The 132,654-nt window shown below is 49.0% G+C and overlaps 9 protein-coding genes and 1 non-coding gene across 11 annotated transcripts; 7 read left to right on the top strand and 3 right to left on the bottom strand.

Annotated features, from left to right (window-relative positions):
• Window positions 1-12,089: 12,089 nt before the first annotated feature.
• Window positions 12,090-65,860, top strand: M1AP (meiosis 1 associated protein). The gene is made up of 10 exons (XM_049785026.1): window positions 12,090-12,329; window positions 20,892-21,077; window positions 23,147-23,315; window positions 40,337-40,510; window positions 46,288-46,450; window positions 48,003-48,144; window positions 63,564-63,770; window positions 64,737-64,862; window positions 65,600-65,754; window positions 65,854-65,860. The coding sequence occupies exons 1-10, from the start codon at window positions 12,090-12,092 to the stop codon at window positions 65,858-65,860; spliced, it is 1,569 nt and encodes a 522-aa protein (XP_049640983.1).
• Window positions 65,861-66,711: 851 nt separating this feature from the next.
• On the bottom strand, window positions 66,712-68,942 carry DOK1 (docking protein 1). Its single transcript, XM_049784390.1, is given in 6 exon segments — window positions 66,712-66,941; window positions 66,943-67,700; window positions 67,892-68,076; window positions 68,224-68,317; window positions 68,403-68,702; window positions 68,883-68,942. Coding segments are annotated over 6 exon segments (1,419 nt in total). The 3' UTR covers window positions 66,712-66,919.
• Window positions 68,943-69,974: 1,032 nt separating this feature from the next.
• On the top strand, window positions 69,975-85,378 carry LOXL3 (lysyl oxidase like 3). The gene is made up of 14 exons (XM_049784346.1): window positions 69,975-70,101; window positions 70,859-71,186; window positions 72,731-72,894; window positions 73,442-73,656; window positions 82,295-82,514; window positions 82,747-82,927; window positions 83,016-83,170; window positions 83,342-83,509; window positions 83,595-83,757; window positions 83,891-84,134; window positions 84,226-84,341; window positions 84,421-84,557; window positions 84,643-84,754; window positions 84,925-85,378. The coding sequence occupies exons 1-14, from the start codon at window positions 70,045-70,047 to the stop codon at window positions 84,996-84,998; spliced, it is 2,334 nt and encodes a 777-aa protein (XP_049640303.1). The 5' UTR covers window positions 69,975-70,044; the 3' UTR covers window positions 84,999-85,378.
• Window positions 85,336-89,248, bottom strand: HTRA2 (HtrA serine peptidase 2). Its single transcript, XM_049785027.1, has 8 exons — window positions 88,912-89,248; window positions 88,098-88,825; window positions 87,807-88,001; window positions 87,577-87,609; window positions 87,293-87,398; window positions 87,091-87,160; window positions 85,751-85,846; window positions 85,336-85,668 (listed from the first exon to the last, which is right to left on the bottom strand). The coding sequence occupies exons 1-8, from the start codon at window positions 89,246-89,248 to the stop codon at window positions 85,503-85,505; spliced, it is 1,731 nt and encodes a 576-aa protein (XP_049640984.1). The 3' UTR covers window positions 85,336-85,502.
• AUP1 (AUP1 lipid droplet regulating VLDL assembly factor) lies at window positions 89,187-92,152 on the top strand. Of its 2 annotated transcripts, XM_049784364.1 has the most exons (11): window positions 89,189-89,431; window positions 89,526-89,676; window positions 89,816-90,000; window positions 90,461-90,533; window positions 90,619-90,692; window positions 90,878-90,944; window positions 91,030-91,132; window positions 91,233-91,352; window positions 91,465-91,580; window positions 91,766-91,875; window positions 91,976-92,152. In XM_049784364.1, exons 1-11 carry the CDS (start codon window positions 89,247-89,249, stop codon window positions 92,010-92,012), a joined length of 1,221 nt encoding a protein of 406 aa, XP_049640321.1. In that variant the 5' UTR covers window positions 89,189-89,246; the 3' UTR covers window positions 92,013-92,152. The 2 variants fall into 2 exon arrangements, with proteins under 2 accessions (XP_049640322.1, XP_049640321.1); XM_049784365.1 differs by lacking the exon at window positions 91,976-92,152 and having other exon boundaries at window positions 89,187-89,431; window positions 91,704-91,837.
• Window positions 92,153-92,987: 835 nt separating this feature from the next.
• DQX1 (DEAQ-box RNA dependent ATPase 1) lies at window positions 92,988-98,169 on the top strand. Its single transcript, XM_049784351.1, has 11 exons — window positions 92,988-93,370; window positions 93,511-93,704; window positions 93,994-94,378; window positions 94,974-95,207; window positions 95,299-95,398; window positions 95,482-95,640; window positions 95,724-95,915; window positions 96,449-96,568; window positions 96,713-96,903; window positions 97,172-97,362; window positions 98,001-98,169. Exons 1-11 carry the CDS (start codon window positions 93,155-93,157, stop codon window positions 98,167-98,169), a joined length of 2,151 nt encoding a protein of 716 aa, XP_049640308.1. The 5' UTR covers window positions 92,988-93,154.
• A 2,737-nt stretch (window positions 98,170-100,906) lies between these two features.
• TLX2 (T cell leukemia homeobox 2) lies at window positions 100,907-102,345 on the bottom strand. Its single transcript, XM_049784372.1, has 3 exons — window positions 101,946-102,345; window positions 101,352-101,589; window positions 100,907-101,229 (listed from the first exon to the last, which is right to left on the bottom strand). The coding sequence occupies exons 1-3, from the start codon at window positions 102,343-102,345 to the stop codon at window positions 101,013-101,015; spliced, it is 855 nt and encodes a 284-aa protein (XP_049640329.1). The 3' UTR covers window positions 100,907-101,012.
• A 9,338-nt stretch (window positions 102,346-111,683) lies between these two features.
• On the top strand, window positions 111,684-113,974 carry PCGF1 (polycomb group ring finger 1). The gene is made up of 9 exons (XM_049784368.1): window positions 111,684-111,902; window positions 112,340-112,445; window positions 112,586-112,738; window positions 112,896-112,967; window positions 113,100-113,205; window positions 113,313-113,346; window positions 113,434-113,520; window positions 113,649-113,729; window positions 113,833-113,974. Exons 1-9 carry the CDS (start codon window positions 111,684-111,686, stop codon window positions 113,878-113,880), a joined length of 906 nt encoding a protein of 301 aa, XP_049640325.1. The 3' UTR covers window positions 113,881-113,974.
• A 7,851-nt stretch (window positions 113,975-121,825) lies between these two features.
• Window positions 121,826-123,577, top strand: LBX2 (ladybird homeobox 2). The gene is made up of 2 exons (XM_049785028.1): window positions 121,826-122,036; window positions 123,207-123,577. The coding sequence occupies exons 1-2, from the start codon at window positions 121,826-121,828 to the stop codon at window positions 123,575-123,577; spliced, it is 582 nt and encodes a 193-aa protein (XP_049640985.1).
• Window positions 123,578-125,124: 1,547 nt separating this feature from the next.
• LOC126025005 (U6 spliceosomal RNA) lies at window positions 125,125-125,231 on the top strand. Its single transcript, XR_007501059.1, has one exon. It is a non-coding gene; the product is annotated as a U6 spliceosomal RNA (small nuclear RNA).
• The last annotated feature ends 7,423 nt before the right edge of the window (window positions 125,232-132,654 follow it).

Below are 132,654 nucleotides of genomic sequence, written 5' to 3' on the forward strand. Positions count from 1 at the left end.
ACCGGATGATTACTTGAACAAGCATTTAATAATAAAAGTTATTTTATGTGCCAGGCACAACTCAAACAAAAATGTAGAAGCACACACACACACCCAAAAGATGGTCTTTGCCTTTTGGGACCACAGCTTAATACTGTAAAGGTGTTAACAAATAACTGCAAACAGATACTGGTCTTATGAAGTCATTCATTGTCTTGAGTGATACTGTTGTGGGTGGTGTTATGAAGCACAACACTGACAAAAATATCTTCCACGATGTCAGCTTTATTGGATATCTTCACAAACCACACCCCTCACAATCCGCAAGCCAAGCACTAAATGGCACAGATAGTAAGAGCTAAACATTCAACAAGCAGGAGGTGGGGGGATAAACTCTAGGGCTTATCAAAGAGATCTGGCCAGGAGATGGTCCTGGGGAAGAGTGAGAGAGATGCCTATGTCTGTGTCTTCACATATGTCTCCCATGTTTTAACACCCTTGGGTCCCAGAGCAGCACAAAGCCCTGAGCGTCCAATGATGCTCTCTCACTTTCAGAGCTTTGAACAAATGCTCAGAGGGTAATGTCATTGTTTGGCTCAGAGCTGTTTACAGCAAAAGTAGGTTTTAAGTCAATCCTCGGTTTAAGAGTTTTTACTAGCTGTGCCCTAGTTTACTTAAAATTTAGAATCAAAACAGATTCAAGGGACTAGGGGATGGCTCAAACAACTGGAGCACTTACTTTGCAAGCAAGAGACCAGGTTCAAGCCCAAGCACCACATGGTCCCCTAAGCACTACTAGGAATGATCCAAAAAGTCAAATAAGCGGCCGGTGTGGTGGCGCTAGAGGTAAGGTGTCTGCCTTGTCAGTGCTAGCCTAGGACTGACTGCGGTTCAATCCCCCGGTGTCCCATATGGTCCCCCAAGCCAGGATCAACTTCTGAGCTCATAGCCAGGAGTAACCCCTGAGCGTCACTGGGTGTTGAAACACATTTAAATCAAGTGGGTTTGTGTGTGTGTGTGTGTGTGTGTGTGTGTGTGTGTGTGTGTGGTTTTTGGGTCACACCCGGCAGTGCTCAGGGTTTTTTTCTGGCTCCAGGCTCAGAAATTGCTCCTGGCAGGCACGGGGGACCATATGGGACCCTGGGATTCAAACCTATGACCTCCTGCATGAAAGGCAAACGCCTTACCTCCATGCTATCTCTCCGGGCCATAACAATGTTTTTGTTTTTGTTTTTTGTTTTTGGGCCACACCGGGTGTTGCTCAGGGGTTACTCCTGGCTGTCTGCTCAGAAATAGCTCCTGGCAGGCACGGGGGACCATATGGGACACCAGGATTCGAACCAACCACCTTTGGTCCTGGATTGGCTGCTTGCAAGTCAAACACCGCTGTGCTATCTCTCCGGGGCCTGAGTGGGTTTTTTTTTTTAAGTACTCAGAATGAATTCAGGTATTTTATTATTGCTCAGCATAAACAGTTGTTTTTTTTTAATGTTCAGTACACTCATGTTTGATATTATAATGTGTAATAAGAAGAGATAGGTTTTGTCTGAGCACATCAGGAAAGTTTCATCAAAGTGACATTTGAAAGGAGTTCTCCAATCTTCCCCCACCCAATTGCTCCACAAATCAGTTAGCAAAAAGATTGCCTCTAGACATATCCACTTAGATTTCCTGCACCCAAGACAAAGAGCTTGAGCATGACTCACTATTACTTGTAGCTCAACCTGTTTCATTAAGCACTTAGTGCTCAATCTTGCTCTCTCCTCTTCATTCCCACTTTATTAGCTATCCAAGCTACATCACAAATGTAACATTAAAATCACACTTCACTTAAAATTATAGCAAATATTTGTTATTTCTCACAGTCTCTCTGTGTTAAGAATTTAGGGGTAAGCAATAGAGGTGGGGAGGGTGTTTGCCTTGCACGCAGCCGACCCAGGATGGACCCCGAGTTTGATCCCTAGCATCCCATATGGTCCCCCAAACCTGCCAGGAGTCATTTCTTTTTTTTTTTTTTTTTTTTTTTTTTTTTTTTTTTAATTTTTTTTTATTTAAACACCTTGATTACATACATGATTGTGTTTGGGTTTCAGTCATAAAAGGAACACCACCCATCACCAGTGCAACATTCCCATCACCCTAGTCCCAAATCACCCTCCTCCCCACCCAACCCCCGCCTGTACCCTAAACAGGCTCTACATTTCCCTCATACATTCTCAATATTAGGACAGTTCAAAATGTAGTTATTTCTCTAACTAAACTCATCACTCTTTGTGGTGAGCTTCCTGAGGTGAGCTGGAACTTCCAGCTCTTTTCTCTTTTGTGTCTGAAAATTATTATTACAAGGGTGTCTTTCATTTTTCTTAAAACCCATAGATGAGTGAGACCATTCTGCGTTTTTCTCTCTCTCTGACTTATTTCACTCAGCATAATAGATTCCATGTACATCCATGTATAGGAAAATTTCATGACTTCATCTCTCCTGACAGCTGCATAATATTCCATTGTGTATATGTACCACAGTTTCTTTAGCCATTCATCTCTTGAAGGGCATCTTGGTTGTTTCCAGAGTCTTGCTATGGTGAATAGAGCTGCAATGAATATAGGTGTAAGGAAGGGGTTTTTGTATTGTATTTTTGTGTTCCTAGGGTATATTCCTAGGAGTGGTATAGCTGGATCGTATGGGAGCTCGATTTCCAGTTTTTGGAGGAATCTCCATATCGCTTTCCATAAAGGTTGAACTAGACAGCATTCCCACCAGCAGTGGATAAGAGTTCCTTTCTCTCCACATCCCGCCAACACTGTTTATTCTCATTCTTTGTGATGTGTTGCCATTCTCTGGGGTGTGAGGTGGTATATCATCGTTGTTTTGATTTGCATCTCCCTGATGATTAGTGATGTGGAACATTTTTTCATGTGTCTTTGGCCATGCGTATTTCTTCTTTGTCAAAGTGTCTGTTCATTTTTTCTCCCCATTTTTTGATGGGTTAGAAGTTCTTTTCTTGTAAAGTTCTGTCAGTGCCTTATATATATTTTGGATATTAACCCCTTATCTGATGGGTATTGGGTGAATAGTTTCTCCCACTCAGTGGGTGGCTCTTGTATCCTGGGCACTATTTCCTTTGAGGTGCAGAAGCTTCTCAGTTAATATATTCCCATCTGTTAATCTCTGCTTTCACTTGCTTGGAGAGTGCAGTTTCCTCCTTGAAGATGCCTGTAATGTCCTGTAGTGTTTTGCCTATGTGCTGTTCTATATATCTTATGGTTTTGGGGCTGATATCGAGGTCTTTAATCCATTTGGATTTTACCTTTGTACATGATGTTAGCTGGGGGTCTAAGTTTAATTTTTTGCAAGTGGCTATCCTCCATTGTGCCAACACCACTTGTTGAAGAGGCCTTTCCCTGCCATTTAGGATTTCCTGCTCCTTTATCAAAAATTAGATGGTTGTATCTCTGGGGAACATTTTCTGAGTATTCAAGCCTATTCCACTGATCTGAGGACCTATCCTTATTCCAATACCATGCTGTTTTGATAACTGTTGCTTTGTAGTACAGTTTAAAGTTGGGAAAAGTAATTCCTCCCATATTCTTTTTCCAATGATTGCTTTAGCTATTCGAGGGTGTTTATTGTTCCAAATGAATTTCAAAAGTGTTTGATACACTTTTGAAGAATGTCATGGGTATCTTTAGAGGGATGGCATTAAATCTGTATAATGCCTTGGGGAGTATTGACATTTTGATGATGTTAATCCTGCCAATCCATGAGCAGGGTATGTGTTTCCATTTCCGTGTGTCCTCTCTTATTTCTTGGAGCAGTGTTTTATAGTTTTCTTTGTATAGGTCCTTCACATATTTAGTCAAGTTGATTCCAAGATATTTGAGTTGTGTGGTACTATTGTGAATGGGGTTGTTTTTCTTAATGTCCATTTCTTCTTTATTACTGTGGTGTATAGAAAGGCCATTGATTTTTGTGTGTTAATTTTGTAGCCTGCCACCTTGCTATATGAGTCTATTGTTTCTAGAAGCTTTTTGATAGAGTCTTTAGGGTTTTCTAAGTAGAGTATCATGTCATCTGCAAACAGTGAGAGCTTGACTTCTTCCTTTCCTATCTGGATTCCCTTGATATCCTTTTCTTGCCTAATCGCTATAGCAAGTACTTCCAGTGCTATGTTGAATAGGAGTGGTGAGAGGGACAGCCTTGTCTTGTGCCAGAATTTAGAGGGAAGGCTTTCAGTTTTTCTCCATTGAGGATAATATTTGCCACTGGCTTGTGGTAGATGGCCTTCACTATATTGAGAAAGGTTCCCTCCATTCCCATCTTGCTGAGAGTTTTGATCAAGAATGGGTGTTGGACCTTATCAAATGCTTTCTCTGCATCTATTGATATGATCATGTGGTTTTTATTTTTCTTGTTATTGTTGTTGTGTATTATGTTGATAGATTTACGGATGTTAAACCAGCCTTGCATTCCTGGGATGAAAACCTACTTGATGTAGTGGATGATCTTCTTAATGAGGCATTGAATCCTATTTGCCAGGATTTTTTGTTGAGGATCTTTGCATCTGCATTCATCAGTGATATTGGTCTGTTTTTCTTTTTGGTAGCGTTCTCTGTCTGGTTTAGGTATCAAGGTGATGTTGGCTTCATAAAAGCTATTTGGAAGTGTTTCTGTTTGTTCAATTTCATGAAAGAGTCTTGCCAAGATTGGCAGTAGTTCCTCTTGGAAAGTTTGATAGAATTCATTAGTGAATCCATCTGGACCTGGGCTTTTGTTTTTCGGCAGACATTTGATTACTGTTTTAATTTCATCAATGGTGATGGGGGTGTTTAGATATGCTACATCCTCTTCTTCAACCGTGGAAGATTATAAGAGTCCAAGAATTTATCCATTTCTTCCAGGTTCTCATTTTTAGTGGCGTAGAGTTTTTCAAAGTAGTTTTGATTACCCTTTGAATCTCTGTCATATCAGTAGTGATCTCTCCTTTTTCATTCCTGATACGAGTTATCAAGTTTCTCTCTCTCTCTTTCTTTGTTTTTTAGGTTTGCCAGTGGTCTATCAATCTTGTTTATTTTTTCAAAGAACCAACTTCTGCTTTCGTTGATCTTTCGGATTGTTTTTTGAGTTTCCACTTCGTTGATTTCTGCTCTCAGCTTTGTTATTTCTTCTGTCTTCCTGTTCTTGGGTCCTTTTGTTGAGCATTTTCTTAGTTCTATTAGCTGTGTCATTAAGCTACTCTAGGTAAGCTCCTTCTTCCTTCCTGATGTGTGCTTGCAAAGCTATAAATTTTCCTCTCAGTACTGCTTTTGCTGTGTCCCATAAGTTCTGAGAGTTTGTGTCTTTATTGTCATTTGTTTCCAGGAACCTTTTTATTTCCTCCTTGATTTCATCTCGGACCCATGGTTATTGAGCATGAGGCTGTTTAACTTCCAGGTGTTAAAGTGTTTCTTCTGAGTCCCTTTGGAGTTCACAAATAATTTCAGAGCCTTGTGGTCAGCGAAGGTAGTCTGCAAAATTTCTATCCCTCTTGATCTTATGGAGGTATGTTTTTATGTGCCAGCATGTAGTCTATCCTGGAGAATGTCCCATGTACTTGGAGAAGAATGTGTATCCAGGTTTCTGGGGAATGGAGTGTCCTATATATCCACTAGGCCTCTTTCTTCCATTTCTCTCCTCAGGTCTAGTATATTCTTGTTGGGTTTCAGTCTGGTTGACCTGTCCAGTGTTGTCAAAGCCGTGTTTAGGTCCCCCACAATTATTGTGTTGTTGTTGATATTATTTTTCAGATTTGTGCAGTTGTATTAATATTTTGCTGGCCCCTCATTCGGTGCATATATGTTTAGGAGAGTGATTCTTCCTGCTCTACGTACCCCTTGATTAATATAAAATGTCCGTCTTTGTCCCTTACAAACTTCCTGAGTATAAAGTTTGCATTATCTGATATTAGTATGGCCACTCCAGCTTTTTTATGGGTTTGTTGTTTGCTTGGATAACTTTTCTCCAGCCTTTTATTTTGAGTCTATGTTTGTTCTGACTATTCAGGTGCGTTTCTTGTAGGCAGCAGAAGGTTGGATTGAGTTTTTTGATCCATTTAGCCACTCTGTGTCTCTTAAACTGGTGCATTTAGTCCATTGACGTTGAAAGAGAAGATTGTCTGGGATTTAACGCCATCTTTATTTCAAAATTTGGTGTGTCTTTTGGGTAGTCTTGTCTTAGATTGGTCTTTCAGTTTTTCTCTTAAGACTGGTTTTGTGTCTGTGAAGTTTCTGAGCTGTTTTTTGTCTGTGAAACCATGTTATCTTTCCATCAAACCGGAAAGTGAGTTTTGCTGGGTATAGTATTCTGGGTGAGCATTCATTTCATTCAGTCTTGTCACAATATCCCACCACTGCTTTCTGGCATTGAGCGTTTCTGGTGACAGGTCTGCTGTAAATCTCAGGGAAGCTTGCTTGAACATGATTTCCCCTTTTGATCTTGCTGTTTTCAGAATTCTGTCTCTATTCTGTGGGATTTGTCATTGTGACTAGGATGTGTCTTGGGGTGGTTTTTCTGGGGTCTCTTTTGGTTGGTACTCTTCGGGCATGCGGATTTGATCACATATATTCTTTAGCTCTGGAAATTTCTCTTTAATGATGTTCTTGACCATTGATTCTTCCTGGAAATTTTCTTCCTGGGTCTCTGGGACTCCAATGATTCTTAAGTTGTTTCTGTTGATCTTATCATAGACTTCTATTTTCGTCTGTTCCCATTCTTTGACTAATTTTTCCATTGTCTGCTCATTTGCTTTAAGTTTTTTGTCCAATCTCTCCTGCTGTATGGAATTGTTATGTATCTCATCTTCCACAGCACCAAGTCTATTCTCAGCTTCTGATACCTGTCCAGAGCTTATCCATTTTGTCATTCACTTCGTTTACTGAGTTTTTCAGGCCTGTTAGTTGACATGTTATTTCAGTTTGGAGTTTTGTCATTTCTGCTTCATATTTTCTTGGTTCTTATTAGTGTTCTGTTTCAACTCGATCCATGGTTTCTTGGAGTCTGTTGAGCACCTTCCATATTGTAGTCTAAAGTCCTTATCTGAGAGGTTGATTAGTTGTTCAGTCATTATCTGGTCCTCAGAATTGTCATCTTCATTCTCTATGTCTGATGCTGGCCTGCGCTGTTTCCCCATTGTCACATTTGTATTGTGGGTTTTTTCTACGTGTTGTAGTGGTATTCATTGTCTATATGATGTAGGCAGCACACATCCTCTGGCTCCTCCCTTTCTGGATGGGCTGACTTGCCTCTAGGGAGGGGAGTCCTCCGTGGATGAAGCCTCACACTGGGTCAAATCTTAGGCCCGAGGCATGTAACAGAGAAGACAGTCCAGAGAGAAATGTTTGCTTCTGTGATATAGCCGTTCTTAGTGTGATTTTTCCTTCTTGTTGCAATGGAGTTCTTTCCTTAGAAAGAGTGCACGGCCGCGTAGCGAAGCGGAGCGGCCGTGCTCCTCTGAGCCTTTTTTGCCCACTCGCAAGAGTTTCACGCAAGAGGACGTAGACAGACATAGACAGGTCACTCACAGTCTTTCACAGCTGAGCCCCACTGGGCCGGTGTACTTTCGCGATTTTCCCCGCCTGGTGTCACACACAGGGAGCCAGCTTTTGCAAAGGATAGCCGGTTTTTTATGCTCTGAAGTCCCTCCCTGAAAATGGCGTCTGGGCGAGCGAGGTTTCTGGAGGCTCTTTTTGCCCCACTCGCAAGAGTTTCACGCAAGAGGACAGTAGACAGACATAGACGGTCACACTCACAGTCTTTCACAGCTGAGCCCCACTGGGCCGGTGTACTTTCGCGGATTTTCCCCGCCTGGTGTCACACACAGGGAGCCAGCTTTTGCAAAGGATAGCCGGTTTTTATGCTCTGAAGTCCCTCCCTGAAAATGGCGTCTGGGCGAGCGAGGTTTCTGGAGGCTCTTTTTGCCCCACTCGCAAGAGTTTCACGCAAGAGGACAGTAGACAGACATAGACAGGTCACACTCACAGTCTTTCACAGCTGAGCCCCACTGGGCCGGTGTACTTTCGCGGATTTTCCCCGCCTGGTGTCACACACAGGGAGCCAGCTTTTGCAAAGGATAGCCGGTTTTTATGCTCTGAAGTCCCTCCCTGAAAATGGCGTCTGGGCGAGCGAGGTTTCTGGAGGCTCTTTTTGCCCCACTCGCAAGAGTTTCACGCAAGAGGACAGTAGACAGACATAGACAGGTCACACTCACAGTCTTTCACAGCTGAGCCCCACTGGGCCGGTGTACTTTCGCGGATTTTCCCCGCCTGGTGTCACACACAGGGAGCCAGCTTTTGCAAAGGATAGCCGGTTTTTATGCTCTGAAGTCCCTCCCTGAAAATGGCGTCTGGGCGAGCGAGGTTTCTGGAGGCTCTTTTTGCCCCACTCGCAAGAGTTTCACGCAAGAGGACAGTAGACAGACATAGACAGGTCACACTCACAGTCTTTCACAGCTGAGCCCCACTGGGCCGGTGTACTTTCGCGGATTTTCCCCGCCTGGTGTCACACACAGGGAGCCACAGGAGTCATTTCTGAGTGCAGAGCCAGGAGTAGTTCCTGAGCAAAAAAAAAAAAAAAAAAAAGAATTCAAGGGTAACCTAATAGATGGGTCTGACTTCCAGTACCTGATTAGGTCAAAATACTAAATAGGAGCACCCAGAGGTTGCTTCAAGCATCTGCCTTGCAAATGTCAGTCAGGAGTTTAACCTCCCCATGTCCACATGATTGGAGTCCCATCCTAGGACCTCTCTGTCTGGTATCCTCAGTAGCACAAGGGATTTCTGACTCTACTGTGTGTCCAGGGGATGTCACCTTCATCAAGCACTACAGCAAAGAGAAGACACTTTTCTGCAAAATCCTACTTAGAAACTCTGCTTCACTTCTGATGGCGGTTAAAGCAGGGGGTTTGGGATTGGATTGCATTACCTTGCCTTATGTTTCTTGTAATAAATGTCGTTTCTCTCAACTGTGGTACATATACACAATGGAATACTATGCAGCCTTCAGGAGAGATGAAGTCATGAAATTTTCCTATACATGGATGTACATGGAATCTATTATGCTGAGTGAAGTAAGTCAGAGGGAGAGAGAAAGACGCAGAATGGTCTCACTCATCTATGGGCTTTAAGAAAAATGAAGGACATTTTTAACAGTATCTCAGAGACAAGAGAGATGAGGGCTGGCAGGTGCAGCTCAGGACATGCAGCTCATCACCTAGAGTGATGAGTGCAGTTGTAGAGATGACTACACTGAAAACTATCATAACAATGTGAATGAATGAGGGAAGTAGAAAGCCTGTCTCGAGTACAGGTATAGGGGGGTGGGGAGGAGGGAGATCTGGGAAATTGGTGGTGGGAATGTTGCACCGGTGAAGGGGGGTGCTCTTTACATGACTGTAATCATACAACTATAATCATGTTTGTAATCACGGTGTTTAAATAAAGATAAAGAAAAAAATATTGGGCCGGGTAGGTGGCGCTGGAGGTAAGGTGTCTGCCTTGCAAGCGCTAGCCAAGGAAGGACCGCGGTTCGATCCCCCGGCGTCCCATATGGTCCCCCCCAAGCCAGGGGCGATTTCTGAGCACATAGCCAGGAGTAACCCCTGAGCGTCAAACGGGTGTGGCCCAAAAACCAAAAAAAAAAAAAAAAAAATATTATAAAAATAAATAGTTCCTAAATTAAAAAAATAAAAAAAAATAAATGTCGTTTCTCTCATAATGCGCTTTCTTTCATTCTGATAAGATGTCTTGGGGATTATTATTTTTTTATGTGTTATGTCTTTGGGATTTCAATGACTATACTGTTAACTGATTATGAATGCGGATTTCAGGCCACTCAGTCCATGGTGCTCCTGATCAGTTAGTTCCTGGGATGGGGGGGCTCACTGGGAGAGGGGTGTCACCAGGAGCAAAAGAATTCTTCCTAAGGCCCCAAAGCTGCAGGGCCCGCCCAGACGCCCGCGGCCTGCAGGGGGCGCCGTGAGCCGCGCATGCGCAGGAGGCGAGAGCGGGAGCGCGGGCCACAGCGGCTGAGGGAGCGGCCGAGGCAGCGGCTTCCTCAGGGGCTGCGCCACGCCCGGTCCCCGAAAAAGCCCGAGAGACCGGAGGGGACCCCGGGCCCCCCCACATAAGCCGCTGGAGCCGCCCTCAGGCAGGTGTTGGCGGCTCCGGCCTGCTGGGATTCGGGGTCCCCGACGCCGGCGAGGCCCTTCCTGGGGCGCTCGAAGTTGGGGCGCGCGGGGCCACTGACGCGTTTTAGGGACGCACCCCCCCGGCCTGTGAAGCCTGGGGGTGGGGAACGTCCTGGAAAGAACGTCGAAGCACGTTTGCGGACCCCCAAGGGAACCCCAGAGGGCCGGTGCGAAGTTGGGGCGCCCAAAGGGAGTTTCCTGAGCCAGAGCGAGGAGTCCCCCAAGTTTTATTTTTTGGACACCCCACAGCTTTTTCTAGCAGGGAGAACTGTGCGGCTTCGAGGGTTTAAGGCTCAGGGCTAGGTTGGACCAGCGTAAGGCTGAACCCCTGTGCTAGTAGTGTTCTAGTGGTCTTGGGGGACCCCAGGCATGGTTCCAAGGACTTGGCGTGGGCCCTGCATGGCCCACACCCCACCTCCCCATCTGTCTCTAGCATGTTCTACCAGTGAGAATTGTGGAAATGGGAGAATCTCAATGAGTAGGGGGCCAATCTGTAGGGGTGCACAGAAGGCAACAAGGTGGGGCTGAAAGGGGTGAGCAACAGTCACAAATGTAACATTACAATCACACTTCACTCTGCACACAAGGATCAGTTCTCATGGGGCTCAAGAAGAAGGGGTGCTGGAGATTAAACCTAGGCCAGCCATATGTAAGCCATATGTAAGATAAGCAACTCACTCTTTACTATCTCTCTAGCTCCAAATTAAATTTTTTCAATAGTTACACAGTGTTTTGGTTTTTAATTTTTCTGTTTTTATTTAGATTTTTTAGATATGTTTGGGGAATTCATCCCATTTATCCAGCTAATGAACATAAGGGGTTATCCCTGTATATCCCTTTCCATGTTTGATCATTTATAATCTCACCTCTTCTCATTTCCAGTAATAGTTCTATGTTCCTTCTTCTCTCCTAATCTGAGTCGTGAATATATAACCAAGAAAAGGAGGGTATCAGAAGCAAACAGTTAAGAGCAATTGCACTGATGGGGATCGTATAGTTAATATTATTTCTGTGACTTTTTGAGTTGAAAAATAGCCCACACTATGGGTAAAAGTCAAAAGTTTTATACTTTAATAAAGTATAAATTTATAAGTGATGGGGACAGTCAAGAGAAAAACATGGCCATATTTTCCCTTTTTAAAATAAGAATTGCCATTGTCAAGTAATAAAATGTCAAGTGATAAAACCTGAGGTCTTTCTCCTCCAGCTCGGACCATGCATCTGCCACCCTGTTCAGCTGGCGGGTATCTGGGTTCAGGAGAACAGCGGGTAGGAAACTCACAGGCAGTCAGGTTTCAGGAGATATCAGTTTTATTCAGTAGATAAGGCTGAAGAAAAAGCCCCAGAAAAAGCCCTCACCTTCCACAGACCCTTGCTTTTATACACAAGAATCAGGTACCACCTAGGGTGGGAGCAGAATACCAAATAAGAAATAATCCAATATACTATTACAAAGTCACACCCTAGGGTAGGGCACAATTATTGATTAGGGTAGGATCAGTAACCCAACAATGTTCTCCACCATGAAAACTTCATAGTATAGTGGAAGATGCAGAAACAAATTACAATATGAAATGCTAATTTTAAAAGTTTATGAGAACAGATAATATAAGACTTCTTACTTTAACTTTTATATTAAATCCACCCTGCCTCTCTAAGCTTGCTTATAGTACAAGCTATTATCTAGTTGGCTTGCAATAGTCTTAAGCAAGATTGAGTTTGTATCCAGCCCAATTTCTTTTTTGTAATTAGTCCCATAGACATCTGGTCGTTGCTTCAACAAAGAGTGTGACTCAGCTTTCTAAGAGCCAATGGTATACTTCTCTTTTCTTCCCTAGAAGTGCAAAAAATACCTGTCATTGGCTGCAGTTTCACCCTGGTCAGGCTGCCATGCATCAGAGACGAACTACTGGTAAAGGGCCCTCTCCTACTCCATGGATTCACCAGCAGCCTCCAAGGATTCTCATTGTGCACAGCATTAGTTCTTGCGGGACTGATATCTGCTCCAACCTCTGTGAGGCGCTGCAGAACTTTTTCTCTCTAGCCTGCAACTTGATGGGGCCCAGTCGCATGTCTCTCTTCAGCTTATACATTGTACAAAATCAGTATGAATGCATCCTCCCCTTTGTGGTGAGTATACCAAGATTTGTTCATTTTATCCTGAAAGCAGCATGAGGTTTCTCAAGCAGATATTATAGTTACTGCTTATACAACCTTAAGGGGGCTAGAGAGAGAGCTCAAGAAACTGAGTATATCTTTGATTATGGGAGGCCTGGGTTCAATTTCCAATATTTATTGTCCCCTAAGCACTGTCAGGAGCAACCTCAAAGCATAGAGTCAGAAGTAGTCTCTGAGTACAAGTAAGTGTGACCAAAGAGTCAAATATATACATATAAAAATGCATATATATTTATATCCTTAAGGAATAGAATCTGATATTCTCAACTGAATGAAAATTAAGATAATATATTGCCTGCAGACTTATCTTAATGACTAAAATTAAGTTATTGAAGTCTAAAGGAAATTATGAAAAAAATTAGACTCTCTAGAAAGAACAAGAGAAAGAATAAAACATAGATCAATATAATAGACTTTGTATTAATTTTCCTAAATTACATTTGGCAATTGAAGAAAAAAATTATACATCTGAAACAGTTGTTTATATATAGAGAATAGACTTAAGATAATTACATTATAAACAGAGGTGGGTTATAGATTTAATTTAAGTTTTCTATAATTCAAACAGGTAACATATATATATACATATATATATATTTATACTTGGGAACAGAGCAAGCACAGTGGGTATGTAGGATGTTAGCTTTGCATGGAGTTAACCCAGATTTTATCCCCAGTTTCCCAAATGGTCCCTTGAGCCTGCCATGAGTGATTCCTGAGCTCAGGCAGAGCCAGGAGTAATCCCTGAGTGCCACCAGGTGTGGCCCAAAAACCAATGTGTGTGTATATATATATGCTGATAATTATGTGTGTATAAAATAGAGGAGAATTCCCAGGAATCTAACATCACATAACTAATAAGTTAGTTGACAAGATTACGGAATATAAGATCAATATACACAAATCAATTGTTTCTATAGACTATTGACAAACAGGAAAAAAATGAAAAATACATTTCCATTAATTCAATAGCTCAGTAAAATTAAATACAAGATGCAAATATAATAAAGTACCCTGAAAACAATAAAATTCTGAGAAAATAAAAGAAAAATAATAAGAAGTTATACCATGCCTATTATTTAGGATGCTCAACATGGTAAACAGTTTTACTCCACCTGATACAGATTTAATATAGGTATATTAATATAATTAATTGTAATTATATATTTATATATTTATTTATAATTTTTATAATTATAATTAATATATTTATATTGGTATAGAGATTCTTTGTTGTTGCTGTTTGTTTTTGTTTTAGGGCCACACTTGGTGGTGCACAGGGATAACTCCTAGCTCTGTGCTCAGGAAATATTTTCCTGGGGTAAACTGTGTTCAAGGAAAACTCCCTACTACTCCAGCCCTTTAATGCCATACTTATTAAAAGTCTTGGCAAGATTTTTCTCAAAGCAGACAAGTTTTCCTGTCATTTATATGGAAAGTCAAATAAATGAGTAGCTAAAACATTGTCTGCTTTTTATTTTGGTACTCAGGTGCTATTGCTGACTCAGAGCCTGAAATGGAACCTTTGCCTCCTGCATGCAAAGTGTGCACTCAGACCATTGGGCTATGTCTCTGGCCCAAAACTCTTGAAAAATTATAATAACAAAGTAGAATAAATTATTCCTTCTCTTATTTAATAGTTATAATAATTAATATTAAGTAATGTTAATGAAAGGATAGACACAGAAATCAGGGGCAGAATGGATAACTCAAAAGTCAATTCAAAGAAGTCTGTCTAATTTTCTGTAACACACAAAAGCAATTCAATACAGGATTTACAGACTTTTTCAACAAGTTCTGCTGAAGCAGTTGGCTATACATAAAAAGATAATAAATTTCCATCTAAATTTCTCACCTTGACAAAAGTTTATTTCAAAATTGACAACATATTTAACTAAAACTTATAGAAGTAGGACTGGACAGGTAGTACAGTAAATAAGATGTTTACCTTGCATGTAGCTGCCCTGGGTTCAGTCCCCAGCATCCTATATAATCAGTTCCCAGAGTACCCAGGAGTGATCCCTGAGTGCAGATTCAGAAGTAAGCTCTGAGAATTTTCAGGTGTATCCCCCAGACCAAAAAAAAATTTTAGAAGAAAATATGGAAGAAAATCTTCAGGACCATATGTAGGTAAAGTATTCTGAGATATAATATGAAAATACAATTGGGGCCGAAGAGATAGCACAGCGGTAAGGCATTTGCCTTATATGCAGAAGGACGGTGATTCGAATCCTGGCATCCCATATGGTCCCCAGAGCCTCCCAGGAGCGATTTCTGTGTGTAGAGCCAGGACTAAACCCTGACTGCTGCTGGGTGTGACCCAAAAACCACAAAAAAAAAAAAAAAAAAAAAAGAAAAGAAAAAAAGAAAAGAAAAGAAAAATACAATTCATTAAAAAATAATAAGCTGGACTTTCAAAAAATTTAAAACATTTTATCTGCAAAAGATCCTGTCAATGGGGCCAGAGAGATAGCATGAAGTAGGGCATTTGCCTTGCATGCAGAAGGAATCCCGGCATTCCATATGATCCCCCGAGCCTGCCAGGAGCTATTTCTGAGCGTAGAGCCAAGAATAACTCCCGAGCGCTGCCGGGTGTGACCCAAAAAGGAAAAAAATGAAAAGAAACTCAAGAAAGGGGCACCCTACAGGGGGTAGTATACTTGCCTTGCACACAGCTAACCATTATTTGATCCTAGACAACCCATAATGACGGTCCCATGAGCCCCATCCACCAGGAGTGATTTCTGAGTGCAGAGTCAGGAAGAACCCCTCAGCATAGTTTGGTGTGGCCCCAAAACCAATGAATGAACAAACAAATATTCAAGAAAAGCACTGCAATAATGCTGTTGCCTGGGGCCGGAGAGATAGCATGGAGGTAAGGCGTTTGCCTTTCATGCAGGAGGTCATCGGTTTGAATCCCGGCGCCCCATATGGTCCCCTGTGCCTGCCAGGAGCAATTTCTGAGCCTGGAGCCAGGAATGACCCCTGAGCACTGCCAGGTGTGACCCAAAAACCAAAAAAAAAAAAAAAAAAAAAAAAAAAAATAATGCTGTTGCCTATTGCAGAAGACAATCCAGTATTTGCTTGTCGAAAAACATTATCTTAAATCCATTGTCTCTGACCTTATAAGTATTACAATTAGCTCAAAATATAAATGGAGAAAAATAATAACTAAGAAATATTGCCTAAGGTGAACATCTCAATGTATCTTCTCATATTTGATTATTGAGTATAATCAAATAATCCTGACTTTTTATATGAATGATGACAGACGATTCATAATTAAAATATTATAATTTCTTTTTTATTCATTGTGCCCTTAATATAAATAAATCTGCCCAAAATATTTTATCTCTGAAAGCATAACTTCAGAAAATTTTCCTTACTATGAAGATATTACTAATTTTATAATTTTCACAGAAGAAAATTATTTAAGTCATATATACATATAAATCATGTAATTTATTAGGGACAGCAATCCTCTATTTTAGCCAAAACATTTATTTCCTCATCCACAATAGCTGACATTCAAATCATTTTAATTTGGTGAATATGAGCCATATTGTATTAAACAGGATAAGGTAAACTTCAATAAAATTGATAAAATAAACTGTAATTGAATTCTGCAACAGAGGGAGGGGAAGAGTAAGGAAAGGACATATACAAATGTTGTCATTATTCAATATGAAATGTTTACCATTTATGGATACTGCTAAGGAAATAATGGAATTATAGAATCATGGAATTTAAAGTTAAACACTCAGGGCTGGAGAGGAGTTCAAGGGTAAAGGCACTTGACCTGCATACAGCCAACCTCAGTTCTATCCTGGAACCACTGAGAGTAACCTGAGCACAGAGCCAGGAGCAGCCCTGAGTCTGCTCCGACACCCCAAAAAAGAGAAACACAAATATAAGTTAATTGTACTTTTATACTATCTAGTGATTTTCTTAGGAACTAAGAAAACAGTCTATCTTTAAAATAATATAGCTAATAGGAATTGGGAGACATCATAGCAAGCCGGTCCCTTACTGTGCACAACAGTGCCAGATTTGATCCCCTGCATCCCTGACATTCAAATCATTTTAAATTGGTGAATATGAGCAGTGTCACATATTGCCCCCTAAGTCTGCCAGGAACGATTCCCAAGTTCAGAGCCAGGAGTAACCCCTGAGCACCACTTAGTACATTCCACCCCCAAAAAAATAAGTTGATAAAATAACATTGCTAAAAGCAAACATCAAACATATCAATAAAGATGGGGCAGAGAGGTAACACAGTGGTAGGGTGTTTGTCTTGCATTTGGCCAAAGGACAGACAGTGGTTCAAATCCCAGAATCCCATATGACCCCCCAACCCCATGCTTACTAGGAGTGATTTCTGAGTTCAGAGCCAGGAGTAACCCCCAAGCACTGATGCTGGCTGTGACCCAAAAACAAACAAACAAACAAAACCCATATCAATAAAGAGACTCAACATTAAATTACTTTTAAACATACATATTTTATTTCAGAGCAAAATTCTGCTGTATTAAAAAGTCATAGATCTGGAGCCTGAGAGGTTGCACAGCTGCTAAGGTGTTTGCCTTGCATGCAGCAGACCCAGGACGGACCCAAGTTCGATTCCTGGCATCCCATATGGTCCCCCAAGCCTGCCAGGAGCATTTTCTGAGCACAGAGCCAGGAGTAACCCCTAAGTGCCAACAGGTGTGGCCCAAAAACAAACAAAAAGTCATAGATCTGACAAGGTGGATCAAAAAGTTGTAAAAAGGATTGTCAAAGATAGATTATATATCCTACCCCAAATATATATATACATACTATATTATTTTATATAAATAATAATATTAAGTAATAATATATTATTTATATATAATGTATTTTATATATACTACCCCAAAAAAGTACATGAGTGCCAAGAAGATAGTTCAAAGGGCTTGAGCTCTTGGGATACACCTGGTGATGCTCAGGGCTTATTCCTGGCTCTGCACTTAGGAATCACTCCTGGTAAGGTTAGGGAACCATATGGGGTGCTGGGATGGAACGCAGTAGGCTATGTGCAAGGCAAGCATGCTATTTTCTGCGCTATATCTCTGGTTCCAAGTAGAGTTGGAATTCTTGTTTGGTTTTTGTTTTGGAGCCATATCTGATGGTGTTTAGTGGTTACTCCAGGTTTTGCACTCAGTAATTACTCTTGGTGTGGTTGGGGGACTATATGGGATGCTGGGTATCAAACCCAGGTTGGTTGCGTGCAAAACAAATACCCTACTGCTGTACTCTCTGTGCTCTCTCTCTGTGTATTCTCTCTCTGTGTGTGTATTCTCTCTCTCTGTGTGTATTCTCTCTCTCTGTGTGTATTCTCTCTCTGTGTATTCTCTCTCTCTCTCTCTCTGTGTATTCTCTCTCTCTCTCTCTCTCTCTCTCTCTCTCTCTTGCACGAGTGCACACACATGCGTCCCTCCTCTGGCCCAAGTGTTGGAATTCTTATCTTGTATGTATACAGCATGAGTTTGTTCCCCAACACTGCAGTCCCCAACTCCATTAGTTATGGTCCTGGTTACTCCAGCACATTCAGGAATGGCCCTGAGGTTCCTGAGTAATTCTAGGAAGGTTCTTCCCCCAAACAAGAAGAGCTTGATACTAATATTAGGTAAGGTTAAAGTTGGAGTGAAAAAAAGGATTAAATGGGACTAAGAATGACTCTTTAATATAAGGACAGAAAGCAGGAAAGAATTAAGAATTAACCAGACCAAAAGCTTGTTGAATGGAGCTATTGAAAATAGGACAGGTTTTTACTTTAATAAGAGCATCATAATTTACAAAGTTATCCATAGTTGGATTTCAGGAATATAATGTTACAACACAAATCCCATCACCAGTATCCACTTTCCTTCGCTAATATCCCAAGGCCACCAAATTGCCCACCAAATTGCATTCTTGAAAGGCACATTTTTCAGTTTGGTTATGTAGTTTGGGTCTCATGCTTACAATGTTGGTTCTTGGTTTAGTTCTAGACCTATGTCGCACCTCTACACCACCGATATACTCCAAGTCTCTGCCTCCTGTCCCTTACATTCTGACAACCTCTTCTCAATTTGACTTTCTCCTCCTCATTCCTATAATCTGAGAACAGGGTTATCTAGGTAATTACCCTTATATAAAAAGTCTGATTTTGAATATCACATAACATGTCACATATCACGTAACATTGAAATAACATCACAACTTTGAAGGTTGGTTTGGTTTAGTCTGCTTTGGTTTGGTTTTGGTCACACCTGATGATCAGGGTCAACTTCTAGCTCAGTGTTCAGAGCACCACGCAGTTCTGGGAATCAAAGCTGGGCCTCTGGTATGCAAAACACGCACTCCAGTCCATTACACAATCCCTCTAGTGGGTCCCAATAGCAGCACTTTTTAGTGTTGTGGGGCCAGGACACTTTTGGTGTGTCTCCCGCTAGTCTTTATTCTGTGCTCAGAAGTGCCCTCTGGTGGTACTCAGAGAACTATATGTGGTGCATGAGATTTAAACCAAAGTTGCAACTGAGGCAGCAACATGCAAGACAAATGCTCTATCTCCTATATTGTCTCTCTGCCCCCAATATCAATATTTTAAGAGAAAGGGGATTATGTATTATATGAACACTTCACTCTTCTAAAGTGTTTTATGAATTATTCACAAGTGTTCATAAATTATAAAATGTTTAACCAACATTCTCTAAACACACTACATGTAACCAGAAATAAATGGAAAAATGGAATTCAAAAAGTCTGACCACTTGTGAAATTTTTGTTGGATATGTTTTTTGTGTATAAGAGAAAATACAAGGTAAAATATATCTAGAAAATAATAATACTGATTAAATACTACATATAAGACTCTATGATGGGTGTGATAAGACCAAAGAGATAACACAAGTGTGGAAGGGTTTACCAGCAGACCTGGGCTCAATCCCCTAGCACTGCCAGGAGTTGTCCCTAAGCCTTGAACACAGAGCAAAAAGTAAATCCTGAGCACAGTCATGTATGGCCAAAAAACAAACCAAAAAAAAAAATTATACTGATAAAAAAAAAAACTTATTTTTTTAATTTTTGATCTAAATCTCATATTCTAATTTTTCACCCAAACCACAAAGTATGAGTTGTCTTAAACTTCCTAGAGCAAGGAGGATACTGGAAAGTACTGGGCCCAGAGGAAAAAACACTTTCTAGAGTCTAGAAAAATCTCTACCACCAGTCTATAGAAGAAATAAGGAGACGGAGTGCTACCTAAGAAAAGAGCTAAGAACAATACAAAACTTTCTTATAACGTTCATCAATCTATCACAAACCTCCGGTAGGAGGAAATTGTTTCTTGGGCCAAATTATATAAGCTATTCAGATCCTAAGCAATTAATGTTACTGCAAAGCCTGCATTTTTAAGTCATTTCCAGATCAAAATGATTAGGATAGAATTCCTAAGAGATCAGATTTCATTTTCAAGAGCCGTAAAGCATAGATGGATTTTTTTTTTTTTTAGCATAGCTGGATTTTAGCCTACTTTCTGCAGAGCATGTTTCTAAAGGCTTCACTGGATGCATAATCCTTTGTAATTTGAAAGTACACACTATTCTACTTTGGTCATTTGATTTGACTTGTATGTGAAAAAAAGTAGTGTTCTTAAGCAGAAATTGGTCTTATTATGCAATTAATATAAGAAAGATGACTTAATTTTAATATTTCCAAAACCACTTTATTTGGCAAAATTTTCCGGTACTCATATAGACAGCACTTTCTATCTTGTTAGATCATTTCCTTTACCTAACGGTTATTGTTTTCTCTAAGAAGATACATAAAAAAGTCATTCTGAGGCCAGAGAAATACTACTGCTTGCCTTTCATGCAGTCTATCCCCAACACCCCTATTGTCCCCTGAGACTGCCAGGAGTGATCCCTAAGCACAGAGCCAGGAGTAAGCCCTGAGCACCACAGGGTGTGACCAAAATATAATTTTAATTTAAAAAAGTTATTCTATTTTTTTTTAACTTTTTTTTTTTTTGGCGGGGAACATACCCGGTGGCACTCAGGGGTTACTCCTGACTCTGTGCTCAGAAATTACTCCTATCAGGTTCAGGGGACCATATGGAATGCCAGGATTCAAACCATCGTCCATCCTGGATCTACTACGTGCAAGGCAAACGGCTACTTCTGTGCTATCTCTCCGGCCTCTCTTTTTTAACTTTTTCTACAACAGTCAATTAATTTTTAGACAAGCTAGTTTTCAGAATTAAAATGCATTTGATGTCTTATTTTCACAAAGAATTCAGTACTAATTTTAGAAAATTTAAATGTATAAAGGTATAATTTTGATTCAAAGTAAGTTGTTGGAAACACCCTTTTATTGCTATTTCCTCCCAAACACCACCCAAGGAGACTGGAAGAGACTTCAGAGACATGATTTTATAATAAAGTGAAGGCTGTCAGTTTTTAAGGTGACCAGGGTGACTAAAAATTTGTTTCTTGGACTTGTTTTTCTCTGCAGCAAGTGAAAGGAAACTTTGCCAGGCTCCAGGCCTGCATCTCTGAACTCCACACACTACAAAGAGAAGGTTGTTTCAGACCCCAAAGCCCTTCTCTGCAGGCAGCAATTGAAGATGGGCTCCAGCAGTTCAGACAGTACAGCAGACATGTGCCAGCAGGGGCAGGCCTGAACTACACTTGCCTGGAGGTAAGAAATGCCAGCCTGCCTTCGGGCTCTGAGCCAGGCTACCCATTTCCATGCTTCATTATTTAGCATCCTGACCTTGTTCCCTTTCAAACGCATTGAGTGTAATTTTCAAGGATAGATTTTGGAGTCTCTAGAGGCAGAAAGCATGTTTCTTCTTTTTCCCTATGTAACCTGTGCAGTTCTTACTGCAAAGAAGAATGCTAAAAATATGGGATCCAGAGAGATAGCAAATCGGGGAGGGCATTTGCCTTGCACGTGGCCAACCTGGGTTTGATCCTCAGCATCCTATATGGTTCCCTACAAGCTGCCAGGAGTCATTTCTGAGCACAGAACCAAGAGTAACCCCTGAGCATCACCAGGTAGGACCCAAAAACCTAAAAATAATAAAATGAAAATATAAACTGGGAAAATAACTCTCTATTTGGGGCTAATGAGCTAGTACTTAACACTTGCTGTAGGGTCAGCTTCAATCCCTGGTACCCCAGTGAACCTCCAGGAGTAATTCCTGGGCACAGGTTCTGGAGTAAGCCAATACTACCTCTGGAAGTAGGGAAAGAAAAAAGAACTTCTTTAAAGCAAGACAGTTTTTACTGAATGTCACTTGCTTAGCAAGAGAATAGAGAAAGAAGGGAAATATTTGTTCAAGAGGGAACGCAGGCTTCCCCAGTGTAGAACTAGGTAAACAAAGAAACAATAGAGGCATGCATGTGAGGTCCATGTCCATGGAGAAAATGGGCCTGAAGAGCAATCCCCAAAAACATTTTTTCATTATAAAAGTTAAAATAAGACTGAAATTGATAATAAAAAAAAAAGACAGGAATCAGTGGGGCCGAAGAGATAGTATAGAGGTAGCGCATTTGCCTTGCATGCAGAAAGACGGTGGTTCAAATCCCTGAATCCCATATGGTCCCCAAGCGTGCTTGAAGCGATTTCTGAACATAGAGCCAGGCCCTGAGTGCTGCCGGGTGTGACCCAAAAACAAAAACAAAAAAAAAAAAAAAAGAATTTGACGGACCTTGGTTCAATCCCCGACATCCCATATGGTCTCCCAAGCCTTCCAGGAGCCATTTTTGAGCACGTAGCCAGGAGCAACCCCTGAGCATCACCAGGTGTGGCCCAAAAACAAACAAACAAACAAACAAAAAAGACGGGAATCAGTAAAAAATGTACATATGTCATTTGCCTCAGATCAGATCCGCTTTATAAAACAAGTGTAAACTGTTTATATTTATAAAATATAATATTAAAAGTCTACATTTTAATATTTCTGGATAATTTTAGAACTTACATTTATCTTTTTAATTTATTAAGCACCATGATTTGCAAAGTTGATAATAGTTGGGCTTTTGACATACAAAATGTTTTTGAGCAGCAATCATTTCCAATGCTTTAAGCTTTCTTTAAAAACAAAAACATAGGGCCAGAGCAATAATACAGTAAGTAGTGTGCTTGCCTTGTACACAGATGACCCAGGCCAATCCTGGCACCCCATATGGTCTCCCTTGCACCACCAGCAGTAGTTCCTGCATACAGAGCCAGGATTAACCCTGAACATTGCCGGGTATGAACCAAAAACCAAAATGGAAAAAAAATAAACTAAAAAATTAACTAAAATAGGGGTGGCTTCTCACTCAATACTTTCTGGGAAAGGTGTAGAATGTTTGTAAGGCTCCTAAATGATTTCTCCTACTTAAACCAGTCAGAAAAAATTTGACTGATAAGTTATAATTAACGACTCTTTTATGCCTTAAAGCAGGGGTGGCGAACACGAGGCTCTCGAGCCTCATGCAGCTCTCAGCCAAAACGAATACGACTCTTTGCCTCTTATGTGTTTAATATATTATTGTTAAAAAATTATATGTTTTTGTGCGTTTGTCTGGTTTGGCAGGTCACTGTGTGGTGTGGCTCTCTAACTCTCACAGTTTAAAATTTTGGCTCTTTGTGTCGAACTTGTTCGCCACCCCCTGCCTTAAGGATAGCAGCCACTGCTATAGACTTTTGCTGTGATGTCCTCACTCAGTGCTGCAGGGAAACTAGTAGCCTACATTGATCCTTGGATTTATTTCCAGATTACTATTATCACTTCCCATCCCAGAAAGGAGATTGTCAAACAGTTAGAAGAAGGCCTAAAAGATACAGACCTGCTCAGAGTAAGAAAGCTTCAGGTGGTTGAGATCACAAAAGGAGCCCTCGAGTGTATGGCTGCCACATCCCCTGATGATGACTCCAGCAACGAAGGTAAGAATTATAGCAAAAGGGGCCCGGAGAGATAGCACAGTGGCGTTTGCCTTGCAAGCAGCCGATCCAGGACCAAAGGTGGTTGGTTCGAATCCCAGTGTCCCATATGGTCCCCCGTGCCTGCCAGGAACTATTTCTGAGCAGACTGCCAGGAGTAACCCCTGAACATCGCCAGGTGTGGCCCAAAAACCAAAAAAAAAAAAAAATTATAGCAAAAGATAAAATGACTAGGAGGTAACAGGCAGAGACTCAGTGGCCTGGGAGCATGCCGGCATGTAGGAGATCCCAGTTAGGGCCTGGACTCTGCACTGTATACTGAGATCAGACTATAGAGTATAGCCCAATTGTTCTAAAAAAAACAATAGAGGAGATCAGGGAGTTAATCCAGGGATTAAGGCCTTGTGTTTAAAGACCCCAGTTCAGACCTTAGCTCCTGGCATTGCTGGATGCAGCCCTTGAGGCCCCTGAGCACCCTGGATGACCCAGGTAATCCCCACACTGAAGGGCCCAGCAGACTGCACCAGTGGGCTCTGCATTGAACTACTCATCTGGGTGGTCAAAATCACTAAGAGGGTCCCAAGGCCTCAGGAACACCATTTAGAATATGCCCCTCAAAAAACATTAAGAATGGGGCCGGTGAGGTGGCACTAGAGGTAAGGTGTCTGCCTTGCAAGCTCTAGCCAAGGAAGGACCTCGGTTCGATCCCCTGGCGTCCCATATTCCCCTCAAGCCAGGGGCAATTTCTGAGTGCTTAGCCAGGAGTAACCCCTGAACATCAAACGGGTGTGGCCCCAAAAAAGAATTTTAAAAAATACCCAGTAAGAATTTTAATGAGGGCCCGGAGAGATAGCACAGCGGCGTTTGCCTTGCAAGCATTCGATCCAGGATCAAAGGTGGTTGGTTCAAATCCCAGTGTCCCATATAGTCCCCCGTGCCTGCCAGGAGCTATTTCTAAGCAGACAGCCAGGAGTAACCCCTGAGCACCGCCGGGTGTGGCCCAAAAACCAAAAAAAAAAAAAAAGGAATTTTAATGAGACATTTTTAGCAGAACAGAAAGATTGTGAGCCATATCTGTTTTATGTTCTTAATAAATTAAGTACATGTAATTGGGGACTCAGGAAGATAGCTCAGCAGTCAGGGTATCCTAATCACTTCTATAGATCTAGTCATATAAGCACTATTCGAGTGCCTCTGGTGGTCCCTCAAGTACCTCCCAAACTGAGCATTGAATCCACAGGCCCAATTGTTCAGGTTCTCAAGAGAAATGGCCCAAGAGCCTATCTCTCCAGTCTCCCATATTTTAACATTTTAATAAAATTATGATATATAATATTCTAAAACATATGAAATATATATATTTCATGGCTGTTTTTGTCAGTATCTATTGATTTGTCTCAACGTTTTTACTGACTGCATCATTGAGGGCACACCTGCACTGCTCTGGGGCTGCTCCAAGCAAAAGGGTATTTATTTCCATCAGTGCTCAAGGGATGATGCTGTGCTGGGGTCAGACACAGTTCAGTCCCCTGAACTATCTGCTTCCTGATGGCTGCATGGTGTTGGGCCCACAGAGGTATTGGAATGATGCAGGGGCAGCAGAAGCCTCAAAGCAATTGGTGGGACCTTTATATTTATTCTCTTTGACAACACTGATTTCCAAGGAGATGTGAAATCATTCTTTTTCTGAAAAGTGAGTGACAAGGTTTAGAAACCTCTAGGTTATATCATGATTTGTCTGATCACTTTATATTGAGCAATCCCATTGATTGCATGTCACTGTAATGACCAAAACTGTATGGGCAGATATACAGGTGTACTGCATCAGCTTTGGATTTGGTAACTATCTTAAAACTCTTAATTTTAACATTTAATTGTTTTGTCAGTGAAGTTTGCTGGATGTTGGAGCATATGCCAGGGTATTCAGTTCATGCACTTCTACCTCATGTATCAATCCAGCTCTTCCAGAATTGCTTTTCAGTCACCATCTTTCGAACTCTGGTACACTCAGACTTCCCACACCTGCCCAGTGACCACTGGCACCCTGCCAATAAGTCCTACATAAATCTTCCATAATTACCCATAATTTGACACTTCATAGAAGAGAAAATATTTTCATGAGATAAGTATAAATTAACTAAGCAGAGGCTGAGGAAATGGCATTCAAAAAGAATACCCAAAAGCACAGAAAAAGCAAATTACAACTTTCAGAAAAGACCATGGTTCCCTTCAACTCAAGCCTGCCAATTCAAACAGAGCCCACAATGCAGCCATAAAGATAAGCAAGAGTGAGTGACAGGGGCAGGGGCATAGCTCATGACAGAGAACAGATGGCCCTGAGGGACCTGGTACCACATGGACCTCAGGCAGTATAGGTAGGTAACTCCCCAGGAAAGATGACCAGACCCAAACCATCAATTGGGCATTATGTAGAGTCTCCTTTAATTTTAAAAAAAAAAAAAAGTCAGACAAAACAAGATTATAGGTCCCTGTTACTCCACAAGCAACTCCAAAAGTGTCCCTTGAACACAGAGCCTTTAACTACCACTAGATGTGGTCCAAGCTCCCTCCCTTCAACAGAGAGAGAGAGAGGAGTGATCAAGGATTAGATCAAGAGCAGGCAAGACATTCGCTTTGCATGAAGCCAGCCCAGATTCAATCCCCAGCACCACCTCTAGTTCCCCAAGCCTGCCAGGAATAATTCCTGAGCACAGAGTCAGAAGTAAGCCAGGAGCACTTCTGGTTTTGGTCATCACCCCCCTCCCAAAAAGGGAGAAAAACTAGATAAAGAAAAGCTATATCTAAAGCAATCTTTGAATAAATAAGTCATATATTCCCTAAATTCACTCTTAAGACTTTTGAATTTTGTGCAAAGGATTTTAGTCCTATTTTAATTAAGTGGGGATTCCCAAGTTATGCATGAGAGTTCCTAAGTCATCTGTGCTTTAACCAGCACCCTGGTTATGGCTTGCCCTCACAAAAGTGTTCTACACTTACCTGCAATCCCAGCCCCTGTCAGGCCTTTCCTTCTCTTCCATTCACAGGAGTCTTTTCTTCTGTGTTCCCTCTCCTTACTTTTAATTATTTTACAGCCAAATTCCTCCACACCTGGAGATTTAATTCAAGTTTATGACTATTGTATTGATTTTCCTTTCCTGGACACAACCAAATTACTTAAGGTCTGCAACATATAATTTAACACCAGGTGGAATTGTTCAGCATTGATTTTTATTGTGTGCTAGTTTTCTCTTCTCATCTAAAGTGAAATTTCTTGGTATTTTTTTCTTTCTAGGCTCAATGGTCAGGACTCTCATGTCTGTACCCCATTATATAGCATATATCTAGCCATCAGGTACTTGTTGAATGAAGTCACGTCAGTGACACTGTGAGGGGCACTCCTGGTCTCTGCTCTCTCCCTTTCTCTGGTCAGACCTACCTTCACCTTCACCTTCCTTCAAAAATGGGGCCATCAGCCAAAGGAGGCAGTTATAGTCGCCCCCCTCCCTCCCCCCACCACCAAAGCTCTCCACAGTACATTCTCTAACTACATCTTTTACAAAGAAGTTCTCTTTCTTGCTTTTGGCCTTATAAGGAAAATCAGGGCGAGACTGCCCTTTTCCCCCTTTAGTGTCTGTGCCAGAGACAGCATGTTCCTTCAATGGCACAGCTCTGTCCCCAGAGGTTGCCTGATACCTTCATGTAGACTAGTGACTAAAGCTGCCCTGAACTTTTAAATGCAGAAAAGAAGGCTTGTACCTGTGTCACTGCAGATAATTCTTCCAGTGATTTCCTGACTACTAATAAATAATACATCATACCATAAATTGCTTATAATTTCTCTTTGTGGGTTATGTGTATGTCTGGTTCTAAACTTGATTCTTCTCAATTTCCCTGTACTGTTCTCATAATGAATTCCCCAATTGCACTAATGTCTTGTATCATCTCAATATCCTTCTCAAGAAATTAGCAGAATCAGCTTTTCTCCTTCTCAGATGAGTAAGTGCTCCAGAACTAGGTTTGCCTAAGTCTAAATCTCAGTTCTGTCACTGATGATCCAGCTTTGGAATTGATAGCCTAAGGCTTAGCTTGTAGTTACAGTGAAATCATTGTAGGGATTAAATTATATCATAATTACTCAGTAAATAATCAGTAAAGGCTATTTGTATTATTCATATTTTTGGAAATGTTTTGTTACAGACAATTCACTTTTATATTTCTGATCCCTTTTTTTTTGTTTTGGTTTTTGGTTTTTGGGTCACACCCGCAGTGCTCAGGGGTTACTCCTGGCTCTATGTTCAGAAATTGTTCCTGGCAGGCTCGGGGGACCATATGGGATGCCGGGATTCGAACCACCGTCCTTCTGCATCTAAGGCAAACACCTTACCGCTGTGCTATCTCTCCAGCCCCTCTGATCCCTTTTTTTTAATTTCTGAGTTTTCCCCTTTTCTTTTGTTGCACTAGTGTCTAGGGATCACAGTCCGGTTGCAGCGATGATTGAAGCCAGGGTTTCATGCATGTAAGGCAGATGCTCTACCACTGAGCCACTTCCCCAGGCTCCTTGGATCATTTTTTTTAATATTTGAAACTTTATTTAAACACTGTAATTTAAAAAATTGTTCATAATATGTTTCAGATATTCATTGTTCCAACACCATTTCCACCACCTGTGCGACCTTCCCTCCACCATTATCCCCAATTTCCCACCCATCCTCTAAGCTACCCTCTTAGCAGGCACAAAATACTTTATATTACTTGTTATAACTTATATCTCACCCTGGTACTCTTAAAGTAATTGTCTGAGGATTTACTAAGATGTTTTTGTGCTAGTTGTGCCTTCTGTATTATTGTTTTCACTCATTGAGCTTAGTGGGTTTCTATGCAACTTTTCCATTTAATTACAAATTAAATCAGTGCTATATCATTTTATGCCACTAGATTGCAAAAATTGAAGTCTCAGGACCAGAGAGATAGCACAGTGGATAAGAAACTTGCTTTGCATATGATTGACCCAGGTTTGATCACTGGCATCCCAACCCATTAGTAGCAATCCATAAGCACCACCAAGTGTGACCCTCTCCAAAAGTGTTTTTTAAGATGTCTCACTAATTTCTCCAGAGCAGTGGAAACTCTTATACACTAATTAAATATAAAATTCTACACAACTTGTTATTATGTTATAAAATAATATTAAACCAAACCCTGTAATTCAATAATTCTATTTTAGAAGACTCTGGTAAACTTTTACAAACAGGTATATGAATGCAAAATGAAGCCATGTACATTCATTCCACAAGAATGGAATATTGTCGGGGCCAGAGTGATGGCACAAGCAGTAAGGCATCTGCCTTGCCCGCACTAGCCTAGGACTGACCACGGTTCAATCCCTCGACGTCCCATATGGTTCCCGAAGCCAGGAGCGATTTCTGAGCACATAGCCAGGAGTGACCCCTGAGCATCACTGGGTGTGGCCCAAAAACCAAAAAAAAAAAAAAAACACACAATAAAATATTGACGTTATTCAAAAATTGAAAACTATAAAATCACTCAACTGTCCAGGGTATATTCACAAAGTAGAACATCTTACAGTTATGGATATATGAACCCAACTATGTACAATTTTGTTAACTTATTGAGAAAAAAAAACAGATAGCCAAAAGTAATATATAATATGCTCTCTCTTTATAAAACTCAAGAAAGAAGGGCTGGGACAATAGCACCACAGGTAGGGGGCATTTGCCATGAATGCAGCTGACCCGGGTTCGATCCCTGGCATCCCAATGGTCCCAGGAGCACCATCAGTAGTGACCCCTGTGCTCAGAGCCAGGAGTAACCCCTGAGCACCACCAAAAAAAAAGTCAAGAAAGGGCGGGAGAGATAGCATTAAGGTAAGGCATTTGCCTTTCATGCAGAAGGACAGTGGTTTGAATCTCGGCATCCCATATGGTTCCCCAACCCTGCCAGGGGCAATTTCTGAGCGTGGAGCCAGGAGTAACCCCTGAGCGCTGCTGGGTGTGACCCAAAAACCAAAAAAAAAAAAAAAAAAAGTTAAGAAAGACTAAAATAGGAATAAAATTTAAATAAATTAACATAATAAATTGTTTTAAATCTCAAAATTACTATGAAATGCAAAGGAATAAAAAATTTTACTGTCTGTTTCCTCTGAATAAAATCAGATGAAAGCTTAGTAATATTGTTGATGTTCAAGACCTAAAGTTGAATAAAATATTCATGAGGCTTCATTTATGTTATGCTTCAGAGCTTACAAACCTATCTGTCACATATATTTACTTAGCTATAATAAAATGTTGTAACTTTTGAAAGAATGGTAAGTAATAAATATGCCAAAGTTCCCTTTCCACTGATCCAGGATCTCTGCCTTGAGGGCACATCTAAGGCACCTATGGAGCACATCTCCCCAGATTAACAGTAGCCTCATCCCTGGGTAAGTGATTCCTTCAGCCAGTTACAAAACAACTAATGATGTTGGCAACCAGCTGATACCTCTTAGCCTTGTACACAAGGATATCAGGTTCCCTTTCTAAGTGCTCACAAACTGTCTGTTTAATATTTCCTCCTAGACTTTGCCGGGGATCGATGTCAAGCTCTTTTAGAAAGGTATTTTATCCATATGTGTTCTCAGGAAACACCAAATGTTAACAACCCAAACAGAAAATAAAGATTCATTGCTTCCGAAAGGATCAAAAGAAAAACCCTCTTCTTAGATTCATGTTTCAGTGCAGTTATCAGATTCCACAGTTATTTCCCCCCCTTTCAGTGTCTTAGAAAAATGCAGTGTTCATTGAGTTTGTCTTGGAAAACTGCATTTAAATCATTTCCTGAGGTGGGGGCTTATTAGAAGAATTAGAAGAACCAGAGAGATAGTACAGCAGGTAGGGCTTTTGCCTGGCATACGATCTACCTTCTTCTTTCCAGGAGGGAAAAAATCACTATATGGAGTCTGATAACTGGTCAACTCAGGTTCAATCCTCAGCATCCCATAGGGTTCCCCAAACATCACTAGGATTAACCCCTGAGCCTTACCAGGAGTGTCCACAGAAAACAAAACATAAAGAAAAAATAAATTAGGGTGTTTTTTTCTGCTAACCTCTGCCTTTTATATGGAGTATATTGATCATTAACACTTACCATAAGTATACATATGGTTGGATTTAGGTATACTGTTTTAGTTTTTTTTTCCTGTTTTAGTTTTTATTTGTCTTCTCTTCATTTTGATTTCCTGAGACTTTTTGATTATTAACTATTTGTAGAATTCTATTTAATTGATTATAATTTAGCAATAAATTCTGACTTTATTTTTAGTGGATTTTTAGGGATTCTGCTATATAGCCTTAAGTTCTTAGTGTTTACTTGGAATTGATACAGTACCACTTCACATAAATTTAAGAAATGGGCAAGAGAAATAGCACAGCAAACAAAGCTTTTGCCTTGCATGAGGCCAACCTAGGTTCAATCCTCAGCATCGCATAAGGTCCCCCAAGCCTGTCATGGGTGATTTCTCAGTGCAGAGTTAGGAGTAAACCCTAAATACTGCTGGGTGTGGCCCAAAAACAAACAAAAATATTTTAAGAAACATTATGAGAAATAACATATATTAAAGGTTTTGTTTTTTTTTTTTTTTTTGGTTTTTCGGGCCACACCTGTTTAATGCTCAGAGGTTACTCCTGGCTAAGCACTCAGAAATTGCCCCTGGCTTGAGGGGACCATATGGGACGCAGGGGGATCAAACCGCAGTTGTTCCTTGGCTAGCGTTTGCAAGGCAGACACCTTACCTCTAGTGCCACCTCGACGGCCCCTATATTAAACTTTTTAATTGACTCCTTATAAGCAATGTAATATTATCTCATGTAAAATACAGATACCTTGAAACTAAGTTTTTATATCTTTTTTTTTCTATTTTGGCCACACAAGGTGGGGCTCAGGGATTACTCGTGGCTCTGGGCTCAGGAATCACTCCTGAAGAGCTCAGGAGACCATATGGGATTGAACCTGGATGTGCTGCATACAAGCAGCATGCCTTACCCACTGGACTATCATTTTGGCCCAATTTTTTTATATCTTACGTGGTACTATATCCACTCAATGAATTTTATATGACAATATTTTAAAACTTAGTATTTTGTTAATATTGTTATAGAAACTGTATTCTGCCATATTTCTCTGAAAAGTATTTATTTTTCAAAAAAATTAATTTTAATAGACCCAACAGCAACCTATTATGACCTCAGGGCCCCACCTATAATTCTCAGCCAACTAAACCAGCATTTCAATCCCAGGGTCAAAAGATAAGATGCTCAGGGTTTAGTGATGGCACAGCAGATTTGCCTTGCACACAGCCAACCTGGGTTCGATCCTCAACATCCATATTGTCCTTAAAACTTGCCAGGAGTCATTTCTGAGCGCAGAGCCAAAAGTAACCATTGAGCAAGGCTAAATGTGGCCCAAAGATGTTCTCAGGTCCAATGCAGCAGGGACACCTGACTACCCTGAGTCCTAGAGGCCTCCAAAGACATACCAGGAAGTGCTGGGGTTAGGGAGGGCCCTCAAGAACTGCACTCAGCAATGCTTGTCCATTGTCAACATTGTCACCATTGTCACCACATAGTGTGAGAGTCAAACCAGATCAGGCAGATAGCTATCCTATCCCTCAACCCCTGTGTTCTTTTTTGGTCTGTCTCACTTTTGTTGACTTTTGAAAATGTCAATTTCTTTAGGTATTAAGTAAGTCAGTCTCCTTGGGGTAGTTCAGGCCCTGCCAATAGATAATGCTTTTCTCTCCCCGTCCCACTTCCTTTTTTATTCAAACTTTCCTAAGTAATTTATTTCCCTTTACTCTCCCACCAAAATGCCTACATGACAGTCTCTGAATGGGTATGTAGCTCAGTGGAAAAAAACTTGCTCCACATTTATATGTGACCATGCATTTGAACCCTAACAACAACAAAATACATTTTTTTATTTTTAGACCACACTCGTTTAGACCAGAACTTGTTTCTTTTTTCTTGTCTTTTTTTTTTTTTTTTTTTTTTTTTGGCTTTTTGGGCCACACTGGTGACAGTCAGGAGTTATTCCTGGCAATGCACTCAGAAATTGCTCCTGCCTTGGCTTGGGAGACCATATGAGACACCAGAGGATCGAACCATGGTCTATCCTAGGTTAACCATATGCAAGGCTAACAAAGCTAAACAAGGCCCTACTGTTTATGCCACTGCTCCAGCCCCTCAGGAATCATTTCTGACTGTACCCACAGATCACTACTGGCATTGCTCAAGGGACCATAATTGGTGCCAGGATCAAATCTGGGTCAGCTGCATGCAAGGGCTGAACCTTACCCCTGTACTATTTCTCCAACCCAACACAAAAGTTTTTACCACTTGTATTTATTATTTACATTAAATGAATCATTATCCATAGGACATGTAAATTAGTTTGCTGAGAAAGGTGGCCTAAATATAGCAATTCCCAAGGTCTTTAGACTTTGGTATATCTCAATTAGTAGTGATCAACCCCTTTTGTATGTGAATTGTTGTTTTGTTTTGTTTTTGAAAAAAGGAAAATGTAGCAATATTCCTAGATCTCAGGGATCTTTCAAGTTGAGTTATGTACTTTATTAAAGAGGAATGTGTTACCAAACAGGGAAGGAAGGAATGGAGGGAGGGAGCTTTCAGTAGCTAAAATGGTCACATAGAGTTTAGGTGCAGATTTACAATCTTCTGCCTTTATGATTGCTTATTGTAGTCTGCAAAGTGCCTTCAGCATCATTTTAGACTTCAAATGAACACTGAGCCTACGTTTGTTAATTCTATCTATAATGTTTAGTTGTAGTGGCAGAGATCAAATCCACAGACCCACACAGAGTAAGCATACTCTTTACTACTAAGCCATAATCTAAACCTTGTTATTATCATTATCATCTTTATCATTATTACTCCCGCATTACTGATACAGAAATTGAGCTTCTAGAGATGAGGTAACTTGTCACTTAGAAGACTGGCTAGAGTTAGTTTGTTCTAAGCTCTTACTCAGCCAGACACTGCCAATGCACACACACCCTTCCTGAACCAGGGCCCTGCACTATTCCTCTCTGCCTGAACTGGTCAGGGCTAAGCAAGTCATGAAACCCAAAGTTGGCCAGCAGAAGGGAATATTGTCCACTCCTGTCACTCAAGAGTGCTCCCAGGGCTCCAGAGGGATAAAGACTCAGGGCAGTTTCCTTCACAGGAAAGTCTCACCACCTTAAAAACACAAAGACCATACATGAGGTAGTACAGGGGTTGGGGTGCTTGCCTTAGACATAGTCTACCTCAATAAACTGGTATCACATAGTCCCTAGAACTGGAACCATCACAGACTGAACATGACAGGCAAATATAAACATACATGCTATATCCTAATCGTACTTAATTTTTTTCTTCACAGTATCTATAATTACCTGCAGTCATCTGTTTTATTCCTTATTATCTGTTCTTCCATTAGTGTGTAAGCTATTAAAACCTTTTTCACCTTTTTATTTTCTTTTTTTGTTTTGTTTGTTAGGTTGGAGGCCACACTCCTGTTCAGGGATTACTCCTGGTTCTGGGCTAAGCACTCACTACTGGTGGTGTTCTGGAGACCATATGGGTGCCAAAAATAGAAGCCAAATCAACTTCATGCAAAGTCAAGTACCATTGTACTAACTCTTTACCCCTTCTTCTTTCTCTATCCCAAGTAGTTTCTGGGTCATAGATGGCATTAACTTCAAAAATATTTGGGGCAGAGTGATAGCACACCAGGTAGGCATTTGTCTTGCATGTGGCCAACTTGGTTTTGTTCCCCAGCATCCCATGGGGTCCCCCAAACACTGCCAGTAGTGATTCCTGAGCAAAGAGCCAGAAATAACCCCTGAGCACCTCCAGGTATGGCAAAAAACAAGAAAAGAAAATTCAAAAATACTTGAATGACAAGTGAAATGAATGAATAACTGAATGGTTAAATGGTTGAATGGAAGGATAATTGTATCAGTGAGTAAAAACAATTCTCACCCTGACAAAGAAGGGCATTTTCTTGGTGACATTACACTTCTAGTGATGTTTTTACCTTATCTTGTAGTCTGGGACCTTGGGAACACAGCCATCACTTGGTAATTCCTACACTCATTTATTTCTGTGTACATTTATTTCTGAATCTACACTGTGCCTGCCACCTCCTTTTAAAAGGTTTCTCCTTTTTCCAAGAACCAAGCATTCTCCCCACAAATTTTAAGTAAATGACTCCAAAAATTAGGCTGGATTGTCTCCAAAGCTGTGGACTTTGGAGATACTGTTGTGCCATTGTTGGCAGATGGTCAGTGATTGACTTATTCTGCATAGTTTTCATGAGCAATATTTGTTTATTTCTCTTGATTATTAATATTTCAGTTTACTTCTCCTAGTTACTAATTTCCTATAACAACTCCTGCTTTCAGAGAGTGAACATCCCTGATTATACACTGATCTGGAAAGTTTAATGACATGTTTGTTCTAGAGTTACTGCAATGCTCTTAACCTTTTGAGACCAGTGCTCTCTTGGGAAGATGATCTTGGTTCCCTCCCCTCAGTTCCACCAAAATACATCTACATACATACAGATGAAGTTGGAAACGATTTAGCAAGCTCTTTAGAATCCATAAAGCCCATCTATAATGTCCTAGGACAGGCCTTATGAGGAATATTTAGAAAGAAACAGACTTGGGGCTGGAGAGATAGCATGGAGGTAAAGCGTTTGCCTTTCATGCAAGAGGTCATCGGTTCGAATCCCAGCGTCCCATATGGTCCCCTGTGCCTGCCAGGAGCAATTTCTGAGCATGGAGCCAGGAGTAACCCCTGAGCACTGCCGGGTGTGACCCAAAAACCACAAAAAAAAAAAAAGAAAGAAAGAAAGAAACAGACTTTCCTAGCTTTGTGAAACTGGGCAGGAGCTCCCTTCATAGACCTCTGTGAGATATAGAGGCCACTGAAAACTACAGTGGTATGTATTTGTGAAAGTATTATATTCTTTCATTTTAAACACATTTTCATTTTGAAGTCCTGTTTAGAGCTTGACTCTAGGAGGAAGTGCTTTAGGAAGTACCTGTTTCCCCACATTTGACGGATTTCCTTAATTTTTCTCATTACTGTGGTCCTTCCTGAAAGACCTCAGAAAGGATGTTTCTGCATATGGCCACCGGGAGGCAGAATAAGCCCAAAAACGGAACGAGAATGCTGATTTGCGTGGTAAATCCTGTCCTTACCACCAAGTCCTACCGGTAGCTTTTCTGTTTTGCCCTTCAGTGGCACCATCACTCAATGCACAGTGCCTTGTTTACCAATGTACCAACCTGTAAGAAGTGAGATACAAAGAAAAAAGAAGTGAGGTACAGTCTCTTCGTTTCCCAGGCCTGTGTTTCTGAGGAACACAATACTACAGGTTGATAACCTTCTTTATTGGTGACAAACCAAAATATAGTCACTGTAGGAAATGGCCAGGGGAAAATGTCTGAAAAGGCAAAGTACAGTGTGAATTGAAGGCATAGCTCAAAGTGCTGAGCACATGCAAGAGGCCTGAATTTGAACCCCAGAACCAAACAGACCCCTGAGCACCATCAGGAGTAACCCCCCAAAGCATCACCAGCTGTGGTCCAAATAAAAAAGAAACTTACCCTTCCCACAAAAGAGGAAAGTACACTCTTAACCTAGATATGCAAATCATTTGTTAGTGAAAAAGAGAAAAATAGCGTTTGTTGGACCTAGTACAGACTATTTATAGATAACCACTTCTTTTTTTTTTTCTTTTTTTTTTTTTTTTTGGTTTGTTTTTTGTTTTTTTGTTTTTTTTTTTTTGGCCATACCCAGCCAAAAACGGAACGAGAATGCTGATTTGCGTGGTAAATCCTGTCCTCCCCTGTGCGGAGGGGATCTCCTGGATCTGCACTCAGAAATCGCTCCCAGGGGCCGGGCGGTGGCGCTAAAGGTAAGGTGCCTGCCTTGCCTGCGCTAACCTTGGACGGACCGCGGTTCGATCCCCCGGTGTCCGATCCCCCGGTGTCCCATATGGTCCCCCAAGCCAGGAGCGACTTCTGAGCACATAGCCAGGAGTAACCCCTGAGCGTTACTGGGTGTGGCCCAAAAACCAAAAAAAAAAAAAAAAAAAGAAATCGCTCCTGGCAGGCTTGGGGGACCATAAGGGATGCCAGGAATAAAACCCGGATCTATCCTGACTCTGCCGCATGCAAGGCAAATGCCCTACCACTGTGCTATTGCTCCAGCCCTAGATGATCACTTCTTATGTCTTGCGATCTCTCTTAATAGGTAAAAGATCATCCACTTTGCCCAAAGTCACATAACTAGCAACTTTCAAACCATAATTCAAGTCCTGTTCTTTCTACTGTCTCTCACCACCTTTCTTAATTGCCTGGTAGAGTTTGAGATGAATTCTAGAGGAATTCAATGGATCAAGCAAGCACTAAGGAAGGAAGGAAGGAAATCATGTGACAATGAGAATAATTCAGTTGAAGCAGAAGAGTTACAGGAAAAAGTAATGAGAGCTGAGGAAGAAGGAGCAATTGTTGAACTCAACAGGCATCGCTAAGCTTCAGTTCTATGCTAGCTAGTGAGCTGGTATGCTTTCGGAGGGGGTGGGCGCTAGCCATACAGGGTCTCAGCAGGGAAAGGAAAGGAAGAATTGTAATAGCCATCACAGGAGGGAAGGTTGGGCTAATAATGATAGAGCTGTTTTGGATGGAAAGAGTGAGGGGCATGGAGAAAAATGATAGCAAGTCCCCAAGTATCATCAGGCAACACCCCCAAACAGCATTCAGGGATTGGTAGCCCTGAAATGTGCTGGATGTAGACCAAAAGGAAAAAGAAAAAAGAAAATTCTAGCAATATGTGCCTTTTTAAGAAAAGGAAGGATCTGATTAAAGTTCAATTTTTAGGGACCAGAGAGATAGCACAGTGGTAGGGCTTTTGCCATACATACAGCCAACCTGGGAAGGACCTGGTTCGATTACCAGCATCCCATATGGTTCCCCAGCCTGCCAGGGGTGATTTCTGAGTGCAGAGCCAGGAGTAACCCCTGAGCACCACTGGGTGTGACCCAAAAAACCAATTGTTTTTTTTTTTTTGGGGGGGGGTTGTTTTGTTGTTTTGTTTGTTTTTGGGCCACACCCAGCGGTACTCAAGGGTTACTCCTGGCTGTCTGCTCAGAAATAGCTCCTGGCAAGCACGGGGGACCATATGGGACACCGGGATTCGAACCAACCACCTTTGGTCCTGGATCGGCTGCTTGCAAGGCAAACGCCACTGTGCTATCTCTCCGGGCCCCGCAAAAACCAATTGTTAATCAATAAATAAAGTTTAAAAAAAAGAAAGCTCAATCTTTAGACAAATTCATAAGAAGTACTGGCAAGGGGCATGAGTGAAGTACCTAAGGAATATTCATAACAGTTCAAGGGAGATGGTTGTGCTGTACTGGCCAGGAGCAAATCATGTGGAGCTGCTCCTCTGCCATGGTGGCTCTGTGTGCCATGAGGTCACTGGCTCAGCACACGCCCAGTGGTTACCAGAGGTCAGACTGAAGCCCTTTGTCCCTTGCCCAGCCTCACCACCTCTACAGACTTGTCCTCGGGAATGTCATTCTATAAATAAACCCACCTTTTTTCTTGGGTTCCATGAGTCATACACAGAAGTTAATTCATGGGAGCAACTGACTTTTCTTAGGCTCTTTGTAGAAATATTTAAGAGAATCCCTCAGTGTGAGACCAGGGGAATAAAAGTGGAAATTCCTTTCAGTTTCTATCCAATTCTTGCTTCATTTTCTCTCTGTGATTTGTCATCTGCCTAATTTACATTTGAGTTTTTCTAACATTTACCTGCCTGCTCAGCACCCACTTCCTGAGTTCTGATACCTGAAGCAGGAAGTAAAGTAGCAAAGCCTTGTTGCCCCAACTACTTATAACACCCAAAGCCTCATACTCCCCAGTTAGTAGGCATTCACACTTCACCAGACCATCCCCAACTTCTTGGACCAAATCACACTTAGGATACCTGTGCCAGTGACAAGCTTTTTGAATCCGTATCAGAAGGTGAAATTCGTTTTGTCCTTTTATATTCCCTTCAAATCTATTAAAAACATTTTAAGTAGAAGTAAAAATGAAATACATTTTTACTGTGAGTCAACAACATAAAGTTGAAGTTCCCCCTTATTAACTATGCATTTAACTTGAATAATCTTGTGACTAGCCTTTTGCTCTAAAATGGTTTTTAAATACAAGAATTACATGACTATCACATGGTGTTTACCCATAGAATTATGAGGACGAAAAGGGTGTATACATCAGAACTCTGCTGCATACCTCTTCTTTCCACTCTCTTTTGTTTTTATTGGTTTTGGGGGGTACATCCAGTGATACCTGGGGTTAATCCTGTCTCTGCACTCAGAAATTACTCCTGGAAGGTTCAGGGGACTAAATAGGATGCCAAGAATAGAACCCAGGTTAGACACATGCAAGGCAAACACTCTACCCACTGTACTATTGCTTCAGCCCGTTTTTCCGTTATTGTTCTGTTTTTTTCTTTGTTTTGTTTTGTGACTTTCCATTCCTTTTGTTTTTTTCTTTTTTTGGTTTTTGGGTCACACCTGGTGGCACTTAGAGGTTACTCCTAGCTCTATGCTCAGAAATCGCTCCTGGCAGGCTCAGGTAACCATATGGGATGCTGGGATTTGAACCACCGACCTTCTGCATGCAAGGCAAATGCTTTGCCTCCATGCTATCTCTTCGGCCCCCTGGCTTTCCATTCTTAATGAGTTTGGTGATGGCTTTCCAGACATTTGGCAGAGGCATCAGCATACATTCTTAGGCCTGTGGTTTTGATTTTTGGTTTTGAAGTATGTTTGTTTGCTTGCTTGTCTTAGTTTTAGGGCCATATCCTATGTAATACTCAGGGATTACTCCTGGCCATGCCTGGGGGACCATATGGGATGCCAGGATGGAACCAGGGTTGAGTGTATTCAAGGCAAGCATCCTAGCCACTATATTTTCACTCTGGCCGAGTTTTATTTTTTATAAATGAGCTCTTACTATATACATCTATTTCACAACTTTATCTGTTTACTTATTGACTCTCAGTTTTTCCTGTCTACCTGCTTTACTTTATTCATAGTTGCATAATAATTATATGTCATTTTTGTTTGTTTGTTTGTGGATCATACCTGGCTATACTAAGGGCTTACTCATGGCTCTGCTGTAGGGATCACTCCTGGCAAAGCTTAGGGAATAATATGGAGTGCCAGGGATTGAACCCAGGTTGGCCACTTGCAAGACAAGATAGTACCTGCTGTACTATCGCTAAGGTCCCTGTCACAATTTATTTAAGTATTTCTCAGGGTTAGAACCATTACAACAGATAGGTTTCTGCCTTTTACATGATCAACCCAGGTTCAATCTCCAGAATCCTATATGGTCCCCTGAACATCTCCAGGAGTAATTTCTAGGTGCGGAGCCAGTAGTAACCCCTGATCATTGCCGGATATAACCCCAAAAAGAAGCAAAAACAAGCAAATAAACATTCCCCTACTGAAGGAAATGTGAATTGCTTTCCTCTGGGGATTGATCAATTCTTGTCACATCAGTGCTGGAATGATATTCACATTTGCCTTCTTCCCCTTCCTGTGAAGTTATTATGTCCTAGGGTCACACACATATTAGGTTGTAATGCTCACACAAACCTGGCTGCAGTGTGCTAGAGATAACAGTCTGTTGCAACACCAAGATCCCAAGCAGCAGAACCTTGGGGACCCTGCAGGGAGTTTGTGGCTATGGACAGTAATGGATTTGGTAGTTTCATGCTTGCAAAGTCATGGCAGACCCCTTGCATATGCCTTTATGTCCTAAGTATTAGATGCTAAAAGTCAAATTAATGGATTAAATAAGTGAATGCATTTTAAATGTATATTTCTCCAAAGTTACAATGAAAGAAACAGCTGCCTTCCCCATTGTTTTTCTTCTACAGAGAGCTCTATCCTGGGAACTGACATTGACCTTCAGACCATAGACAATGATATCATCAGCATAGAGGTTTTCTTCAAAGACTGGCTGCATAACAATGGAACAGACCAAGAACACATCCACATTCTTCTTCCCTCACCATGTTTCAGCAACATTTCCGGAGCCAGAGATAATTCAAGTACACAACCCTAAAGACATGTTGTGTGATCTATGATTATGTAGTTTAGGACTAGGGCTCTAGCTTGATGAGTCAGAAGATAGAGTTGAGGTTTAGCAATTGAAGGAGAGTTGGAGAAGGCTCTCCAGTATAAACAGGAGTCAGAAAAGAGTTTCTAAAAAAAAAAATTACCACACTTTTAAATGGAAACATACTAAGCCCAGACAGCAAGGGCCATTTCACTGGTAAAGAACAGATACCTTAAAAATCCCCATCGGCTCCTCCACCTCAGAGCAGTATGAATCATATAGTAGTCACTCCCTTATCTTCAGTTTCATTTTCCAGTTTCGGTACCGAGGTCGAATTTTGGGGGGGCCGGGGACCACACTCAATGACACTCAGTGATTACTCCTGGCGATGCGCTCAGAAATCCCTCCTGGCATGGGGGACCATATGGGGCATGGGGGAATCAAACCACAGTCCGTCCTAGGTCAGCCACGTGCAAGGCAAATGCCCTACTGCTACGCCATTGTTCCAGCCCCCGAGATCAACTTTGACTTTAAAATATTACATGCTTTGGGCCAGAGAAATAGCACAGCGGTAGGGCGTTTGCTTTGCATGTGGCCAACCAAGAACGGGCCTGGTTCGATTCCTGGCATACCATATGGTCCCCCATGCCTACCAGGAGCGATTTCCGAGCCTAGAGCCAGGAATAACCCCTGAGTGCCGCTGGGTGTGACCCCCCCCCAAAAAAATATTACATGCTTTAAGCTATATTGGGAGAGAGCGATAGAGACAGAGACAGAGAAATAGACCATATATGCGCAGTCACAGGACTTATAGCATCATAACAATTGTTTTATTATTGCTGTGAATCTCTAATTAGACTTTATTCATAATTAATTTTTTCATAGGTAAATATATATGTGTATATAGGAAAGAAAACACAATATATATGGGGTTTGGTGTTATCTACAGCTCTGGTCATCCACAGATGGCTTAACTATATTCTTATGTGCAATTTTTCCCAATGTCTTTTTTATATAGCAGATATTAGTGCCATTATACCTTGAAGCATGTTGATGTTCTATAATATCCATAGGGCCTATGGGGAAAGGAAAAGAATTACAATCAAGCCAAGATAATTCAGAGATATATAGAGACACAAAAGTGAGGGGAACTAAAGGAACTAAGAGGCAGGCACCAAGGAGAGCAGCTAGTAAGCCACCACCCATTCACATAAAAGGGTCTATGATCGCAGACGCCAAGAGAAGACCCTTCTGTCACAGCATATCACTAGGCCATAGCCTTTGCAGCTTCATTCTTGGTCCCACTGGATGGTAGGGATAAAGCCATTTCTAGTCACTTAGAACCTAGAATGGTAGGACTTGCAAAGGGGCCCATAGCCATAACCACTGAGCTTGGGAAACTGGCACCTTGAGCTCAACTCCAATACAAATGACTAGTTAAATCTTCCCTTTAGGTGCAGGAAAATGGGTATAGGAAGGAAGGAGGGAGGGAGGGAGGGAGGGAGGGAGGGAGGGAGGGAGGGAGGGAGGGAGGGTGGGAGGGAGGGAGGGAGGGACTTAAAAAGGAAAGAGGGAGGGAAGGAAGAGAAGGAAGGACTGAGGGAGGGAGGGAAGAAAGGAAGGATGAAGGAGGGAGGAAGAAAAGAAGGAAAGAACAAGGAAGGGAAGTATGGAGGTAGAGAAGGAGGGAGGAAAAGAAGGAAGAAGGGGGAAAGAACTGAGGGAAGGAGAGAAAGAAGGAGGGAGGGAAGAAAGGAAGGAAGAAGGGAGGGAAGGAAGGTAGGAAGGAGGTATGATGGAAGGAAAGAGGGAGAGAGGGAAGTTGTTGCACTAATTATTAATTATATGGTTTATGTGGTGGATGGAGGAAGGTGGTGCCTTTCTCAGCTCAGCTTGGCGCCTGCAGCCCCTTTGGCCTGGTGGGTCTGTAGGTATCAAAGTAAAGAAATGATCCACAGGAGTCAGATGAAGTTTCAGGAGTCATCCAGCTTTATTAAGGCCCTAACCACCATGTACATATTTTTGACGTGGCCTCTAAGCTAACCAGCCCCCCTGCATTCAACCTGTGTCTCCTCTCTACCTGCTTCCTTCCTGCTGCTTCTTCCTCTCTCCCCCTTCCCCCTTCCCCAGGCCACTCTAATTACCAACCACAGACCCCCTCCCAGCTGTGGGTGGGGTCTCCCTTTTCAGATGAAATAGGAAGTTAAGGGAGGTAACAGGAAGGAAGTATGAGGAAGGAAGAAAGAAAGGGAGGGAGGAAGCAGCCGATCCAGGACCAAAGGTGGTTGGTTCGAATCCCGGTGTCCCATATGGTCCCCCGTGCCTGCCAGGAGCTATTTCTGAGCAGACAGCCAGGAGTAACCCCTGAGCACCTCTGGGTGTGCCCCCCCCCAGAAAAAGGAGGGAGGAGGGAGGAAGGAGGAAGAGGGAAGGAAGGAAGGAGGAAGAAGGAAGGATGGAGGAAGAAGGAAGGAAGGAAGGAAGGAAGGAAGGAAGGAAGGAAGGAAGGAAGGAAGGAAGGAAGGAAGGAAGGAAGGAAGGAAGGAAGGAAGGAAGGAGAGGAGGAAGGAAGGGAGGGAGGAAGGAAGGAAGGAGGAAGAAGGAAGGAAGGAGAGGAGGAAGGAAGGGAGGGAGGAAGGAAGGGAAGGAGGGAGGAATTAGGAAGAAGGGAGGAGGGAGGGAAGAGGAAGGAGGGAAGGAGGGAGGGAGGAAGGAATTAGGAAGAAGGAAGGAGGGAGGGAGGGAGGAAGGAATTAGGAAGAAGGAAGGAAGGAGGGAGGCAGGGAGGAAAGAATTAGGAAGAAGGAAGGAAGGAGGGAAGGAGGGAGAAAGGGAAGAGGAAGGAAGGAGGGAGGGAAGGAAAGGATGGAAGGAAGGGAGGGAGGGAGGGAAGAAAGACCTCAAGCTCTCTCTACAGGATCTGCTCTTGAGATGTTGACTTACTTTTACTTCTTATTTTCTTCATTTGCTTCTGTAACTGTTTGAGACCCTTCATTCCTTCTGGGTACTTCCCTCAGTGGCCCCTCTGACTCTGAAGTGCATGGTCAGCTATATGTCTTTTCCTGGGCTGACCCCTCTTTACCTGAGTTCTAGGTGGTGGGTGTAAAGCACCCCAGGTTCTAGACCAAACTGCTCTCCTAGCTCTGGAACACTACTAAACTTCAGTTCTAGTAGCCACCCCTGCCTGTAGTAAGAATTGCATGAGGAGGGGCTGGAGAGATAGCATGGAGGTAAGGCGTTTGCCTTGCATGCAGAAGGATAGTGGTTCGAATCCCGGCATCCCATATGGTCCCCTGAGCCTGCCAGGAGTGATTTCTGAGTGTAGAGCCAGAAGTAACTCCTGAGTGCAGCTGGGTGACTCAAAAAAAAAAAAAAAGAAAGAAAAGAAAAGAAAAAAGAATTACATGAGGAATTTAAAAAATAAGCGTTTCATAATTTGGGGCCAGAGAGATAGCACGGAGGTAGGAAATTTGCCTTGCATGCAGAAGGATGGTGGTTTGAATCCTGGAATCCCATACTGTCCCCAGTGCCTGCCAGGAGCGATTTCTGAGTGTAGAGCTAGGAGTGACCCCTGAGTGCTGCAGGGTGTGACCCCAAAACAAACAATAAAAAGCTTCATAATTTTGTTTGTTTGTTTGTTTTTGCATCACACCTGGCAGCACTCAGGGCTTACTCCTGGCCCTCTGCTCAGAAATCATCCTGGCAGGCACAGTGGACCGTATGGGATGCTGGGATTCAAACCACCATCCTTCTGCATGCAAGGCAAACACTACACTTCCATGCTATCTCTCCAACCCGAGTTTCATGATTTCATCTCTAAAGATTCTGATGTTATCAGTGTAATTTGGACATGGGTATCTTTCTAGTTCCCAGGGTGGGATTTACTGTACTAGAGTAAACAAAAGCTCTTCAGCCCTACAACTCTCCAGTCCACAATGAAGCAGTCAAGCACAGTGCAAATGGGGTGTGGAAGTTCTAGGGCTCTGGGGCACCCAAAACCATCTTTTTTTTTTTTTTTTTTTTTTTTTTTTTTGGTTTTTGGGCCACACCCAGCGGTGCTCAGGGGTTCCTCCTGGCTGTCTGCTCAGAAATAGCTCCTGGCAGGCACCGGGATTCGAACCAACCACCTTTGGTCCTGGATCGGCTGCTTGCAAGGCAAACGCCACTGTGCTATCTCTCCGGGCCCCCAAAACCATCTTTTTAATCTGACTCTTAGGCCCCAGGATAGCCAGCTGGGTTTCATATCTACTCTACTATCTTGTCTTTCTTTAAATTATTTCTACCTTTATTTTTACCTCCTGCTTTCATTCATAAAGTCCTTTTCTAAATCTCTAGCATCAACTACCAGCCATTTTTCAGCTACTCAACATTTGCATCTTCATGAATTTGTTAGCAGTATTTAAACTTAGGATCCATTTAATTAAGCTTTGTGATATCAGGGACCGGAGCCATAGCACAGCGGTAGGGCATTTGTCTTGCATGCAGCTGATCCAGGGTGGACTTTGGTTGGATCGCTGGTGTCCCATATGGTCCCCCAAACCAGGAGAGATTTCTGAGCACATAGCTAGGAGTAACCCCTAAGTGTAACCGGGTGTGGCTCAAAAACAAAACAAAACAAAAAATCTTTGTGATATCAGGGAACCAAGTTCAGTGTGGCAGAACAGACATATTGAGATGTTTTTGTTTTGATTTTTGGTTATTGGGTCACACCCGGCAGCGCTTAGGGGTTACTCCTGGTTCCACACTCAGAAATCATTCCTGGCAGGCTCAGGGGACCATATGGGATGCCGGGATTCAAACCAATATCTTCTGCATGAAAGGCAAACGCCTTACCTCCATGCTATCTCTCCTGCCCCATTCTGTGAGATGTTAATATACTTTCTGGTATAGAAGCTTAGCACAGATCAGTGTAGGTTCTTACTAACTATTGCCTCACTGAAACTCACTCAGGACTGTTGGCTGAACTCACAGCAATGCCCCAAGCCTCAGAAGTTTCTGAGATAGCTGAAAAACAAATGATTTTTCAGAGGGGTAGCATTGCAGCACTGTAAGAGAGCATTTTCTTTGCATGTATGAGATTCTGGGTTCAACCCTTAGCGGTCAGGAATAAATTAATAAATAAATGAAAAATTCAGGCACTTTTTCTTCCTCCCTCCACCAGAAGTCTCTAGAGAAGCCAGGAGAGAAGCTGGAGCTATCAGCTGACTCCTGACTTCCGCTTTCCTGCTCTCCCTTCTTGTGGCCTATAATCATAGCTCCAGGGAAGCAGTAGATGCATGATTTCCTGCTGTCACAGCCAAAGTGACATGCTGTAGTGTTACTGCCTTCTCTGAGAATGCAGCTGCCCCACTAACCCTGTGGCCAAACAAGCAAAAGTCAGGTCACACCCAGAACATAGTCAGCTGTGACATAGAGCAATAGCTGTAGGTTCCAGACCTGCTCGGCCTGCCCAGATCAACCATACTAGCCTCTTTCCACCCCTGCCTCCTTTCTTTCCTTCTTTGTTTGAAGACCATAGGTGGAGGTTCTCAAGGACTACTCCTGCCCCTATGCCCAAGAATTGGCTCTTGCAGTGCTCAGGAAAATGTGTGCAGTTCAGGGTCCAGGCATGCACTCAGAGCACTCCTTGGGCCCTCCTTTCTCACTATCCTGGACTCCTCTCAATCCTTCTAGCCTGGTGGGGTGGCATTGGGTCCCACTGCTTTTCGAGCACTCAGCCTGAAGTGACTTATAATCACACCTGCTCTCCCTGATGCTGTGTTGCTGTAGTGTGCCTGAGGTGTGACCTCCAAGAGCGAATTCTCAGTCCATCCCTGCTCCCTGGCACAGCTGACAGCTCCTTGAGAATGGATGACCCCAAAGGAGACTTCTGCACGCTCTACCAGCTGGAGCCTCAGTTGTCAACCAGTCCTTACAAGCTCCGAGTGATCAAGTAAGAGCTCTCCCACTTACACACAGTGTCCCCACTTTATGCAGATGCTTGTTCTCAGGAGTTTTAGCCAGGAATACAGAAAGGGGGATATCCCAAGGATCAGACAGGTGAGAATCAATTCCTAAGTGGCAAGTACAGGTCTGGACATGCAAGAGCAAAGCCATAGAACAGAGCTGTCAAGCAGGGATGGATCCGACACTGACAGGAGACACTGAGTTATCAGGCCACACACCAGCCACTCTGAGTATAGCCCTGGCCACCAAAGACTGCAGCGTGTGGGCCCCATATTTAAAAATAATAGAGATTTGTGAAGATAGAACAGCCATAGGTTGTTTACCTTGCACATGACCAACCCAGGTTCCATCCCCAGCATCCCATATGGCTCCCTGAGCCTGCCAGGAGTGACCCTGACTGAGTGCAGAGCCATGAGTAGCCCCTGAACACCAATAGGTGTGGCCCCAAAACAAAAATAGTTAATTTGAGGGCTAAAAGATAGTAGAGGGTAGTTATGATACTTGCCATGCATGCATGGCACTTGGCCAACCCAGGTTCAGTTCCCAGAACTGCATACACCAGAAGTAATCTCTAAGCACAGTTTCAAAGAGCAATCCTAAGCACTGACATGTGTGCCCCTCCAAGAAAATTGTTTTCTTTTCTAAAAAGAACAAGGTTAGTCTGCTCACTTGTAAAAAGAGATGGACAGACAAGATCCTAGTAGCCAATTGTTGTATTAATTAGTAATTATTGAGTCCTAGTGGTATGGATGGATGGATGGATGGTGAGGCCTTTCTTGGCCCAGCCCGGCACCTGCAGCCCCTTCAGCCACGCAGGAAAGGTGAAGAAATGATCCACAGCAGTCAGATGAAGTTTCAAGAGACATCCAGCTTTATTACAAGACCCTAACTGCCATGTGCATATCTCACATGGCTTCTAAGCTAAGCAGCCTCTCTGCATCCATCCTGTCTCTGATCTTCCTTCGTTGCATCTCCCTTCCCCTCACCCCAGGCCACTCTTACCCCAGACCCCTCCCAGCTGTGGGAGGGTCTTACCATCCAGGTGAGTTAGGTAGGAAGTTGGGGGAGAGGTAACAACATTATGATATGGTTACTGCAGCAGGAATGAGCCCAGGGGAAGAAAATCCATCAGAATTTTGAGCCCGTGTGATGGCTGTTTTTTTGTCCATTAACAAAATTTCCCAACCTGAATGCCTTTTTTTAAGGAGCTGGTCATATGAAGATAAATTACTAACAGACCCAACCTTAAAGATCTTCACAGTAGGGGCTGGAGAATCACAGCTGTAGGGTGCTTGTTTTGCATGAAGCCGACCTAGGACGGTATCCCATATGGTCCCCTGAGCCAGTCAGGAGGGATTTCTGAATGCCAAGCCAGAAGTAACCCCTGAGCACCGCTGTGTGTGACCCAAAAACCAAAAAAAAAAAAAAACCCCAAAAAAATATCTTCACAATAGGTTCTAAGACTTCAGCTGTAAGTGGATCTTAGTCAAGGTACTGGATGTTATTTGGGAGTCTCTGCTGATGTGATCTCTTTCCAGGGCTTTAAAATCCAGTGGATTCTGTGAGTCCCTGACCTATGGGCTCCCCTTCATCCTAAGACCCACAAGCTTTTGGCGGCTAGACTGGAATGAGCTGGAGACAAATCAGCAGCATTTCCATGCCTTGTGTCACATCCTGCTGGTGAGTACTGCATCCTCGGGTAAAGAGCATTACCAGGTATGGCCCAAATACCAAAAATATAAATATATGTATATTAGAGAGATATATAGCTCTAATAATATTGCAATATTAGAGATAACTAATGGGGAGATAAGTCAGTGGGGTGGAGTGCATGGTTAGCATAAAGAAGGCCCAAGTTTATTCCCCAGGCACCACCAGGGTCTCTTAGACACCACCAGATGTGACCTCCAATCTCTAAGCCAGGAGTAGCCTCTGAGAACCTCTTGAGTTTGATTAAATAAATAAATGAAATATTAGAGAAAGTATGAACTTGATAAAGGACTGGATGTAGGAAAGAAGAACAAATTATCAAATAATTACCTAACACATGATTTGAACAACTAAGTGGATGCTGTTCTCTGAAATGGAAAACTAAAAGACCACATCAGTAAAATCCGGGTTCTATCTCCGGCATCTCATGTGGTCCCTCGCGAATGCCAAAAGTGATTACTGAGTGCAGAGCCAGGAGTAACCCCTGAGTGCCACTGGGTGTGGCCCAAAAAACAAAAAAAGAAAATAGGGAAGAAAAAGAGTTGCAAGTAGAATCCAAGGATGGGCTTAACTGTTACGTGGGTGTAGAAAGAAAGTCTTGAGCATTTGGGTTCAGGCCCTGCAAGGTCACGTCCTTGCACTATCTGAAGCAGACTCCTTTTTCCGTGTTGCAAAGTCGACACCGCCTTGTGGGTCTCACCACAGAGCTCCTGTTTGTTATCTGAAGGACACCCCTCTCCTGTCTCAGTAGATTCATGCTGCTAGATGCCCATCAGCTCAGATTACAGTTTCCTGCAGAGTTTATCACTGGGAAAAACCTCCCTCAAGTGTCCGCATTACATCCACATGCTGTGCGGTACAGGATTATTTCCAAAACACCTGGCCTTTGAGGACAGATGGGGGTATTTGGGTTCTACCACTGTGTTGCATTTCTGGACCCCAGACTCAATGTTTTAATTGACCGCTAGGGAGGGTATACATTTTTAGGAAAGTGAAGCCCTTTATCGCTTTTATTTCCATTATAGAAAATAAAATTCAAAAAGATAGAAAAGGAGCAAAAGTACATGTATCAGCATGTTCAGCTGATTTAGCGTGCTCAGCATTAATTAGAAAATTAGAAATTAATTAGAAAAAAAGTGTTTAAAGGAAAGAGCCTAAATGTCCTAACTAGAGAACACAAAAGCCAAAGTAGGTAAATGATTATAAGAACTATAATTCAGTGAAAGATTTATAATTCACATTGGACACAATAAAAATTATTTAAATAAAAGAAATATAATTCAACAAACAATGAGATGTTAAGTAACCATTTAAAATAAGGGGCCAGAGAGATAGCACAGCAGTAGGCTGTTTGCCTTGCTTACATGCACCCAATCCAGGATGGAAGTGATTCAAATTCCAGTATCCCATATGGTCCACCGAGCCTGCTGGGAGTAATTTCTGAACACAGAGCCAGAATTAACCCCTGAATGCCACAGGATGTGACCCAAAAACAAAAAAACAAAATAAAATAAAAATAAAATTAGACAGAGGGGCCAAAGCAATCGCACAGCAAGTAGGACTTTGCCTTGTACAGAACCGACACAGATTCAATCCCTGGCATCCCATGTGGTCCCCCAAGCCCACCAGGAGTGATTGAGTACAGAACCAGGCGTAACCTCTGGTCACCACCAGATGTGGCCCAAAACCAAAAATTAAAATAAGACTGAGGGGCTCGAGAGTTCAGTGAGCAGGGCACTTGCCTTCCATGCATCTGACCCAAGTTCAATCCCTGGCATCTCATATGCTCCCCCCAGCACCATCAGGATTAATTTCTGAGTACAGAGCTAATACTAACCCCTGAGCATCATCAAGTGTGACCCCAATACAAACAGAATAAAAATAAAATTTATAAAAGGATGAGAGGATCAGAAATATAGCACAACAGGTAAGCCACAAGCAAGGTAAGGCACTTATCTTACACGCTTTCCACCTGGGTTCTATCCCTGACCCTCCAGATGGTCAGTTGCTGAGTACCACCAGGAATGAGCTCTAAACACGGGACCAGGATTAAACCCTAAGCATCAGCTGGATGTGGCCCCTCCAAAAAAAATTAAAGATAGGAAAAGAATATTCTCTTCCATCCCAGCATACAAACTTGAATTAGAATCTCCTTAATACGAACTTGAGAATTTTTGTTCATGTATGTTTTCAACAAATATTGAACACTGTGTGCCAAGCAAAAATGTATTCTGTGTCACTCCTCTAAAGACAGGTATTCTGTATCACTCTCTTATGGAAACATAAGTATATGGGTGAACTGTCAATGGGGAAATCCATTTTTGGTTTTGTTTTGTTTTGTTTGGAGGCCACATCTGGCTTGTGTTCAGAATTTACTACTGTCTCTGTGCTCAGAAGTCATCTCTGACATGCGTTATGGGACTACATGGGGTGCCAGGTATCGAACCCAAGTCAGCCATGTGCGAGACAAGCTCCCTAACCACTGTACTATTTTTTAAGCCCTGGCGATACAGTTTTAAAACTTTTTTTTTGATGGGCCACACCCAGTGGTAACCCAGGGGTTACTCCTGGCTCTGCACTCAGAAATTAATCCTGACAGGCTCAGGGGATCAGCTCAGGGGATGCTAGGGATCAGACTGCTTGTGCTATTGCTCTGGCCCCAAAAAGTACTACTCACTTAACCAACTGTTGTTTTTTTGTTATTTTTTTTTAATTCTCACAATAACTGTGATATAGGAATTGTTCCTATTTCTACCGATGGAAAAGAGAGTAAGTGATTTTTACAGCTACCAAAATGGATGTTAGAACTTGAACCTAAATAAGTTGACTACATAGTTCATGCTTTTAACTTTTGTTGGTCTATTTGTTTCTTGTTTTGGAGCCATACAGTGTGATGCTCAGGTGCTTAGGACTCTGTTCTTTTAATGTCTTTGCTAAATTCCCTACTCTGCATATTGCCAGGTAAAGGTGGACTGACTTCAACATAGAGGCTGGTCCTCCTCAAGGAGCATCCTGGCTTCTTCTTCTGAACTCACTTAAGTGACTGGGTTTGTATAGTAGCTCCTCACCCATCCTATGCATCCTGTATTTACCCCACATCATCCAGATCAAAGACCACTTTCCTTTTCTAGAAAATAGAGAAGAAAAATGAATATTTGAATGGCTCTTTTCCTCTTGCTTTTCCTGTGACATTTCCAAGCAACAAAACCATGAAAAAGATAGTATGCGATAAGGGGAAATGACTTTTTTATTGAGACCATTGTGAATTACAAGTCTTTCACAATTGTATTTCAGGCATATATTGACATGAATTAGGGCCATTCCCACCACCAGTGTTGACCTCCCTCCATCATAGTTCTCAGCATGCATCCCATACTCCCTCCCCCTTAACCCTATGGACTACTAGTGTAACAGGTCCATTTTGTGTTTAGCTTGTTATAGTTTGATTCTATTGTCATTGACTATGGCTTGAGTATTTATATCTGACTTTTTTGTTTCTTTGTTTTGGGCCATACCCAGTGGCACTCAGGGGTTACTCCTGGCTGTACGCTCAGAAATTATTCCTAGTAGGCTCAGAAGACCATATGGGATGCCGGAATTAGAACCACCATCCTTCTGCATGCAAGGCAAATGCCCTACCTCCATGCTATCTCTCCAGTCCCATGTTTTGTTTTGTTTTTAACTCAATGCTCCTGAGACCACTTGGCCTCTGGGTCCCATCCACTTTTCTTTTTTTCTTTTCTCTATTTGTAGAAAGCGGCAGAATAAAATGATTCAAGTTCTAAGGTTCTATGTAAAAGGTAGAGCCCCTATCAGAAGATATAAATAAAATTAAAAGAAAGAAACAGGGGCCGGAGAGATAGCATGGAGGTAAGGCATTTGCCTTACATGAGCCTGCCAGGAGCTATTTCTGAGTGTAGAGCCAGGGGGGTAACCCCTGAGCACTGCTGGGTCTGACCCAAAAACCGAAAGAAAGAAAGAAAGAAAGAAAGAAAGAAAGAAAGAAAGAAAGAAAGAAAGAAAGAAAGAAAGAAAGAAAGAAAGAAAGAAAGAAAGAAAGAAAGAAAGAAAGAAAGAAAGAAAGAAAGAAAGAAAGAAAGAAGAAAGGAGGGAGGGAGGGAGTGAGGGAGGGAGGGGGAGGGAGGGGGGAGGGAGGGAGGGAGGAAGGAAGGAAGGAAGGAAGGAAGGAAGGAAGGAAGGAAGGAAGGAAGGAAGGAAGGAAGGAAGGAAGGAAGGAAGGAAGGAAGGAAGGAAGGAAGGAAGGAAGGAAGGAAGGGAAAGAAAGAAAAGAAAGAAAAAGAAAGAAATCACTCCTGGAACCAGAGAGATAGCACAGCAGTGGGGTGTTTGCCTTGCATGCAGAGGGACAATGGTTCGAGTCCCAGCATCCCATGTGGTCCCCGCAGCCTGCCAGGTGTGATTTCTGAGCATGAGCCAGGAATGGCCCCTGAGCGCTGCCAGATGTGACCAAAAAAAAATCACTGGCTTGGGGAAAACATATGGAACACCAGGGGATCAAACCACGGTCAGTCCTAGGTTAGCAAGCACAAGGCAAACACCCTACTGCTTGCACCATCACTCCAGCACTGAGATCTTGGTTTTTGCACAGATCTTAGAACAGAGTGTCTTCTTATTTCATCTCACCATTAGATGTTGTTGTTTCCTCACTGTCAAGGTGTCATATGAACCTACTCTGGAGCAAGTTGGTGCCAGAGTGGTATTAGGAATTCCCCCAGGGGGAATTTGATTTCTGGTGCTGGTGCAGAAAACTGTGCCAATTCTAATGTTGGGATACGGCATTTGGAGTGGACAGTCAATTGAAGCCCAAGTCAAGTCCAAGGGGAAATAACTTTTAACAAGCTTCAATTCATTCCCTGAAGAAAATATTTCCAGGGCCAGAGCAATAGCACAGTGGATAGGGCATTTACCTTGTAGCCATCCCAGGTTTGATACCCAGCATCTCTTACAGTATTGGAGCCTGCCAGGAATAATTTTTAAGTGCAGAGCCAGGAATAACACCTAAGCACTGCAAGGTGAGGCCCAAATATTTAAAAAAAAATTTCTTAATAACTGCTATGTGACCAACCATGCTTATTTAGAATATTTATCTTTCTGAACCTATTTTTGGTGGGGATTTTGTTTGGGGAGGATATCTGGATCTTTGGGGGTAGGTCTGGACCACACTTAGCTATGCTACTTAGGGGTCAGTTCCATTAGTACAGGAACTTGTGTAGTGCCAGGGATCAAACCTAGGCTTCCTGGCTGCTAATCATATGCTCAGCCATCAAGCCATGTCTCCACCTAGGTCTTATTATTAGTTTTCTGCACTTCCTTAACTACACCCTCAACTTGATGGTTCTTTCTTTTTCTTTGAAAATCTGATATTGTCAGCACTGCATATAACTCTCTTTGAAATATTTCCCCTTGAGCCAACTTCTCATTCTAACTTCTGTCTTTCTGTTAATAGTAGCACCACCATTTCTACTCAGCCAGGCTTGAAACCTCAGTCTCCTGACTCTTCACGACTGCCCCATCACTGAGTCATGCTAACTTTCTTCACATCACATGAGCTGTGCCTGGCCTTTCTTTCCCATACCCACCATCTCTTCTCACCAAATAAATGCCTGCCTAGCCTCTCCACCTCCAATCTCATCTTGCACTTTAGCACTGATTTAATCTGTTCAAAGCCTCCACTGCCTGGCACATTTCTGCAGTGCCAGATAGATATGTCTTGCCTGTCTGTCTCCTAACATGGATTGCACATAGTTTCTCTCTCTCTGAATAATTCACAGAAGCTGCAGCTCAGGTATTAGCCTCCTCCAGAAAAGTTTTATCCTGCTCTACACTCGCAGACAGTGTGAAGGATCAGGAGCTAAGTCAAGGCTGGGCAGCAGTTCTGCTAAGGCCAAGATTCCTGCTGCTTTGTTCCTGGCAATCCAGAATTTTCCAGGGAATATCAGATAATTATGTGTGTGTCCTCTCCTCTTGAGCAATCACTATTCTATCCTTCCCTCCAAATCAGCTGTACTTCTTGCCTAACTTTCTCCTCCAGAGTGTTGGTCTCCTGCTTTAGGTAGCTCAAGTATTTGCCAGCAAGTGCTGAGTGAAAAATTGACCTGAGGTACTAGAAAGCTGGTCCAAAAGTTAAGTGTTTCTCTGGCATGTGGCTCACCCTTGTTCGACCCCCAATCATTCACTAGGAGTGATTCCTAAGCACAGAAACAGGCATAAGCCCTGAGCACAGCTGAGTGTGGTCCAAACCCCTCCACACAAATAAAAAGTCAGTTAACAACCAGAGCGGTTAGATGTTTCCCAGGTTCACGTAGTAGAGCCAAGACTGAACCCAGAAACGTTGACTCCAGGACCTAGACCTTTCCCCAGCCACTCTCTAGCCACATAAAAGTCATTTGTCATATTGATTGCAGGGATCTATCTCTAAAGTAAATTCATTGTTCAATACAATAACTTCTCCCAGAGATATTTTTGGAGGGGGCTGTTTTTTCTTTGTTATTTTTAATAGTTTATTTAAACACTGCAGTTAAAGAAATGTTCATAGTTCAGTTTCAGTCATAGAATGTGCACCGGCCTTCACCAGTGTAACTTTCTTGCCACGAATGTTCCCATTACAAACTTACGCTAAGCCCCTTGCCTGTCTCTGGGACAGGCATTCTGCTTCTCTCTCACTATCTTGTCATGGTAGTTGTCAGTGAAGTTAGTGCTCTAACTCCACTCACTGTTCTTTATGACAAGCTTTTTATCATGGGCTGAGCCTCCTAGCCCTCATCTCTATTGTCTCTGGATATTGTTACCATTCTGTCTAATTTTTCTTATATCCCACACATTAGTGAGATTATTGTGTCTAAACCTCTCCCTCTGACTCATTTCATTCATCATAATAATCTCCATGTCCCTTCATGTATAGGTAAATTTCATTACTTCATTTTCTTAATAGCTTATAGTATTCCATTGTGTAGATGTATCACAATTCCTTTTAGCCACTCATCTGTTGTTGGGCACTTGAATTGTTTCCAGATTTGGCTCTTATAAATAATGTTGCAATGGATGTAGGAGTGCAGAGGGCATTTTTGTATTATGTTTTTGTTTTCCTAAGCTATATCCCTAGGAGTTGTGTTGCTGGAGCATATAGGAGCTCAATTCCAGTTTTCTGAGGAATCTCCATATTGTTTTCCAAAAGGCATTCCCACCAGCAGTGAATTAGAGTTTCTTTCTCTCCACATCCACACCAGCACCAGTTTTTCTTGTTCTCTGTGATGTGTGCCTATCTCTGTGGTGTGAGATAATACATCATTGTTGTTTTGGTTTGTATCTCCCTGAGGGTTAGTAATGTGATTATTATTTTTTTGTGGTTTTTGTGGTTTTTGGGTCACACCCGGCAGTGCTCAGGGGTTACTCCTGGCTCCATGCTCAGAAATTGCTCCTGGCAGGCACGGGGGACCATATGGGACGCCGGGATTCGAACAGATGACCTTCTGCATGAAAGGCAAACGCCTTACCTCCATGCTATCTCTCCGGCCACATGTGATTATTTTTCTACCAAAAAGCTTCTAGAAACAATAAATTTTTGGGGTTTTGGACCAACCCGGCTGTGCTCAGGAATTACTCCTAGTGATCTCAGGATGGGATGCCAGGGATCAAAACTGGATCAGTTACATACAAAGCAAATGTCCTTCCCAAGTGTACTATCACTCAGACCCCGAGATTTTTTCTCATTTGGCCCACAATCAAGCTATACTGAGGAGCTATTCTAGTCTCTATGCTCAGGAGTGACCCCTGACAGTACTCTAGGGACCATATAGGGTGCCTGTGATCAACCCAGGTCAGCCATATGCAAGACATGCTCTTTACCTGCTGTACTATATCTCTGTCGTTTCTATGGGTTTGTTGGTTTGGGGGGGGAGTTTGTTTTTTGTTTTTGGGTCACACCTGGCAGCACTCATGGGCCATTTCTGGCTGTACACTCAGAAAGTGCTTAACAGGCTTGGGGGACCATATGGGATCCTGGGATTCGAACCACCATCCTTCTGCATCTAAGGCAAACACCCTACAGCTGTTCTACAGCTGGCTCCTGTGGTTTCTATGTTTTATTGTTTGTTTGTTTGGTTGTTGGTTGTTGGTTGGTTGGTTGGTTGGTTTTTGAGTCACACCTGGCAGCGCTCAGGGGTTACTCCTTGCTCTACGCTCAGAAATTGCTCCTGGCAGGCTCCGTGAATCATATGGGATGCTGGGTTTCGAACCACTGACCTTCTGCATGCAAGGCAAACACTTTACCTCCATGCTATCTCTCCAGCCCCTTATTGTTTGTTGGGGGGGCTACACTGGTGATACTCCAGAATTACTCCTGGTAGTAGTACTCAGGTGGTTATTTGGTTATATGTATTTTCCCCCAAATACATATACAGTGGGGGCTGGAGCAATGACACAAGTGGTAAGGCGTCTGCCTTGCACATACTAGCCTAGGATGGACCGAGGTTTGATCCCCCGATGTCCCATATGGCCCCCCAAGCCAGGAGCAATTTCTGAGCGCATAGCCAGGAGTAACCCCTGAGCATCACCAGGGGTGCCCCACCAAAAAAAAGAAAGAAAAGTTGTGACAATTTCTTTAAACAAAAGGAAGTGGTCTGCATCTCTATGAGCATATCTAAATTGGGTTCTATTATTGCCCCTCCCTTTTTTGAACTAATTTCTTTATAATTGTTTTGTTTTGTTTTGGGGGGTCATACCCAGTGATACTCAGGACTTACTCCTGGCTCTGTGTTCAGGGATCACTGCTGGCTGGGTTAAAAGCCCCTAAGAGGCTTTGTGCTCAGGAGTTCTTGAGGACAGACTATCCCATTGCCAGGAAGAGATCAGTTCAATAACCAAATGCTCTGTGTAGTTCGTTATGTGGCTAGTGACTCACTTTTCCACATCCTCATTTCTCTTACAGTCATGCCTGTGCAAACTAGAAAAAGAAACAAAAATATCACCAGTCTTTCAATTTCCTACTTAAAATGTCCCAAGTCTCTGGAGACACATTCCACAGCTTTCCAGGTCATGTCTTCCCTACTTGGCCTCAAAAGTGACAGGATCCATGCCAGGACATGTCCAGTGGGAGCCTGAGTGCACAGGACGTGACTTGGTTAGGCTGAAGATGGTGAGGAAATGAAAAGTCCTTGGTTCTATTTAGTAGACAGTTAAAATCAAGGATTCATCTGAGGGGCAGATGAGATAATACAGTGGTAAGGAACTTACTTGCCTTCAATTCAGCTGACCCAGGTTTAATCCCCAGGACCCAAGCACTACCAAGAGTAATCACTGAACATTGCTGGTGTGACCTAAAGAATAAAAATCAAAAAATAGAACAAAAATATTTAAATGGAAGGAAGGAAGGAAGGAAGGAAGGAAGGAAGGAAGGAAGGAAGGAAGGAAGGAAGGAAGGAAGGAAGGAAGGAAGGAAGGAAGGGAGGGAGGGAGGGAGGGAGGGAGGGAGGGAGGGAGGGAGGGAGGGAGGAGGGGAGGGGAGGGGAGGGGAGGGAGGGAGGGAGGGAGGGAGGGAGGGAGGGAGGGAGGGAGGGAGGGAGGGAGGGAGGAGAGGTAGAGAGCAGGGGAGCTAAGAAAGGAGGAGAACAGTTCATGGAGTGTGCAAACACCCTAACACTCTCTCTGCTTTATTGCTCCATCCCTAATATTAGAACTTTTACCTGCTAAAACTCCCATCTGAGCTTCTGTTGCCAAGCCCTACATCAGAGCCATTATAATTGCTCTGTTCTTATCTCCCCCATGCCCAGAGTAACCACATTCTCTACCTTCCCTCGGGTGTCTGTAAAAGGCTTCAGTGATAAAAACTCAGTACAACTATCACAATTCCGAGTGTTTCTTCTAGGGCCAGCAAGATAGTACAATAGGTAGGAGGCTTGTCTTGCACTCTGCCCATTTCTTCCTGGAACAGAATTTGATCTTTTTTTTGTTTGTTTGTTTTGTTTTGTTTTGTTTTGTTTTGTTTTTGGGCCACACCCGGCAATGCTCAGGGGTCACTCCTGGCTGTCTGCTCAGAAAGAGCTCCTGGCAGGCACGGGGGACCATATGGGACACTGGGATTCGAACCAACCACCTTTGGTCCTGGATCGGCTGCTTGCAAGGCAAACGCTGCTGTGCTATCTCTCAGGGCCCCAGAATTTGATCTTAAGGTATAACATATATCTTGGGGCCAAGAGGCAACTAGCATAAGAATAAAATCCAAGGTGGGATAAAATAAAATACAATAAAATGAATAAAATTCAAGGTGGGAACTTTGGAGAAAGCCTGGATCTGCGGTGTGTTGCTGATGTGATGAATAGCCCCTATTACAGCCTGTTCTCACATTTTTTGTAACACAAGAAGAAATACTCTTTTGCTTTGTTTTGTTTTGTTTTGTTTTTGGCCACACCAGGCGGTGCTCAGGAGATACTCCTGGTTCTGCACTCAGGAATCACTCCTGGAAATGCTCGGAGAACCATATGAGATTCCAAGGATCAAACCCAGGTTGGACATAGGCAAGACAAGGGCCCTCCCCACTGTTCTATAGCCCCAGCCTCTTATATATAACCTTCAGGACTGTATATTGTTGTGCACCATTGTTTGATGATCCTAAGGCTGGTCTTCTGAGAGACCCCCAGAGGACATCCCAATATGTATGTGTATGTTGTATGTTGCATCTAGTTTCAGGCACCTGCTACGGCACTAACCATCTCCATCACAGAACTGTATAGCAGAAATCTGATTAAACAACAGGCAATCAAGCAAGCAGAACAAGGGAGGCAACCCAGCCTGAAACATGCTGACGCCATCCAGCAATTGCCACAAATGGGTTGAATTCTGAATGTAGTTTGCAAAGAGCCACTGTAGCCTAGACACAAACCACCTCATTTCCAAGGAAATATTTTCACCTAATGCACACAGTAGTAACAGTCAGTTTTACTGATCTTCCCTTTCTTGCTCTCTGCTCTGTTCTTGTGCCTTTCTGACTTAGAACTTCTTCAACTTTGCCCAGTTCCTAAAAAGTATCACTCAGAGGTCCTGCCTCTGTTTTCCCACTTCTTTTTTGAAAAAAAAAAAAAAACTTTTATTGTGAGCAAAGTGAATTACTAATCTTTCACAGTAATATTTTAGGTATACAGTGACATTGAATCAGGGGAATTCCCACCATCAATATTGTCCTCCCTACACCCCTGTTCCCAACATGTATCCCATATTCCCCTCCTTTGCCCCCGGGCTGCTAGTATAAATGGTCCCCTCTGTGTCTAGCTCGTTGTAGATTGGGTATCGATTCTGTTGTCATTGGCTTTGGATTTGGTGTTTAAGTCTGATCACTTTTTTATTTCTACTCAATGTTTATACAACTGTTTGGTCTTGGTACCATCCATTTTTTCCCTCAATTTATGAGGCATAAAAATATGATTCAATGTATATGGTTCTGTTTGAAGGGGGAAAAAAGCAAAATACAAACAAAAAAGCAGGAGGAGTCCATCTAGACGTTATAAATATCAATTTAAGAGAAGAAAGGGGAAAAGGAAGAAAAATGTAACAAAAAGACAAGAAAAACAGACAAACAAGAAAACAAAAAAAAACTACAATGACAAAAAATAAAAAATCAGACAAAATAACTGAAAAGCACCACAGCAATAAAGGATAACCATGATCATGCTCTTTTTTTTTTTTTTTTTGCATAGGCACAGTAAATATTGGGGAGATTAGAAAGGGAATTCCCTTGGCCTAAGAGATACAGGGTTTCTCCACCCTTGAAACATACTGTCATGGGACCAACTACAGGCTCCATACATGCTCTTTTTTACTCCCCTAGGTATTTTTATGGTGCCAGGAAACTTTCTGTTCAGTCATAGATGATCAAATCAGGCCTCTGTAACTAGAGATTTTGTATTTGCACAGGTCATAGGATGAAGCCTAGGATAGAGTCTTTCTTTATGGTTCTAGAAGTTCTGTTCTATCACTGTTGTTTTAATCAGATGTCTTCTGTAATTGGTGGTCTTTCTTTTTGCACTGATTCTAGGACAAAGCCTAGGATAGTCTTTCATTATGTTTCCAGAAGTTCTACTCAATTGCAGTTGTCTCAATCAGTCCTCTGGAATTAGATATCTTGGTTGTTGTACAGATCTTAGGCCAAAGCCTAGGCTAGGGTCTTTCTTATTGGTCCCAGGATAAGTTCTGTCCAGTCATGGTTGTCACAGTCAGTCTTCTGTATTTAGTGATCTTGGTTTTTGTACAGATCAAAAGATGACATGTCTTCTGATTCCATCTTATTGTTAAGTGATGAGATAAGACAACCTACTCTTAGATCAAGTTGTTGCCATTTCCTCATTGTCAGGATGTCATTTCAAAACTGGTGCATGTTGATATCAGAGCAGTATTAAGAATGTCCCAGAAATGGGGTCAGAGAGATAGCATGGAGGTAAAGAGTTTGCCTTGCATGTAGGACAGTGGTTCGAACCCCAACATCCCATATGGTCTCCTGAGCCTGCCAGGAACAATTTCTGAGCATAGAGCCAGGAGTAACCCCTGAGTGCTGCTGGGTGTGACCCAAAAACAAACAAACAAACAAACAAACAAAATAATGTCCCAGAGGGAGTTTGGTTCGTGGAGCTGTTGCAAAGAACTGTGTTGGTTCTATGTCTGAGATCTAGAGTTCAGGATTGGATGGATGTGGCCCCACTGCCCATTCTAACCAGGTAACTTGCTCTTACCTGAAAGACCCTGCCCATTACTGGGAGGAGTCTTGGAAAGGTTAGATAAGGCTTTGACCAGAGAGGATTAAGGTCTTTTGCCCTTTTGGTCTTTGGCCAGGATGGGGAGAAATGGGCATTTACCTGGATGGAGAGCTATGACTGAGGGAGAAGCAAGAATGCAGGGCTGAATGTGTATCAGGGGTCCCAAACTTTTTAAACAGGGGGCCAGTTCACTGTCCCTCAGACCATTGGAGGGTCTGACTATAGTAAAAACAAAACTCATGAACGAATTCTTATGCACACTGCATATATCTTATTTTGCAATGAAGAAACAAAACAGATACAAATACATTATGTGGCCCGCTGGCTATAGTTTGAGGACCACTGAAATGGTTAGCAGCCACATCTGTTGGCTAGGGCTGAATAAAGATGTTATCTCTCTGGAAGCCTGCCTGTGAGTGAGTTCAATACCGGTTGCTTTCCTGGGCCCAGACCCACTGGTTAATGGAGGATGGAACCACGTAGCCGGGGCCTAAAAATAAAGGCCTCCATCCACCATCCAAGGCCATCCTAAGAGCTGTTTTGCAACATATGGTCACTGTCTAATCACATGGAGTCTAAGTTGGGTCCACATGACATATGTTAAGGATTGGAGGCACCCCTGTATTGTAAAATGTATGAGTTCTTATCCCTAGTAGATAAGAGAGTGTTTCTATACATAAATCTTCCCCCTTTTTAGTATGCCTTTGTAAAAAGAAATGGTGCTATCTCATATTGTTGGTGCATTTGGGGGTGAGAATGTCAGGACACATCATCTCTGTGCCCTGGTTTTGACCTGAGCCCTTATCCCAAGCAAGACTTTTTCTTGTAGGTTTTTGTACCAAGCAGAACCAAAACAGGTGAAATTAAGGAAGAGAAGAAAAAAATATATATGCACATATATATAAAATAGAAGAAATAAAAATGAATTTAAAAAAGTAATTAAGGTGGGCCTGAGAGATAGTATGGAGGCAAGGCATTTGCCTCACATGCAGAAAGACAGTGGTTCGAATCCCGGCATCCCATATGGTCCCCCAAGCCTGCCAGGAGCAATTTCTGAGCATAGAGCCAGGAGTAACCCCTGAGCGCTGCCAGGTGTGATCCAAAAACCAAAAAAAAAAAAAAGTAACTAAGGAAAAAAAAAAGTGATGTAGGAGACTACCTCACATTTGGGGATAAATAGGTTAAGAGGTAATATTATAGAGGTATTATACATATAAAGGAAATATAGGCTTCCCGTTTGTCTTTTGATATATTCTTGTTGGGGGTGGAATCCAGGGCACATTTTCATCACACATCATGGTCTTGTTGAGTTTTGTTTTCCCACTTCTGTCTCTAATGTTCCCTCTTTCATACAATCACCTGTTCTAACAGGCCAGCCAGGACTTGGAGAGCATGTTTGGGATTGAGCCTGGACTACAAGGCTCTTGGCTGGGTACATTTCCACTTTCCAAAAGGAGAAACTGCCTGGCATAGGGCCTTAGGTTTGAATTTCCTGTTCTCTCATTTTCTTTCTCTATTGTCCTTGGAAATGACAGATAACATCATCTCTTTATCAAACTCTAATAAGAACACATCTGATGCTCTGCCTTCCTGAACCTCCTACAACCAGGCAGTTGTGAAGAGTTCTTAGGATTCATTGGACTTGGTCTCTTCTATATATAAATATAGAGATAGATAGATAGATAGATAGATAGATAGATAGATAGATAGATAGATAGATAGATTAGATAGATAGATAGATAGATAGATAGATAGATAGATAGATAGATAGATAGATAGATAGATAGATAGATAGATAGATAGATATAAATAGATATAGCCCTTGCTTCAATAGTTAATTTTTGTTTGTTTGTTTGTTTGTTTGTTTTTGGTCTATACCCGACAATGCTCAGAAGTTATTCCTGGCTCTGTACTCAGAAATCACCAGGGCCTGGAGAGATAACACAGCGGCGTTTGCCTCGCAAGCAGCCGATCCAGGACCAAAGTTGTTGGTTCGAATCCCGGTGTCCCGTATGGTCCCCTGTGCCTGCCAGGAGCTATTTCTGAGCTGACAGCCAGGAGTGACCCCTGAGCACCGCGGGGTGTGACCCAAAAACAAAACAACAACAAAAAAAAAGAAATCAGGCTTGGGGGACAATATGAGATGCTGGGGATCAAATTTGGGTCAGCTGTGTGCGAGACAAACGCCCTTCCTGCCATGCTATTGCTCTGGCCCCTGGAGTTACTTTTGCGATAATACATTCCTATTGACAGTTCTCTGACAGATTCTTAGTTTTTAAAATCAATAGAACCTGGTCCTAGGAGTTTTCTGTTCTAGAATGCTTTCTGGGCAACATTTATTTCTAGAATGTTTTCTGGGCAACATTCAAAGATTCTTTGAAATTCCACCATGAATTTCTAAAGCCTTGATGCTGAAGCAAATGCTTCTTCAAGTTAGAGGGTATCTCCAAACTTTTCTCTGCTTTGTTGTTAACCTTTTGGAGAACACCCCTGCCCTGGACCCTGAAGGCACAGGCAGGAAGTCTCTGCCTTTCCCTGGGCCCTTTGATACCCCTCAGAGGAACTCAGGAAAACCACTTTTGGGATGAATCTTCTGGAGTCAGCACTTTGAGTTTGTCCTTGTTTCAGAAAAGAGAGTGGCTGCTTTTGGCCAAAGGGGAGCCCCAGAGTCTGGGGACCAGCCTGAGAGAGCCTGCCAGCACTTTCTACATCATCCTGCCCTCCCGTTCTGCCACTCTGCTGGTGAAGGCAGTGGCCACCCGTGAGATGATGCTCCCCAATTCCTTCCCGCTGCTGCCTGAGGATCCCCCGGATGACAGCCTGAAGATTATGGAGGCAAGTGGAGCCCAGACCTCAAAGGCCAGGCCAAGGAGAAGAGAAACCAGGGAATAAAATTAAAGTAATAAGAGCTTGTCTGTGAGGGTAACACAGGAAAGGAATGGAGCAGGGGGCCCAGGCATGTGGTAAGGGTAGAGAAGAAAGCAGGGGGTGCTGGGGCTGCACAGAAGGAAGCAAATAACTGTATGATAGTATTTTCTTGGGGTCTTTCTCTACAATGGGTGCATGCATCTCTTGTGTGCGCCCTTCCTGTTGGTGGAAGCAGGTCAGAGAATCTGTCTTTCAGATGTCCCAGGTAGAAAGAACTTCTCACCAAGACTCAGCTGTGTGTGTGTGGGGGGGGGGGGTGTTGTGGGGGGGTGTTGTGGGGGGGGGCTCTGCGAGCAGTTTTCTTCCCTTGGATCTGGAAATTCTGGATTTCTCTGCTAGCTTCTGGATTTCCCCCGCTAGTCCCTGTAGTCTTCTAAGGGAGCCTGCTCTGGCCTGGGGCTCTGCAGCTCTAGCTGGTCAGACTGGCTGGGCATAGGAAGGACAGAGCCTGGGATTGTGCTCCCAGTCTGGCAGGTTGGTCATGAGAGGGGGCACCAGTGGGGTGGTTCAATGGACGTCTCAGTTTGGGGCCAACCATTCCTGGTACAGGATGTTGTGGCCGGAAAAGCCGACAGCTCAGGAATGTGGGGCTCGCGTGTCTTCTAGTTCTGAGTGTGCTTCAAACAGGGCCCAAGCCGCGCAGCTAGTGCACACTGGGCCCTTTGTGTCGTGTGTGCCCTTCTCCCTCTTGGGGGCAAATTACTTGATGCTCCTCATCACTTGGGCTTTCTCCCTCTTCCACATTTACCACCCCAAGATTCAGAACTGGAAGCCAGAACACCTCATGGCCACACAGTCCCTTGCACAGCGTCTAGGGAGTCCTAGGGGCAGGCCTGATGTCTATGTCTCTTCGTGAAACTTCTCTTTCCTCAGAGCACCCTGGCAGCCCTGGAGCTTGAGCCCAGCTACAACCCCTTAGACATCCAGAGCCATCTCTATCTGCTAATGGCCAGCGCCAGCCCCAACCCACACGGAAGGCTCCATCCCAGCCTAAGGAAGGTACATCTGCCCTCCCTGTCCCCCACCTTCCCAGGAGGAGCAGAACCAAGCCTGCTAGTCCCGTGCCCTGAACAAAGGCCACACTCTCCTCCTGGGAACTGATACTGGATAATGTTCAGGGATCTTCACTGCAATGTTGAGGACAACTCATTAGTCATCTAACAGCCCACTAAGCATCGGGCTGCTCTGACTCATAACCGCAGCCTCTCTGAAAGAAAAAGCAGAATGGGATGTTGGGAAAGAAATGCCCAAGGGGAGGAAAATGTATGTTCCTGAGCACCATCATTTATCAGGCCTGTGACAATTGCTTTCACAGACTTTTCTCACTTAATCTTCACTGCCTCCCTGCAAGGTGCTTGCATTTGTGCTCTTTTTACAGATGTGGCAAGGAAGCAGACAGCGACCTGATAGGGTGGGGTGGGGGTTCCGGGATGGGGGTGTCCAGGGTGAAGGTAGAAAGTTATTTGCAGATCTAAATGTTAGACGGGGCCTTTTGCCCTTATTCATCTTTTCTGAGTTTCTTAGTAGCAGCCATTGTGAACACCTCCATGTTGTCTTTAGCTGATGCTTCCAAACTACTCTGGGGTCAGAGCTAATGCTGGTGAGTTAGCTCAAGGGAAGAGGCCCCATCTCTGCTTGGGAACTTAACCATCCCAGTTAGTTCAGGAGGCCTAGCTAGGAGTGAGGTAAGAGAACCTCTGGTCTTTACTGAAGGCTCTGCTTTGCTTGCTTTGCAGACAAGGCAGATGCCAACGAACCGAGTACGAGCTACAGTGGCCCCCTTGCCTATGATTCCAGCCATGAGAAGAACCCCCAAGATGCCAGATGCCAGCAGAGCTTCCTCAGAAGCCTTCTCCAGTCCTTTGGAGGAGGAGGAGGAGGAGGAGGAAAAGTATGTGTGAGGGCCCAAGTCAACAACACTGCCCTCTGCCTGCTCTGTTTCATCTCCAACAGCCATGCTGAGGTTCCCACAATGTGCCTGTGTCGGCAGAGCCTGAAGGAGCACCAGGCTGCCTGGAAACAGCGCAGCCATTGCCAGCCCTGGAAGACAACCTTTCCCTCTCCTAGCAGGGACTCTTGTCTGCTCTTTGGTCTGTTAACACAGATAAAGATGAAAAGTCCAGGAAGCCTCTGTCTTTGTAAGAGCAGGTCCAGCCCTGAGTTACTCCCTGCTTCCATGTGAACCAGGAATGAGGTCGGATCACCTACCAGAAGCTGGGCCTTAGAGACAGGGTGAGGCTTTCTGAGCTCAGGAAAACCAAGTAGGGTTGAAATCCGAGCCTCATTTCCAGCTGAGCCTCCCACTACTCCCACTGACCCTTTCTACCCAAATTCACACAGAAAGTTCTGGGTGCTCAAGGCTTGCAGGCAAAGCTTGTTCAAGTGGAGTGAGGGGTTGACAGGTGAGACAGGTTAGATGCCTGAAAAAGACCCATATTCCTGCCCTACCCCTCTACCCACAGAATGACTCACAAAACACAATCCAAGTGACACTAATTACTTGAGACATTTCACGCCTTCCAGACACATAACCCTGTGAGGGAGAACCTGCCCCCGCCCCCCACTTCTCCCATTACAGAAGGGCTGGAGTCATGAGACAATACTCCCCAAACTCCTAGAAATGGGCACAGCCAGGCTCTGCCTCTGTAAGGCTCTTTCAACTCCCTCTCAGTCTCTTCTCCACTTGGCCAGCATGGACCCTACTCCGAACACAGAGCTTGGCAACTCACGCTTCCTTTAATGAGAACTTGAGAATCTTTATCTCTGGCAGAGCACACGCAGAGGAAGACTCTGGGCACATTGTCATGTCCAAGAGCATCCGTCAGGCATTCTCACCACACCTCCCAGGTCAAGATGTCCTTCTCATGTGTTGGAGCAGCAGATGGGAAAGGCGTCTGTCCCTGATTCCAGCCCCAGCCTGGACATGTCCTTCTAGGACCCCTAGGGCTGCATGGCCCCCCTGACTTCCCTGTTCCCATGGCCCCTGTTCTACAAGGACACTCCAGCCTCCTCCTGACCCCAGTGCCACCTACCAAGCACCCAAGCTGGCAGGCTGCTCAGGTAGAGCCCTCAGCCTTGGCCTGTCCCATGGGGCCCTGCTGTGGGGAGCCCACAGTCCCAGCTACCCAAGGCACCACTCTTCTGGACCTTGCTGTACAGGGCAGCATCTGTGCCCCGTCCCTGACCACCACATGCAGAGAAGGCCAGTCGCCCAGGCTTGGGGGCCGGAAGGGGCTTTGTGCTGCGAGGGGCGGGCACAGCATAGTCATCGGTGGCAGGGTTGTAGGGAAACTCGTAGCCTTCCTCCTTTACCCGAGCCTGGCACCACCAAGCGTCCTTGGGCTCCTGAGGCAGGTCATACAGGCCCCGAAGAGAGGTGGGAGCTCGACCCTCAGGCTCATCGTAGATGGGGTCGTCTCTGGGATCCTTCAGCTTGGCTTTCAGCAGCTGTTGCTGCACCAGCACATAGGTATCCCAGTAGTGAGGCTTCTTCGAAGGGTTGGCCTCTCCCACCCGGCCTGGGGTGCTATCCAGGGGGTCAGAGTAAAGGGAGTCCTGGGAGGAGCCTGCAGGAATATGCACAGAGTCTAAGGGTTCTGCATATAGGACAGGAGGGCTGTCCCGGGGCTCCTGGGCACTGGTGGGGGAACCCAATTTCCCCTCTGCTACTTCTCCTTCCTGGAGTGTGACCTGCCCCGGAGTGCACTTTCCCTGGGCCTTCTGCCGCTGGATGGCCGTCTCCACGGCCTGGAAGATGTCATTTCCCTCCGTTGTCTGGAAGGTGAAGGTCCCAGGGCCCGAGGGACAGCGCCGGCCCGCCTCAAAAGAAAACATGAGCTGAAGAGGGTGTAAAAGAGAAGGTAGAGAGATGTCACTGGATGTTACAGGATCCGGTGAATTACAGGGCAAATTTGCTCCCCAAACGGGACTTCCCATCGCAACCCCAGCACCTTGTGTAGTTCTGCCCCACTGCCACAACACACACACACACACACACACACACACACACACACACACACACACAGCACCTGGTCGCGGCCATAGCGTCGCAGAAGCGTGTAGGGCCAGGAGAGGAGCGGCTGGAGCAGTTGGCTTGGTGCACCAGCTGTCAGGAGGGTCAACTTCTCAGCCTCCACCCGTAGTACATAGGAGCCCTGCAGGCCACACCGCTCGGACGCCTCGGTCTTCTGCACTGTCACCCAGAACTGGGATCCTGGAGGAACGGTCAGGGGGCCACTCAGGAGGCGGACTTGCGCTCCAAGCACTTGCAGGAAGTTCAACACGTCTGACTCTGTACGGGGGCTGGGGCTCTGTGCGTCTCCTGTCCCGGGGCCTCTCCACCCCCAGCTGCAGAGTTTACCTTCCCAGGTGGGGCTGTACAGGGAGTTCTCCAGCATCTCCAGGGCAGAAGGTTTGGGCGGGTTCTCAGCAGGCCCCGGTGCCCAGCTGCCTTTCTGGGGTCAAGAGAAAGGATCAGGAAGCCGGCCGGCTGGCCCCCACGCCGGGCGCCCCACTTTCTCGCGCCACTGCGCCCCTCACCGGAAAGGCGTTGCGGCACAAGGTCTGCACCCAGGCCACGCAGGCCGGCGCGTCGGCCGCCAGCAGGTGGGAGCGCTGCGCCGTGTCCAGGCGGAAGGCGGCGGCGCCGGGCTCCGGGGGGCTGTCCACGGCCACGGGCGCCACGCTCACGCACTCGGCCAGGCGGATCACCTTGCAGTCCAGGCGGCGCGAGCCTCCGCGGCCGCCTCCGGCGCTCGCGCCCTTGTGGTCGAAGAACTCGAGCCGCGCCACGCCGTGCGCGCTGGCGGGGTACAGCACGGCCCAGGTCTTGCGCCAGCGCTGCGGGGACAGAGCGCGCGGGCGCTGGCGACGCTTCCGACGGGGAAGCGGCCCCGAGAGCCGCGGGGCCCGGGCCGCGGCGAGAACGCCGGGCGCCGCGCCCCCGCTCCCTCCATCCCGACCCCTCCGTCCCGGGCGCCCCGCCACCCCGCCCCGGACCCCGCGGGCCCGGCCGGCTACCTTGGTCCCGAAGCGCTGGCTCTGCAGAAAGAGCGGCCCCTCCATCTCCGCCCCGTCCATGGCCCCGACCGGCCGCTCCTAGCGCGCTTCCTGCCCGGCGGCCGGGGGCGGGCCGGGGCGGGGCCGGGACCCCAAGGCGGGGCGCCGAGGCCCGGGGGAGTGTCCCCGAGGGGAGCCCGCCCGGAGTGTCGGGGACGCCCCGGGGCCCGCGCCCGACGTGCCGCCAGAGGCCGGGCCCCGTGACGTCCCTGGAGCTGGGCGGCAGCAGCATCCTGGGGGCCCCGCAGCCCGGCCCGCTCGGGGGCCGTGGGCGAGGGTTGGGGGCGCGCCCGGAGCCGAAGCCGGAGCCCCGGCGCGCGCTGCCGGGGGCCTGGGGCCGCGGCCAAGGAGGCCCGCTGGCGGCCGGGAGGAGGTGGGGCGCGGGCCCGCGCTCGGGGGCGGGGAGGGCGCGGGCCGGAGGGTGGGAGTCGGGGGGACGCGGAATGTGGGAGGGCTCAGGCTGCGGGAGGGCCGGGCGAGCCGAGCGGGGAGCGGGCCAGTGTCCCCGGCCCGGCACGTTCCTTCCGCGGCGGCGAGGGACGCGGGCGCAAGGTAGGGGGGCGCCCCGGCTCCCCGGGCTGGAGGCCCCGGCCGGGCTGCGGCGTGACGGGGCGGGCGGGCGGGCGGGCGGGCGAGAGCTGCGCGGGGACCGGCGGCAGATGCTCGGGGCCAGGGGTCGCTGGGTGGCTGGCCCTCAGGCCGGGGCTCCCTCCCCGGGGAGACAGGCCGTCGTCCTCCGGGGTCCCCGAGCCAGAGTCTCCGAACAAAGCTGTCCCGAGGGCTGGTCGGCGGGCGGGCGGGCGCCGCGGAGGCGTGGGGCGGCCCTCGCAGCGGAGGGGAGCTCCGGCGGGAGCTGATCTGCTTGCTCGGGTTGCCCGGTGACAGCCGCTGGCGATGTTGGCAGGAGGTTCAGGACAGCCCTGCCACCCCCACGCACCCCGCCGGAGGCCTGGCTCTTCGGTGCCCCTTGACCTCAAGAGACTCTGAGGGCCTCAACAGGGGGGATCTCTGGTCCGGAGTGTCCGTCCGCGTTCAGATCTCCGATTCTGCGAGAGGACCGTGGGCTGGGTGCCCAGCTAAAGGACCCGAGATCCGAAACCCTAGATAGAGCCTCACTGACTGAATGGGGTCCTTTGGGTCACTCCTGTCAACTGTTGGCTTCCTCTGCCATGCATCGCCAGTCAATCCGACCGTCCATCTGTCTGTCTGTCTGTCTTCTGCACCGCACTGTCTACATCGCTTCGCTGCCCTCTGGGCCTTTTGCTTCTAGTTGGCGCTCCTGCATCCACACTCTCCTGGCCTCCCACATCCTGTCTACTAACTCTCCCCTCCGATTGGCTATCTAGCTTGGACTCTGGGTCTCTAATCACTGCCTTTTGGTTTCTGGGTCCCTTAGAGGAGTAGGGGTGACAGGAGGTGAGGATGGCAGGACTAGGGAAGAGAGCTGTAGATATTACAACTCATTGCGGGAGTTTTCCTTGTCACAGATAGAAAGGAATGTATCTCTCTCCCACAGCTCTGCGCTTGTGCTCTGAATAGTTTATCACTGACTTTAATCCCTATATGGATCTCTCTCTCATCTTTTACTCCCATTCTCACCATGATCAAAATATTTCTGCAGTATCTAAATATATTAAGGGTTTGCTCGCATAGCCAAAAAGCCATGATAAATTCAAACAGGGAAGAATAAAAAATTAAAATAAAAAATAAACTAGCAGGATACAAAAGGTGAATAATCTTGGACTTGATTCAAAACACCAACTTTACTAATAAACTCAGAGCAGCCAAATAGATGCTGAGCTCTGAATAAGACCTCTGAATACTTCTCTTCTCTCTCTCTCCCTTCTCTCTCCTCTCCTCTTCTTCTTTCTCTGTCTCTCTGTCTCTGTCTTTCTGTCTGTCTCCGTCTGTCTGTCTGTCTCCCCCCCCCACCTCAGGTCTTCCCTGCCATGCAGCCAAGCAGCATCTGGCAGCGGAGGAGCCCGCTGGGGCTACAGCTGTGTCTGCTGTTCAGTGCCTGTCTGGCCTCTCCGACCCCATCAACAGCCCCGGAGAAGAGGGCGGGGAGCCAGGGGCTGCGGTTCCGGCTGGCCGGCTTCCCGAGGAAACCCTTCGAGGGCCGGGTGGAGATTCAGCGGGCTGGTGAATGGGGCACAATCTGTGACGATGATTTCACACTGCAGTCAGCTCATGTCCTCTGCCGGGAACTGGGCTTCACGGAGGCAACAGGCTGGACCCATAGTGCCAAATACGGCCCTGGAACAGGTGAGCAGTGCTCCAGATGGAGCCCAGGTATGGCCTGTGCACAGGGAGAAGGAAACCAGTCAAGGGGACACAGGACACCAAGCACAGCTAATGTCAGAGAAGCTGGTGGGTAAACCAGTCGATCCACACAGAGGCTTCTCAGATCTCTGACCTGAAGCTGCTCAGTTCTTTCGCTGAATCTCAGCTGCCCTAGGCAGAAATCCAAGTTTCTTCTGCTGCAAAAGTGTGATTCGCTAAAAGTGCTGGTTTGAGGACAGATGAGAGGTGGCGTGCACTTGTCTTGGTGGCCCTGAGCCAGAGACCATCTCCAACACTGCAGCTCTTCAAATCAGACGAACTCAACAAGTTAGGACTGACTCAGGACAGATGTAAGCCCTAGAACAAGTATGAATGTGAGTACTAAAGGAATAGAAATTCTAACAGGGAGTGCTTGAACTGTAACACTCCAAAACAGAATTGGTGGACAGTAGCTGGTACTTTCTATTTGAAAGTCTAACCACAGATAAGCCGTTTGAAGAGATGCCTGCTAAAACAGAAATGCTTTTAGATGACACATTTTGAGGGGACACAAAAGAAGCCAGGGATGTCTGAGTTACAGCCTTGAATAGCTGTACCTGATATCAAATATGAGGATAAAATATGAGGCCAGACATGTGGCTAAGGAATTTTTCTGTTTGACATCAAAGAACAGTCATAGCTGAAGGAGTCATCAGTTATCACATGGAGTTCATAATAGTTCCGTCAGCCTAGAGGCAGGAAGGTTGATGTTGCAGCAAACACTGGTACTGTCTCTGCACACTGCTAGGACAGGTTACCTTTGTGGGTCTACCCAATTCTGAGAGGAATTCAGTTGTACTTATTTCCAAAGGTCTAGGATGAGAGAACTGGAGATGGCAGCACTGAGGATGGGATGTGGGAGAAAATGAGGCTGAGGTGAAAGATGCTGAGGAGACCATGTTTGACAAATTGCGGCAACCCCTAGGGACCCAGTGCTGGCTGTATAGTTTGAATTAAGCAAATTATTTCATTTATCTGAACCCCCATATTTTCTTTTGTGGTTTGGTTTTGATTTGTGGGCCACACTTGACAGTGCTCAGGAATCACTCCTATATAGGTTCTGGGGCCTATATGCGATGCTGGGGATCAAAGCTGGATCGGCTTTCTGCAAGGCAAATACCCAGCATCTCTCTGGCCCCAGAAATCCAGTATGTTTGTATAAAATAGTAGTGATAACGTCTCCAAATGGCTGTGTTCTGAGAAGTACCACATATTATACACAGTAATGAAGTGTGAATTCATATGGGAGAACTGCTGAGTACTTCTTGGTTTTCTCCATCACTAAATCTTAAGTGGCCCCCAGATCATCACCTGCATCATCCTATGCCTCCTTTCCTGATCCCTTCTACAATTTAGATCCTTCCTCACCCATTATCTTACCGAAAATTGAGACCATCATGGCCAAGTGTGAGGAGGCTCACTCTCTCCATCACTGAACGTACACACACACGCCCAGGCCTCTCTATCAGCTCCTTTTCCCTCCACAGGCAGAATCTGGCTGGACAACCTTAGCTGCCGCGGGACTGAGCAGAGTGTGACTGAATGTGCCTCCAGGGGTTGGGGAAACAGCGACTGCACGCATGACGAGGACGCAGGGGTCATTTGCAAGGAAGAGCGCCTCCCCGGCTTCTCGGACTCCAACGTCATTGAGGTCTGCAGCACATACATAGGCCACCCATGGCAAGAGAGGGCTGTGCTGGGTACCTGAGTCATAACACTGAGGGGAGGGCAACTTGCTTTGCACACGGCAGACCCAGGTTCCATCCCTAGCACCACCTATGATGGAGCCCCCAAGAAGCACCAGTAAAGCTCCGAATGCAGAGCCAGGAGCACTAAGCTGAGCACCGCTGGGCCTGCCCTCCACCAAAGAGAGAGAGAGGGGGGCGGACTGTGCAAGTTGAGGGGATTCCCATGGGCCTCTGGGGATGATATGGGTGGGTGGGAAACCGGACATCTGCCCAATAGGTGACAGATAGGAATGTGCCCCCCCCCCCCGCAGCGAGGCCTGGGATGCCCCCCTCTCTGATTAAGCGTGCAGTAGCATCCGCAGCCCCCCGGGTCGTTCCCCCGCCTGCAGGGCAATCCACCCGTGCACTCCCAGTCCCACCCTGCGTCCACACTCTCCCGGGGTCGGGCCCCCCACCCGGGCTGGCCACCGGATTCCTCCCCACCCCGGGCTCGGTTCCCCCCACGCCCAGGTGGAGCAGCAGCTGCAAGTGGCGGAGGTGCGGCTCCGGGCGGCCGTGGCGCGGGGCCGGCGGCCGCTGCCCGTGACCGAGGGCCTGGTGGAGGTGCGGCTCCCCGACGGCTGGGCCCAAGTGTGCGACCGCGGCTGGAGCGCCCACAACAGCCACGTGGTCTGCGGGACGCTGGGCTTCCCCCGCGAGAAGCGGCTCAACGCGGCCTTCTACAGGTGACGGGACGCGCGGGGCGCTGCGGGGCTGCGGGGCCGGCAGGGACGACCCCCGGGAGGGCGGCGGGGCAGCGGGAGCGCAGACGCGCGCGAGCACTGGGCGGGGCGGGCTCTCGCGGGAAGCGGCAGCCAGGCAGCCAATGAGAAGCGGGTGCGGGCGGGTGGCGTGTCGGGGCCGCGACGCCATTGGCCTGCGGGCGGGTGAGAGGGGCGTGGCCTTTGCGAAGCCACGCCCCAGCCGGCTCGGCCCGAGCGAGCGATCGAAGTGACGGGCCCTAGGGCCACGCCTGGCCTGGCCTGGCCTGGCCTGGCCTAGCGGAGGCGGCGCCCGGGCGTATCCTTGTGGCCCGGGCCCCGGGGGAGGCCAGACTCTGCGGGGTCTGCCCGTCTGCTCTCTTGGCTGCCTTCTGGGGGACCGCAACCAAAAACCACGCTGGACCTCCATGCTATCTCTCCAGCCCTGAAAGTGGGTTTTCTTTCTACTTTTTGAAAGTCAATACACGATCCAACTCCTGGTTTTCTACCTATTTGCTCACGTTTTCTTTGCCTGGACTCTGAGACACATCCGAAAATTCTTTCAGTTTAGAGCTCAAATATTTGATCTAGATTCTAGATACTAGATATTTGATCTAGAATATCTGACCAGCTGACTAGCTGCTGTGTTTCCTTTATCTGTCTTGATACTATATTCCTTCTCTGACCTTGTTCTTTAACTTTCCTCATCCAAACACCAGGTTCAGGAAGATCCATAAGGTTTAAATAGCAGATATTTCAAGTAAAAAGTAAACAACATAAACATAAACAATAGGATAGAGACTCGTTCATGCAATATTTATCGAGTGCCTACTGTGTTCAAACACTGTGGTAGACAGTAGGGATTCAGTGGCACACAGAACAGACCAAACTACTTGATCGTAGGGCTAGCAAGATGAACAGTCAACCCTAGCACCACATATCCACTGAGCAATTCTAGGAGTGAGCCCTGTGTCCAACTGAGTGTGAGACAAACAATCCTGGCTTGGTCTCACAGACTAGGGAAGAATCTGAAAATAAGCAAAATTATGAAATGAAGAGGGGCCCCAAAAAGGTGTAATCAATGAAAAATAAGAGCTTAGGAAGTGAGGAGTAGAGCATGTAACTGGCATGGATGAGGCTAGGATCCAGTCTCCAGCACCACCCTCCAAACACACATATTTTCAGGTTTGGGGAGGGGTTTTTCTGAAAGAGGAATAGGATTTGGGGTTCATGTCTGGCTGCACGCAAAGCAACTTCTTACCTACCCCTGCACTCCCTCTCTTAGCCCCGAGGATTGCAATTTTGTTAGTTTGTTTTGGGGGCTAAACCTGGCAGTGCTCTGCTATCACTCTGGACCCCACAAGGTTTGCAGGTTTTGGGGGTTTTTTTTATGTATTTATTTATTTTGGTTTTTGGGTCACACCCGGCAGCACTCAGGGGTTACTCCTGACTCTATGCTCAGAAATCGCTCCTGGCAAGTTCAAGGGACCATATGGGATACCTGGATTTGAACCACCATCCTTCTGCATGCAAAGGCAAATGCCTGACCTCCATGCTATCTCTCCAGCTCCCAAGGGTTGCAGTTTTAAAGAGAGATTAAACAAGGTCTCCTTAGAAGACAAAGCCGCCCCCATAAACTAGGCAAAAATCTAGAAGAGCATTTCTGGGAAGTAGGGACAAGGAGGGGACACTCTCATCTCAGGATGTGACTTCTCAGGACATAAGGAGAGAAGGATGAGAAAGAGCCATTTGGGGGGTTTGGATCTCTTGTAAGGAAGCTATTTGGGGGGGGGCACACCAAGTGATGCTCAGTGGTTATTCCTGCTATGCACTCACAAATCGCTCCTGGCTTGGGAGCGTGCAAAGCAAACGTGCAAGGCACATTTGCCACGTGTAAGGCAAACACCCTAATAGCTCAGGCCCCTGTGAGGAAGCTTTTGAACAGAGGTGTGAGTTTCATTTTCTGTTTGTTTATTTGGGGGGCCATGCCTACCTGTATTCATGGCTTCCTGCAGGCTCTATGGTCCGGCCAGACTTGGGGACCCTGTGTGGTGCCGGGATTGGACCCGGTTCCATTGGGTGTCAGGCAAGTGCCTTCTCCATGGTATAAGCCCTCCAGCCCTTGATTCTGACTGCTTTGTTCAGAATAGACCGCGAAGGATGTAGTCAAATCGAGGAGGAGAGAAGTCAAAGTCATTGTCTGCTGGAGATAAGCAGAGAGCAACGGTCAAGGGGGCCAGGGGAAGTAAAGTGAAAAAGAGAAGGGAAGTAGAGCACACAGGGTTCACCAAAGGCCTCAGTGTGATGTGAGAGGAGGAGAGGAACTGAGGGGCACTGGGGCCAGGGAGATGCTTAGTAACAACAGTGCACAACAGTGCATTCCTCGAGCACTAGAGCATCGCTGGCCTCCTCTCTATCCCCACCCTAGTCCCTTCAGGAGGGAGAAAGCAGAGCTGGAGGGATGAGTGGGTGGGTGGAGGATGACTGTGGAGTTTGGAGACTGAGCTAAGCCAGAGTGACTGCCACAGCAGCCCCCTTGGGAGCAGAAGGGGCCTGCAGCATCTCTGGGCTGCTAGACCTCAGGCTGTGGCTTTGAAAGCCAGTCGTCATGGAGGGGTGTGTGTGTATGTGTGATGCAGCACCCCAAAGCCCTTTCTCAAGGTCAGGAACCTGTGTACATCTGACCTTTTACAGGATGGGAGGGTGAGGAGAAACGCAGGGGTCCCTCTTAGTATGGAATGTGCTGGCATGACTCCTGGGGAATCCTGGTTGATGCATCCTCATAGGCCAGGCTGGACAGAGGCAAGTTCCCACAGGGACAAAGGCAAGTTCCCACAGGACAACTCTGAACATGCTGCCGTCAGATTTTACAGAGAGGAGATGCTTTCTTTTGGGTTGGGGTTTAGACTTTTGGGGAAATATGGGTGTTATTTTGTTGTTTGATTTTGGTTTTGGGGCCACAGCTATCTGCAATTAGGGCTCATATGGGGTACCAGGGATCAAATTAGGTTGGCAGCAAGCAAGTCGATCACCCTTCTCAACTGTATTATTGCACCGGCCCTTAAAAGGAGAAGCTTTTAAAGGAAGTAAGATTGAAAGAAAAGAGGAAATTAAAGTATGATGCATTTTCTTTCTCAACTGGTTTTGAAAGTGTCACACAAGAACATGTGAGAGTTGTCAGATCATAGAAGAAAAACAGAATCTACACATAACAGAGCCACTTTAGAGCTCTTTTTATTGATAAAGATATTGAGGCACAGAGAGCTTCATAGCTACTTAGGAAATCTCTCTTTCTCTCTCTCTGAATCTCTTTCTATCTATCTATCAATCTATCTATCTCTGTCTCTTCATCTGTATTTGTCTGTCTGTCTTTCTGTCTTTTCCAGCACCACAAGCCCACAAGTGGCTCCCAAAATGTCACTTTGCACCTGGATTAATGCTGTGAACCGAAAGAAGACTAGATGGGCTGAGAGAGATTCAGCTTAATTAGTACTTGGTGCTGGAGGGTAAGGAGAGAAGAGAGAAAGGTTTCTCAGAATTCATGTTTTATTTAGGATCTGCATGTTTGAGATAACTGATAAGGGACTGTGAGGAGGAAATCAGAGCACAAGAGCTTAGGGAGAAGGCACATGCCTGTATGGGCAAGAGAGCACTTTGCCATAGCCTGGGTGGCTCTAAGTAGCACCAGAGCAATGTTGTTGGGCTGAGCACCACCAGGTTAGAAAGGAGGGAAAAGGACAAACATGTCACAGAGCAGAGGGAGTGGAAGACAGGAGCCAACTCGGAGTGGGAAAGAGACTCTGGGCTGGTGAGTATTGACATGCTTACCATTGTTTTCTGTGGGCCTAGGAGGTAGGGGTTAAGGTGTTCTCCAGTATGATCCTCCCACCTCATGCACCCCCAGTTATTTTTCTCTATGTAGAGGGCAAGCGTGGGGTGGGATATGAGCCATTAGGGGTAGAATGGGGAAATATTTTGGAGCGTGACCTTAGAAAAGACACACTGAATTGGAACTGCTGCTGGTCTCAGGTGGTGATTGAAGGAACGAGTGAAGGGGGAATAAGCAGACTCAAGAATGAAGACACGGAAGGGCCGGAAAGAACATAGTGGGGTGGGCATTTGCCTTGCACATGGTCGACCTAGGTTTGAACCCCAGCATCCCATATAGTCCCCCAAGCCTGCCAGGACTAATTGCTAAGTGCGAAAGCCAGAAGTAACACTGGGTGTGCCCTTCCCTCAAATAAAACGTGCCAAGTAATTTTCATATCGGATATGTTTGAGGAAGAGACATGTAGATAAAGCATTTTACAGGATCCTTGGAAGATGAAGAATTCCAAACTCTTGGGGTCCAAGCGATAGCACAGGGATAGGGCATTTGCTTTGCACACTGCTGACCCGGCATGGACCCAGGTTCGATCTCCGGCATTCCATATGGTCCCCGGAGCCTGCCAGGAGTGATTTCTGAGTGCAGAGCCAGGAGTCACGCTGAGCGCTGCTGAGTGTGGCCCAAGACAAAAAGAATTCCAAACTCTTGGTTGTGTCTCAGGACTTGAGTGTAACTGTAGAATCTTTGCTACACGTGTTTGACATGGTGGATGTTTAGGGAAAAGATCAACTTAGTACATCCTCAGGAAGAAGTCAGAGCAGGAAATGCCAGATAGTTTGTTTAAACCCTAGTGCATCTGCACACAGAGTACAGAAAAACAGCAGAATTGGACGTGTGCCAAGAAAGAACAACTTGGACCATAGCAGAGAACTCCATAGTCTTAAGAGGGAAACCCACCGCACCCATCTGTGTCATTGGACAGGAGAAAGCAGGGGCAATGTGAGGCTCTAAGATCAGAGGATGAATAAAAGGAGTAACATACCTACTTTCTAGACATTAGATATAAGGCAACCTCCTGAAGAGTAAAACAGTCAGGCATTTAAGCCAATTCAAAATCTCTGTTGGGGGGCCGGAGCGATAGCACAGCGTAAGGTGTTTGCCTAGTGGTTCAAATCCCGGTGTCCCATATGGTCCCCCAAGCCTGCCAGGGCTGATTTCTGAGTGTAGAGCCCGGAGTAGCCCCTGAGTGCTGCCCGGTGTGACCCAAAAACCAAAAAAAAAAAAAATTTTGTTAGGGGCCAGAATAATAGCATAGTGATAGGGCGTTTGCCTTGCACGTGGTCAACCCTGGCGGACTTCAGTTCGATTCCTGGCAACCCATATGGTCCCCCAAGCCTGCCAGGGGCGATTTATGAGCACAGAGCCAGGAGTAACCCACTAGGTGTGACCCAAAAACAAACAAAAAAAATCATGTTGGGATCGGAGCAATAGTCTTGTGGGGAGGGCATTTGCCTTATATGTGGCTGACATGGGTTTGATCCCTGGCATCCCATATGGTTCCCCAGACCTGCCAGAAGTGATCTCTGAGTTACCCCTGAGCAAGGCCAGGTGTCGCCCAAAACACACATTTGTTCACACACATACATAAAACATCTATGTTGGCATGGCCAGGGAGAGAGCTCAAAGGGCTGGCACATACCCATGCCTGGCATACAAGAGGGCTTGAGTTGAATTCCTAGCATCACATGGTTCCTCAACGTTGCCGAGATGGCCCTGGTGGTCCCCCAACATTGCTGGGCCTGAGCAGGATGGAATGTCCAGGCCTGAGCACTAACCACAGTCCTGCACCACTGAGCTGAGCATTGCCTCAGGACCCCTGGGAGTAAGTCCAAGAAATAGCTCAAGATGCAATGGACAAAGCAGAAGGGGTTTAATTGGAGTCTAAATAAAGCTCATGGGAGCAGAAGTGATAGCACAGCGGTAGGGCATTTGCCTTGCATGCTGCCAACCCAGGACGGACTCGAGTTCAATCCCCACCTTCCCATATGGTCCCCCAAGACTGCCAGGAGCTAGTTCTGAGCACAGAGCCAGGAGTAATCCCTGAGTGCCTCCAGGTGTAGCCCAAAAAGAAAGAAAGAACACTTGTGCCCTAAGCAGTCTGGTATCCTGCTCCCTTGTCAAACCAAGTTTAAATCCTTGGAAGCCAGTCTTAGACCTTGGTCTTGGCCACAAAGGCCAGCAGCCAGAGGCCATCAAGAAACGAAAGCTGGGGCCGGGCAGTGGCGCTAAAGGTAAGGTGTCTGCCTTGCCAGCACTAGCCTAGGACGGACCGAGGTTCGATCCCCCGGTGTCCCATATGGTCCCCCAAGCCAGGAGCGACTTCTGAGCGCATAGCCAGGAGTAACCCCTGAGCGTCAAATGGGTGTGGCCCAAAAACCAAAAAAAAAAAAAAAAAGAAACGAAAGCTGTTGCCTAGGGCCTGAGCTCCCCAGCTTCCTCCCTGGCCAGGTCAGTCACATCTTGTGGGCACCCCCATTACCCCCTCACACTGAGCCCTCCTCTCTGCCTCAGACCAACTCAATCATTCACCCAAGCTCCATAGTTGTCATCTGCCCCGGCATCTGACATCATGCCAGGAGCCCTCAACAAACAGTGCCCCTAGTTGCAACGGCATCTCAGTCCCATTCAGGCCCTGATTTTGCTCCTATCTTATGCTCACAGAAAGTTGAGGAAGCGAGCAGCCAAAGCATCGCCCCGACACCCCAAGTCCCCTGGAAGGTAATGGGGACCTCCTATGGGCCCCTGCCGGCCCAGGAGGTGGATGGATGGAGAACGCCTCTCCATGTCCATCCCAGTACCCAAGAGATGGATTAGGGTGTTCCTCCCACAGTGGGAAGTGAGGCAGGCCTCAGGGATGGGCAGGCTTGAATCTGATGCAGCAGAGAAGTTGCCCCATCTGTATATTCTCCCCACACAGCCTCGGTCACCTGCCTGCATGATTTCCCCTTCCCCACCCATTACCGCCCTTAGTTCACCTCCATTCCCTTCCACTCCCTACCTGTCCCCTTTCATCATCAACTGAATCCTCATCCCCACTGCTGGATCCAGAGATCTCCAAGCAGTCAGCACAGTTGGGAAACTGCCCCCAGACACTTCCTTCCTCCCTGAGAGAGGAAAATCCCCTTTTCCTTCACCATTGAACCCTCAATCCTAAGTCTGTCCCACTGCTACCTCCGCTAACGTCCTTCTCCTTTTTTCAGACCAATCATCAAGCTTAAAGTCAAACCCAAAGCCCGAGTGGGCAGGGGGCCAGAGAAGAGGTAAATCCAGTTTAGGCTGGGAGGAGAGCAGAGGGTGCATCAGAGTGATGCATCGGGGAGCCGAGCGCTGTGGGCAGGAAAGGGTCCAAGAGAGACCCCCAGCAAAAGACATGGATGGAAGCAGCCACTGTCACACACCACCTGCTTTCCAATGCCCCTCTCCCACCACAGCAGCGCTGGCACCCCAGAAACTTGCCCGATTGCTGTCTGCTGCTGTTCCCATTCTACCTTTACTGTAGATTACTGTTTCAAGAGACTTGTCTGGAGCTGGGCTTCCTCCTTCTCCCTGAACCCTCTTCTGGGATGAGGTCAAAAGGAGGATCTCTCCTATCTTGGCCCAAGTTCCATGGAAGGGCCCCTATCCCAGCATCCCCCTGGGAAAGTGCTCACTCCCCATGAGGAAACATCATTTCCTTCACTCATCTACCCTTAGGCTCCAAAGATATTCTGTAAATTCTCTAACCTTCCTTGTTCTAGTCCTGAATTTTCCCCCTTTCCATGGTTTCCTAGCCAGTGGCTTCAAGTCATCACATTCCTTCCTCCCTCTGTCATGAATAGGCACAATAACTATGGTAATTCACTGACCAGCCACCTCCCCAGCCCAGCTCACCAGTGCTGGGCTCCTCTGGGCCCCTCTTCTTTGGGTTCAAACCAGCACTTCAGAAAACGTATTTCTCTCTTTCATGTTCTGTGCCACAAACTAATTTGTTTGTTCACGAACAAACACTCCAAGACTCCCAAGCCTTTCTCCACAGAGGTTCTGTTTCTTCACATGTCTATTTGACTCTCATTTTACCAACCCTGGTGGTTAGGGAACATTCTGTCTCGTTCCAACTGCAGAACATGAACTACTTCATTGAAGACGCCCTGTGCTTGGTCGAGGCTGGGGCTCTCTGTGCCGTCCACTCAGTTGCACTCACGTCTGGCCACTGGGACCTTTATCGTATCTCGGGCATTTTTACATCACCTACTGGAGTCTCCACCTGGTCTGTCCTGCCGCAAAGGCTGGCATCCCTGGCCTGTGGAGTCTCTGACTTCTGAGAAGCCACTTTGGCTAAAGACCGGGCTCACTTGGTTATTTCTGTCCCCGAATACTTGGAGGATGTGTTTACTCAAGCTGTCTGGGTGGCCACTCCTGCTGACTGTCTCCCAGCTGGCCACCCTGGCTTCCCATCCCCTTGGCACAGAAGCCTGAGCCTCCTTGAGAGCATCCAGAACCAAATGGAACAGGACCCCATCAGGCGAATGGAGACTGGCCACTCTTCCCCTGGATTCTCTAATGGCTGATGGTCTCCAGGGTCCCTGCTGTCCCCTTAACTGAGGCCCCTTTCTCCTGACACTCACATTCCTTTGTGTGCTTGGAGGGAAGGAGCTGGCCAAGGAAGGGGAGAAAACCCCCACCTGGTGGGGGTGTATGGAGGAGCAAGTGGAAGCCAGCAGAGGGGCAGGGTTTGACGGTGCTCCCTCTCATCCCCAGGCTGCTGGCCCAGCGGCAGCAACACTCCTTTGGCCTGCATGGGGTGGCGTGTGTGGGCACCGAGGCCCACCTCTCCCAATGCTCCCTGGAGTTCTATCGTGCCAACGACACAGCCAGGTGCCCCGGGGGGGCCCCAGTGGTGGTGAGCTGTGTGCCAGGCCCTCTGTATGCAGTGACCAGTGGCCAGAAGAAGCCGCAGCAGGCCAAACCTCAGGGGGAGGTGAGACTGGGGACGATGACGCTTCCAAGTGGACACCCCCACCCAGCCATCCCCAGACCAAGCCGAAGGCGCCCTGGTCTTGAAGGAAAGAGAGGAGCCTTCTCGGGGGTGGAGGGCGGGAAACCTCTCCCCTCCTTCCCACAGGCTTCGTGGTCACCTCCCAGGGGGTCCCTGGCCCCATCTATGGCTGCTTCGAGCCCAGCTCAGGGCAATGGACTCCATTTTTCCACAGGCCCGAGTGCGTCTGAAGGGCGGCGCACACCCCGGAGAGGGTCGCGTGGAAGTCCTGAAGGCTGGCCAGTGGGGCACTGTGTGTGACCGCAAATGGGACCTACAGGCAGCCAGCGTGGTGTGCCGGGAGCTGGGCTTTGGAAGCGCCCGTGAGGCCCTTAGTGGAGCCCGCATGGGGCAGGGTGAGCAGGACACTGGGGGGAGACGGGTGGGGAGGGGAGACAGGTACCAAGGCCCCTGCATCCTGACCTGGGCCGACCCCTGCTGCAGGCATGGGCGCCGTCCACCTGAGTGATATCCACTGTTCGGGCCTGGAGGCCTCGCTCTGGAAGTGTGAGCATAAAAACATCACAGCTGACGACTGTCCCCACAGCCAGGACGCAGCACTCCGCTGCCACCTGCCCTACACCGGGGTGGAGACCAAGGTGGGCTTGATGCACTCCGTCTTCAGGCTCTGGCACACCCCGGGATAGAGATCTCCAAGTGCCCCAGGCCCCTGCTGCCTGCCAGGCCTGCCCTTCTGTGCCCCTGAACCGCAGCCTCTAGTGACCCAGACTCAACCGCCCAAAATGCCATGCCTATGTTCTCTCCTGCAGATCCGACTCAGCGGGGGCCGCAGCCGCTACGAGGGCCGAGTGGAAGTCCAAGTGGGGAGCCCTGGATCCCTTCGCTGGGGCCTCATCTGTGGAGATGACTGGGGGACGCTGGAGGCCATGGTGGCCTGCCGGCAGCTAGGGCTGGGTTATGCCAACCACGGCCTCCAGGTCAGGAGCCCAGGGTGGGGGGAGGCCGGGCAGGGGCTGGTGCGGCCCAGGGGTGGCACCTCACTGACACTGGCCCGCCCTCCAGGAGACCTGGTATTGGGACTCGGGGAACATCACCGATGTGGTCATGAGTGGCGTGCGCTGCTCAGGTGCTGAGCTGTCCCTGGACCAATGTGCTCACCATGGCGCCCTCACAGCCTGCAAGAAGTCTGGGACCCGCTTCACTGCAGGAGTCATTTGCTCTGAGAGTAAGCTGTCATTTGCTCTGTGAGCGGAGACCTTGGCCAGGGAGTGGTACTGGTGTGGAATCTCCACAGAAGGCACATCTGGGCTGGGCCTGCTAACCCTGGGCTTCTCTCCCACCACCACCCCCACCCCCAGCGGCTTCAGACCTGCTGCTGCACTCAGCGCTGGTGCAGGAAACGGCCTACATCGAGGACCGGCCTCTGCACATGCTCTACTGTGCAGCCGAAGAGAACTGCCTGGCCAGCTCGGCCCGCCTAGCCAACTGGCCCTATGGCCACCGGCGGCTACTACGCTTCTCCTCCCAGATCCACAACCTGGGGCGAGCCGACTTCAGGCCCAAGGCAGGGCGCCACTCCTGGGTGTGGCACGAGTGTCACGGGTGAGAGGGCTGTGAGGGGAAGGGCAGCTCCAGATGGTGCAGGCCTGCAGGGAGCTGGCCAGAAAATGGGGGCGCACCCTGTCCCCCGCAGGCACTACCACAGCATGGACATCTTCACCCACTATGACATCCTGACCCCCAATGGAACTAAGGTGGCCGAGGGCCACAAGGCCAGCTTCTGCCTGGAAGACACCGAGTGTCAGGAGGGTGAGTGGGGCCGGGACAGCCCCGACACCCCCACCCCCCATCGGCCTCCCCTCCTGCTGACCAGCACCAACCCCCTCAGATGTCTCCAAGCGGTATGAGTGCGCCAACTTTGGAGAGCAGGGGATTACTGTGGGCTGCTGGGACCTGTACCGCCATGACATCGACTGCCAGTGGATCGACATCACAGACGTGAAGCCAGGAAACTACATCCTGCAGGTGTGCATGGGGGGAGGAGGGCCAGACCCCAGGGTGAAGCCTTGCAGCACAGCAGAGCCCAGTGGCCTCCCCTTCTCCTTCACAGGTGGTCATCAACCCCAACTTCGAAGTGGCAGAGAGTGACTTCACTAATAACGCCATGAAGTGTAACTGCAAATATGACGGACACCGCATCTGGGTGCACAATTGTCACATAGGTATTTGCCAATAGCAGCCCAGAGCCAGTAGGAGAACTAGGGGGTGTGTGGGGGGGGGGTGGAGGCAGGCTCCATTCTCTTCTTCCTTGCAGTGTCTCCTCTTCAGACTCTCACTCTTCTCCCCTCTGTGCTGCCCACACCAGTCACCTCAGTGCCCCTTCCCCCTGCAGGCGATGCCTTCAGCGAAGAGGCCAACAGGAGGTTTGAGCGCTATCCCGGGCAGACCAGCAACCAGATCGTCTGAGGGGCTGCAACCCTCTTCCGCCAGCCCCCACCAGCTCCTCCAGGCAGGGGTCTGTGGCTACCTCAGGAGCTTCCCTAGGCCGTGGAACTGTTGAGCAGAAGTGACTGGTCTCCTGGGCCATCTGACCAGGCCATACAAGGCCAAGCCGAACAGAACACCAAGTTGGACAGTGGACAGTGGCTCCTGGCTAGAGCAGGGATGTGGGCCTGATCAGCTCCAGTATCCCCCTCAATTCAAGGGGTACAGCTTTACCTCCAGGCTGCCAGTGGGGAAAAGGGCTGCACTACCCGTCCCCACACACACACCCTCTATCTGGCCCGTTCTTGACTTTCACATGTTGCTAGGTATAATTTTATTTTATATAAAAAGTGTTCTTGCCTTCCTTTCTTCAGAGCCCAAGAATTGGTGCTGGTGGTCGCAGGGACCTGCCCCAACTGCTTCCCTGCAGCTTCTGTCCAGGTGCCCCGAGTGCTGGGCGGGAAAGAACACAGGGTCCGAGCCTTGTCACTCCGTGACCTCAGGAGTCACGTACAATGTCAATGTTTCCGGTCCCCGCCGGATCCGAACCGCCAACTGGGACTGGGTCCGCACAGCTTCATAGATGTCTTCAGCACTTTTCACCAGCTGCTCCCCAATGGCCAGGATGACATCGCCTGGCCGAAGCCCAGCCCTGTGTGGAGAGATAGGAAGCAGCTAGCAGCAAGGCAGAGGGGTGCACTCAGCACCGCCCCTTCTCCTGGGCCGCTGCTCACCGGTGTGCAGGGGAGTTGAGGATGACTTTGTGGATGAGGACGCCATGCTGGACATCAGGAAAACTGGGCTCCCGGAGCTGCAACTCGGCCAGAATGCTGCAAGCACAACACCCTGCTGGCCGCATGCTACACACCCATGCCAGCCACCCACAGGGCCCCCTTTTGTCTCTTGTTTTTACAAGGTGGAAGGTTAGATGGAGAAGCTGAACCTCAGAGCTTATTCCTTACTCCTGGCTCTGTGCTGAGGAATCTTCCTGGCAGAGGCCAGAGGACTCTATGAGGATGTAGTGGCAGGGATTGTCCCTATGCAGCAGGACAGGAACCCTAACCAGCTCTGTTGTCTCTCTAGGCCCTGATCAGAGCGCACATTAGATATCCCAGACACAAAGGCAACTTATTTCCTCCTCCTTCAGCAGTTAGAAAGAGGCAGAGGTACATGGCTGGCAACTAATTCCAGATGCCATGCAATGTGAGCTAATAGCACCTAGCATCATTCTAAAGTCCTGAGAAGTTTTAAGGAGGGAGTACACTAGAGCAATAAACAGTACAACAGGTAGGGCAGTCAACTCTGGTTCAATCCCTGGCATTCCAAATGGCCCCCAGGGCTCTGTGGCCCCCAAGGCTGATCCCTGAGCACAGAACTAGGAGTAGGCCCCAGCATTGCCAAGTGTAGACCAAAAAAGCAAACAAATGCCCTAAGAACACCAGAGAGATGATACAGTGGATAGGGTGCTTAGCTGATCCAGTTATTTCTCTCCCAGCACCAAATATAGTCCCTGAGCCCCACCAGGAGTGATCCCTGAGTGGAAAGCCAGGAGGAAGCCTTGAGCAAGACCATGTGTGACCCCGAAACAAATAAAACCAGAAAATTTGATTTGCTGAAACAAAATATGGAGAAAGGTTTGAAAGGCTATATATGAGTCACACAGAAAATTGCCTTAAACATAAGGTAAATGGATTATATGTCTTGGGGTTTGTTTTGTGGCTTTCTTGAAGGTCCACACCCAGAAATGCTCAAGGGTTATTCTGGCTCTGCACTCAGTCATCAGTCTTGGCAGTGCTAGGAAGACCATATGAGATGCCAATGATTCCAAATCGGCCTCTTGCAAGGGAAACATGAATGCTGTTTTAAGTCATAGCAAGTAGCAGGGTGAAATTGGTAGTATGGGGGTGCAAAGTGAAGTGAGGTGAGAAAGCTCAATTATGACAAGCTAGTTCATTTGCCTCAAGCGCCAAGTGTGAGGAGATTCACCCTAGATAAGTACCGAAGGTGCCCAAGGAAATTAGTTTCCGACACCTGTCACCAGGGTGGTCTGCATGACATGACCCCCAATGCATACCTGGGAGTCAGCGTCAGCATCATCACCCCAATGTAGCGGCGCTGGGACCCACTGATTCCAAACCAGTTGCCTGGGACAGAGGGACAAAGGAGCCTGTGGGCTGCATCCCCCACCCGTTCCCCTCACCTCCGCCTCCAGCCAGGCCCCCAGAATGCCCTGCACCCCCACTTCAAGGACCGCCCTTCCCACTAGACACACTCACTCTTCTTCTCCCCGCGATGCAGAAATTCTCGAAGGCGATCAGAAGGGATGGCAAAGGAGATTCCGGCTGTGACTTTCATGGTGTTCACCCCAATCACCTCCCCATCCTGCAGGAACAGAGCCCCCACTACTCCCTACCCGGTAACCAGGAGACAGGGACACCTGCTGGGGGCACCAACACAAACTTGACACGACCCACTCAGCAAGGGAATTCGGGGGTGGGGTGGGGGGAACTCCCCTACACTGACCTGGGGCAAGGATTCCTGGGAAGGTGGTGCCACTCACCAGGTTAACCAGGGGCCCACCGGAGTTTCCAAACTGCAGGACAAGGAGAGAATAAGCAGGCGATCCAAGCGAGGCTTTGGCCAAAGAGCTCCCCTTTGGAGCTCTTTAAACTGGAGGGGACGGGGCATTTCTGCAGCAGTCTCATCCACCCTGCAGTGCAAACTCGGCATCGGCCCCCACCTCGACACTCCCACCCCCTGCCCAAAGGCTTCCTGGGGGCGGGGACGCACGTCGATGGCTGCGTCGGTCTGGATGTACTCCACGTTCTTCTGCGGGAGGCCCAGGTCTTTGGCCGGTCGCTGGGCAGAGCTGACGATGCCCGAGGTGATGGTGTTCTGCAGGGCGAAGGGGCTGCCCATGGCCACGACGAACTCGCCCTGCCGGACATCTGCGGACCGGCCCAGCGGCAGCGTCGGGAGCGGCTCCTGGGGAAGTTCAGGGAGGAAGCGCGCGGGCTCGGGGGTTCAGCGACGAGCCCCCCGGCACCCCAGCACCCCGCCGCCGGCCGGCCGGCGGGCTACCTTGGTCTGGATCCTGAGCGTGGCGATGTCGGCCACGGGGTCCACCGCCGTGACCACCGCCTCGTACGTGTCCCCGCTGGGCAGCCGCACGCGGACGCGGCGCCGGTCGGCCACGACGTGCGCGTTGGTGACGATGAGCCCGTCGGCGGCCACCACGAAGCCCGAGCCGTTGGAGATGGGCACCTCGCGGCCCGAGAAGGGGTGCCGGCCCAGGATCTCGATGTACACCACGGCCGGCGCCGTCTTCTCCACCACGTCGGCGATGAAGTTGTACTGGCGGCGCGGGGAGCGGGGCGGCGACGGGGGCGGCGCGGGCACGGCGGCGGCCACGGGGCGGCAGCCCGGGCGCCGGTCCGGCGGCAGCAGCAGCAGCAGCAGCGCGGCCCCGCCGGCGCCCAGCGCCACGGCCAGCCACTCGCGCCCGCCCGGGCCCGGCGGGGGCCGCGCCCCGGGCTCGGGGACGGGGTCGGGGACCGGGACGGCCGCGCACGGCCGCGCCCGCACCCCGCCGCCCCAGCCCGGGCCCCGGGACTCGGACGCCGGCGGAGGCCCCGAGCAGCCCGCGCGGGGCCCCCAAAGCAGCGGCCACCTGCCCAGGCAGCGGCCCGCGGCCCGCCCCGCCCTCAGCGCGGCCATGAGCTCCGCCTCGGCTGCCGCCGGCCCGCCCAGCGCACAGGCAGGCGGAGACGCCCCGGGCCCGCCGTCCTCCCCGCGCGGCGCCGCCCGCCCTGCACCGGGCGGTGCCGGGAGTTGTAGTCCGCCAGACAGACAAACCAGGGTCGGCAGTCCTTCCCGTGCGGCTCCGCCCACCCACCGCCGGGGCGCTCGCGGTGGATGCCGGGAGTTGTAGTCCTCCGGGCAGGCACGCCGGAACCTGACGTGGAGCCTCCCCGCCCGCCCCCGGGGCGCTCGCGGTGGATGCTGGGAGTTGCGGTCCCGGCGAAAGCAGCGGCCAGGGCCGCGAGGCGCGCCGGGATCGCAAGCTCTTCCGGGGCGGCTCCGCTTCCGGGCCGCCTCAGGCCCCCCTGCGTGGCCGCCGCGCCGGCCCCGCCTTCCCAGCAGCCCCTGCGGCGCGGCGGCGCGTGAAGATGGCGGCGCTGGCAGCGGCGGCGGCGGTGGCGGCGGGCGGTCGGCCCTGAAGCAGCAGCCATGGAGCCTCCGTCGGCTCCGGGGCCGGAGCGGCTCTTCGACTCGCACCGGCTCCCGGCCGACGGCTTCCTGCTGCTCGCGCTGCTGCTGTACGCGCCGGTCGGGCTGTGCCTGCTGGTGCTGCGGCTCTTCCTGGGCCTGCACGTCTTCCTGGTCAGCTGCGCGCTGCCCGACTGCGTGCGCCGGTGCGGGCCGGGCCGGGGCGGGACGGGCGGGCCGGGCTGGGTCGAGGTCCGGCCGAGGCTGACCCCGACCTCCGACCCCCGACCCCGACCCCAGGGCGCTGGTGCGGCCCATGTGCGCGGTGCTGGGCTTCGTGGCCTGGCAGGAGGACTCCGCGCTGCGCGACCGCCGGCTCCGCGTCCTGCTCGCCAACCACGTGACGCCCTTCGACCACAATGTGGTCCACCTGCTCACCGGCTGCGCCACCGTGAGTCGGGGGGCCCGGGACCCCCGTCCATGCACGCATCGTACCATGCTGCCCCGTGGGCTCGGGACATGGACGCCCCACGTCATCCGCTCCTCCGCCTCTCACTTGACAACTCTCTCTCCCTCCTCCCGCGTCCCAGCCGCTGCTCAACAGCCCCCCCAGCTTCGTGTGCTGGTCGCGGGGCTTCACGGAGATGGACGGGCGGCTGGACCTGGTGGAGTCGCTCCAGAGGTTCTGCGCGTCCACGAGCCCCGCGCCCGTCCCATTGCTGCTGTTCCCCGAGGAGGAGGCCACCAACGGGCGGGAGGGCCTCCTGCACTTCAGGTGGGTGCCAAGTGCTCGGGGCACCCATGGGGGGGGGGTAAGGTAAGGCTTGAGAGTCCCCCTGGCTTGATACGGCTCTCTTCCGTAGTCTACCCCAGTTCAGTGTCTCTGCCCGGATTTCTTTCTCCCCCATCCCACTCAGGCCTGTTATTCCGCAGCTGTCTTGCTTGCATGGTTAGAGAGTTTGGTTTTGTTTTGCTTCTGGTGCCACACCCCGCAGCGCTCAGGGTTACTCCTGGCTCAGCACTCAGAATTCGGTGAGTGCTAGCAGGCTCAGGCGACCAGATGGGACGCTGGGGATTAAACCTCGGTAGGTCCCAGGCCTGCTGAGTGCAGGACAAACACCCTACAGTTTTGCTATTATTCCGGCTCCATGGTTAGAGCGTTTTCTGGTTTAACCGGGCACTGGGCTGCTCACCCTGGGCCTGAGCCACATCCTGCTCTCTCCCTCACTCTCTAGTTCCTGGCCATTTTCCATTCATGACGTGGTTCAGCCTCTGACCCTGCGGGTCCAGCGACCGCTCGTCTCAGTGGTGAGAGTGTTGACCGGGCAAGGTTGGGGAAGCTGCCGGGGAGGCTTTGGCCCGGTACAGTACCCCACTTCCCATCATCCCTCAGACGGTGTCCGATGCCTCCTGGATCTCAGAACTGCTGTGGTCATTCTTCGTCCCCTTCACGGTGTACCAAGTAAGGTATTAATTGTCCTCCTTTTCCAGTAGCTAGGAAAAGCCCTGCAAGGTAGAGAGAGTGGTCGGCCCTGATCGTTGGCAGGTCTTTTCATGCCACGAATCCACCCTAGTGAAAGGAGGTAGCAGAAGGGCCACGGAGACAGCCCCAATCTCGGTGGCCCCGGCATGGCCCTAGATTGTTTCTCCAGGTGGCTGCGCCCAGTTCATCGGCAGAGAGGAGAAGGAAACGAAGAGTTTGCTCTCCGGGTCCAACAGGTGGGGTCCGGGGGAGGGAGGTGGGAGATAGGGGATGGGCAGTCTGTGAGGCTGTGACCCTTCCAACCTTGCAAATTTTTCCCAGCTGATGGCAAAGGAATTGGGCCAGACAGGGACACGGCTCACTCCTGCAGACAAAGCAGAGCATATGAAGCGGCAAAGACACCCAAGATCGCGCCCCCAAACGGGTGTGTGGCCTTTGCACCTCTACTTTTGGATTTCTTCCCGTCGCTCCCCCGAGGCTCTCTTCACATGCTCCAGCTCATTGCTTTTTTTTTTTTTCTGCAGCCCAGACTTCGTTCCCTGCCTCCCCGGGCCCTTCTCCTGATGCACACCTGACAACTCTGGCTCATCGAGTCAAGGAGGTCTTACCCCACGTGCCGCTGGGTGTCATCCAGAGAGACCTGGGTACAGGAACAGGCCGCTTCGCGTCAGGAGATAGGCAGAGAGGAGGCAAAGGGGGTGTTAAAGGGAGAAAGTGTGCTGGCCCCAGAGCATCCATTTCTTCCCTTCTCCCCAGCCAGGACTGGCTGTGTGGACTTGACCATCACGAATCTGCTTGAGGGAGCCGTAGCTTTCGTGCCTGAAGACATTGCTGAGGGGACCCAGTCCCTTCCCACTGCCTCTGCCTCCAAGGTGAGAGCCGAGCAGCAGCGGTCAGTGCCAGGCCCTAGGGAGCCAGGGCAGTCACTTCGTCCACCTCCTTGGCGCCCCCGTCCTGATCCGAGAGCCTAGCACAGTGCCTCTCTTGCCAAGTAGGCATTCGATGCGGGTTTAATGCTGATGACTTCGCAAGCCCTCTGACATTGTGATCACCTCAGTTCCCCAGCTCTGGCCCGGTGATCCCCCAGCTCACATTTGCCAAGTCCTCCTGGGCCCGGCAGGAAAGCCTCCAGGAGCGCAAGCAGGCGCTGTATGAATATGCAAGGAGGTGAGCAGCGAGCTAGCGAGCAAGTGGACGGCGGGAGCAGAACTAGAACAGCAGTAACGCTGGGAAGGCAAAGCCCAAACAGGCTTCTCTGTCCCCACAGGAGATACAGAGAGAAGCAGGCCCAGCAGGCTGACTGAGCACAGGACGGAACCCAGAGCCGCCGGTCGGAGACTGGGGCAGGCCTCACCCGACTTCCGACAGGCTGGAGGGGTGGGTGGTGAAAAGGGAGGGGTGGGCCTCCCCCCAGTGTTACATTAAAATCAGGGTTTACACTCAAGGTCTCTGTTGCCTCTCTGGGTTCCAGAAGTGTGGTGGCCTGTGATTTATGAGGTGGTCAGAATAGGATACCCAGTGGACCAGGGAGGTGGCTCAAAGGGGTGGGGTACATGCTTTGCATATGGGGGCCCCTAGGGTTACTCGCTGGCACATGATATCCTGAGCATGAGCTGATGAGCACTGCATGGGGTACGACTAACACCACAGGAAGTCACCTCTTCCAGCTAAGTGACATCAAGCAAAGAACTGGATCTGCCGCCTCTGATCTGTAACTGGGGTGCAGGGGCCCAGGCTGGTGTAAACTGCTGCCAAACTACAAGTCCCAGGATGCCTTTCACTAAAGTGCTATACACTAGCAAGAGGTCATAAGCTCAGGCTTACAGCCCTTTCACCATAGGCTCCTAAGGTAAATAAGGTGGAGCAAGTAACCCCACCCCCAAAGCCAGCCTGCTTGAGATTCCCATTGAGCCAAGCCCCAAGGTGGAGCCGGAATTTACCTTTGTACTTGAGGGTCAGGATGAGTGATGACTGGCCCCGTGGGTCTGGAACTGGCTGCCATCCTGACATCTCAGCACTGCAAGCAGGTTTGAATCCAGAGGCTGGGGGCCCTGCTACCCACTTCAGTTGCTCTTTATTTTCCGGGGCAGAGGGGAGTTCCCATTAGTTATCAGGAGTTTCCAGTTACCACTGGCCTTGAGGACCCCTGTGTTAATCACAAGCTTTTTGCTGATCTACCTACAAGGTGGCAGCACTTTGGCCAGTCCCTTACTGGGAGATGGTTTGCTGGCAGGAAGGGGCCCGGGCTAGAACTCGATGGTAGAGCACAGGCTTAGTTTATAGAAGGCTCTGAATTCACTTCCCAGCCCCCCTCCCCCAAAGTATAGGAAGAGTGGGTACAGGACATCATTGCCCAAGACTCCAAGTTGGGGAGCTGCTGAGGTTAGTGCAGTGCCCACCACGCCTGATCACTGCCCTGCCCCCTGCAGGTCTGGCCGGAGCCACCATGGCCTCTCAGCTTCCGGGGTTGGCTGAGGAGTCAGAACTGGCCGTGAACCCCTTTGACGGGCTGCCCTTCTCCTCCCACTACTATGAGCTGCTGGCACAGCGCCGCACCCTCCCCATCTGGGCCACTCGGTTTGCCTTCCTGGAGCAGCTGGAGAGCAGCCCCAGCGGGGTGGTGCTGGTGTCAGGGGGTCCTGGCTCTGGCAAGAGCACCCAGGTGGGCGATTTGGGGAGGACGGGCTGAAGGAGAGGTGGGAAGAGGGGGTTGTCTAGTATGCCACGTGCACCTCAATAAAGACTGAGCAGAGACTGTCAGGCCTCAGACCCCCTCATGGGCTATTCTTCCCTCCTGTCCAGATTCCACAGTGGTGTACAGAGTTTGCACTGGCCAGGGGCCTCCAGAAGGGCCGGGTGACCGTCACTCAGCCCCATGCTCTGGCTGCCCTGAGCCTGGCGCTGCGGGTTGCTGATGAGATGGACCTGACGGTGGGTCAGGAGGTGGGATACAACATCCCACAGGAGGACTGCACCGGGCCTGACACACTCCTCAGGTGGGGTCCCCGCTGACCCCGCTTCCTAACCTCCTGCAGTCCCACTCACCCTCCAAATCCTGCAAGCACCCCAGTGAATTGAATCCCTACCCTGCCAGGACCCTCCAACACTCACCTCCCACTGGTGGACACATGAACAGGAGCATCGGGATTTCCTGACCTCGGGAATCATACAGAGTCTTTCCCTGGCCTTCATCAAGAAGAGCCAACCCCCTATTCCCCAGAAGGCATCCCCTGGGCTCCCAAAGATGTCAGGGTTCCGCACTGACCCCACCTTTCCAATCTGCAGGTTCTGCTGGGACAGACTGCTGCTGCATGAGGTAGCCTCTACTCGGGGCACAGGAGCCTGGGGGGTGCTGGTGTTGGATGAGGTGCAGGAGCGGTCAGTGGCCTCAGATTTACTCCAGGGGTTGCTGCGAGATGCCAGCCTGGGGACTCTCCCAGGGGACCTCAAAGTGGTCGTGATTACTGACCTGGCCTTTGAACCCGAGCTCCAAGCCTTCTGGGGCAACCCTCCAATTGTACATGTCCCCAGAAACCCTGGGGAACACCCCACCCCTGACTACAAGGAGACGATCCCCACGGATCGAGTGGAAGCAGTCTGCCAAGCGGTGCTGGGACTGTGTCGGCAGGAGGCACCAGGAGATGTGCTGGTCTACCTGCCCAGCGAGGAGGTACTGACGGGTCCGGCAGAATGGCCATGATACTAGTGACAGCCTGGAGATGTCATTTATGGGCCTGAGGCAACATGTATGGATTCCAGGGTTAGATTCAACACCTTTCAGTTCCCTCTAATGAGAAATCTGTACTTTGTGACTGTCTGAAAGCCTAACATCCCCTCGTTCATAAGTACATGCATTTTTGTTTTGTTGTTTGAGTGCTCAAGTGCTCAAGGCTTACTCCTAGCTTTGTGCTCAGACATCACTTGTGACGGGCTCAGGACATTGAGCCCAGGTTGGCTTGTTCAGGCATTATCACTCCAGCTCCTGAAAATGTGCATTTGGGGGAGGGTGGCAGACTCTGTGACGCTCAAGGGTTACTCCTGACTCTGGGATCAGAAATCACTCCTAGTGATGGGGACCATATGGGATGCCGGGAATCAAAACCAGGTTGGTCACGAGCAAGGCAAATACTTTGCCTGCTATGCTATTGCTCCATCCCCAGAATATACTTTTATTCCAGACTGAAGAGCCAGAGTTTTCATCACTTTCTCGGGGAGGTTGTGACACAAACAGGCAAACGCTGCCATAATGCCATGTGTCTCCTCAGGAAATCTCTCTGTGCTGTAAAGCCTTGTCCAGGGAAGTGAGGCATTGGACTCTCCCAGAGCCTCCACTGCAGGTGCTGCCCTTGCACCCTGGCCAGGGCCACGCTGTTTTAGCCGTGTATGAGCACTCAGATGCAGGCGCCCGAAAGGTTGTGGTCACACACTGGCTGGCCGACTTCTCCTTCTCACTCCCTTCGATCCACCACGTCATTGATTCTGGCCTGGAGCTTCGCAGTGTGAGTGAGAGCAAGGAGGTGGGGTGCTGTGAAAACATGCCGGCCCTCCCCCGCCCCATCACTTGCCTCCTTCCTGGGGTTATGGTGACAGGTTTACAGGCCCCAGATCCGAGCAGAATCCCAGGTGCTGAGGCCCATCAGCAGGTGTCAGGCAGAAGCCAGGCGTCAGCGGGCAAGAGGGTCCCCACCTGGTAAGAGCCGGGCTCTCATAGAGCACAGGGCGCTGCCACCCTAAGTGCCAGGAAAACAAGAGTGGTGCCCTTTGTTCCTTCAGGATCTTGTCTCCGCCTGTACCCTAAGTCCTTCTTAGAACTAGATGCCCCCCCACTGCCCCACCCCAGGGTGTGTGAGGAGAATCTGAGCCCCCTGCTGTTGCTGCTGAAGAGGAAGCAGATCGCAGAGCCCGGGGACTGCCACTTCCTGGACCGGCCAGGTGAGCACTCGGGTGAGCTGCTGCTGCTGTATCAGTGGCCTGGGAGAACCCTGCCCTGACGGCCTGTCCCATCTCACCACCAGCCCCAGAAGCACTGATGCAAGCCTTGGAAGACTTAGACTATCTAGCAGCCCTGGATGACGATGGGGACCTGTCGGACCTGGGCATCATCTTATCCGAATTTCCACTGCCTCCCGAGCTGGCCAAAGCCCTGCTTGCTGCGTGCGAGTTCTGCTGCGTGGAGGAGATGCTCACCCTCGCGGCCATGCTCATGGGTACAGATAGATGGGTGCTTGCTGCCATCTTGACTGTTTCCACTTCACCCCTCTGGGTGAGGGAGGAATCAGTTTCAATTCTCACTCTCCTGTTTCTATCTTTTTTCTTTTTTGGTTTTGGGGCCACACCTGGCCCTGTTTCTACCCTTTCCCATTGTTGATTGTTGTCTCTCAACATGCTTAAGTCCCTCCTTTTCATTATTACTAATTCTGTAATTCTAGTTTTTAGACCATACCCAGCAGTGCTCATGGCTTACTCCTGACTCTGCTCTCAGGAATCACCCCTGGTGGGGCTCAGGGAACCATAGGAGGTGCCAGGTTGATCACATGTAAGGCAAGCACCCTACCCACTGTACTCTCTCCAGTCCCACCTTCAACTTAAAAAAAAAAATTCAACATCTAATAAAGTACCTAACATCTGAAAGTGATTGATGTCCATGGAATCAGGTGGCGCTGACTTTTCATATTCTATTTCTACTATTATCCTCTCTCGTTCCCCAAAATGACCTTCTTCCCTTCTCCTCCATTTCCAGTTGCCCCTGGCTACACCTTCCCTCCACGCTGTGCTGAAGAGGCCGCCTTGCGCCGGGCTCTGGAACACTCAGATGGCGACCACTGCTCCCTGATCCAGGTCTATGAAGCCTTCGTGCAGAGTGAGTGCTTTTCCTCATTCCCTCTATTACACCATAGATCTTCCAAAGCAGTGGAGAGCAGCAGGAAGAGGCCCCTTGGGCAATAGTGGGTTCTTCCAGGGGCCTCCAGGACTTTAGCTGTAGGTGGTCACTTTCCTCTTCTAGATGGAGCAGACCAAGCCTGGTGTGAAGTGCGAGGTCTCAACTGGGTAGCACTGTGCCAAGCCCAGAAACTTCGAGACGAGCTTCGAAAACTCATGCAACGAATTGAACTTCCCTTGTCAGAGCCAGCCTTTGGCTCTGAGCAGAATCGCAGAGATCTTCAGAAAGCGCTGGTGTCAGGGTACTTCCTCAAGGTGTGGAGTGACCTGGGGTGAGGGTCCTAAAAGGTGCGAATGGCTGAGGCCTGTATCACAGGTGTGTGACACAGTCTAGGTGGCCTTCTGAAGAAGCCCTTGGGAAACTTGTCCTTGGTAGCTTGAAAGGCAAGGAAGAGAATGGGGGAGATGCCTGATATATGTGGAAGAGACTGCTGATGCCTCTAGACATTTCTTTCCATTGAAAACTTTTACTTGTGCCTCTTCTTCCCTTACTGATTTCTTCCTATCTCTGCATCTCAATAAGGTGGCCCGAGACATAGATGGGTCTGGGAATTACCTGCTCCTGACCCACAAGCATGTGGCCCAGCTCTCCCCACACTGCTGCTACCGAAGCCGCCGGGCCCCGGCCAGACCCCCCCAGTGGGTGATCTACCACAACTTCTCTGTTTCCACAGACAACTGCCTTTCCACTGTCTCCGAGATTCAACCCCAGATGTGAGCTCCCTCACGTATCTCCAACCTCTTCCTCAGGGCAAAGTGATGGCTGGGTGTGTAGAGAGCCTGAAGAAGAGGGGACTGGGCCAGAGAGATGGCAATCAGGAGGGCACTTGCCTTGCAGGCAACCTACCCGACCCAAGTTCAACCCAGTATTCATTATGATCCCCTAAGCCCTGCCAAGAGTAATTCCTGAGTGCAGAGTCAGGAGTAAGCCCTGAACATCACTGGGTGTGACTCTTACAGAAAAAGAAGAGGGGCAGGATGGGAATGAATTCAGTGCGGGAGGGGGGAGGGAAATGAGTTCCTTACAGGTGTAAGCCCTGGGTTCAGTCCCCAGAACCACCATGGGGTGGAAATGTCATCCTTTGACCAGAGACATAGTACAAAGGTTAAGGCACCGCTTTGCTTCTGACTAACTGACCCTGGTCCAATCTGCAGAACTGCTAGGGCTCAGTTTTGAGCACAGAGCCAGGACATGCCCCTGAGCACAGAAGATATTTGGCTGGGGGGGGGGGAGTTTAAGAGACTGGAGAGATAGCTTCGCCAACACCTGCCCCAAGTCTGGAGCCCCCAAGCTCTAACAGGAGCAACCCCTGAGCACTACCTACTGATCATCATTCTGTTTCTTCCATCAGGCTGGTAGAGTTGGCCCCTCCGTACTTCCTGAGTAATCTGCCCCCCAGTGAGAGCAGAGACCTGCTGAACCAGCTGAGGGAAGAGTTGGCAGATGGTCCAGCTGGTCCTCCCAAGGGCTCCGACTTCTCTTCCAGCCCAGAGTTTGGAGATGCCTGTGTCCTCCAGTGACAAGCTTGAGGTGGAGAGCTGAGCTCAAGGCAGCCATGCTCTGCTCCTCCTTTAGGCTACCACCAAGGCAGCCATCAAAACCAGAACTTCAGAGGAAGATGTGAAGACTGAAACTGAGTCCCTAGAAATAACGAGTGAGAGTCGCGAGAAGGACAAACGTTCCACCTGCTCCAGATCCTTCTGATAGTAGAAGACAGAGGCCTTCTCTCACTCCCACTTTTATGCCAAACCCATCTTTGTACTTTTTCTTTTTGGTTTTGTAACATTTCCTTTGGTGCCAAATTGGAGTTTGGTTCTGTAACATCGATTACAACCTCCTTGAGTTAAAGATGAGGCAGTGGGGTCAGAGGGATAGCACAGTGGTAGGGCATTTGCCTTGCATGCGGCTGACCTGAGTTCGACCCCCGGCATATCATATGGTCCCCTGAGCCTACCAGGAGTGGTTTCTGAATTCAGAGCAAAGAGGAACCCCTGAGTGCCACCAGGTGTGGCCCAAAAATAAAAGAAGATGAAATTGTATCAGATGAAGTGTAATGCTCCTTGGAAGTCCCAATTGCTCCCAGGGTTGCAAGGACTGACCTACCTGATGGCCCTACTACAGAACAGGAACAGTTTGTGTAATGATTAACTTAGCTGATTAAGCCAATGTAGAACATGAGTAGTTTGGCCACAGTTGGCCTCTGGGGCTGCCTATCACTCACTTCCCTCTGTGTACTGCTCTTATCTCCAGGGAAATTATAGGATTCAGACTAAAATCTTCTCTCTGGGCCAGAGCAATAGTACAGCTTGCTTTGCATGTACAATTCCTGGCATCCCATTTGGTTCCCAGAGCACGCCAGAAGTAATCCTTAGTGCAGAGCCAAGAGTAACCCGTGACCATTGGTGGGTGTAGCCCAAAACCAAACCAAAACAAAAATCTTTCCACTTGCTGTCCTTATACAACTTAAGTCTTGTTCCTTCTAAAACCAGGTGATTGAAACCACATTCGGACTCTCAATATTGTATCAACAGGTTTCTCAGAGGCCCTTGACTGCTCCAGAAGCTAAAATCAATTTCTGTATTTTTCTTTGAACTAGTATCTTTGATATCTGACATCATCTTGCATATTGAAAGTGTGTGTGTTGGGCCCGGAGAGATAGCACAGCGGCGTTTGCCTTGCAAGCAGCCGATCCAGGACCAAAGGTGGTTGGTTCGAATCCCGGTGTCCCATATGGTCCCCCATGCCTGCCAGGAGCTATTTCTGAGCAGACAGCCAGGAGTAACCCCTGAGCACCGCCAGGTGTGGCCCATAAACCAAAAAAAAAAAGAAAGTGTATTTGTGGGGGCCTGAGAGATAGCATGTAGGTAAGGCGTTTGCCTTGCATACAGAATGTCGGTGGTTTGAATCCCGGCATCCCATATGGTCCCCCGTGCCTGCCAGGAGCAATTTCTGAGCACAGAGGCCAGGAGTAACCCCTGAGCGCTGCCGGGTGTGACCCAAAACCCAAAAAAAAAAAAAAGGTTTTGTAGAGGCCAGACAGATAATACAGCAAGTAGGACACTTGCCTTATATGCAGCCAACCTGAGTTTGATACCTGTCACCTCATATGGCCCCCAGAGCCCACAGAGTTGGGGAGGAGTAAGCCCCAAGCAAAGATGGGTGTGGCCAAAAGAGAGAAGAGAAGGAGGAGGGGGAAAGTGTTTATACAAGTTGATGGAAAGATTTAGTCCTTAAAATTCTGCATTTTGGGCTGGAGAGATAGTATAGCAGGTAAGGAACTTGCCTTGCATGCTGCTAACCCAGGTTTGATTCCCAGCATCCACAGTGTACCCCTAGAAGTGATTTCTGATTTTGGAGCCAAGATTAGCCCCCTGAACACTCACCAAGTGCATTTCTCTTGTTTTATCCCTTATAGATTCTGTCTATTCCATTTCTACCTCTGTGTGATGTCAACTGAATGCCCGCTTCCCCCTTCCCCAAGGCACTTTCCCAGATTGTAGTCTTTAGGCATTTCATCTTGCCTGCAGAGTTCATCTTGCCCTGACATTCCCGATTTCCTCCTGATCGTATACAATACCATTGATCTCCTGGCCTTGGAATTATCAAGGATTCATTTTTAGGCTTTGTCAGTTTGTAATCGTCTGCTTAATTCTTTGCACCCTAAATTCTATCACATTCACTCACTGTGTCCGCTGCCTCCACCCGAGTCCCCTAACCCCATCCCCGTGGGACAGCCACAGTCATTTTAGGCTTCTGAGATTTTGTCATTAATTAATTAATTACCTTCTGTCCTACCGCGCAGGCACAGGGCGAGCTCAGCTCAAGTGGGAGAACACTTGGCTCCCTGGTCACACACAGACAAAATGGAGCCCAAAGCCAAGGACTCCTTCGCGCTTATTTGAAAGTGGCAGGAGATGCCCAGGCAGAGCTCTTTGGTTCCTGCTACAGTGAAGGCTCCTGCCGCCTTTGGCCTCTACACCTTCAGAACCGAATTTATTCTAGGCCACTTCCCACCCAGTCCCGGAAAATCCGAGTCCCTGGGAGGGCAGCCTCCATTGACCAGCCAGCTCTGCTCCCTCCAGGGCTGCCATGAGCTCAGCTCTCTCCCTCAGGCTGGTCACTGGAGGACACTGGCTGCCCAACTTCAGGTCCCGCCCCCCACGACGCCTCCGCTTCCAGCGGCGGTGCCAGGGTCCTTGGGGGCAAAAACGGCGGGAAAGGCCTCAGTGGAGGGGCTCGGACCAGAGGCAGCTCAGGGTCTGCGGGGCACCGGCGGGTGGTCGAGGAAGCCTCCTGCGTCTCGGTGGCTTCTCACACTCCGGGTGTCTCCGAGTCCCCATCCATCCACCCACCGCGGCCCGGTTCACACCACCGACGCCAGCCCCGACACAGACGCCACCTTGTTGTCCTCGGCCCAAGGCTGTAGGTTCTGCAGCGCGAAGAGCGACGAGTTGTGCAGGCAGAGCGGGTCCGGCGGCAGAGATGGCCGCAGGGGTCGCGGGAGCGCGTCCTGCTGCAGGTGCAGGAGCAGCCGGCCCGCTCGGTGCCGCTCCGCTTCGCGCTCCTCGGCCGTCTGGCGCCTGGCGGGCAGAGACGCTCCGTCGGGGCCCCGCGCGCCGCCCGACAGGCCGCCTGCCCCGCGCCCCGAGAGCTCGCGCCCACCCAACCCCACGCGTCTCCCGCGCCCCTCGCCGAGCCTCACCGCCACTTGGTGCGCCGGTTCTGGAACCAGGTCTTGACCTGCGCGTCCGTCATGCGCAGGGCCTTGGCCAGCGCCGCCCGCTCCGCCGACGCCAGGTACTTCTGGCGCAGGAAGCGCCGCTCCAGCTCCAGCACCTGCGAGCGCGAGAAGGACGTGCGCGGCTTCTTGCGCTTCGGCGGGGTCCGGTTCTGGTAGGGGTGGCCGATGCGGCGCGTGCCGGAGAAGGGCGAGAGCGCGGCTGCAGGGAGGGAGGCGGAAAGCGCAGGACCGGGTTGGCGGGGCGGCCCGGGGGGCACGGCCTAGGCTGCAGGGCCCCGCGCTCGGCTGGGTCCCGCCTCGTGGGACATGGGCCTGCCCTGGGGGTGTGCCCCCCCCCCGGCTCTTCCGCGGCACCTGCCCTCACTCGTGGGCCGGGAGTGGCCGCGTGCATCGACGGCAGCTTCTTCAGCATCCCCTCGGAGCGGAGCGGCCGCCGCATGCAAATGGGGGACGGGGTGCTGGGAGTGGACGCGAGTCGGAGCAGGGGCGGAGAAGGGAGCCTGGGCGATGGGGCGGCGGGCTGCGTGGGCAGGGCGCGCAGCTCAGGTCCCTTACCCGTGAGCCGGTCCTTGGCCAGGCGGCGGCCGCTGTCCATCCAAGGGAAGGTGAGGCCCGCCAGGCCTCCGGCACCGCCCAAGCCCGAGGGTCCGGCCACGGCGGGCGCGCCTACCGCGGGCTGCGGAACGGGCAGCGGGCGGTGCGCGGGGACACGGATCACGCCGCCCGGGCCCACGCCGGAGCTCCCGGGCAGCGGTGCCAGAGAGCCTGCGGGGCCGTAGGCGGAGGCTCCGTGGAACCCCCCCGAGAACGCTGCGGTCTCCCCAGGGCCCGGACCCGCGCGGCCCGGACCCAGGCCGCTCCCTGGGGGCTCCGGACAGCTCAGGATCTGGTCGATGCCGAAGCTGATGGGTTCGTGGTGCGGCAGGTGGTGCGAGGCCAGCACCGCGGGCTCCATGGGTCCGCGTTGGAGGAGACCCCGGGCGCGCGGCGGGCTGTTCCCGGCTCGGAGCTGCGGCTTCAGGGGCCTGCGGGGATGGCCACGGCGGGGCGCCGGGGCCCCCACGACAGCCGCATCCCGGCGCACGGCGAGTAGCCGCGCCCGTGCCGGCCGCTGCCGGGCGTCGGCGCCGGGACTCGCATCCCGGGGGAGCGCGACGGGCCGGGCTCGGGGAGCGCAGACGGCCGCGGGGCTGCAGGGGCTGCGGGACGCCGGGGTGCAGAGGCTCGGCGGACTCGGACTCGGGCTGGGCAGCGACTGACAGGTCCGCCGGGTGGGCAGTGGGGGCTGGGGGGAGCCCAGGGGCGGGGCCGGGCCGTTAAAGGGGAAGAGACGCTCTTTGCGCCCAGCGGGGGTCCGGCCCGCCGCGCGGGTGCGGGTCGGGCGCGGCGGGGGGAGGCAGCGAGGCGGAGCGGAGCGGGGCCGGGCCGGGCCTGGGACTCGGCACTCTCGATTCAGCCGCGATGCGATGCCCGCCGCGACTCCAGCCCCGCGGCCGACGCCCGGGTGGGCAGCTTGGCAGGTGTCTCCACCCGAAGCTTCCACTCCACGCCAGCCGATGGGTCCGGCCTGCCGGCGGCCGGATTCGTTGTGACCCCCGCCTAAGTGCTGCCAGGATCCAAATCTCGTTGTGACTTTGCCAGCTGCCGTGGAAAGAGGCCGGGAATGGCGCCCGGCGTGCTGGAGGCGCGGGAAGGGGTCAGGGGTGGATGCGGGGAGATGGGACCCGGGGAGAGGGCTGGGGGTGGGTGCCGCGCCCACTGGCTCTGGAACTGGGGCCCGTCCCCGCCTAACCTGGGGCACCCCCATCTTTCCTTCCGCCCCGCCCAGGGAATGGTGCCGCTTAGACTTCACTGCGGGGATCGGGAGTCTGGGTGAAGCCACTCGCGCAGCTTTAGGCCTCTGCGGATGTGGGACTGGCCTTGTAGGGCCAAGTGAGACTCAGTCCATCACCCCAAATCTAGGAAATTTACACACAGACACACAAACTCTCACACATGACAACACACACACAGACACACAGACACACACAGACACACAGACACACACACACACACACACACACACACACACACACACACACACACCACCCTGCCCAAGACCAGAGGAGGAAAGCTCCCAGACTACACGTGGGGCCTCAGTCTCCCTGGGACCCCCGTAGCCTCCGCGCCCCATAGCTCCCCAGCACCCGAGTAAGCGGCCCTGCTCCCCAGAGGGATTCAGTCCAGAGCTGCCCGGTGACCTTGTGACCTCAGCTCAGGCCCCAGAGTCCCGAGTGTGACCCCTGATGCATTCCCCAGGATGGGACCCCCGCCGGCCGGGCCCCTGCGCCTCGACCCGCCCCCGCCGCCGCCTGGCCCGGTGCAGGCCGCCGTAATCGGGTTAGCTGGGTCAGAATTACATTACCTTCCCCGGCCCGCCCGGCCCTGGGGGGGCGCCTGGCGCCTCCGAGCCGGTGAGGCTGGGCGCGGGGAGGGGACGTGCCCGCCATCCCGCGGCGGGTGGGCAGCGGCCACCAGTTCAGTCGGCCTGGCACACGCGGTGGCCGGAAGACCCCCACCCAGCCGGACCAGTCTTTGCCCATCGACGCCATCCCCGGCTCTGCACGCCCGCCCAGAAATGCTTCTCCCGAGAGCCGAAATGCTCAGGAAATCGAGGCGGGCAGGTCCTGGGGGAGCGCGACAGTTGTGACTCTCCAGGACCCCTCGGGAAAGGCTGCGCCCCGCGTTTCTCCCGGCAGATGGGCTGGCAGCCTGGCGCCTGGGGCAGGGAGAGGCCTTTTCTCTCTCCAGGGAACCAGGAATAATATTTGGGCATCTGGGCAGGAAGATAAATAAGAGAAAAGATTTTTCCCCGCTCCAAGTTACTGGCGCCTCACCCCCAGGGTTCTCAGAAACCACAGTGTGAAAAGGGCCAACTCTGGCAGGAGTGAACATTACTAATGACATATCCTCCTTTCTGTCTCTCAACCACCCCCCAAGTTATCTGATTTCTCCAGTCCTGCAAACAGCTCCTTCTGAGAGGGGGCAGTGGCCTTGCTTATTTGATAGTTGTACTTTCTCTCAGTGGACACACACTTGTCCTCTTTGCCTCGCTGTGGGTCCATGCATGTACTTACTGGAGTGCATGTAACCCCGCTGCTCCAGAGAAGGGTATGGTGGGATCCCTCCCTATTGAGAACAGAAAACCTAGAGAGACCCCGAAGGAAAGAAAAAAAAATTTCTTCAGGGGACAGAGCAGTGGCACAGCGGTAGGGTGTTTGCTTTGCACCTAGGACAGACCTCGGTTCGATCCCCCAGCATCCCATATGGCCCCCCAAGCCAGGAGCGATTTCTGAGTGCAGAGCCAGGAGTAACCCCTGAATGTCACCGGGTGTGGTCCAAAAACCAACAACAACAACAACAAATCTCTTCAGTGGCCTGTCGGCAGTTTGGGAGTTAGGGGTGCTTTTCCCACGCTAGCAGGTGAGCCTCTGAGCATGGGGTTCCAATTTACTCCTTGTCCAAGCAAGCTGCGTAGATCCTTCATGAGAGAATGAGTGAGGGCCGGAATAATGCCTTTCAGGAGCATAAGAAAGGACACTGCCATCTAGAGATTGACCAGCCACCTTGGAGGAAAATGGTCAGCAACTGCACGGCCCCTAAATATACTGGAAGGATAAGGACTGTTGGCTGAGGCTGGGCCTGTTCAAGCATGCTGGAGCACCTGGGAACAGCCCCTACCTCAAAATAGTTCTTGAGCAAACAACAAATAAACATAAGTGAACCCTGGGACCAGGACTAGAGTTTAGTGGTCGGTCAAGCATCGGTCTTGCATGTATGAGACACTGAGTTTGAGACCTGGGGAAAAAAAACAACACAATCAGTATCTGCGAGTCTAAGAATGTCTTATACCTCCACTTGTCTGACTCAAGTCCCACTAATCTTTGTCTAGATGCGGGTCCGGGAGTCAGCATCATTTCCCCCTTACACATTACTTTGTCTCCATATCTTTTATTTATTTATTTATTTATTTATTTATTTATTTATTTATTTATTTTGGTTTTTCGGCCACACCCAGCGGTGCTCAGGGGTTCCTCCTGGCTGTCTGCTCAGAAATAGTTCCTGCCAGGCACGGGAACCATATGGGACACCGGAATTCGAACCAACCACCTTTGGTCCTGGATCAGCTGCTTGTAAGGCAAATGCCGCTGTGCTAGTTCTCCGAGCCCCAGTCTCCATATCTTTTTATTGGGGGGCCACACAGCAGCACTCAGGGATTACTTCTGTTTCTACACTCAGAAATTGCTCCTGGCAGGAGTAGGAGACCATCTGGGATGCGAGGGATCAAACCTGGGTCCATCTAGGTAGCCGCGTGCAAGGCAAATACCCTATTGCTGTGTCTCTGTATCTTACATTCATGTCAGTGTGGTTCCCCCACAGCTCTCTTGGGTTGGACCACACTTGGCAGTACTCAGGATCTACTCCTGATTCTGTGCTCAGGGATTACTCATAGTAGCTCTGAATAAGGATCTGGGGACTTAACATGGGTTTGTTGTGCTCAAAGCAAGCACCTGACCCACAACAGTTTATGTCCTCAAGTCTAATGAGCTAGATGACCAGAGAGATGGCACAGCAGTAAGGTGTTTGCCTTGCATGCAACCAACACAGGACGAATGGCGGTTCAAATCCCAGCATCCCATATGGTCCCCAGAGTCTGCCAGGGGTGATTTCTGAGCACAGAGACAGGAGTAATCCCTGAACGCCCCTGGGTGTGGCCCCCCCCCCCCAAAAAAGAGCAAGATGACAATTTCTCAAGAAAAGCTGTTTCCTGTGTCCCTCCACCATCCCCTCCTTCCTGCTGGTGCCCTTTCCTGGAGAAGCCCTGAACTCACCTTCAGGTATCATTTATTTGCTTAGTCCTTCCTATCCCAAAATTTTAAAATTTCTATTTTCAAGAGAAATATTGGGGGCCAGAGAGGTGGTGCTAGAGGTAAGGTGTCTGCCTTGCAAGCACTAGCCAAGGAAAGACCACGGTTCTATTCCCCCCGCGTCCCATATGGTTCCCCCAAGCCAGGGGCGATTTCTGAGTGCTTAGTCATGAGTAACCGCTGAGCATCAAATGGGTGTGGCCCCCCCCAAAAAAAAAGAAAGAGAGAGAGAAAGAAATATTGCTTGAGGGAAGGGCCACACCTGGCGGTGCTCAGTGTTTATTCTGATCTGCACTCAAGAATTACTCCTGGTAGGTGCATATGGGATGCCAGGGATCAAACCCAGGTCCCCAGGTCAGCTGCTTGCAAAGCAAACAGCCTTCCTACTATACTGTCTATGGCTCCAGCCCCATAAGAACTGTTTATTTTCTATTTCACTCATCCTTAGCCACTGCCTCCATCTGCATTTCCTTTTTTCTTCTTCTTCTTCTTTTTTTTTTTTTTTTTTTTTTTGGTTTTTGGGTCACACCCACAGTGCTCAGGGGTTACTCCTGGCTCCATGCTCAGAAATCACTCCTAGCAGGCTCAGGGGACCCTATGGGATGTGGGATGCTGGGATTCAAACCAATGACCTTCTGCATGAAAGGCAAATGCCTTACCTCCATGCTATCTCTCTGGCCCCTCTATCTGCATTTCTTTCAGCTCACTGCTAGCTGACTCACAGACTCTTCGGCCCCTCTAACCAGCTTTCTACAGCAACTTCCTTACAACTGCAACTGCTTTTCCAAAAGCTACAATAAGTCCAAAAGGTTGGAAGACTCAAAGTCCTCATTCATTTCCTCCTACTAAACTTTTCTTTTCCTCTTACTAAACTTTTCTTTTAAATATTTCATATGCTGGAGCCAGAGAGATAGCATGGAGGTAAGATGTTTGCCTTGCATGCTGACGGACGGTGGTTCGAATCCCAGCATCCCATATGGTCCCCCGAGCCTGCCAGGAGCGATTTCTGAGCATAGAGCCAAGAGTAATCTCTGAGTACTGCCGGGTGTGACCCAAAAACCAAAAAAAAAAAAAAAAAAAAAAAAAAAAAATTTCATTTGTTGCCTTTCCTCTCCATTTCCACTAATAAAATTAGAATTTATTGTTGTTGTTGTTTTGGTTTTTGGGCCACACCCAGCGGTGCTCAGGGCTTACTCCTGGCTGTCTGCTCAGAAATAGCTCCTGGCAGGCACGGGGGACCATATGGGGCACCGGGATTCGAACCAACCACCTTTGGTCCTGGATCGGCTGCTTACAAGGCAAACGCCGCTGTGCTATCTCTCCAGGCCCATAAAATTAGAATTTAAGCTGCCATTACCACCCACATTTATTTATTTGCTAATACAGAGGGTTGTTTTGTTTTTAATTTTGTTGTTGTTTTCAGAGCTGGAGATAAAAATCTAGGCCCCACACATGCCAGGCATATTCTCCATAGAGAGCCGTATCTCTGGTCCCCAGAAAATTTTGACTGAACACCCTTTATGCACCTGGTAATGAAGACAGGGCTGTAAATATAACTAAGGAGAAATACTTGACCTGAGAATATGCCATTCTAATAAAAGAGGCAGGTGAAAGATAAAAAATATATATATACATGTCATATGAAGTACAGAAGGAAAAATGAGGAGAGGAACTGAAAAGTTGATGGGGGTCAGGGGAGTGTGGAATTATTGCTCCTGTCTGGATGATAAAAGACTCATGAAGTCCTAAAGGGGAAAATGAACTCTTTGGATATCTAAGAAATCAATTGGGAAACATGATTTTTGGATTTTTTGTTTGTTTGTTTGTTTGGCCACAACTGGCTCTGCACTCAGAAATTACTCTTTCCAGGCGCAGGGAACCATATGGGATGCCGGGGAATGAACATGAGTCAGCTGACCGCAAGGCAAATGTTCTACCCACTGTGCTATCACTCTGGCCCTGGGACACATGATTATATACCATGAACCTGTGGAACAAAGTGTGATGGGCCCATTTAGTCTGGTAAGAATGAGTGACTAAGTCCAGGACAGTCTTTGAAGACCCTGGGTCTTTACTCTAGAAAGGAAAACCACTGAAAGCTTTCAAACAAGAGACACTTGGGCCCGGCGTTTGCCTTGCAAGCAGCCGATCCAGGACCTATAGTGTTTGGTTCGAATCCTGGCCTCCCATATGGTCCCCTGTGCCTGCCAGGAGCTATTTCTGAGCAGATAGCTAGGAGTAACCCCTGAGCACCGCCGGATGTGGCTCAAAAATCAAAAAAAAAAAAAAAAAAAAAAACCAAACAGGAGACAGTTGTTATTTTTCACAGGGGCCACCCCCTGCTGGGAGAAATTCCCTGCTGGTGACTTAAATCAAGCCTTGAATATACCAGACACTCATGCTCAAGTCTCTTAAGACATCTCCCCTGCCTCTGACGCTTAATTCTTTTTTGTTTGTTTATTGGGCCACATCCAAGGGTGAACAGAGGTTACTCCTGGCTCTGCGCTCAGAAATTGTTCCTGGCTCAGGGATGCCAGGGATTGAACCCATGTTCGTCCTGGGTCAGCTGTGTGCAAGCCAAACACCCTACCACTGTGCTACCTTAATTTGTCATTTTAACAAATTTCTTGATATACAGATAAAATGAATATATTTTAATTTTAGTTATTTTTATTTTGGTTTTTGGGTCACACCCGGCAGCGCTCAGGGTTACTCCTGGCTCTATACTCACAAATCGCTCCTGGCAGGCTCGGGGGACCATATGGGTTGCCAGGATTCAAACTAATGACCTTCTGCATGAAAGGCAAATGCCTTACCTCCATGCTCTCTCCGGCCCTCTTTGTTATTTTTATTGCTACTTTGAAGTCACTCCTGTTTGGACTCAGGGATCACTCTTGGTAGTTTGGGGAGTGGTGGGGTGTCAGAGATAGAACCCGGGTCAGCTCTGTACATGGCAAGTAAGTGCCTTCCTTACTACTCTAGCCTCGTTGCTTTATTTTTAGTTTTGGGTCACACCCTGTGGCGCTCAGGGGTTACTGTTGGCTCTTCGCTCAGGCTCGGGGGACCCATATGGGATGCTGGGATTCAAACCAGAATTTGTCCTGTATTGGCCGTGTGCAAGGCAAACGCCTTACCGCTGTGCTATCACTCCAGCCCCTGCTTTATTAATTTTATATTTCTTTTTTAGGTGTGTACATGTTAATGAATATTGTACTATTCTCATATTGATGCCTTAATCATTGTGGTGTCAGGGATCAAATTCGGGTCAGTTGTATGCATACAAGCCAAGTATCGACCCACAATATTATCTCTATCTCTCTAGTCCCTGTGTTATTTTTTAAATTGTGGACCATGATTTACAGTATCCCTGAGTTTGATCCCCAGCACCACACATGGTCTCTGGAGCTCGCCTGGCTGAGTCCTTGTATTTTTCAGTGCCACTTAGGATCGGCCCAACCCACCCACCCACCCCCCACACACTAAAAGAGCCCTAATAAACCGGCAAAGTGTACAATTTGAGGGCTGAGAATTGCTCAAAGGACTAGAGCGTATACCCTGCACGCAGAGGCCCCAAGTTCTACTATCCCAGCACGAAATGGTCCTTTCCACCCAAGCAGTATCACCCAGTGAACTCCAGCCGCACAGTGGGGTCACTAGGTGAAAATTGCTACTGTTGCCCGACTTGCAAAGTGCAACTTAGACATACTGTGATCACTGTGTCTCTGTGATTTCCGCTTCACCAGTCACTGAACTACTACATTGAGACAGGCTAACCTGGAGCCAGGAGCAGTAGCCAAGGAAGGGCAAGAAGTCAGTGAAATGATGTGGGGCGGGAGGAGATGGTACCCTGGACCTAGTAGCTGATGACAATGTCAGCCCTCAGAACCTGCGGACAACAATATTTTCTGAGAGAGAGAGAGAGAGAGAGAGAGAGAGAGAGAGAGAGAGAGAGAGAGAGAGAGAGAGAGGGAGAGAGAGAGAGAGAGAGGGAGAGAGAGAGAGAGGAGAGAAAGAGAGAGGAGAGAAAGAGAGAGAAGAGAAGAGAAGAGAAGAGAAGAGAAGAGAAGAGAAGAGAAGAGAAGAGAAGAGAAGAGAAGAGAAGAGAAGAGAAGAGAAGAGAAAGAAGAGAGAAGAGAGAGAGGGCCCGGAGAGATAGTATAGCAGCGTTTGCCTTGCAAGTAGCCGATCCAGGACCAAAGGTGGTTGGTTCGAATCCCGGTGTCCCATATGGTCCCCCGTGCCTGCCAAGAGCTATTTCTGAGCAGACAGCCAGGAGTAACCCCTGAGCATCGCTGGATGTGGCCCCAAAACCAAAAAAAAAAAAAGAAAGAAAAAAGAAAAAAGAAGAGAGAGAGGAGAGAGAAGAGAGAAGGAGGAGGAGAGAGAGAAGAGAGAGCCAGGTAGGTCCCTATTGTCCTCAGGCTTTTTCTTTTTTTATGGGACACCGGGATTCGAACTAACCACCTTAGATCCCGGATCGGCTGCTTGCAAGGCAAACGCCGCTGTGCTCTATCTCCGGGCCCAGGCTTTCTCAAAGTTCCACCATCTGTCATTCTCCTCCAACTTGGCTCCCATCGCAACCACGCGCCACAAGCAGTGGCATCTCTAAATAGTGCTTCCCCCCCCCCCCCCCAAAAAAAAAAAAAACCCCACGTCCTCCAGGAGGCCTTTCTGAGACCTCCAAGGCTGTCCCTCCCTTCTCGAATGTTTGCTTGCACCCCGGTGTGTGAAATCCTGCACAGAAAAAAAACTCAAGGTTCGCTTTCAGAACTCAAGGCGGGGAGATGCCTCGCGCGTTCTCTGGGGTGTCCCTTTGCAAGGTGGGAGGCTCGAGGCTGGGCTTCTCTGCTCCTTCCTCGGCGCTCGCTCCCTGCGGGTGCGGGTGCGGATGCGGGTCCGAGGCGGCCTCCCCCCTCCTTCGGCGTCTGCTCTGCATTAGTCTGTCCCAGGCCTCGGCAGGCGCCGATGATTGAATCATCATCATTAACCAGGGTCTGTCCCCCCTTCCCACCCTCCATCCCCGGCGGCGGGGGGAGGCCGGCGGGGGAAGGCAGGCGGTCCGAGCTCTCTCCCTGGGGTCCCTCCCTCCTCCTCGCAAAACCCCGCAGCGGAGCCTGCAAAGGCCCCCCAAGTCCAGCTCCCGCAAGCAGCCCGTCAGCCGAGCCTGGGGTCTCGGGGCTTGGGGTTTGGGGGGGAAGCGTCAGAGAGGCGTCTCGGCCCGGGGCGGCCACTACGTCGGCCAAAACGTAGTCCCGCGGTCTCTGAGGGGCCGCTAGGGAGGCAAAGGAAACGGGGTCTCATCCGCGACACCCCCAGTCCCGATGGGCACCGATGCGGGGGAGGAGAGGCCTGCGGGGCTCAGGTGAGCGCTGGTGGGGGGGGGAAGATGAGGCCTGGGCGGGGCCTGTCAGACGCTCAGCCAATCCGCGACGACCTAGGCCCGGGTTGCCGGGCGACAAGTCCCGCCCCACGGGCGGCAACCGGAAGTGGCGGGCCGGGCTCAGCCTTTAAGATGGCGTCTCCTCAGGGGGGCCAGATTGCGATCGCGATGAGGCTTCGGAACCAGCTGCAGTCCGTGTACAAGATGGACCCGCTCCGGAACGAGGTGCAGGGGCGGCGGGGTGTCTGGGGCGGTCGGACAGCCATTGGAACGAGGGCCGCGCGCGGGCCGGGAGGTGGCCCCGCGGGCGCCCAGTGCGCCTGCGCAGAGGCCGGGCGCTCCCACCACGCATGCGCGGTCGCTCTTCCTCGGGCCGGACCCGGGGCCAGGGCGCATGCGCGCCGCGCCCAGTCCCGCCCCGCCCCCGCCGCGCGGCCTCCCCGGGCGAAGAAAGGGTTGGCGAGTGCCCGGGAAGGGGCCCCCGCTGTGCGCGCGCGGAGCCCTCTGCTGGGCAGAGGCGGAGTGTCAGCCCCCGGGAGCTGCGGACGCGGGGTGCGGGGGCTTGGCTGCGGGTTCAGATCGCCCACGACGGGAAGGAGCCCGGGCGGGGTGCTGGCGGGCCGGGCCCGCTGCAACTAACGGAGGCTGGGCTGTGCCCGCAGGAGGAGGTCCGAGTGAAGATCAAAGACCTCAACGAGCACATCGTCTGCTGCCTGTGTGCGGGCTACTTCGTGGACGCCACCACCATCACGGAGTGTCTGCATACTTGTGCGTGCCTGCCTCTCCAGAGCCCCCTTCCTGTCCCAGGCGGGCCAACCTGCCTGTTCCTCGAATCCCACCTGACCCCCGTGTGCACCCGAGTCTCTGAAGGCTTTGCCCAAAGCCTCCCTGTTGTTCTCTTTCTGCAGTCTGCAAGAGTTGTATCGTGAAGTACCTCCAGACCAGCAAGTACTGCCCCATGTGCAACATCAAGATCCACGAGACACAGCCCTTGCTCAACCTCAAACTGGACCGGGTCATGCAAGACATCGTGTACAAGCTAGTGCCTGGCTTGCAGGACAGTGAGTATCCAGCCTGGTATTGAAAGGTCCCTAAGGACTGGTGGTGGCTGGGTGGCACCAGAACCCTAGTGGGAATCCTATAGGTTGACAGTCAAAGAGACAAAGAGAGGTTGGGGTGGGGCTCATACTAGAAAATCCACACTACACTTCCTGCCAGGTGAGGAGAAACGGATTCGGGAATTCTACCAGTCCCGAGGCCTGGACCGGGTCACGCAGCCCAGTGGGGAAGGTATGTGTCTAGGCCGCGGGCTGGTAAGAGTTGTCATGTTCCCGGAGCATTCCTCCTGCCCAGCCTTGCTCTCTGAGGGGAGGGGAAAGGGATTCGGGGCATATGCCGTCCTTACCCACCTGTCTTTGTCAGAACCAGCCTTGAGCAACCTGGGCCTCCCCTTCAGCAGCTTCGACCACTCCAAAGCCCACTACTATCGCTATGATGAACAGCTGAGCTTATGCCTGGAGCGGCTCAGGTGAGAGACCAGAGTGGGGCGGGGGCGGGGGCATAGGGGAAGAGGCTCAAGGAGGCCTAGTGCTCCCTAACCTGTTTGTTTTCCCCCTATCTGCCCGCCCCACCCAGTTCTGGCAAAGACAAGAATAAAAATGTCCTGCAGGTGAGGGGGAGCTGAGGGGGGTACCTATAAGGAGAATTGCCTCCCCACAGCCTATCCTTCACATTCTCTGTCCCTTCCTACTCCCAGAACAAATATGTCCGCTGTTCGGTCAGAGCTGAAGTTCGGCATCTTCGTCGGGTTCTCTGTCGCCGCTTGATGCTAAGTCCCCAGCATGTGAGTTTGGGTATGCAGGGGGCAGAGAGCTAAGACAGGAGGGGCAAGACCTAGAGCAGGAACCAGTCAGCCATTTGGAACCTGGGTAGGTAGGAAAAGCGATCCTCAAGCATCCCTCTCCTTCCCAGGTGCAGCTCCTCTTTGACAATGAAGTACTCCCCGATCACATGACCATGAAGCAGATCTGGCTGTCCCGCTGGTTCGGCAAGGTGAGCCGGGCTAGGCCACTGGGCTGAGGGGCTGAGGGCCAACCTCGCAGCTGATGCGGCTAAGAAGCGCCCACTGACTGTTCCCTGCCTTTTCTCTCTTCAGCCATCTCCTTTGCTTTTACAGTACAGTGTGAAAGAGAAGAGGAGGTAGGGCCAAGCTCCTGCCCGGCTTTCCCCCCCCCCCTCAGATATTTATGTCAAATGAATTGTGGCTTTATTTTTTAAATAAATGCTTTGAAAAAGCATCTCTTCCTTTCTTTGTCTTTGGGCCGTACCCAATGGGCTTGAGGGCTGCCTCAGGCTCTGTGCTGATGACTCCATCTCTCTAGTTCCTGCCAGTACTCAGGAGGACATGCAGGATCAGGAATCGAACCTGGAAAATCCCTGGCTTCCAACTGAGGGGCATGCCTCAGCCTCTGATCTCTGTTTCTGGCTACTCTCCTTCCATTTCTCAGCCTCCATGCTTTGCCTGTGTTCTGGTTCTCTCAGAAATCCTTTGAGAGTCTTCATGAAAACTCCTGTGGCCCCACAAGAGAAGTAGAGGACCCTACAGTAAGATTTGGAGTCCCCAAGAGCCACTCCGCAGAGCAGTGATAGAGTAACCTCTACCTCCTTACAGTGGAGTGGCCCACACCAGAGACAGTTCGCATGTCATTGAGTCCCAGGCATCAGATCCAGGCCTGAGTGAATATGTTCTAACTCAGCAACAGGACAGGGCTAAGGTTGGATAATGGCCATTGTCGAGCTGAAGAGTGATTTTGTTTTGTTTTTGGGCCACCCCAGCAGCCCCTGCTTAGGGCTTACTGTGGGCTCTGCATCAGGGAAGGCTCCAGGAGGTCCATAGAGTGTCCGGGATTGAACCTGGGTCGAATATGTGCTAGGCAAGCGCCCTCTCAGCTGAGGCTTATTGCTTGGGCCTCAGGAGAGTGATGCTTTATTTGGGGGGGAGAAGCACCTGGTGGTGCTTAAGGGGTTACTTCTGGCTCTGCTCAGAAATTATTCCTACATGGGGCTGAAGAGGTAGCACAGTGGTAGGGCTTTTGCCTTGCAAGCAGCCCATCCAGGACAGACAGTGGTTCAAATCCTGGCATCCTATATTGTCCCCCAAGCCTGCCAGGAGCAATTTCTGAGCACAGGGCCAGGAGAAGTAACTCCTGAGTGCCGCTGGATGTGACTCAAAAACCAAAAAAAAAAAAAAAATTACTCCTGGCATGTTGTATATGAACATATTTCCATAAGATTATTCTTTGCCTATTGTCCCACCTTTTTTTTTTTTTTTTGGTTTTTGGGCCACACCCTGTGACGCTCAGGGGTTACTCCTGGCTATGCGCTCAGAAGTTGCTCCTGGCTTCTTGGGGGACCATATGGGACGCCAGGGGATCGAACCTCGGTCCGTCCTAGGCTAGCGCAGGCAAGGCAGGCACCTTACCTCCAGCTCCACCGCCCGGCCCCTATTGTCCCACCTTGACCTTCCAGGTGGGAGTGCTGTTGAGAGCCGAATAAATAGTTTGGGAGTGAGGTGTTCCAGGTCTTTTGCCAGAGTTGGCTGGCTGGCTCCAGGTGTGTTTTGGAGCTAGCAGCGGGCTGAAAAAGGACTCTTTTTGCCCAACCTTTTACCCCTTAACTCTCCTGTCTGTGTGGATTATTTGCTGCGGATAAATATTACCAAGATCTCCTCCCAAAAGGGGACAAGAGGATGGGAATCAATTTCTCATTCTGGGAGCTCTTTGTGGATTCACAATCAACAAAGGAGTAAACAGGACCCAACAAATGGGGCAACACTGGCAGACTTGGGGGACTATATGGGATGCTGAGATTGAACCCAGGTCAGCAGCTCCCTGCCTTGCTATTGCTCTGTCCCTGAGTGATGCTTTTAAGAACAAACAGAATGGCATTATGGGAGGAGTGTGAGAACTGGGGGAGGTGAGGGGAGCAAGAGGGATAGAGTTATAATACTAACAGTCCATATGGTGGGTGCACAGAGGATTGGAGGGAGCTGGTCAGAAAAATAAAGGCAGCTTCACTCAATTCCTCATCTCAGCCCCAAATGCAAAGTTCAAGAGATACATCCAACCAGTGAGTGTCCTTGTCTGGCCTTAGGACCAGTGCAATGATACTGTGGTATAGTGCTTGCCTTGCACATGGTCAATGTCCAATTTGATTCCCAGCACTGCATACGGTCGCCCGAGTGTAGCCAGGAGTGATTCCTGAGCACTATTGTGGTGGCCCAAAAACAAAAATTAAAAACTGGGCCTCTCAAAGAAGGAAGGCAGAAACTTGCCCAGTGACAAGTGATGGATCCAGTGGGGTCCTGTGGGAACAAAGATGTTGCCAGATCTAGATGAGGGTGAGCAGGAGTGGGCAGATGGCATCCCTGAGACCCACATCCCAGTATATGGCTCAATTAGAGATACATACCTGATGGGCGAGGCCATGCCTTCAAGTCCCAGGACCACTGCCTGGTTCTCCAGCTCTGGCTGGGAGCAGCCTTGCTCACAGAGCCCAACGCAACCAGGAGTAACCCAAATGCTCTATTCCAGCGTTTTTCAACCACTGTGCTTCGGCACACTACTCTGCCATGAGATATTGTCTGGCGTGCCATGGGAAAAATTCCAATTTCATCCATAACATGCAGCTTCGGCTCACAAATAGACCAAATCATTATCATCATTTATTATTTCATAATCAAGTAATTATAAAATAATTTTTGTGTTTATTTGATTCCTATTTAAGAGAATTACTTTATAGTCAATGTAGGCACAGAGTTAAATTTTTGTTTTTGTTTTTGTTTTTGTTTTTGGGTCACACCCGGCAGCGCTCAGGGGCTACTCCTGGCTCTATGCTCAGAAATCGCTCCTGGCAGGCTCAGGGGACCATATGGGATGCCGGGATTCAAACCACCGTCCATCAGCATGCAAGGCAAATGCCCTACTGCTATGCTCTCTCTCCGGCCCCGAGTTAAATTCTTTTTAACTTTTTATTTTTTTTTTGTTTGTTTGTTTTTTGTTTTTGGGTCACACCTGGCATCACTCAGAAATAATTTGTGACAGGCTCGGGGGACCATATGGGATGCTGGGATTTGAACCACCATCCTTCTGCATGCAAGGCAAATGCACTACCTCCATGCTATCTCTCCGGCCCCCTTTTAACATTGTTTTTTCTTTTCTTTTCTTTTCTTTTCTTTTCTTTTCTTTTCTTTTCTTTTCTTTGTTTTTCTCGGGCCACACCTGTTTGATGCTCAGGAGTTACTCCTGGCTAAGCACTCAGAAATTGCCCCTGGCTTTGAGGGGACCATATGGGACGTTGGGGGATCGAACCTCGGTCCTTCCTTGGCTAGCGCTTGCAAGGTAGACACCTTACTTCTAGCGCCACCTCGCCTGCCCCAAATTTTAGATTGTATTTTTATATATTTATTTTTCTTTTCTTTTTCTTTCTTTTTTTTTTGGGGGGGGGTAATACCCAACAGTGCTCAGGGGTTAATCCTGGCTCTATGCTCAGAAATCGCTCCTGGCAGGCTCGGGGGGACCATATGGGATGCCGGGATTAGAACAACCGTTCTTCTGCATCTAAGGCAGAAGATGTGCTATCTCTCTGGCCCCCCTTTTTAACATTTTCTAATGGTGGTGTGCCACGTGATATTTTTCAGGAAAAAAGTATGACTTTGCACAAATGGTTGGAAACCACTGCTCTAGTCTAGGTCTAACTCCAAACAACCGAGAGGAACTCTTTATAGATCAACAACGCTACCTAGTTCACCAAGGACTGGAGAAGCCTGAGTAAAAGCCTTGGTTAATCTCCTGAGGGTCCTTGCATGCACTGAGGTAAGATTCCTGCACTGGGGGCCTTCCCCACCTTCAGGATTACTCACCTCCAGGAAACCCTCAACCAGAGCCAGGCCATCCTTCCTAACCTTTAGGCCTGTCTCTTCACCTACAGGTGCCAAGATGTATAGGTTCATCCCAGCCTTCCCAGTGTCCCCTATGGACTCAGCTCACTTCTACCCCAGCGGGGGTGTGTGCAAGAGACAGAGAGAGGCCACATTTTACCAATGAGCTTGCCTCATTTCCCTGCTTTTACTCACTTGCATGGAGACCAGATGAGATGGGAACCGCCTTTGCACAAAGAGGAAACGGGGAGAAGGGTTGTCTGGCATAGTGAATCTAGGGAATAGGGATGGGATGAGATCATGCATTGCGTACACTCATATGTGTTTGTGTGTGCGTGTGTGCCCCTGTGCGCTTGAGCAGTGAAGAGGTGTCCTCAGATTCCAGATGTTTTTCTCTCCCCTCCTCCTGCTCATGGTACATACACACACACACACACACACACACACACACACACACACACACACACACACACACACGTGCGCGCGCGCCCAGTTGCCCACACTTTCTCCTTAACTACCACTTCCCTCCCTCTGCTTCAGGGTTGAACTGTCCTCCACTCACGACCCAGAGGGGTTCTTCTGAGGCTTCCTAAAGACCATCCCACTCACAGAATTCAGAGGAATATGCAGACTAAGGGATATTTACTAAGCACGTCTCCATGCCTAAAATGGGGAGACAGAGACCCCTTGTGGGGTGACCAGGATAGAGGAACCTGTAGATGAGAGGAGGGAGACAAGTAGAAGGGTTAAGAGACACACAGAGAGAGAGAAAGAGACAGAGACAGAGAGGGGCCATCGAGGTGGCGCTAGAGTAAGGTGTCTGCCTTGCAAGCGCTAAGCAAGGAAAGATCGCTCACGACCCACGGTTCGATTCCCAGCATCCCATATGGTCCTCCTGAGCCAGGGGCAATTTTTTTCCCCAGGGGCAATTTCTGAGCCCTTAGCCAGGAGTAACCCCTGAGCATCAAATGGGTGTGGTCCGAAAAACCAGGAAAAAAAAGAGAGACAGACAGAGAGAGAGAGAGAGAGAGAGAGAGAGAGAGAGAGAGAGAGAGAGAGAGAGAGAGAGAGAGAGAGAGAGAGAGGAATGGTAAGGGGAGGAAATGAAGGGGAAATTCGAACAGAGAGAGGGAGAGGGGGAACTGAAAAGGGGCTGAAGGCAAGTGTGAGAGGGCAAGGAGGGCCAGGCGAAGCTTCACAGTGAGGGGGTAAAAGCGGGCTGGGGCAAGCCTAAGGAACTCTGAGGAGAATCAGCAGAAGTGGCAGACTTGAATGTTGGGGCCCTGCAGTGAAGGACCTACCAAAGGGGGCTGGACCTGGGGGCAGAGCTGAATGGGGTGAGGGTTTGGGAGAAGCCCCCCTATCCCAGTCCAGAGGCCGGGTTTGGGTTTAATCTCTTAATCTTCTTCATTAATCACTCACACACACACACCCTGCTGACCCCTACTGCTCCGATCTGGTTTCTGCCCAGATCAGGTTCCAGCGAAAGAAGTTTCCTCCTCAGCCAACCTGTGGGGTGACCTTAGTTAGGACCCTGCTGTCTGCAGCTTCCTCCTGGCCTGGCCTGGCCTTTTCTTCCTCTGGGAACCACCTCACCTTCACCTGAACTCTGCTACAGGGAATGTGGAGAAGGTAGGTGGGAGGGATGGAAGGGTAGTCTCTACTAAAGAGACCCCCCAGAGCAGCTGTTCGCAGAGCCACGGAGGCTGCCTGAGGCAGGTTAGCCTGTCTCTTGGTGACAAGCCTGTGAGACAGTTCACAGGCCTCCAGGGAACTACTTTCATCACAGATTAACTGAAACCACCAGGAAGTTCAGAGGCTGAGGTCTGGTCCTCCCTACCCCCACCATTAAAAACCAATTACTCAGGTCCTGAGGCTTCTCAGCTTTCAGAGGCCTGTCTCAACTCTCTGACCTGCTGATGGCTGGAGGTGGCTCTGAGTGTGTTGTGGCCTGACATCAGCAACCAGGGCTGAGGATTGGGGGTCCATGGGATAGCCCCTCTAGGAAGCACATACATGGCCAACAAGTTCTCTGCATTGTTGGAAGTGATTGTTTTTGTTTTGTTTTGTTTTGTTTTTGGGGCCACACTCAGTGAAAGCTCAGGGGTTACTCCTGGCTATGCACTCAGAAATCGCTTCTGGCTTGGGGGACCATATGAGACACACACGGAGATCTAACCTCGGTTCATCCTAGGTTAGTGTATGCAAGGCAGACACCCACCGCTTGTGCCACCACTACAGTAGTGATTTTTGTTTGTTTGTTTGTTTGTTTGGCCACGCCCCACAGTGTTCAGGGTTATTGAGGCTCTGTACTCAGGAATCACTCCTGGTGGTACTTGGAGAACCATATGGGATACTGGGGATTGATTGAACCTGAGTTGGCCACATGCAAGGCAAATGTCCTCCCTGTTATACTATCTCCTGGTCACTTAGTTTTTATTTACTTTTTTAAATTTTTTATTGAATCACCTTGAGTTACAGAGTTAAAATATTGTTGAGGAGCCTGAACAATAGCACAGTTGGTAGGGCATGTGGCTTGCACGTGGCCAACCCAGGTTCAAACCCTGGCATCCCATATGGTCCACTAAGCCATTTTGGATTTGGTTTTGTCTCAGGGGTTATTCCTGGCTCTGCACTCAGAAATTACTCTTGGCAGGGTCAGGGCTTCTTGCTGGGCCTCTGTTTCAGAGTTACTTTATTTCTGTAAGAGGGGACTGTGAGGTTTGGAGGGGAGAGGAATTGGGGAAAGAAGAATTAACCATTCCAGGCTTCTAAATTAAGTTTAAGGATTGGCAGAGGTTTCTGTCAATCATTTTGGCTCCAAGAAGTCTGCTTCATGTGGTGGGAGGGGACACCGCACTCTCCTGAGCAGTGACCCCCCTGCTGGTCTTTTCTGGATCTCTCCACCTTCCCAGAATGGTCTTGAGCTTCAAACTGCCCAATTTTGAGCTCCGGGAGTTTAATAAGGAAGGATACAAGCAAGCAAAAGAGCAAGGGTGAGTGAGAGCGAGAGCGAGAGAGCGAGAGAGAGGGAGGGAGGGAGAGAGAGAGAGAGAGAGAGAGAGAGAGAGAGAGAGAGAGAGAGAGAGAGAGAGAGAGAGAGAGAGAGAGATCTCTAGCTAGCGACACAGCAGGTGGATGACCCAAGATGAATCTTTATCTTTGGCAGCCCATATGGTCCCCTGTACCCACCAGGAGCACAGAGCCAGGAGTGAGCCCTGAACACCCAACGATGTAAATCAAAACCCAACAAGAAATCAGCAAACAAGTAGACCGGAGGCCGGAGAGATAGCATGGAAGTAGGGTGTTTGCCTTGCATGCAGAAGGACGGTGGTTCGAATCCCGGCATCCCATATACACCCGAGCCTGCCAGGAGTAACCCCTGAGTGCTGCCGCGTGTGACCCCCTCCCCCCAACAAAACAAAACAAAAAATAAAAATAAAAAAAGTAGACCAAAAAATCGAATGGCCCCTGAGTGCCAGTGGGACTGGAAGAGCCCTCAGCAGCGGGCCTGGGGGCGGCTGACGGTTCTGTATCTGCTCTCTGGGGTGCTTCAGAGCTGTGGTTGGGCTGGCCCCAGTGCCGCAGAAGCAACCCCGCCGGGCCCACTCCGTGTGGCGGCTTTCCTTGCTCGCACGGTCCGGTCCGGCCCAGCCACACACTGGGCCCAGCATTGTGCCTCCAGGTTCTCACACCCGCACCGCCCAGCCTCTGCGCTGCGTGAGTAGCTTCGAGAAAAGGGGACCTCTAGGACAGCTTTGGGGCCTTTCGGGCTGGGGCAGGGACAGAGGCGCAAGTCAGGAGCTGGCAGGCAGGGTCCTTCCTAGGGGGGCTAGGGAGCCCCTCAAAGTCATTTCGGCTCAAACATACACAACTCCCCCGCCGCTCGGGGGCTTGGGCAGGCAAATTTATTGCCAGGGACTTAACGAGCCTGGTGGAGGCCAGGCACACCACCTGGGGGTCCCGGGATGTGCAGACCCGAATGTGTAGCGAGCCGTGCCCCGCTGCCCGCCTCCGGAGTCGCAGTTCGCTCGGGACCTGGGGGCGGGGGTGCGCTGGAGGAGGGGCCCACCGGGCCTGGGCCCCGCGGCGGGGGGCGGGCCCGAGACTGGGGGGCCCTGCTCGAGAGCCGCGCGCTGGGAGCCCCGGCAGCTCCGGAGCGGAGCGGAGCGCGGCGGGCGGCGGGACCCTCGCAGTCCGGCTGGCGATGATGAGCTCGGCACCTGAGCCGCGGACCCCCCGGACCCCCTTCAGCATCGCAGACATCCTGGGCCCGCGCAGGGGCCCTCGAGGACCCGCCGCCTCGGCGCTCGCAGAGCCGAGCGCGGGCCCCGCATCGCCGCTGTGCGCGCTGGAGGAGCTGATGCGCGAAACTTTGCGCCGACTGGACCGGCGCGCCCCGCCGACCAAGGAAGGGGCCGGCCCGGGTAGGTCGCGGCTGCGAGCGGACCGTCGGCCCCTCGGTCACTTCTAAATCCCAGGGCGTGGACCGGGATCCCCAGCGTCGCCCACCGCTCACGTGCCCCGGCTTCCCACCCCTCCCAGGCCCGGGGGCCCATGAGTTCCCAGATGCGCACGCCGTTGGGGAGGCCCGGCCCGGCATCTCGCCACCCTCACCCCTGCGCTGTAGCCGGGGCAATCGTGACCAGGAGAGGCTGCGAGGAGACAAAAGCCCAAACCCGAGAAGAGCCAGCTGGGACCAGGCGCTGGAAGCTTAGCTAGCTAGGGGCCCCGCTCTGCTCCCATCCGTCCCCTTCCAGAGAGCGCGCGGGACGCAGGACCTGCTGGAGAACAGAGCCCTGGGGGACATCGCATCCCGCCCCTCTTGCCCTTTGTCATCCCCGGGACCCCACTTTAAGGCTGGGGGCCCTAATTTGAGAGTGCCTACTTGTCTATCCTGTTCCCACACTGAGGCTTCTGAGGCTGGGCCAGGGTCTCCCTACATTCAGCCTTCCTAGCAGGCTCCCGACTCACCGGCATGAGGCTCACCTAAATTGGCACCCCACAACCTGCATTAGCTACCCAGGAGCTCCTCAAGGCCTCCGAGGTCGTGTCTGGGTTGTCAGGGGTGTTTCACCTGCTTCTCACTCCAGTTTCTCTGCAAAATGTCCACAGCGAGATCCCCACATTTTTTTTTGTTTGTTTGTTTTGGGTCATACCCGGCAGCGCTCAGGGGTTCCTTCTGGCTCTATGCTCAGAAATCGCTCCTGGCAGACTCAGGAGACCATATGGGATGCCGGGATTCAAACCAAATCGTCCTTCTGCATAGAAGGCAAACGCCCTACCTCCATGCTATCTCTCCGGCCCCCACATTTTATTTGGTGGGTGGGTTGTTTGGGACCACACCCGACAGTGTTCAGGGGTTACTCCCTACTCTGCACTTAGGGATGACTCCAGTAGGGCCCTGGGGGGACTATATGAGGTGCGAAGAATGAAACCAGAGTCCGAAGCCTGTTCTATGTCTCTGGGCCCTTTCTTTGTGCCCGACACCACTTTCTGGACTGTCCACTCCTACTGGGCTGATGCCCCTTCCCCGCCCCTAGCTCTCCCACTCCAGACTGAAGACTAACGGGCTCCTTCTGCCCTGGCAGGGGGGAACCCCAGTGAGCTGGGTGCCAGGCCGGTATGTCACCGCCGGAGGAAATCACGCACCGCGTTCACTGCGCAGCAGGTACTGGAGCTGGAGCGGCGCTTCCTCTTCCAGAAGTACCTGGCGCCGTCGGAGAGCGACGGGCTGGCGTCGAGGCTGGGCCTGGCCAATGCTCAGGTGGTTACCTGGTTCCAGAACCGGCGCGCCAAGCTTAAGCGCGACGTGGAGGAGATGCGTGCCGACGTGGCCTCGCTGCGCGCGCTGTGCTCCGGCATCCAGGGCCGCCGCGCTCAGCTGGACCGCGGACGCCGGCTCGACCAGCCTGACCCTGGCCCGCAGCCGTCGGACGACCAGGTGCGGGTGGACGAGTGAAGCGCGGATCTCCTCTCCTGGGCACACGGTCCGGGCTGGGAGTGGTGGGGGGAGGTGTGTGCACTGGGGTTCTCAATTCCTGCGCCCACCTTACCCAATTGTTGAGAATAAACTTGGAGCCTTCCCCGCAAGCCGCCGGCAACTGTCAAGTCCGGTGATCTTAGCGCTGAGCTGGCCCTCGGCGATGCCACCGCGGCTCCCTTTAGCCCCGATAGCAACTCCGAAGGTAGAACAAGACTTCCTAAGGTAAGCCCTGGAGGCGCCCGGGCGTGGGATGCGGTTCTGCCGTGTGAGGTGAGGTTGGGAGACTTGCCCCAACCTAGGTGCAGGACTCTGGCTTCCTTCCCTGTCCCCTTTGTGCAAACACTCCTGCTGGGGGCTGGAGAAACAGATCAGCCAAGTGCAAAGCGAAGGCCTGACCCACTGTGCCTTCTGCAAAGTGTCTCCCTCCTCCCCCTCCATCCGCTCTCCAGACAGTACGGCGGAGAAGGCACTCGTCTTGCATGCTACCGACCCAGTTTTAATACCCAATATCCTACATGTTCCTCCGAGTCCTGCCAGGAGTGATTCCTGAGCAGAGTCTGGATTAAGCCCTGGAGATGCAGGGTATGGCCCTAAAACAAAACAAAACAACAAAAAAGGGTCCCAGCTTTACCTTCTCCTGGGAAAAAAGTCCTAAGCTGGAACATGGACAAAGTGCGGGACCTGGGAGAGCCAGCACTCCGTTCCGTTCCACCCTGGACCTCTGCCCCCAACTTTTTGTTTTCAGTGACAAGATGGAGCCTGCCAGCTGCCTCCCAGGGGCTCAGTCAGTTCTGAGAGTCCACAGCAGTCTGTGAAGCAGAAAGGGCATTCCTCCTCCCCAAGGATCCAATGGGGGACAACTAACCTGTGTATCCCAAGAAGCCTCTTCCTGCCCTCAAAGCTCTCCCCTGTCTGAGTCTTGCTTCTTCCTGGAAGCTGGCCCTGCTCTCAGAGAGGCCCAGACAATCCCACCCGAAGTTCCAGGGATGCTCAACTAAATTGAAGCCCTGTTGCAGGTCCCCCCACAGACTGTTAGGGGGCAAGGCTGGAAGGTTGAAGGAAGCTGATGTTTGACCCCAAAGCTACTTCTGTGGAACCCTGCTCTGGGGCTTTCCTGGGTTAATCTTCATCCCAGGAGACAGTGATGAGATTGTGACTTCAGCCAGAGGATGAGGGACCTGAACTCTGGCCACACAGGGACAACTTAGTTATGTCATGAAGCTTGTAAGTGGAGGGCCCTGGGGCAAAGAATATATGGGAGGGAACTTGCCTGTATGTGGCCCACCAGGGTTGGATCCCTGGCATCCCATATGGTCCCCCAAGCCAGGAGCAAGTTCTGAGCACATAGCCAGGAGTAACACCTGAGTGTCAACGGATATAGCCCAAAAACCAAAAAAAAAAAAAAAAGAATGGATGGAGCCAATGTGAACCTGCTTGCTAACACAGGAATTCATGCTCTTAGTCACTACTGTCTTTCCCCTGTGAGGCCTAACTGAAAATGAAAAATGAAAAGGAGCATAGGAGTGCTCGCCTTGGCAGCACATATACTAAAATTGGAACGATACAGAGAAGATTAGCATGGCCCCTGCGCAAGGATGACACGCAAATTCGTGAAGCGTTCCATATTTTTAAAAGAAAAGAAAAGAAAAGGAGCATAGGAAAGAGGAGAAAGGGCCAAAAAAAATAGGGCTGTAGGCATTTTAACTGTAATTTGTACTCATTACTTTTTGTGAGGGCAGGGCCTCAGACATATGGGGGCATGTTCTGCCACTCAGCTGCATCTCCAAGCCTGAGCCTTATGCAGTAGACAGAGCAGAGCTCTTGGAGGTTTTAGAGAGGAGACACATGAAAACAATGTCAGAGCAGGCTAATGTGTTTGGATGTACAGGGGGTGCCAGAGATGGGCAGCAAAAGGGCTTGTGTGTCTGTCTGATGACGAGTGGGGGATAGGCCACACTCAGGGCCAGGCTTCGGGTGCAGTCAGAGGACAGAGGACACTTGTCTTCAAACATCAGTGTGATTCTACCCCAGTGACCAAAGGTGAAATGAAACAACAAACCTGGCAGAGAACTGGCATTTGTGGGCAGAAGCAATGACTCCTAGAGTAGGGTAGGACTCAGCCAGCCCTTGTGCACTGTAAACACTGCCCTTGGGTGCTGTTTAAAATCCCTCCCCTTCTCAGGCTGCCTTGGGGGTCAGGGATGATGCCGATGGACCTAGTTTCAACTCATAGCACCATATTATATGGGCTCCTGAGCACTGTCAGGGGCCACTCCTGAAAACCAGCTAGGAATAGACCCTGAGCACAATTGGGTGTAACCCAAACCAACATTATCTCCTCCCCCAAAAGGCTGCCACTCTGCTTAATCTCTTGTATTCCATTACTCTTACTAGTTTATTTTTTGTGTGTATGTTGTTTTGGTTTTTGACCTATATCCAGAGGTGCTAAGGATCACTCCCAGCAGTACTGGGGGGGCGGGGGAGAGACATGCAGTGCTGGGGATCAAACTGGACTTCTCATATGCAAAATGTCATGCTCAATCATATTCCAGCCCCTGGGGCTCTAGTTCTGTGCCCAGGACTCTCCTCTCCAGGTTTAGTTCTCAAAGTCCTGGACACATGAGAGCAGTGGCTGGTGAGTTGCTCAAGTCCCAATACTCTGGAGCTCAAGCTGCTGGTTCTGAGATGCCAGTTCAGCAGCATGTACAGATGAAAGCATGAGACGTAGTTCCTGGAGAAGATTCAGCTCTAGGATGAGCCACGAAGTTCTAGTGAGGGGAGTCAGAAGAGCAAGGAGCCAGCCTGGCCTAAATGCACCCACCCAGGCTGCATGGTAGGGGCCAGGACCTCACCACAGTCCTCAAGGCAAACAGGGCCCCTCTGCCCAGAACAGCAAGGACCTCTTGTGGAGGTCCTGTAATAGGATCTTTTTGTTTTTGTTTTATTTGTTTTTAGGTCAAAACATATAGGATGTGGGGGGGGGGGGGTTTAAACCTGGGTTGGCCTGTGCAAAGCAAATGCACTCCCTGCTGTGCTATTATTGCTCTGGTTTCTATAATCATTCTTTTCTTTTATTTTCCCATTCTCAGGGGTTATTCCTGGCTCTGCACTCAGAAATTGTCCTAGCAAGTTCGGGGACCATATGGGATGCCAGAGACTGAACCTGGATCAGCCCTGTGCAAAGCAAATGCCCTACCTGCTGACTATTGCTCCAGTCCTATATGTTCTCTTAAATAATGTAGATTTCTGGGGCCAGAGCTATTCTATCCTTAGCATCCCATGTGGTTCCCGGAGCCTGCTAGACGTGATTTCTGAGTGCAGAGCCAGGAGTAACCCCTGAGTGCTGCTGTGTGTGACCCTAAAACAAAATAAGAGGGGGGAATTTTCAGGGAGATATTTTGTAATTTATTTTTTCCTAAAAAAGGGGGTGGAAAGCCCAGTAAACTTGTGGCTGGAGTGATGTTACAGCAGGTGTGTTGCTTGCCTCAGAGATAGCTGACCCACATTTAATACCATTGTGGTATCCTGAGCACAAAGCCAGGAATAAGCCCTGAACACACATGGTACTTAACAGCTCCTCTCCCTAAATACCCAAATCCAGACCAAAAGTTTGGAAAGCTCTGCTGTAAATGAGCATAGTAGGGTCAGGGAGACAGTACTGGACTTGCATTTAATTTCCGACCTGGTTAGATGCCAGCACTGCACAGGTTCCTTGAGGCTACTGAACAGAGCTATAAGGAGTGCTAGGTGTGAGCACTGTCAGGTGTTATAAGAACCAAGATTCCAGGGCCGGCGTAGAGCCAGGAGTAACCCCTGAGTGCTGCTGGGTGTGACCCAAAAAGCCAAAAAGCCAAAAAGCCAAAAAAAAAAAAAAAAAACCAAACAAAAAAAAAGAAAAGAACAAAAATTCCCCCCACTAAGTCCATGATAAGGAACTCTAGACTAAAACAAGCCCCAAACCTAGTGAAGTGTACTTTTTCTACTTCTAGCTGAAGGCAGAGAAAGAGTTAACACATAAATAAAACCAAAGTTGGTGCCCTCCAGGAATAAGGAACTAGGTAGGAGTTGAGTGAGCTTGGAATGCTCTATCGGATAAGGTTACCTTGATAACCAAAGGTTCTCTTGACAACTAGGGTTCAAATCAGATTATCCCTGGACAACCAAGGTTTAAATCTGAGTAACCCTTGACAGCCAGGATCTGAATCAGACCCTAGACAACCAAAGCTGAGCCAGAAAAATCAGTGATTAATTAAGGCATCTATACAATGAATGAAAGGATTATACTGTTACTGCTTGTGGTTTCTATATAAACTGCTTCAAGATTTGACTCGAGGTCCTTGCCAAAACTTTCTAGTTGAATACTCTGGTTGTTGGGGGCCACCAGGACTGTAGCTAGTGATGGTAGGGGACCAGGTACTGCTGGGAATCGAATTCCAGAAGTGCAAAGGCCTGACCATTTCCCAGCCCTTGGTGATAATTCTTGCACAAAAAATGAGAGCAGAGCCACCTTAGGAGGGACTGTCACCAAGCCACAGCTGAGTAGGACAAGAGATGGGGAGTGTGACATAGGTCTGGCCTGGGGGTCCCTGTTGATTAAAAATAAAATATAAAGACCACATATTGAAGAAGGTCAACCCAGGCACCATGTTTCTAACCCCTTAGGCCAATGGGTCTGATGAGGCTGGGTAATGGTGAAGAAATAATTCACAAGCAGACAGGTAAGATATTCACTGGATAGGGCCAGAGCGATAGCTCCTGGCAGGCACGGGGGACCATATGGGACACCGGGATTCGAAGCAACCACCTTTGGTCCTGGATCGGCTCCTTGCAAGACAAAGGCCGCTGTGCTATCTCTCCGGGCCCCCACGAGTGATTTCTGAGAGCATAGCCAGGAGTAACCCCTGAGTGTCACTGGGTGTGGCCCAACAACCAGGAAAAAAAAGGAAGGAAAGAAAGAAGAAAGAAAGGAAGGAAGGAAGGAAGGAAGGAAGGAAGGAAGGAAGGAAGGAAGGAAGGAAGGAAGGAAGAAAGAAAGAAAGATAGAGAGAGAAAGGAAGGAAGGAAGAAGAAAGAAAGAAAGAAAGAAAGAAAGAAAGAAAGAAAGAAAGAAAGAAAGAAAGAAAGAAAGAAAGAAAGAAAGAGAAAGAGATAGAGATAGAGAGAGAAAGGAAGGAAGGAAGGAAGAAGGAAGGAAGAAAGAAAGAAAGAAAGAAAGAAAGAAAGAAAGAAAGAAAGAAAGAAAGAAAGAAAGAAAGAAAGAAAGAAAGAAAGAAAGAAGAAAGAAAGAAAGAAAGAAAGAAAGAAAGAGAAAGAAAGAAAGAAAGAAAGAAAGAAAGAAAGAAAGAAAGAAAGAAAGAAAGAAAGAAAGAAAGAAAGAAAGAAAGAAAGAAAAGATATTAATTGGAGGGGGAGGAGAAAAAAAGATATTCTTTGGAGTCAGCTCACTTTATTTCTCACAGCTTTTTCTCTGCCATGAATGAATCTTTCCCGCCATCTGTTTTCTTTGCTGAGCTCTCCCTGGCCTGTGTTCCTAAACCATATATTTCTACCTGTCCTTTTCCACTTCTTTGTTTTTTGGGGGAGGGGGTTCACACCAGAGGGCACTCAAACCCTGGCTCTGTGCTCAGAAATCGCTGCTGGCAGGCACAGGGGACCGCATACAAGGCAAATGCCCTACTGCTGTGCTATCTCTCCGGCCCTGCCACTTCTAGCTTCCCTCAGCCAGACATTTTTTCTTTATTTAAAACAGTCTGCCCAATACTATGTCTTCAATGTTAAATTTCGTGGCTTTAGAATGCTTTGTGTACTGCTACGAAATGTTATAATGTACTACATTCTATGGACTTGAGTGACAAAGTAATTGTGCATGTTATTATTTTTTTTTTTTTTTTGCTTTATTTTTCTTAATGCTCTTTGGCTGAAAGTTCAGCATGGGGATTTCTTCTGAGAATTCTGTTTATGGGTGACTGTCTTCCCACTGTAACTTTAACTTGTCCTCTTTCTTTGCATCTTTGATCTCATAATAAAAATAAATGAATAAATAAATAAAATAAAATAAAATAAAATAAAACAAAACAGCCTGCTCCATCGCAGGTGTGGGCAGATCTGTTATCTGGGAGGGATTAACATCTCAAAAGAAAGTTTAGGTGAAAGGACTTTGGGTGAACCCTTGAGGAATCTCCATGGGAGGGGTTGCAAATAAACTGAGCACCGGCCTGGTGAGCCTGGAGGCTGAGGCGCACCAGAGGAACACGAGAGGAAGCAAGAATGGCAGGCTAAGTGAATTCTCCCTCTGACAGGTTAACAAAACCCCTATGACCGGGAAGCAGATAAAAGGCTATAAAGCCACTGGCTAGGTTGGGTCTAGTCTGAAAATGTAAACATCAGTACATTTGGAGCTGGAGCAATAGCACAGCAGGTAAGGCGTACATGTGGCCGACCTGGGACAAATCTGGTTTAATCCCTGGCATCCCATATGGTCCCCCAAGCCTGTCAGGAGCAATTTCTGAGCACAGAGCTAGGAGTAACCCAAGCACTGTCAGTTGTGCCCCTCTCCCCACAAAAACCCAATAACAAAAAAAATTTTTTTTTGTTTTTGTTTTTGTTTTTTTGGGTCACACCTGTCAATGCTCAGTGTTACTCCTGGCTCTGTGCTCAGAAATCGCTTCTGGCACGCAAGAGGGTACCATATGGGATGCCGGGATTCGAACCACCATCGTCTGCCCTAGATTGGCTGCCTGCAAGGCAAATGTCCTACCGCTGTGCTATCTCTTTGGCCCTACATTTTTCTTCTTGAGCCTCATAGATTTTTTGTTTGTTTTTTTTTTTTGGGTCACACCCTGCAACGCTCAGGGGTTACTCATGGCTCTACGCTCAGAAATCGCTCCTGGCAGGCTCGGGGGACCATGTGGGATTCTGAGATTTGAAACACCATCCTTCTGCATGCAAGGCAATTGCCTTACTTCCATGCTATCTCTCCGGCCCACGCCTCATGAATTTTCTTTCTTTACTAGCCCCAGAAGCCATTTATGGGTTGTTTCAGAACAAAGGTTGTTTCATAGGTTATGGCTCATAGGCCCAAGAGAGATGAAAGCGAAGAGTATTTGACACAGTGGTTTGAGGGTCCAGAGTCCAGTGGGGTGGTCAATTGCCTTGCACATAGATGACCCGAGTTCAAACCCAAGCATTGCCAGGAGTAATCCCTGAAAGCAGAGCCAGGATATGCACCGTGTGGCCCCCCAAACAAACCAAACTGAACACGGGAACCCAAACTGTGTGGTCACCTGCCGTCCCAGGGGGATGTCCCGTCCTTGGAGGGCTCAAGAGACAGAAAGGAGGGCTCCATCCACACTAAATCAAGGTCCTGGCTAGTTGAGGTGGCTCAGGTGACTTGGGAGAGAATCTCAGGAGGTTCCAGGTGCACAGTTCTGAGGCCTGGGTGGAGCTGAGGAGGCTGGAGGCACACTTTGCTCTTCTCCTCAGGGATGGCAAGTGTTGTTCCTGCCGCCAGCCCCATCCTGCTCAGTTCATCCCATACCTGCTTGGAGGAAAAGAGGCGCTAGGGGGTAGCCTTCCACATGGCCCCCTCCTATACCACAGCTAAGTGCTGAGCTCTGGTATCCTCAGGCTGGGCCTTCACTCAGAGTCTCTCCCTCCCCCAGTCTTCCCTCCCCATCTGAATCTTCCCCCCTTCCCCTTAGAGTTTCCTTCCTCCCCCACAGTCTCCCTTCTCTCCCTCAGTTTCCCTCCTCCCCTTCAGAGTCTCCCTCTTCCCCCTAGAGCCCCCCTCCTCAAAGTGCTTCAATCCCAACTGAACTAGAAAGAAGGCAGGAGAGAGGGCCAGGGCCAAGGGATTTGCTGTATGACAAACAGAGCCCACCGTGGCTTGGTCATGGGGCTGTGAGCCCAGCTAGCTAGGATTACTGGAAAAGGCCCTGAACACTCCCAACTTCTTCCTCAGACCACTGACACAGGTCCTACTGGTTCTAGGGGTTACTGTAGAACCAATCCCACTTCTCCAGCTTAGACTTCCCCATACAGCCTCAGACCTTGCCCAGGAGGATAAGGCCCTGGGCAAGCCAGGCCATAGTGAAAGGATCCGACAACTGACCCAGCTGTTCATGGCAGAAAGAGCAATTTCCAAGGCTGGAGAGATAGCATAGCGGTAGGGTGTTTGCCTTGCACCCAGCCGATCCAGGATGGATGGTGGTTTGAATCCCGGCATCCCATATGGTCCCCCAAGCCTGCCAGGAGCGATTCTGAACACAGAGCCAGGAGTAACCCCTGAGCGCCACTGGGTGTGATCCCCCCCAACACACACCTCTGAAAAAGAAAGAGCAGTTCCAAATGAGCTGGCAAAGACCAGGTGACCTAAAGCTCAAGTCCTTGGCACCCTGGCCTGCCTGCCCTTCTCTTGGGCCCAGCAGGGTAGAGCTCTCACTTAGCAGTCAGAGGAGGTTAATTAGCAAGGCCCGAGTGAAAAGGGCCATGGCATTGTAGTAAGAGCCATTTGGAGCAAAGCTGGTCCCCAACTCATAGGAAGAAAGGAGGGGAAGGTACAGATGGAGCTTCCCCTGAGAGAGGGGGGTGGAAAAGGGATCTTACTGGCTAGCTCCCAGCTCCTGGAGCATCTGGCCTGGGAAACTCCTTCCTCAGTAAGTAGCTGCCTTCTCTGCTACCAACTCTCTTTTTCATTCATTAACTTATGGATTGGTTTGGGGGCAACACAGTGGTGCTCAGGGGTTACCTGCTGTCTTGGTGTTGGGATCACTCCTCGTAGTGCTTGAGATTGTGGTACCAGAGATCCAACCTGGGCTTTCTACATGGTTCTGCTGTTTCTCAAGACCCCACAGCTTTTCTTGGATTTTCTTAGGGAGTCCCACTCTAACTACTCCTTTAAGAGAGGGCCCCTCAAGTCCACATGCTGCTCCCATCCTCCTTATCTGTTGCCCAATATACTTCTCAAAATCTGATGTGCTTGGTTGTTTACCTGACTCCACATTAGATACTTGCAGTTGATCGACTAAAATTTAATTGCCCCCTGTTTCCCCAGT

Source organism: Suncus etruscus, chromosome 12, assembly GCF_024139225.1.
Source record: "Suncus etruscus isolate mSunEtr1 chromosome 12, mSunEtr1.pri.cur, whole genome shotgun sequence".
NCBI lineage: Eukaryota > Metazoa > Chordata > Mammalia > Eulipotyphla > Soricidae > Suncus > Suncus etruscus.

Bases quoted from the DNA above. Each gene is read 5' to 3' on its own strand.
- M1AP (XM_049785026.1), top strand. From the start codon at position 12,090: ATGCATCAGAGACGAACTACTGGTAAAGGGCCCTCTCCTACTCCATGG. The intron at 21,078-23,146 runs GTAAGAAATGCC...ATTTATTTCCAG, and splicing joins TGAACTACACTTGCCTGGAG to ATTACTATTATCACTTCCCA. The intron at 63,771-64,736 runs GCAAGTGGAGCC...CTCTTTCCTCAG, and splicing joins ACAGCCTGAAGATTATGGAG to AGCACCCTGGCAGCCCTGGA.
- LBX2 (XM_049785028.1), top strand. From the start codon at position 121,826: ATGAGCTCGGCACCTGAGCCGCGGACCCCCCGGACCCCCTTCAGCATC. The intron at 122,037-123,206 runs GCCCGGGTAGGT...CTGCCCTGGCAG, and splicing joins GCCGACCAAGGAAGGGGCCG to GGGGGAACCCCAGTGAGCTG.
- PCGF1 (XM_049784368.1), top strand. From the start codon at position 111,684: ATGAGGCCTGGGCGGGGCCTGTCAGACGCTCAGCCAATCCGCGACGAC. The intron at 111,903-112,339 runs GTGCAGGGGCGG...CTGTGCCCGCAG, and splicing joins TGGACCCGCTCCGGAACGAG to GAGGAGGTCCGAGTGAAGAT. The intron at 113,730-113,832 runs GTGAGCCGGGCT...TTCTCTCTTCAG, and splicing joins TGTCCCGCTGGTTCGGCAAG to CCATCTCCTTTGCTTTTACA.
- HTRA2 (XM_049785027.1), bottom strand. From the start codon at position 89,248: ATGGCTGCTGCTTCAGGGCCGACCGCCCGCCGCCACCGCCGCCGCCGC. The intron at 85,847-87,090 runs GTATGCATTGGG...TTGTGCTTGCAG, and splicing joins ATGCTGACGCTGACTCCCAG to CATTCTGGCCGAGTTGCAGC. The intron at 85,669-85,750 runs GTGAGCAGCGGC...CTCTCCACACAG, and splicing joins CTCAACTCCCCTGCACACCG to GGCTGGGCTTCGGCCAGGCG.
- LOXL3 (XM_049784346.1), top strand. From the start codon at position 70,045: ATGGGGTCCTTTGGGTCACTCCTGTCAACTGTTGGCTTCCTCTGCCAT. The intron at 82,515-82,746 runs GTGAGACTGGGG...ATTTTTCCACAG, and splicing joins AGGCCAAACCTCAGGGGGAG to GCCCGAGTGCGTCTGAAGGG. The intron at 84,558-84,642 runs GTGTGCATGGGG...TCTCCTTCACAG, and splicing joins CAGGAAACTACATCCTGCAG to GTGGTCATCAACCCCAACTT.
- DQX1 (XM_049784351.1), top strand. From the start codon at position 93,155: ATGGCCTCTCAGCTTCCGGGGTTGGCTGAGGAGTCAGAACTGGCCGTG. The intron at 95,208-95,298 runs GTGAGTGAGAGC...TTATGGTGACAG, and splicing joins CTGGCCTGGAGCTTCGCAGT to GTTTACAGGCCCCAGATCCG. The intron at 97,363-98,000 runs GTGAGCTCCCTC...TTCTTCCATCAG, and splicing joins TCCGAGATTCAACCCCAGAT to GCTGGTAGAGTTGGCCCCTC.
- AUP1 (XM_049784364.1), top strand. From the start codon at position 89,247: ATGGAGCCTCCGTCGGCTCCGGGGCCGGAGCGGCTCTTCGACTCGCAC. The intron at 89,677-89,815 runs GTGAGTCGGGGG...CCCGCGTCCCAG, and splicing joins TGCTCACCGGCTGCGCCACC to CCGCTGCTCAACAGCCCCCC. The intron at 90,945-91,029 runs GTGGGGTCCGGG...AATTTTTCCCAG, and splicing joins TTGCTCTCCGGGTCCAACAG to CTGATGGCAAAGGAATTGGG.
- TLX2 (XM_049784372.1), bottom strand. From the start codon at position 102,345: ATGGAGCCCGCGGTGCTGGCCTCGCACCACCTGCCGCACCACGAACCC. The intron at 101,590-101,945 runs GTAAGGGACCTG...CCCTCCCTGCAG, and splicing joins GGCCAAGGACCGGCTCACGG to CCGCGCTCTCGCCCTTCTCC. The intron at 101,230-101,351 runs GTGAGGCTCGGC...TCTGCCCGCCAG, and splicing joins AACCGGCGCACCAAGTGGCG to GCGCCAGACGGCCGAGGAGC.